At 39.8% G+C, this 144179-nt stretch overlaps 4 protein-coding genes across 4 annotated transcripts; 2 read left to right on the top strand and 2 right to left on the bottom strand.

Annotated features, from left to right (window-relative positions):
• Positions 1-52418: 52418 nt before the first annotated feature.
• LOC135462533 (serine-enriched protein-like) lies at positions 52419-52916 on the bottom strand. The gene has a single exon (XM_064739759.1). It carries the CDS (start codon positions 52914-52916, stop codon positions 52419-52421), a length of 498 nt encoding a protein of 165 aa, XP_064595829.1.
• Positions 52917-79529: 26613 nt separating this feature from the next.
• On the bottom strand, positions 79530-82776 carry LOC135462939 (protein MAK16 homolog A-like). The gene is made up of 3 exons (XM_064740255.1): positions 82633-82776; positions 82115-82342; positions 79530-81054 (listed from the first exon to the last, which is right to left on the bottom strand). The coding sequence occupies exons 1-3, from the start codon at positions 82716-82718 to the stop codon at positions 80445-80447; spliced, it is 924 nt and encodes a 307-aa protein (XP_064596325.1). The 5' UTR covers positions 82719-82776; the 3' UTR covers positions 79530-80444.
• A 166-nt stretch (positions 82777-82942) lies between these two features.
• On the top strand, positions 82943-114430 carry LOC135462699 (U4/U6 small nuclear ribonucleoprotein Prp3-like). The gene is given in 20 exon segments (XM_064739920.1): positions 82943-83000; positions 85303-85451; positions 86397-86512; positions 87319-87429; positions 88426-88676; positions 89731-89760; positions 91229-91322; positions 92543-92640; positions 97271-97358; positions 97793-97894; positions 98679-98737; positions 99967-100064; positions 101195-101338; positions 103722-103807; positions 103809-103822; positions 104739-104852; positions 105679-105797; positions 108759-108839; positions 112448-112506; positions 113860-114430. Coding segments are annotated over 19 exon segments (1965 nt in total). The 5' UTR covers positions 82943-83000; positions 85303-85306; the 3' UTR covers positions 114016-114430.
• Positions 114431-134534: 20104 nt separating this feature from the next.
• Positions 134535-143378, top strand: LOC135463104 (protein KTI12 homolog). Its single transcript, XM_064740423.1, has 9 exons — positions 134535-134856; positions 135403-135454; positions 136377-136429; positions 137990-138045; positions 139320-139399; positions 140291-140450; positions 141024-141086; positions 141820-141888; positions 143211-143378. The coding sequence occupies exons 1-9, from the start codon at positions 134706-134708 to the stop codon at positions 143352-143354; spliced, it is 828 nt and encodes a 275-aa protein (XP_064596493.1). The 5' UTR covers positions 134535-134705; the 3' UTR covers positions 143355-143378.
• Positions 143379-144179: the final 801 nt, after the last annotated feature.

Below are 144179 nucleotides of genomic sequence, written 5' to 3'. Positions count from 1 at the left end.
TTAGTCACGCGACACTTGTCCCAGACACTGGTATATTATACACACTAAAACTTCAGCCATTCTAAACGAATAACTTGCAGTATAACACAGGAATACAACAGCGAGTCATAACGTTTTTCGCTTCCCGTCGAATTTCGGCTGGAGAATGCATGGTATTATCCTGAAAGCCTTTACTGTGTAACTGTGTGTTGTTTATATAGTATCACTTTTGTCTGATGGTTAGTTTAGAGCAGGATGACCTTAATTAATATATTCACCGTTAATTATTACAGTGGACAACGGTGTCCTGCTTTTGTGAAACTCAATTAATTTATACCTAATTATAATACTTAAAAAACATTCGGCGTGATAACCATAAGGATTGCATACACAAATAGGCACTTAATTGGCTATGGCAAAAACTGGAGAAGAAAATACAATACCTAACGCGTACCGCTCAATATTTTTAAGAAAGTACTTTGTGGAAAAACAGCAAATTTCTGCCAATCAAATACTGTCATATTAGTCTTATGGGATTTTTTTTTTGGACATTCTTTGTTCATAGAATCTCCTCAAAATGCTACATAATTTCCGACTGACACAATTTTAAAAATTCTCTTCCTAAACTTCTTTTTCTGTGCTTCATCATGGATTGAGAGCGCCCATCAGATTTACAGATTGAAGGTGACCAGCAGATTTATGGATTATGGACGCACACCAGATTTATAGATTGTGGACTCGGAGGTCATCAGATTTTGAGACTGAGGACGGTCATCAGATTTATAGATTGTGGACGCTCGGTCATCAGATTTTGAGACCGAGGACGGTCATCAGATTTTTAGATTGTGGACGGTCACCCGATTTACAGATTGTTGACGCAAACCAGATTTATAGAGTGTAGACCGTCATCAGTTTTACATGTACAGATTGAGGACGGTTATGGGGTTTATAGATTGTGGACGGTCGCCAGATTTATAGATTGTGGAAGGTCATTGGATTTATACATTGTAGATGGTTATTAGACTCATAGCTTGTTGGAGGTCATCACATTTTTATAGGCTGAGGAGGTTATCAGATTTATAGATTGTGGACGGTCATCAGATTTATAGACTGAGTACGGTGTAAAACACCAATCAAATAAATAAATAAAAATATAGACTGACAGTCATCAGATTTATAGGTCAAATGCTTGTAGATCTACAATGGTAATTGTCCATTTCACTTATCAATGCCCGTAATGAGGTAAAGACTGATAATGGTGCCGCTTAGTTTATCTCTTGTGTATGGGATGTTCTTTTTGTTCTCAGACACACCATGCAGTGCATACATGCATAAAGTGTCATGGGAGCGCGCTTTTGATCAACTGTTTCTATCACAAGAGCTGCTTTATTTCCAAGTATCCGTGATATAATTATTTTCTATTTCCTTGGGTAAATTATCAAGGAGTTATTAATCATATTATTGGCTAATCAAGATTTGTATCATCACGCCTCTGCATATAAGTACCTCTGATTGGTTACAGGTATTTGCTATATCCGGCGTGTCCCAGTGAAAAGAGACAGGTGTAAGGCGTTCCTTCCAGAGCAGCATGGCTAGAGTTTGGCACATCTTAGCGGTGTTTGTCCTCTATGTCGCACTCGATGTCAACGGTAAGTCAGAAGTCACACAATCATATACATATTCGATAGCTATACAGTTAACTTGGAACTTTCGCTGAAAATTTCCCAGTTCGTTTTGGATTGGTTTCCAGATCAAATCTAGCTGTCGCTATTTTGCATGCGGCAATATAAGATGCATGAAACGGTTGGTTTTGATGTTTCAGAATGCCGTTTAGGATGTATCCGTCAGAAAAAAGCACAGAAAATACTTAATCGCCGTCTTCTTGAAACTACAGTTTTCCTGAATTTAAGTAGCCTGTTGTGGTGGAGTCAAGGGTTACAGTTGTCAAAACCTCAGTGTTAATATGTTCATCTCATTTTAAAAGGTCTGTCTGTGTGTATATTAATCCAGACGTCAAACGATAAAAATTTTAAAACAACATATAGGGGGCTTCCGTGGTTCAGTCGGTTAGCGCAGCGTAATGACCCAGGAGCCTCTCACCAATGCGGTCGTTTTGAGTTCAAGACCAGCTCATGCTGGGTTCCTCTCTGGCCGTACGTGGGCATGTCTGTCAGCAACATGCGGATGGTCGTGGGTTTCCACCTGGCTGTGCCCGGTCTCCCTCCACCAAAATGCTGGCCGCCGTCGTATAAGTGAAATATTCTTGAGTACGGCGTAAAACACCAATCAAATAAATAAAACAACATGGATTTTGGCTGTATTGTCGGTATTCAGTCCGGCAATACCTTTTCAAATTCTCACCTATTTTCAAAATCATTTATGATTTTATGTCATTTATGACTCTACTGCGAATGGTCGTGGGCTTTCCCAGGCTCTACCTGGTTTCCTCCCAGCATAATGCAGGCCGTTGTCGTGTAAGTGAAATATTCCAGAGTACCACTCAAATAAATAAACAAACACACTGATTGCACCGTGGGCATGCAGCAGCTAAAATCATTAAAGATTTATTTGATGCAAAAAAGCGTGCATATTTCAATTTTCTTTTATCTTAGCTTCGCCTGGAGACGAAGACTTGGGTGACATTCTCGGCGTGGGATTGGATATTTTCAAGGGAGTGTTTGACTCGAATGCCCTTATCCGAAGAATCGCTAATCTTTTATTGGACATCGTGTTAGGTATGCATACCAAAGCAGTGTTTAATCTCACTAAAGAAATTTAACAGTTCAGTCCCGCCTTTGAATAGGGTCTTTGTACATTCCATTGAGCTTCCCACTAGCGTAGCTTTATCACAATAAGTTATGACACCGTAAGGAGCTGGGTCAGAAAGGCCTGTTGCATTGTAACACAAACCCTACACACTGATACGTTGAAGGTATCAGTTAGAGCCCATTTTCTAATTCATAATGGTAAACTCCACAGGCCTGGTTGAGAGGGCAAGATGTCATTGCCTCCAGTGACGTCATAATTATTCCAAAACAAGTGACATACTGGACACTGGGCAAAATTCAACATATGGTTGATTTCACAGACAGCTGAAAATAGGCTTAAAGAAATAAACTATTTTATCGACCAGCGTGCCAGCGCAGTGCAATGACCCAGGAGTCATGCATTACAATATAGTCTAACATAATACTCAAGACTGCTTTTCTCTTTATCACTTTTAAGTGAGAAGGTCATGCAGCAAACTGCGGATGGTCGTGGGTTTCCTCCGGGCTCTGCCCGGTTTCCCACCACCACAACGCTGGCCGCGGACGTCTAGTATTTGAATTCTTGAGTACAGCGTAAAACACTAATAAAATAAATAATTAAAATAAATCTATATCACTTTTAACTTATTTATTTATTTGATTTCTGTTGCAAGGATGCTTTTCTTTTCATTTAACTGAATTTAGGGCTGTCTAATGTCGGGGAGGTGTACTAAATGTCAAGGACGTTGGCCTTATTTAGCTTGTGTCATTCTCTAGTTTGTTCTGACATTCGTAAAAGGCCAAAAGATAAGTGAGTTTGCACGATACAGGAAATGTCATTAGTTAAGTGAATTTATACTACTCACAGAAACTGTCTAAAGTAAAGAGAATTTGTACCGTACAGTATGTGCCAATAACATAGTTAATTTTTGCTCATAGAAAAAGAAATTAAACATGTCATGTGCTCGTAAGAGAAAATGTCAAAGAAATTTATGTCATCCACAAAAACTGTTTCTGTGAAAGTTTTTACCTTTGTTTGCTGTTTTTTCTTTTCACCGATTCAGGTGGAGGCGATGATGATTCTGGCGAGAGTGGAGAAGATGACAGAAATGGTGATAACGGTAATGGGAATGGTAACAATGGAAAAATAGAAAACGGAAACGGGGCAAATGGAAACGGTGATAAAGGAAATGGAAATGACAAAAATGGGAACGGAAACGGGAAAAAGAAGAACGGACTTGAAAAGAATGGAAATGGGAGAAACGGGAACGGGGAGAAAAACAACGGGAATGGTAAAAACGGTGAAGGCAATAATGAAAATGGCAACAATGGAAATAATGGGAAAGAAAAGAATGGGAATGGAATGAATGGAAATGGAAAGAACGGAAATGGAAAGAACGAAAATGGAAAGAACGGAAATGGAAAGAAAGGAAATGGAAAGAACGAAATTGGAAAGAATGGAAATGGAAAGAACGGAAATGGAAAGAATGGAAATGGAAAGAACGGAAATGGAAAGAATGGAAATGGAAAGAATGGAAATGGAAATGGTAACGGTGGAAATGGTAACGACGGAAATGGTAATGGCGGAAATGGTAACGGCGGAAATGGAAAAGGCCGCAAAAGAAGAGCACTGTCAGATGGCGGTAATGGAAATGGTAATAATGGTGCCAACGGAGGTGACAAAACTGGTGGAGACGGCAATGGCAAGAAAGCTGGCAACAGAGATGGTGGAAACGGCGGAAATGGTGGAAACGGGAGTGAAAATGCCATTGATAAAAACCGAAACGGTAACGGAAATGGAAAAAACAACAATGACAAGAACGGGAATGGCCATAATGGCAACGGAAAAAATGGAAATGGAAAAGAAAATAACAGAAATAACGGAAAATACGAAAATGGCAATACCAGAAATGAAAACGGTAAAAACGGCAATGGTGATAAAGGAAATGGCAACAAGAAGAACGGCAAGGGCGAGAATGGGGGAAATGGAAATGGAAAGAGGGAAAACGGAAATGGCGGAATGGAAAGGGTGAAAATGGTAGAAATGGAAAAGGGGACAATGGACGCAGTGGTGGAAGGAAGGGGGAAAACGGAGAAAGGGAAGGTGGAGAATCTGGGGAAAGTGGAGAATCCGGTGAGGGATTGTCAGCACGTGACATGATCCGATTGGTCGACCTCCTCACAAGTAAGTTACTTCTTTGTATATTCATTTTCATTGGGGTTTAACGAAAGGTTTAAGAAAGGAGTTGATTTATTGAGTGATGTATTTGTTAACTCAATACTCTAGATGGTTTCACTCATGCAACCTTGGAGAAATGGAGGAAATAAGAGTGCTTGATGTAAAACATCAAACTTTGGTAAGTTTTCTGGTGACAACACTCTTCAAAATTCATTCCGCGATGCCGGTAATCAAATTTTGACCAATCACATGTCATGATCTATTCCAAGCTACCAACATTTTTTTTTATCGCCGTCGCGTAGATGATATATCCATTCCTATCGCGAAAGTAAGACCAATAAAATACCATCGGCATTTTCCATAAAGAACACTGTAGCATTTCTCATCTCATTACCTGGGCTTCACTCTGCACGGACAAAGAAAGTGAGAAATAATGATGTTTTCAAGTAGGTTTTGAGGACGTTTTCACTCCGTTCTGTTGACCAGGGACAGTCAAAGACAACTGTGTGGGACGAGTCGCTAGCGGCCGTCGTGCCATCGGTTGCGTAGCCAACAGGGAATGCTGTCAGTACGGACTTTCCATAGACGCTTTCTGTGAGGGCGAGGCAGTCTGCTGTTACACGAAGGACCTCTGTGAAGACAAACCTGTGGACCCCATAGATACGCCCTCAGTGCCCGTACCAACGCCGACAACTACAGGTAAGGTTTATGTGTGCTGATGGTATATTCCTGGAATCTTGGACATTTTCCCAACATGACATCTTCTCCATCTATATTTGCCCTACGTAACCTTTACCCCAATAGAGACTTGCAAAGGGTATTACAGATGGATAGTAAAGATGAAATACAACTGGCTTGTTAACTCTCAGATCAGTGATAGACCTTACACAAGATCAAACAAAGTAACACGAAGACGCTTGAATAAGTCCAGTACATATATTCTAACAAAGTATACAGATCAAGTGGCAAGGGAGTCAGTCCACGTAAATATAGAATCCACAGTCGAGAGGAATTCAGAATGATAGGATGACAAGATGTAGTGAGCACGAATGCTGATTGTCTTTTATTCCCCAACTGCCTGTGAAGGTATAACTTGTCAGGTTGACAGTAGCGTCCGTGATGCCAAACTGGCGATGTGTGTTTCACTCCTCGGAAATATTCACAAAGTAGTCACTTTCAGGGTAAACTGGGGTGAAATGTACGTAAACGCACACTGGGACAATGAGCGATACAATCTCCAAAATAACGTCTAAAAAACAGCAAGTTGCGAAACACAAGCTTGCAAAGTGCTCTGTACAGAAAATGGAGTACAAATGCAAAAGTCAGTTGTGAGCATAAAATGTTTGATTGTATGGATAATGAAGAAAGCTTTGTTAACCACAAAAGCAACACTACAGGGTCAAATATGCAAACTGACAGCTATGACTGAATGTCTCCTTTCGCCGTTGTCTAAAGGTCCATACGATAGAGAATTGTATGACAGAGGACCATATGATAGAGGACCATTTGATAGACAAGCATACGGTAGAGAACCATATAATGGAGGACCATATGACAGAGGGCCGTATAATAGAGGACCGTATGATAGAGGACTATATAACGGAGGACCATATGATAGAAGCCAGTATGATAGAGGACCGTATGATGGAGGACCATATGATAAAGGGCCATATGATAGAGGACCATATGATGGAGGACCGTATGATAGAGGACCGTATGATAGAGGACCACATGGTAGAGGACCATGTGATACAAGGCCGTATGATAGAGGGCCGTATGGTAGAGGACCATATGATAGAGGGCCATATGATAGGGGGCCATATGATAGAGGGCCATGTGGCAGAGAACCATATGATAGAGGGCCATATGATAGAGGATCGTCCATGTGAAAATTTAGGCGCGGGGGGGGGGGGGAGAAATTGTCCTGTCCCATTGTAGTCTGTATCTACCAACATATGCGGCGTTTGTCTCTATTTGTGCCCTGTCATATTTGCCCCAAACTTCCTAACTCCTGAAACCTTCTTACAACAGCCACCATTGTCTGAATACTTAAACCTCGTAGTCGGTAAGGCGTCTCAGTGAAGCAGCACTAGATAAAAGAGCGGTGGAAATCCTTCCTGCAATAAGGAGGCATATTACATGCACTTTAAGGATTCCTTCGTCGTCATATTACTGAAAAATTGTTAAGTACTACGTTAAACCCCAAGCACTCATTCACTCACTCGAAGTCGGTATGTTCTATGTCACACAGCCGAGAGGGTAAAAATGACTTCGTTTGGGTTTGACAGGCGTGTAATATAAAATATTACAGCTCGGAAAACATCGACAACAGTGTGATAGTTTGCAATGTGTGAAATCCGGCATTTTGTCAATTTACATTTACCTTAGCTAGGGGTTTATTCCAGCTATCCATGCTAAGGTATTACATAATAGTAACTTATACGCCTCAATAGGATCATGAACTGATCAGAATTAGGTATAAACGAGATAAATAATAAACAATTTACGAGACCGATCTCACAGAGCCATTTGTGACATAGGCCAAAAAATTCTAATCTCTTCACAATGCTTAGTTTTTGGTACCGGTACTGGAAGTTGAAATTTAGAGACATTAGCCTCAAGATAACAATGATCGTGTGGTCAAAGATTTAGTTTGCGGGATTCAAAAATAAGCTGTATTATCCTGTTTCAAATTTTGACTCAAGACAGAACTAGCTTCGTGAAATCGACTCCAGACTTTCAAAACAGATTACCTTACTAACATTGTGACCCACCTTAACCATTTAATTTTAGAGTAATGGGTTATGGTAGACCTTCAGGGCAAAATTAAAAATTAGAGCTTAATTTCAAATCTAAGCTCAGGAATAATACCACAAGTTAAGACTAAGTCTGACTTAAGTCTGACTTAAGTCTAACACAGCTTCGTCATCTAGACTCCCATGATTTACAATTTGCAGCCCAATTTCCTCCACTCAGTGTGCAGACCAATTTCCTCCACTCAGTGTGCCGACCGGCGTCGAATCACGGAAATACGTCTGTGAAACACCAACCAATATTGTAAATTCTGTGAGCTGACGCCATTTCCGTTGGCAAGTAATTGTGCTGCTAGTATACAAATGTTACATGTTATACTTACATTCTTTACTTACATTCACATACTTACATTCTCGATTTTTCTATCTCGTTTGGATTTGTAGTAAGTCCTGACTTGGGTTGTAGTGCAACCAGCCGTGATGGACGCCAAGGTCAATGTGTCAAGATCGGTTGTTGTAAATACGACTTCCAGGTGACGTCAGCGAGTTTGTGTGCCACAGGCATGACGTGTTGTTATAGCGGGCTGAAACCGAGCTGCTATGGAGGTAAGTGCGCGAAATCAGCACCCTATTACCACTATTGTTTCTCAGGAGAACGAACATAATTCTGTGTATTTTATGGTAGAAAGTCTTTTTGGCTGCCAGCCGGCACATATGTGCTTGGTGTGAAATTAGTGGAAATGATCTACGTATGGGGAGGCATGAGTTTAAATTCATACTAGTTTGAATTTCTTGACGAGAAGTTGCAAGATGTCATAGTGATAACTTTGTCAGTGTCGTCAATGCCACGTTTCTGGGTACCTGTACCACTTCCAAATAATCACAAACAAAGGTCCAGATTTTGACGTTTAAGATTTGTTCTCGTTAGCTGGGCAATTTTAGACACCAAAGGTAATTGGCCATGGAATGTTTGGGCCTATATCACAGCACTGATTGTTGACATTCATGAGAGTATTTCTCAAAATAATGTACAATAATAGCATTTGAGCTACAACAGACGACAAAGCGTCTTTTGTTAATATGGAAAAGAAACCTTAGAAATAGAACAATTGACTCAGTTTTAATAAGTGAATATTTTTGCACACTGTTTTCTTTTCGCACATAAGCTGCTCTTCCAGTTTCTTTGCCTTAAAACTTTCCTGTCATTTGTTGTCAGGTTGTGGTGACATCGAGTACGTCAGTCGATCCGAATGGGACGCAGAGAGTGGAAGAGGTCTTTTTAGCATGCGCATGCCCGTCAATAAAGTGTTCATGCATCACACAGCAGGACCTGAATGCAACAGCAAGGCCACGTGCATTGCGCAAGTCCGATCCATACAAAAGCAACATATCTACACAAACGGTAATTTTTTGAGAGTGACAACAATCATCCGTAACCGTCTTTTTTCACCTGTTTATTTTTTCTTTGTTCTGCACATAATACAAGAATTTTAATTTTCGGCCTCGCTTCCTTATTATGCACCGTTTCAGTGATCAATGGATAGAGTGCTCGTCCTCAAGGTCTCGACACCTGGAATCAAATCCGGGTCGGATTATCCTAAAACCTATAAAAATTTTACACCTAACCGATTAACGTTGATAGTGGTGTCACTTTGGCATTAATATTCACAGATAATATCAATACTATCTACAGGCTGGAGAGATATCGGCTACAACTTCCTGATTGGCGGAGACGGCCGAGTCTACGTGGGCAGGGACTGGAACAATATTGGAGGTCACACGTACGGATATAACAGAGTTGCCGTGGCTTTCGCCATGATGGGTAACTACATGGCCAAATTACCCAGCGACATCCAACTAAACACGGCATGGAATCTTCTCGCCTGTGGAATTAACTCGGTATGTCACGGTAAAATTTGCTTATTTCTCTGTTGGAGCCTTCAAGGCGGAGGGGGTTAGCACGTCAACACAGCGGGATGACCCAGATGCCTCTCACCAATGCAGTCGCTGTGAGTTCAAGTCCAGTTCATGCTGGCTTTTTCTCCGGCCGTACGTGGGAATGTCTGCCAGAGGATAGTCGTGGGTTTCTCCAGGTCTCTTCCCGGTTTCCTACCACCATAATGCTGACCGCCGTCGTATAATCGAAATATTCTTACGGCGTAGAACACCCAGCAGATAAATAAATATATACTTCTCTATTTCCGCCATAGCCTATACCTCATTCTCTACTCTTCTTTGCTTTCTTCCTGGACTTCTTCTTTTTTTTTACGAGTTGACAAAATGTCAGTCTTTGGCTAACTCGAGCATGTACTTATTTTTTTCCCCTTGTTCTTCTGATTCTTCCATGTTGATAAAATGCTCATATTTTGCTAACTTGAAAGCATTTTCATTCTCATATTTTTCTTTCTTTCTTCTGTGCCTTTTTCATGGTTGAATTCGTATTAAAGGAATCTCCCTCACTCTTCAATCATGTGAACAAACCATTTACGCATTACTCAAGTTCTTGGTCAGAATCCGTTCAAAACGTATAGCTTTCTAACAAAACAATATTAACAATATTTTCTTTTGTCATTGTCCCGTTAAAACTGCTCTACCTTAAGTCTCGTAACCAGTGATGTGATGTCATGTCAACCTAACGCCTTTGCAGGATTTGTATTTAGCATCACCAACAGTTACACCTCTCATACAACTGTAACAGCTTTGTCAAGATGATTGGTCAGTCAAAAGACAACGCTAAAAACGTTTACGACAACGATATGCCATAAATCAACAAGAATTCCGACGGCACAGAATCGTAAATTGCATCAGAAAGACGTCACATCTTTTGATCTATGAACTACCATATAAGACTCTCGGGCTTGTTAAATAAAAACTGTTAAGGAAAATGAATTCTTCGTGATGGTGCCATTAACTGTTAAGTAGTTTACCCGCAAATATATTGCGTTCTATCGTGGCACAATGACCCTGAAACCTCTCAACAATGCGATATCCCTGAGTTCAAGTCAAGCTCATGGTGGCCTCTACTCCGGTCGTGCGTGGAAAGTACCTGCGGATACATTGTTCCGGGGTTCTGTCCGGGTTTCTTCCCACCACAATGGTGGCCACCGTCGTATAAGTGAAGTACTCTAAAGTACGGTGTAAAATACCAATCAAACAAACTCAAAAATAAACGTAGTAATGAATACATAAATCAATCAAATCTAATTTTTCAGGGGAAAATATCTGAGGACTACGGACTGTACGGTCACCGAGATGTAAACCCAACGGAATGCCCAGGGGATCGTTATTATAACTACCTGAAGTCGTGGGACAAGTGGCACAAGTTCGGCAAACTCCGCTTTTACATCCCCCGAAGAAACGCTAACCTGTTACGTGACACGAGAAACTACGAGGCGGATTTGACAAACCCCTTTAACCAACTGAAAAATTAGTTTTGAGCTTTTAATGATAATAAAATCTGAAGTAAAATATTTATTGAATCGTCCAATTAAAACAGATTTTTTATGATGATTGTTGGCAAAGTGGATTGATGACCCTCAACCCAATGAAGATATACGACTTATTATATTACCTAGTGGTCTTGCAGCAGTCTGGGGATGGTCGTTGGATTTCCCCAGACAGGTTTCCCCATAATGTTGGCTGCCGTGGTATAAATAAAATATTCTTGAGTATTTGGCGTAAAATACCAAGCAAATAAATAAATAAATATTCTCTAGTGTGCGAGTAGGTAATGTTGTGATTCGTTGGTTCGAAAGAAACGTATCACTTCGCGGACTAAAAATATTAAACATATATATATCTGGCACGTTGCCAACCGATCTATCCCGTTTTATGAATCTCTGCTGAGAGTATAGTGTCACCAAAGATTTCCAGATATGACGTCATAATCAATGTGCACGTGGCGAGAGCATAGGACAGTTTATCTGTTTTTTTCTGCTTGTTGTCACAGTTGGAGTCTTATTCCAGTTCAAAATGTTACTCTGTTTCATGCAAATGTATATTACAGTACTGGCTTTCCCTTTGACCGTGTTTCCTCTCATCATAACACGGACCTCCGTCATATAATTGAATTATTCTTGAGTATGGCGTAAAACACCAATGAAATGAATAAATAAATAACTTTCCATTCGGCTGATACATGGGTTTGTGACATTTCAGAAAGATATACCGACCGTAAAACACCTTTCAAATAAATAAGACACCCATAGCAGAACAGGGTCCAGGCCACATGACATTCAAGCCTCAATAGCTAATATTCGCCGTGGCCTTCCAATTACCTCAAAGTTTACTGTCCTGCATTGTTTTGTTTTGGTGAGAGGAGACATGTTACAGGAGACACGATTGCTATATAAGAAACACTAGACTCCAAACATTCCACAATTCTAATATTCCCTCCATCAATGGTCAACAATTGGTGACTTGTGGCCGTTTCTTTCTCGTAAATTTGACTGAAGAGTTTGGCGGTTGTCCGCTTGAACATGCTCAACACAAATTAATTGGATCAGCTGTATGTGCTATAATTGAAAATACATCTGTGAGAACGCTCAGAATTTTTGGTTTGATGCTGAATGCTGAAACTCAGTGTGCTGTTGTAATCTAAGCGTCAAAACCAACATTTCGGATATTAGCAGTCACCAAAACGGTCGTTTTGGGTCAATAATAGCCTCACGAAGTTAGGGCGGAATCATGTAAAGAGAAATAGTCGAAAGTTTTCAATAACGTTGGAAAGGCGAATGAATGACACGAGTATTCAAATCGTGTACCAAGCTATAGAATACAAGATGAAGATAATCTACGTAACTCGGTTTGTGGTCAACTATCATTTTCTGTTTCCGCTTTTTATTTTATCGTTTTCTTCGGTCAATGTTATACCTTACGTTGCACAGTTTCTAACAATGATGCTGTCATGTGAAACCATCATGTAGAAAAACATCATTACAATGCATTTTTCAAAACGCCAGGCCATTCAAATTAATCGTGATCTAGTGTAATAATAACAGGTTTAATAGCCTCCTGATCATCAAATAGAACATCCTTTGTTTTCTCGTCAATGTCGACTTTCAGCATACTTTTAGAAATGTTTCCAATTGTTATTTTTTGGATCTTCGTGACTACCTTATTCAGCTATTTCTTCTTGGATCCTTTTTATACGTTCAATCATGTACAGACTTTACACAACAAGGATGCAAGGCTAGCAACTCACAAAGTGTAATCCAAATATAGCGCAACTCTGCAAGCCAAAAAAGCATTCCTTACACAAAAGGTGGTGTTTACGATAGCGATTAACACTTTTATTTTACTTTTTATTGTATTTAGACGTTTATTGTTGACCCATAAGCCGTTCTTCTTTAAAACTTCAAACCGTTTTAATTGACAATAAAGTTGTTTTATGCATATTGCTAAGTTTTTAAGTACAGCCTATTCAGACCCTACCTGCCACGACATCAATGTCGGATCTGTATAAAGGGACCACTGCCTCGATATCTGCCAGTAAAACCAGCCTGATAATGGGGGTGTTCGAATCCTTTAAACTCTGGTAGATTTTCTTACGTTTGTGTAAAATTAAGAACCTTTATATTACGGAAGAGCAGAATAGGTTAACGTGACACGGGTACAATAAACCATAACTTCCAGTGGGAAAAGGATGCGTGCTCTATAATTGTTCATGCCGCGACTCCGGGGTCGAATGGTTAGCGTTCTAGCGCTTCACAATTTTGTTAGGGTCTTATAGCAGACTCAAGTCCATAGAATACAAACATGCATGACAATAAATAAATACTGAGATGACATATAGCGACAGTTTATAGCCAGACAATGTATAAATACAGATTCCCTGAACTCTGCCCGGTTCCTCCCACCATATGCTGGCCGTATAAGTCGTATAAGTAAAATATTCTTGAGTACGGCGTAAAACACCAATCAAATAAATAAATAACTTTATACAGAGTATGACTCCACTCAGCACATAGTACTGAATGAACAGGGACACCTGAGGTCCTTACGGTAGCTACTGGTTTGATTGTTATTGGATTCAAGTCTTGTTAACAAATAGTTTGGCGTTTTGCGGTACAATTTCCTCCTCAAGATCTTACGCTGTGCATTACAAACAATTTACTTGCACTTCAGCTGTATTTGCACAATGATTCAGGAGGCTCTCGTCCATACGGCCGCTTTATTTATTTATTTATTTATTTGATTGGTGTTTTACGCCGTACTCCAGAATATTTCACTTATACGAAGGCGGCCAGCATTATGGTGGGTGGAAACCGGGAGCCCGGGGGAAACCCACGACCATCCGCAGGTTGCTGTCAGACCTTCCCACTTACGGCCGGAGAAGAAGCCAGCATGGTGAAAGGCTCCTGGGTCATTACGCTGCGCTAGCGCGCTAACCAACAGAAGCACGGAGGCCCCTGTGGTCGCTTTAAGTTCAAGTTCTACTCATGCTTGCTTCCTCTCAGTTCGTAGGAGGTGCAGCAACTTGCGAATAGCCGGATGTCGCCCTCCCCCCCCCCACTCCCGCCCTATGAAAACCAACATAGTCCGGATAAAACGACCAACATGTCAGGTAACTAACGACCTTTCTGAAGTAATATTAACCCTGAAAATTTGTAATATTACCCTCCAACCTCATTAAAGAGGAATTTTCATTTATTCATCCGCAAAACAAAAGCGTGAAAAAACATTATGATACATTTTTGTGAACATACATATATTTTAGTATCTCACAGTATCTCACAGTACCCCACGGTATCTCACAGTATCATTTATTTTTTTTAGATTTAACAAACTTTCATACAGCGGTTGCAAAGCAACGTTTCCGTCTGTTGAGTTTGATATACTCAACAGATACTCCATAGGTAAAAGGAATCAAGTGCTGATTTTGTACTATTAGAATGCAGTTTTACGAACCAATGGATTTGAAGGAGAACATGTTGTTTTGGACAACAGTTTGATGGAAGGGTTGACATTCAGCTGGTTTTATGTGACATGGGTTGAAACTCCCAAAGTTTCCCAAAGCGAAAAGTTTCAGTCTTCTTCATTAATCGAATGCCACTATTTAGTACAACTCAGGCTCTTATGTTAAACATTGTCAGAGACAATTATGGGTTACTAATTTTTGAAGATCTTGCACTGAGGCACTAGCTCAACATTTTAATCGCCTATAATATTACAGCATTCCCTCCAAAACTAAAGTTTATAGCATTCGAATCAGTGAATCACGCAGGAGTAACCATCCGAAATAACGTTAAAAGTGATGTAACGAAACGTTCAGAACGACACACGTACAAGGTCGTGAATCCAGGAAGTAGTTACAAACATTCGTAGTTACACATGCTCATAGTTACACACATTCATGGTTCCAAACATTCGTTGTTACACACATTCGAAGGTACAAAAAATCGTAGTCAAACATATTTGCATTTACACACATTCGTAGTTACACCTCCTGGCCGGAGTCGTGCCTTCCAGTTTCCAGCAACTCGCTCTGTTGTAACCATAATGACCTATATGCAAATGAACTCCCCCAGTGCACGTGTGAGGACCGTGGAAGATAAACTCGTAGTTCTGATCAGGAACCACGCCGCTTTTCCGGATTTTATTGAAGAGCTCTATTCCGGACATCCCGCCGTCCACCCAGAAATCCGCAGCTCGGCCAACATTATGCTGGTAAGGAAAATAAAGCTCAGCCAAATGTACCGTGTTAAGGTGAGTTACGGGTTCCAGAAACCAAAGACCTCAAAATAATGTCAACGAAATACGGATGATACTGTTGATTATGAAATTGTTTGTAACACAAAAGACCTAAAACCAGATATGCAAAGATGCAGATAAAGAATGCCACAAAATTAATGTCATAAAATTGCTGATATTTTACTGGAAATTAATGGCAACAAGTATACAGCAAAACTTTCACACGGTTTTGTTGATGGGGACCTAAAGCTTTAAAAGCCAAACCGGTAATACCTTTTGACCGATACGATATTTAACATATGAACCGTGCGTCCATTTCCTCAGATGCGGTGATTTTTTATTGTTTAAGCTCAGTGTACTAATCCTCTGCCATAGTATGACATTTAGCCCTCAGTAAACTAATCTCTTGTCATCACAGTACACATCAACTAGTTATTTCATTAAGCCATATGACCTTAAAATAAAACAAACTGATAAATGTTTTGTTTGCGTGTTCCCCTAAATTACATGCCACATATATATGATCCGTGAACCAGGAATATGGATTAAAGAAAATTTGATGTGAAATACTCACCAGAGAATTTCCCGCCCAGTTCCTGTCCCCACTGGTTAACCAGACTCGTGTCTCGAACAGATCGGCGATTTTCTGAAGATGTTCTCTGACACCAGCATCAGAGACTGTGTAACCACGGTAATCAACCCAGCCTCGACCTGAAGAAGAAAGCAAACGTACCATTACGATAGCACAATAATTTAATATGTGTTTGAAGTTAAAACTATTGTGCTAGTATGGTTATTTGAAGTAAAGCAGAACTAAAATATGAAGTAAGGTTCGTCATACAGACATCGGAAAACTATGCGTAAAAATACTTTCATTTATTTATTCAGATTGTTTATAAGAGTGTTGAAAGGCATTCACTTATGTGAATAATGTGATGGTTTTTATGAGTCATACTGGCGTTATCTAGGAACTCTGATGTCACATCGCCTTTTTTGCTGGAGGACGGAATTTTTAGGAACATTTTTTCACTAATCCTTTACTCGTGTGTTAAAAGAGTTTTTCAAACATCTAGTGTCGTGATTAAGGTTGGATAAACAACCCGTGACGTCAGAGGTCCTACCCTCTGATAAGCCTCCCTTAGAATTCAAATGTTTGAGCGCCTTTTATATCTTTTCACAAATATTTAAAAATATAAATGACAGTATATTTATACATAGTTTTAAGTTATCTATTTAGTGACGTCTACTTCGATTTTTACAAGTCTTTTCCTTTAAAGCTTATATGCATGCCCGTGGCCTCAAATACCACCAAGGCGGCAGGTAACACCAGATCGTGTGGAACTCTGTGAGACTAAGAAAAAGGACAGCAGACTTACACGTGTCTCGTGAGTAGCAGCAGACAGCATCGCCATCGCAAAGAGAGCTGACGTACAAGCCGTACTGACAACATCCGGGCCTCTTCACACAACCAATAGCAGAGCGGGAATTGGAGGTAGTGCCAAGGCATCTGTCTTCAGATGGACCTGTGAAGAAACAAGAAAAAGCAAACGATTTGTTGTCAGGCGTTCCCACGCATGCGAATTTCATAAATGCACCTCGCAATCAAGAGCAAGAAGCACACCATTCCTAAGAAGAAAAACACAGTAACAATAGGTACACTAATATCAACGCCTTCCTGTGCTTCAGCAGCTAGTGCAGCTACAAATGACTCCTCACACTAAGTTCGTTCACGAAAACTAAGCAACTGTTATGCCCTTAGTCGAAAGGTTTAATGTTCAGTACGGTTAGCTTAAACTGAGAACCATTGCATCTGGCTTGACCACAAGATGTATATGAAATGCTCTTAAATATCAACACATAAAGAGAGTGAGTGAATGAGTGCTTGGGGTTTAACGTAGAACTTACAATTCTTCAATCATGACGACGAAGGAGTCCTTAGAGTGCATATATGTGAAACCTTCCTCCTTGTTGCAGGACGGATTTCCAACGCTCTTTTATCTTGTGATGCTTCACTGAGACGCCTTACCGAAGGCAAGTAAGCCACCCCGCCCGAGCCATTATACTGATACGGGTAAACCAGTCGTTGCACTATCCCCTTCATGCTGAACGTCAAGCGAGGAAGTTATAACCTCTTTTAAAGTTTTAGGTGTGACTCGACCCAGGATTGACCCTGGATCAACCTCTCCCGAACGAGCGGATGCTCTACCAACTGTGCTATCGGGGCCCGGTCCCACATAAAAAGAGAGACGACATGTAAACATGTCGTACGTAAACACATGTCTTTAATTGCTACACCTCGTTTTCATGAATAAACTGCGTGTAACAGAAATGTGTTTATAAACGACACACTTATGCCTGCTGTATTTGGCATATTAAACATCAATCAAAGACATAAGCAGACTTACTGGTTGTGGGTGGTTGGCTGGGCGGGTCTACGGGTGAGTCCTCACACAGATCACGGGTGTAACAACACACGGCCTCCCCAGCACACAGGGCGTCAATGGCCAGCCTGTACTGACAACAGCCGGGATTGGCCACACAGCCGATGGCACGCCGGCCACTGGCAACTGTCCCGATGCACCTGTCCCTGGACGCTCCTGTGGGTATCAAAGCATATGGGTCATTTCAGGTCTCTTTGTTTGATTATGCCTGTTTAGCGCGTCACTTTACTCATTTTTTTTAAATTCCACAGCTGTTTTGTGAGTGGAGGAGACCGAAGTGTCCAGAGAAATGCACCGCCCGTCAGCAGAACACTCAACCCCTCCTGTCAAACAATTTGCGTCATTGGATGTGGAATTATATATTTATTTATTTGATTGGTGTTTTACGCCATACTCAAGAATATTTACGACGGCGGACAGCATTATGGTGGGAGAAAACCGTGGAAAACCCACGACCATCCCCAGGTCGCTGACAGACCTTCTCACTTACAACCAGAGAGGAAGCCAGCATGAGCTGGACTTGAACTCACAGCGACCGGGATTTAGAATGAATCTGTAGTCTAAAATTTCTTCAAACTAATTTAAATTTATTTACTAACATAAATGGTGGCATGAACGTCGAGAATACGAAGGTCGAGTGTTTGGAGGTTACTATTTTTTTACAGAAAATGTTAACCATTCAAAGGACAGCTGACGAGTTAAGGTTGGGCAGTGTAACGACGGCAATATATCAACCATTATCTACGTTCAGGTAACGTGTCTAGACGTAAAATGCTGTATTTACTTTAGCCTGATACAAATGTGCATTAATTGTGTCTTAGTAGAAAGGGACTGCTATTAAGATTCAAATCCCGTTAAACTTTTAATGCACTATTGACTTAAACTGGCCTTTCGACGCATATAAACGAAATTCAAATAAACGTAAAATACCGATCTCCGGCACAAATAAATATTTTCCTTCATCATATTTCAGCAGCAAAGATTTTGTTTGCAAGTATTGTGATTTTGGTGATATCGGCGTTCCATACAATATAGCAAGCAAACTTACTCGTCAACAGATCGATCAGGTACCTCATATCACCTCGTGACAATCCCAGGTCTAATTCTTCACTCTCCTCTGATTCCCCCTCTTTCTCCTCGTCACCTTCCCTCTCTCTTCCTTCCCTTTCTCTGCCTCGCCCAACTTCTCCATTCCTGTCTCCATTTCGCCTGTTTTCATCATTTCTGTTTTCGCCATTTCTATTTTCGCCGTTTCTGTTTTCACCGTTCCTGTTTTCATCATTTCTGTTTTCTCCGTTTCTGCCTTCACCATTTATATTTTCGCCATTCCCTTTTCTCCCATTTTTATCACTGCTACCAAATCCGTTTCCTCCATTCCCATCTACAGCATTTTCTGTGTTCCCGTTCCTCTCTCTTCCCTTCTCATTTCCTCCATTCTGTCCGTTTCTTTCTGTTTTGCCATTTCCGTTTGCAGCTGCTCTCTTTTTGTGACTTCTGCCATTACCGCCATTCGTGCCACCGCCATTGCCACCATTTTCACCGTTGCCACGCTCCACAGTTTCATTTGGACCGTTTCCTCTTTCAACATTTTTACCATTTCCGTTACGATTTTTACCATTTTTATTCCCACCTTTTCCGTTTCCTGTCTCGTTTGTTTTGCCGTTCCCACCGTTTGCTTCATTCGGCGTTTCATTGTTTCCCACATTCCCGTGGCCTTCTTTTTCAGCATTCCCATTTAACTCTTTTCCATTTTCACCATGTCCATTTGTTCGGTTTTTCGTTTCGTGGGTTTCATTTCTCCCTTTGCCGTTTCTTACACGTCCATCAGTGCCATGTCCGTTTTCTCCTTTGTTGTTTTCCACATTTCCCCCATTCACCTCTCCCCAGTTCTCTGACAAACTTTTTCCGTTTCCCCAGTTTCTGTCGTTATCGTCTTCCTCAGAACTATCCTCGTCTGAGTCATTATCATCGCCTGTTGAAAAGCAAAATCTTGAAATGAATTCATAATTAAAATATAAAGGCCTTTGGTGCCTAAAGGTCAAGACTGCATCTGGTCAGATACGAAATCTTATACCATTGATGTCGCGTGTTTGAATCCAGCTTTCGCCGGCTGCGTCCTTGTGTAAGATATGGTGTCAGATTTGGTGTCAGATTTGGTGTCAGATTTGGTGTCAGCTATGGTGTTAGGTACCTGTCGCAATGGGATGTGCCTACAACTTCTGTCCGTTCTTTATATCAATTACGATATTTTTATTGCATTTAAGTCGCGCTTCTAGAGTGTCAACGGTACTCATTTTTTTTCTCCACAGGTTATATCTGTACATTAGCTGAAACACATTAACCGCTTTCTTGAGAAGAAGACCTTTAAAGGATTTTCTGCAGATGGCAATGTTTGCAAGATAAGCACAACTGAAAATTCTTAAAATTTTGAATAAGACGTGGGCTTGTTCAGTGTGCAGCAGTCTTCATAGATGTTACGACGAACAGGAAAGAAGAATAAGGATATTGATTCCTACGAGAGCAATAGACTTTTTCAGCTTTTATCTTAGAAAACTAGTAAACAAATGTGAATATGTTTACAACAATCAGTAATTTCGCGAAAAAGACTGCAACGGTATGTACGAGACACTGTAATCCCGCTCGTACATTTCCGGGTAACATACCTGTCAGGATGTCCGTCAGCAGCCCGGCAACACGTCGTATTAGAGGGTTTGTGTTAACAGATGACGTGAATATATCCAGACTCAGACCAAAGATATCATCCAACTTCAGTCTGTCCGCTGAGAGTAAAAACAAATGAATACATAAATTATTGGAACTCACTGGAGTATCCAAATATTGAATCGTTGAGAAAAAGGGTTGATAATTAGCGGCATTCGACTTCCACCGAAATCTCGAGAGATTTGAGAGCACAGGGGGAACAGATTCTGCGAAGGCTTGCCATTTCACTCTGGATTTCTTGGACTGACGAAAGACAAATCATATATCTTCCCACCTTATGTGTTTATATCAGTGTATGTGTGAATGTGTGCCTGTTCGAGCGTATGTGTATGTATGCATGTACGTATGTATGTTTGGTTTTCACGTCATATTTACCCATTTTTCCGTTATATGAAGACATGGAGTCATTAGGTGTGTGTGTACATGTACATATTCTGTGTCTTTTTTTGGCAAGGTGGGTCCATGTCGACAAAGTGTTGCCGTCAGTGAAATATCCTACCGAAGACATCAGACACTTTATACTGATGCTGTTTCCCTAACCTTTCAGCACTGAGCGCCTCGCGAGGCAACAACAAGTACTATTTTTAAAACCCTTGCGATAATCCGATCCATACGTGTCAAGATCCATAAGTACACGATGATTTATTTTAATACCTTGCTATGCCCTTAAAGACCTACAATTTCGTCCATGACTAACTTCTTCAATTGACCGTATTCTGAAAATTCTAATGATTCTAGAAAAATGCTTTAAGGCTGGTTTCAGAGGTACACGTATTATGATATCCTGTTCAACAAATGTATGCTTCAGCACAAAAAAAAAATGATATTTATGGCATTGATTGGCCTCTAAACATGCACATTTATCAGCGATATTTTGGGCCACTTAGGGTAGATAAACTTGAAAATAAAGTCTGCAATCCAAATGTACATCTGTCGACAATGCAAATCCAATGTAAAGTGAGATGACTTCTCTTAATTTGTTCCTTTAGTTATCCCTCTCACTCGAGATTTCTGGGGCATTTTTTCTGAGGCATTTCCACTATAGCTGCAATTCAAATTCATCAACGATACCCAAACTAAATTCTATTATCTTACATTTACAAAGTATGGCCGCGATATTCGTTAATACACAGAAATGCCGCGCAGACTTGTAGCTTGTCGTGTATCGGTATACGTCAATCTAAACGCGGTACATTTCGAAAATCGCGTTCAAACTTGTCAGTCAGTTTTAATACATATGACTTGATCTGAAACTAGATCTCCATATATGAATTTCTTCATTGATCAACTACTTTTTTTTTTGATCATTAAATGTATTAAATAGTAAGAGACGTGGCTTATGCATACAGTTTCCCTTTTGTTTTTTAGAAGTATATTTACCAGGTACTTCGGTGTCCTCAAAGTCATGAAACGGACAACTATAATCTAAGTGAAAAAAGTCTTCATTTTGGCGTTGAACAGATAATCAGGTAAAGAAAGGATATATTTCACCTTTCTGAAAAATAGTCAAGGCAGAAATTTGACTTACCATACACATCTGCCACAGAACACCAGACCGCAAGGCTAAGGACCAAAGAAAGTCTCATCGTGCTGTATAGTGTCCGTTCAGAGGCCTCCCGTTCTATAGCCACCTTGGTGGATTTAATCAGACTGGACAAAATCGCTGATTTACAGCTATATCATACATCTGCATCACAAAGGTCGTTTTGACCATGCACATCAGGATACCAAAAAAAAAAAATTTGGATCATATTCTACCATCGTTACAGAAGCCATGCTTGCACGCAGACGAGAACAGGTTGGTCACGTGGATATATAATACATGCATTGTGAGAGCCAATCGGTCGATTAACAAACTTGGGTTTTGTTCTATATTTATCTCAGATTTCCGTAAAACGTGCTTATGTGCTATTTATGAGTAAAGGAGTATTTTATCAATAAACGGAATATCGTAATACATGTACTTGGAAAAATAAGTAACACTTAACTAACATGAAAGCATGATATTTGAGATCATGCTGTTATTTATTTACATATTTATATATTTATTTATATGTTTATTTATATTTTTTATTTTATTTCGGGGTTGGGGGTACTTAAAACTGTCTAATTTATATTTTCGCAATCAGGGCAGAGTATTTTCGCAGTAGGAGAGTTCTTTTGACGCAAAAAGTGAAGAAGTCTTCTGACTTGTCAGACATGTTAGACAACTTGTACTGACATTAATTTACCGAAATCACATATCTCACAGTCTTCCAGATGCACATATAAGATACCTCTTTCCTTATAGCAACTTCACAAAAGTTCAATTTTCTCCATCGATCGTTTACTAACGTAATATTACAGCCATATCGCGGCATTTCAAGACTAAGCTCTGTTAGTTGGGACTACACGTTAGCTGTATCATGCAGTATTCCTTGCGGATTTAAGAACAAATGTTGCAGAGAAAAGCTACAAAGTCGCTGAATTCGGTTTACCTGTCGCCTGGTGAATGACGGGGGCTCTTAGTGGCCAACCATAGAAATGACTGCATGAAATGTCTCTAGCCTCTGTAGAAAAGTCTCTACAGCCGAACGTCAAAACATCAGTGAAATCCATGTAAATGAATACACAAACAAAATAAATAAATAAATAAATAAGCAAACAAATATAAACAATCCAATAAATGTAAAATAGTTAAACTATACATAGCCTCTGACTAAATCTGCACCCCCCCCTCCAAAATGATATCTATAAACAGGATAAAATCAATATAGACCGATGACAAAGCCTTTGATGTATGTCAAAAGACCGGTTTAATATAACTAGGTATGTTTATACAAAAGGCTGCATCACGCATACGCTATATATATATATATATATTTGACCTCCTGTTAGAAACGACACACTGTGAGTGACATGCTCGCTCTCCTGAAATCAGTGAAGAACTATCCCAGCGAAAAAAGTCAATGAATAGGCTGTTAATGCATTCAGTTTCGCAATTACATTGGCATGTGCATTGATTTAAACGTGTATACTTCATGTATCAGACGATGAGATTTAAACATGTATACTTGATGTATCGAGCGATGTGATTACATGTGCTATTGTTCTGTTGTTAACGTAGGCGGAAAGACCAGTTTTGTGTTCAGCTAATACACATTTATATTTCACACAGTTACAATGTATCTACTTTTTCAACACATTCTTAATTTAATTACCAAGTCTCGTGCAGACAGTCTAATTAACCTTTCACATGCACACAAACGCATTAAATTACGCGCCCTTTTTTATTTTCCTGTATATACATAGGTCTGTATGTAGCCAACGATGGAGTATTGGCTAAATTGTATAATGACATAATTTCAGCTAATTATATCAATATTTCCTTTACAAGCATGAGAACATTTTTCGCTTTCACAATTGCCATAAGTTGTAGCAGTTTTATTTTATCTAGACCTAGCCGTTGTTATTTTGTTAATTCATCGTGAAGCTGCGCTCATTGCTATTGTTGTCACCATTGCGGCCGCTTTGAGTTCAAGTCCACCTCATGCTGGCTTCCTGTAAGTGGGAAGGTCTGCGGATGGTCGTGGGTTTAACTCGGGCTCTGCCCGGTCCCTCCCACCATGGCCGCCGACGAATGAGTGAAATATTCTTGAGTACGGCGTAAAACACCAATCAAATAAATCAAATAAATCAATGCTATTGTTGTAAACTCACGTACAGATCAATTCATGTCGTCAAATTAACAATATCTTTAGGTGTCTTTTATATTCAAATACAGTATCGATAGAGTAACATACGACATTCAGCAGCTGAGACAGTTATTGCCTGTCGAAAACTGCTATCTCGAGTCAAACAGTTACCGCGATCCAAAGACCCATCCCTGCGTGTAATACGAGGTTCACCGCAAGTCATCTATGGTTATATTGCTTCAAATAAAAACTCCATTGGAGAAATTCTAAAACTGATATGAATAATGGGTTCCACTAGACATAAAACATCAGTACAATGCATGCAATAGAATAATAAAAATAAAATATAGTAGTCAGTCTATTCTCCCTGTGTGAAGTGTTAAGCAACTATATGCTTTATGGCCCGTCCCAACCACCATACATCGACCCCAAATGGCAGGCAATCAGAATATGAAGGGCAGTATTTGTACAATGGAGGGAGCAAAATGACCAGCGGGGCAGCCTGTCTGCGAGCATATCGACCCAGGCTGTAATATCAGGGGGGGATTTCTCAACATTTCTCAGTGTAATTGTACACGAGAGTGTGGAACCATTGAGATAATTGAAGTAGATATGGTACATAATTATTACCCACAGGCCTGACCATTGAGCCATTCATCACCGAGCCTGGTGGCAGGCGAGATAAGGCAGTATGGAAGCCGCAAAGCGCCACGCTAGTTTACGAATATATCATGCTTGTATGATATCATGCATGCAGTATTACACACTCCCAAACGGTAGCGGATCTTGTCCAAGTGGCTATGGTGTTTGCCTTTCAACCACTTTCAAACCAGGCCACGGACAGGGAATTAGAGTAAACAACTGGAGTGTTTAAGCATTTACATGAACAATTAGAATGAAACTCTAACTGAGGTAAATTGACAAGAGGCAGTATTTCACCAGTTACGTGTGACCATTTGACAGCTATCGCACTGTCGTCGTTGCTCTGGTTTTACTCTCTATGTTGTACGTCTTAATTACATGTATATAGTATTCCCTTTCTGTCACTGTTCGTGAGGCCTTGGTGATAGTATACCGTCGACAATATTCCTGGCAGAACACTGACCATTTCTGTAACAAATCCAAGTAAAAAGCGAGTCAATTTTAAGGGTACCTTGAAAATACGAAACACATGAAGACTATCAGGCGCCAATCAAGGTATATATACGCTTGTTTCTTTAGTTTCTTCAGTGCAGACTGCCGTTGTCTACAAATTCCTCCGGGAGCACGTTGACTCGGAGATCAAAATGGCTGTTATCACGATTTAAGCGATCGACAATAGTGTTGCAGACTTTTTTCCTGCGCTATCGCCCCAACCACATGGCCACAGAGGACCTCAACGGCAATCGTAAACATAAGTAAATAAACTCCACGCTTATTCAGTCGATCTCTGTCGTTTATGTTCCATTTCGTACTCGGCTGTTTCATATTTAAAACGGTAAACCTACATGAAGCAAGCTGTTCTCTGTTCAGAATAGAGTATCATCCAGTTTGCCATTATACCCGTATGTTGCCGTGATTGATCACTCGTTCGGTGAACATCAGTCATCACGGGAATCCATGACTGATGAAGTGTGTCGCGGGCTTGATGCTGTGTGAACCGGTATAATAGCGGTATGGCGTTTTTATGTTATCGAAGTGTACAGTTGAAACTGACGTCATGAACAACATCGGTTGATGGCGCCAGTGTATAGAAATCAGTTGATGACGTCAGTATATAGACATCATTTGATGGCCTCAGTATACAGACATCTGTTGATGGCATCAGTATATACACATCGGTTGATGGCGTCAGTAAATAGACATCAGTTGATGGCGTCAGTATATAGACATCAGAGTGATGCCATCAGTATATAGACAGTATATTCGAAACAGCGCAACTCCGGGCACTTAACTCGTATGAGGCTGCGGCTAACAAACGACGAGTGGAAGGTAACATGGGAAGGTACAGGGAAATGAACAACAACAACAACAGACGATATTCAGGGAAGTACGATTGACACTAACCAGAAACTAAGGTGTGTTAGAAAACAGAACAATCTGCACTGTAAGTGTAAATTTTGTGTAAATTCCGCAAAACTTACTTTTGAACTTTTGACGCTGTAAAGCAGAGTTTTGTATTAAAAGAAAGTCAGCAAATAAAATATCGGCGCCTCCGTGGGCGAGATATTTAGCACGCCAGCGCGGTGCAATGACCGAAGAGAATCTCACCAATGCGGTCGCTGTGAGTTGGAGTCCACCTCATGCTGGCTTACTCTTACTCACGCCTGATTGGATAAAACTTATAACATGGCGGCACTTCCGATTGTCTCAATGTGCATTATTTTGTGATATCTCAGTTGTGCAACATATCAGAGCGTACTGGCATGAGTAATCGATAAATGCCCGGATGTCTATTGTCTCGAATAAGACTCAGAGTGGAGGGAACATCCTGTACCCTAGCGACTCTGTTTATCTTCCACTGTCTCCTGAATACGAAAACTACATGTGGCTGTATATTTGTGTGCATGAATTATCAACACTGCTATTAACAGTGTTAGGAATACTGACAGTCGAATGTCATTGAACAAATTATTGTCAAAGTTCGATATATTTTGTTGTATATCTTAACATAAATGCAATGCCGTCTCATGTAGCCTATGACTGACTTTATGTGACGGAGACAAAATTATCGGTCATATCAAAATCAAAAGGGCGAAGTTAAAGTGAAACAAAGGTAAACCATAAAGCTCGAAGTTCATCAAACCCACAGCTGAATGCCATACATCAAAATACTTCCATCTATGGTTTTAGATTTTCAGAGAGAGTTACATTTAGATGTTTTGAATTCTTGTGTGGGCTGCATGAACTGTAAAGCCAGAGTTCACGTGCATATACACTGATCTCACGAGAAGTTTTCCCCACTCTAAACAAAACCATAAATGCTGAAATAACTTGCATATCCCGAGGTTAAACCATAACCTCAATAGTCTTCATGACTGTACTAGTAGGTTTTATTTGTTTATTTATTTGATTGGTATTTTACGCCGTACTCAGGAATGTTTCACTTATACGACGGCGGCCAGCATTATGGTGGATGGAAACCGGGCAGAGCCCGGGGAAACCCACGACCATCCGCAGGTTGCTGACAGAGCTTCTTACTTACGGCCGGAGGGGAAGCCAGCATGAGCGGGACTTGAACTCGCAGCGACCGCATTGGTGAGAGGCTCCTGGGTCATTACGCTCTGTACTAGTAGATTTCACGTAAGGGAAGTGTAACAGGAGTTAAATTACTCTGCCAATGCCGGTATATATTGTACATAAAGCCCACCTTATAATTCAAGAATTTGCATGCGTTTAATTTCATTGAAACCTAAAAAGTGTGAAGATATCTGAAAACATCACCCTCGATATAGTTTTAGCGGTTTATCCGGCAATGTTTACTTTAATTCTGAGCTATCTTTTCATTAAAAGAAAAAAGGATTCATTACAATAATTGCACACAATTGCACCTAATCACATCACACTTGTTCTGAAGGTACTATCCGTACCTGAACCGGAGCACCTGGTTAGCTTTATTCACCCAACTGATATCGCGTTGTAACGCAGCACTCGATGTCTATTCAACCATTTACACTATGTCTCCGTTTGCTTTTACAGCCCCACAAAGGCGACTTGTCGATCCAATGAACACGGCGCCAACAAATAGTGACTGGGCGTGCGGGGGCTCGTTTTAGTCAGTCTATCAAAAAGACTGGAAATATCTGTTTCTCTCCGCTTCAGTGGTTTCCTATTGGATTGATCTACTCTGGCGTTGTTGTAGTTAGCACGGTCGGGTTGTCAAAGGTCTTATAGAAAGGCTTGACTAATGCACTCAAACTCGACCGGAAATTCTACCACTTGTCGCGCTTTGTTAAGTTCTCCTCCGACGCCTTTGGAGCTATAGGAGCTATAATGGGCGATTTCATTGGGTACATGTTTGTTATACTTTTTTTTACTCCCCTGAGTTTTTGTTCTTCTCTCTCTCACTCTCTCTCTAGAAAACCGTCGCACGCCCAGCACTCCACCGACGAGGTTTCCGACTCGTCGATCGGGGTCGTTTTCACAAGCTGACGTGTCGATTAAGGGGAGGGAACTGTAATCAATGAAGGTTAACTTTTGTGCAGCTCTAACGCTATTTCATGTTTTCCGTTGCAACGTGCAAGACTGTCTGTGCACTTCGTCCAAGACCAAAGCAGTGTGTGTTTTCCTAATAAAATTTCAGCGGGTTATACTTTTCTGTTGTGACATATAAATGACTTAGCAGAGTTTTGGCCTAATAGGTGGAGAAAAACTTGACACATTTGAAAAACGCAATGATTTTCTTTTCAATTTTCATTGCTAAATATTCTGGAGACCTACCAAACATTGAAATGATTACAGTGACTGTGGATTGGCTTTGGAATAGAAGCTTTAGGTTTATTATATACAGGACGACATCAAAGGAACCCCAGTTATCGCTGATATCCCACAGTGGCTGCGTCATTTAAGATGACGTCAAGATATCTGTTCCATGCAGTGGAAGAACTAACCCCTGTTATCCTGAATTTTGACTTATTGAGCGCTATGGCATGCTGAAGCTATCATGAAAGCACATTAACCACTAGCTGGGCTATTGTATCGATAACTATCGATTGTATTGATAACTATTAAGTATCAGTTCGTACTAATCTTCATTGACTTGCTTCGATGTCATCCTGCACTAGGTCATGTTAAATTTATATTTGTTGGATAAAGGATAAGTTAATGTTAACTTTATGTATGATGTGGTAAATGATTATTTAAAATTTTATACAGTCAGCAACACTTGACCATCAGTCAGCGAAAATCACCACCCCTCGCCATGTACCTGGCGAACCTCCCGAATAAAAGCTGAAGAAGGACAAGCCAGAGTTGGATTCGAACTCACGGCCATACAGTCCAAGGGCTAATCGTCTGCAGCGAAAACTCGCAAAGGGTATTGATCTGAAATGATCATATTTTATTTCATATAGAAGCCTATTGTATGTTACAAATATGAAACATGACATATGGCACATGCTACTATATACAACATACATGCTCTGTAACTGATTCATGTACGTAGTATTGTATATGGGATATGTGGTGCTTTGTATACGACATCTGTCATTGTAGATGGCAGGCCAGACATATGGTATTACATACCATACATTTGCTATGGCAAATGTGGTATATAAGACATTTAGCATATGGCATATGGTACTGTTCGCCTATATGCACTCATTACACTTGTCATGTGACGAATATTGTCCTAAAATATGATACGTGAAGTTCATTCATAAAAATCAGCCAATCAAAAGCTACACACGGACCGAACTCCCTTTTTTTTTACTACATGATTTTGTCGCCTGTATTCCTAGCTCAGTTTCGGAAAGCGAGCACTGCGAAATCTCCAACATTCTCAGCTCTAATGTCAGTTCCTCCCATTAACTTCAACCGCCGCATTAACCACAATTAACACCGGCCAGTATTTTGCCTGTATTGGTTCAGCTTTTTGCATTCAACACAGTATGTCGGAGGTGAAAATCAGTTCAGGTGCACTAATATTCAATAAAGCGAAGAATATCCATCCAGTCCGAATTTGGAGTGAGGAGCTCGAAACAAACGAAATTTTTTAACTTTCGTTTCATAAATTTGATACGTCATTCGTTTGAGAGTGTCATTCCTTTGAACTCCTTTGACCTCCAGTCAAAAATTTCGGTTGTTTTTCGTCAGAGGTTCAAAAAATAAGGAAATTTTTTAACTTTTGTTTAATAAATTTGATACTACAGTTTTACTCGTTGGAGATTCTCTATTTATATGAGGCGTATATGATACCTGACACATGTGGTATTTTACAAGGTATATCGTATGGGTGGCAGTTAACATATATGACACACTGCACTGCATACAACACATGTTTTCTGATATATGATACGTTGTGTTGTTTATATTTATTTTTTTATTTGATTAGCTCAGTTGGTTAGCGCGCTAGCGCAGCGTCATGACCCAGGAACCTCTCACCAATGCGGTCTCTGTGAGTTCAAGTCCAGCTCATGGTGGCTTCCTCTCCGTTCGTACGTGAGAAGGTCTGCAGCAACCTGCGGATGGTCGTAGGTTTCCTCCGGGCTCTGCCCGTCGCATAAGTGAAATATTCTTGAGTACGGCGTAAAACACCAATCAAATAAATAAATAAATATTGTGCGCTAAAGGTTCACATAGATTCTAATTTCCCTGACAAGAATGGTTTTATCACATTCAGTAGATTGCCGGTTGAAATGGTTTTCTAAGTGAAAGTTCACCGATGTAGTACTTAGTGCCTTGACGGCATTAAACAAGAATGAAATAAATAAATAAATGTTGTCGTCATAGATAACACTTTACTGTATCGATCTTGTTCTGAACTCTGGGTATGGCCGCCTGAGTAATGGAGATAATTATCTGTTTGTGGCGAACTTGGTTCGTGTTAAAACCAGGAAGTGATAAGTGTAATGCGAGTTTCGATCTTTTTTATAACAGTTTGGCAGCCAATGCACGCGAGAAAACCATTAACATCATTTTGGCGCGCGGCTGTCTGGGGGTAGGTTAAAAACCTTGACTCATGCAGCTATGTGGAAAGAATTACTGTGGATTATTTCCTCTTGCTGATCGTTTTTTTTTTACGCCAGACATCATACTTATGCATTTTATATTGACACTGATTACACAGACTTTTTCTTTCTCAACGCCAAATAGTAATTTTAAAAGATGTTCAGATAAGACATGTTTTTTAAATAAATGGCATAAACTTTGTTCATAATTTTAATGTTTTTATGAGATTAATTACCAGTTTATTGCCACGCTGTATATACGCAAGCATTGCATACTTAAAACAACACTTTACATAATATTATCAAGTGGTTATTTTGACTCATGCCGGGAACAGGTTGTGGGCAAGTGGATAAGATGTTCCAATCTCTGGGCCGCATCGTGTGGGTTTAAGTTCGAGTATTGGAGAGGAAATTTGAAGACACTCCCCCACCTTCCTCCTGAATACATTATTCATGCTATTTTGGCAGTGTTCATCTGCCCTGACTGGGATTGAAGTATAACATTTATTAAAGACGTCTTGTCTTCATGTAGTATAGAACGAAAATCTATATTTCAATATATGGTCGCTTTTGCTCCTTTGACAGGCCCTTGGACATATAGGTTTCAGCGTCACAAGCTTTCTTAGGTACCTTGCGATTGGCCAGGGGCGATGGTTTCCTCCAGGTTCAGCCCGGTTTCGTCCACTGAAAAACCGGTCCACCCCGGGCAGCTGAAACATCTTTTAGGAGTGGATACGCCATTCTTGTGCTGGCTTCCTCTCCAGTCGCACGAGCGAATGTCCGCAAGCAACGCGATCGTGGATTTCCCCTGGGCTCTGTCCGGTTTTCACTCGCCAAAATACTGAAATGTACGGTGCATGGCGCAAAACACCAATGATATACATAAATGATTACCACTTTATACCAAAAAAAAAAAATCGCGCTGAGCAATATAAACCATGACGTCATTCCTGTGTTAATCAAACGTTCCTTTTTCTCTGTTTAAGTTTTTCAGACGTATAGGTGCAGTGAATTCGTATTTTAACACTGCCAACATTGGAGCTATTACACGTGATTTTTCACTTTCTTGTGTTTCCGACGCTTTTTGCCTTTTTTCTTCCATTTAGTCCATTTTAATTCCATCGACGCTTCGTTATACGCGCTAACTAATCAATAATTGGCGATCGGGTCCCATAGGAGTGTTTGGGGTGGGCCTAAAATCATGACTCATTCATCAGAGCGGAATGCATTTCGACTTGTATCACGATCCTTAACGATTTTAGATTAACCATTAAGTAACTGAGCATGCTTGATGGCAGTAATGATTGAACTGTTACCACACCAGGACACACAAATATTAGGTTGATCAGACATAGGTTAAACCGGAAACGCTAAACTCAAGAGACTTTAGGCGGAAAGATCTACAACATATCAACACGAAGATTTTAATGTTCCATCGGTTCAAATCGATTCTATAATTATTATTGATATTGTTATTATTGTTGTTGCTGTTGTTGTTGTTGTTATTATTATTATTATTTATTATTACTTATCGCCTGATATGATGTTATGACTGGCTAGAGGGTCTCCTTCCAACTTGTCACCCTTTCTCTCAAAAATCCAATGGCTCTCGCGAGATTTAAGTGGAAATCTAGTACCGACTATTGTAATTTCACAGCGCATTGCGTGGAAACGTGACATGGTTCTCAACCATCACTATATCCCAGTAAGACAGGTTTGATATCGTTACATGAAAACGCTCACATAAGAAGACAATTCTATATTAGAAAGCGACACTTAAGCCTCAAGTCAAGCACAAACATTTTATTTATTTATTAGATTGGTGTTTCACGCCGTACTCAATAATATTTCACTATATGAAGGCGGCCAGGATTATTGCGAGTGAGTGAGTGCTTGAGGTTTAAGGTCGTACTTAACAATTTTTTTCAGTCATATGACCCCGCCCGAGCCGTTATACTGATATGCGTCAACCACTAGTTGCACTATCCCCTTTATGCTGAACGCCAAGCGAGGAAGCTGCAAATTCCTCTTTTACAGTCTTAGGTGTGACTCGACCTAGGATTGACCCTGGATCTACCGCTACCCATTTGGCTTTTCTGGAACATGCGTGTTGGACCATTTGCATGTTAAGATTTTTGAAGTTTCTCAAAGGCTTTGCCGGTTTCCTCCCATCATAAACCTAGCCGCCATTGTACAGTGAAATATTCTTAAGTGTGGCTGAAAATCCGAATGAAACAAATAATAAATAAAGATAGTAATTATTTAATTAAATAATTGAAAAGTTTTTTAAAAATAATTAATTAATTAATTAAATAATAACTTAAACGTTTTAATCGAAAAGATTGAGCGAGTAAAAAAAGACGCACATTTGTAGTACTTCAGAATCGCATTGAAATTAAATGTCATTGAGTCAGCCAAAGCGATTGAATGGGACAGGCAATGGAATCTGGGGAATTCCATTTGTTCTTCATTTCAGTGTAAATTGGAATATTAAAGTTGTGAATAGAAAAAATGGAATATTAAAACTATCGCTGACTGATCTGTAAAAAAAAAATTAGCAGCCTTTAATGGAAGGATCACAGCTTTGTATCCTAAGCAAGTGAATGATAACAAAATGGAAGTCACATAAGGTTACACTGTTACAAATTCCTCGGGAACAGAATTAAATGCATTTATGGGCACATGAAACGTTTTTATTTATTAACATGCTGAGCGCTGCTTTATTTGTGGTAGAGCCAGTGAATACAATTGACATTTTCCTTTAAAGGAAAACAAGCTCATGTATTTCTTTAAGCTTCACGGTGCCGAGCTACTTCGATTTTCCATAAGCCAACACTCATAAAACAACTTGCATAGCCTTCCCGTTTATAGGCCTACAGTTGCACGAACCGCAGAGACTTTTCTCGTAGTGCACGTAGTCGTGTTTTTTTTTTTTCAGAGTTTCCGATTGTTACCTTCCTAGACAGCGCCTTCCGCTCTACCGAACTCGGGCGCTGTGCGAATGTCTCCGGGGCTTTCGTGTCATGTCCGCTGGATTACATTAACACTCATTTCCACTTAGACCCTCACCCGTGTAAGAACATGTACCATGGACGACACTGACATTATGCAACGTTCTATGTCAATCCATTAGAAATGATGCATGTGGGAATTTTTTCTCCCTGCGTTTTTATCGTCCATTACCTTTGAAACAACGCTGTGAGTCAAAGTAATTACAGACATTATAAAATCTATACCAACGACTACTGAATGCTTAAAGACGTTGTACCGGAGATTTGGCATGAACTCTGCCAGAGCGAATCCTAGCGAATTTTTGCTGTTTTTAAAAATATAACAAGAAATACTTTTCACAAAATCACAGTTTCTTCCGTGCACGTATTACCCTTCAAAATCGGTAGTAATGTTTCTAAAACTTATAAAAACTGTACAATTATGACTTTATTAAACTTTAGAATCATTTGGAAACTACAGCCTTATTCGTACAGGTACGTGTCTCAATAGAACCGAAAGGCAATAATTTGAGTTAGTCTTGGTAATGCTGGGAATTTCAATTGATTAGCGAATATGGATTATTTTCCCAAAATCTCTGGTACAGCTCTTTCAGGGAATGCCAGTTACAAAGTCCGTGTTGTGATAGTGACAACCGCAAAATGAAATGGCTGGCTTCCTCTCCGGTCGTACTTTAGAAGGTCTCCCTGCCACCTGCAGATGGTCGTGGTTTTCCTTTGAACTCTGACAGGTGTCCTCGAACCATATTGCTGGACTCTGTCGTATAAGTGAAATATTCTTCAGTACGGCGTAAAACACCAATCAAATAAATAAATAAATAAATAAATAAATAAATAAATAAATAGTGAAATGAAGTTTTGTTCGTGTATTTCTTCGTCTGAGCGTATACTCAAAAATGTTTCACGTTTACCATGGCGGTCTGTTTTATAAGTGGAGGAAATCAGACTGCCCGGCATAAACAAACGACCTTTGGCAAGTTACTGGCAAACTTTTCCACGTGTGACATTTATACTTCTATTGAGGGGAAAGTACGCCGTGTATAGCCACCTCGATGCAAGACCACATGAGAGCCCAGTAAACGCTTCTTGACACGAGGTTTTTAGGTACATGTCCAAGTGGGGTTTAACCTTTTTCCTCATGTAATCAAAGAGGATTTAGGTTATTTGGAGTGGAATTTATTGATTTCATTGATATTTAAAGCCGCATGACAGTATCGTTCACGTGTATATTGTCGGTGTCAGGATTATGGATAGGAGAAAACAGGATCGTTCACGTGTATGTTGTCGGTGTCAGGTTTGTGGATAGGAGAAAACAGGATCGTTCACGTGTATGTTGTCGGTGTCAGGTTTATGGATATGAGAAAACAGGATCGTTCACGTGTATGTTGTCGGTGTCAGGATTATGGATAGGAAAAAAACAGTATCCTTCACGTCTATGTTGTCGGTGTCAGGTTTATGGATAGGAGAAAACAGGATCGTTCACGTGTATGTTGTCGGTGTCAGGATTATGGATAGGAAAAAAACAGTATCCTTCACGTCTATGTTGTCGGTGTCAGGTTTATGGATAGGAGAAAACAGGATCGTTCACGTGTATGTTGTCGGTGTCAGGATTATGGATAAGAAAAAAACAGTATCCTTCACGTGTATGTTGTCGGTGTCAGGTTTATGGATAGGAGAAAACAGGATCGTTCACGTGTATGTTGTCGGTGTCAGGATTATGGATAGGAAAAAAACAGTATCCTTCACGTCTATGTTGTCGGTGTCAGGTTTATGGATAGGAGAAAACAGGATCGTTCACGTGTATGTTGTCGGTGTCAGGATTATGGATAGAAGAAAACAGGATCGTTCACGTCTATGTTGTCGGTGTCAGGTTTAAGGATAGGAGGAAACAAGATCGTTCACGTGTATGTTGTCGGTGTCAGGATTATGGATAGGAAAAAAACAGTATCCTTCACGTCTATGTTGTCGGTGTCAGGTTTATGGACAGGAGAAAACAGGATCGTTCACGTGTATGATGTCGGTGTCAGGTTTATGGATAGGAGAAAACAGGATCGTTCACCTGTATGTTGTCGGTGTCAGGATTATGGATAGGAAAAAACAGTATCTTTCACGTGTATGTTGTCGGTGTCAGGTTTATGGATAGGAGAAAACAGGATCGTTCGAGCAAACCACTGACCTTAGCCATCCTTAGGTTTATTGTGCTCAGATCAATGAGTGGAAAAAACCGGACTGACGAACTTAGCGATGAGTGTGGTACAGATATCGCACAATGTATGGAAGACCAGAGGTCTCCGACTTACTTCAGACTGCGCAAATGGCCACACAAGTGTCGTCGGCTATTTGTTGTAACCAATGCACCATACACAGTCAGCAGAAGCCAGCATGAGCTGTACTTGAACTCACAGTGACCGCATCGGGAGAGAGACTCTGGGTCATTACGCCGCGCTAGCGCGCTAAGCCACGGATGCCCACATAAAGTTTAAAAAGCATACTTATATATTTTAGGGATGTTCCACAATAACAGTTCAAAAGAAATAAAATCGTGCACATTGGGAAAATTTATTAATTCTAACCAATCAAGATCTATTTCTTAGTATAACCCCATGGATGACGCAGCTATTCCCGCTTACATCACTCTAACCTGTTTTGCCTTGCAACCATATGTGCGTGGGGTAAGGATGACGCGATATTGCGTTTCCTGTTGCACTAACATCCCATGGTTTCATAAGAATTCCTGATGGAAATTTGATTGCTAGAGTTACCATATATACGTGAGACAAAAATGTCGTTCAAGTCTATCTTCACCCGTCCTCCTAAATAATTTATTCTTTCCCAATATCTGTTGTCTTTTCTTTTCAACACCAAGACACCCTTATATAAACCAAACATTCCCTTATAATTGTCACACTCATATCGTAAGGCTTCGAATTCCTCAGACATTTCGGTTTACAATGGTGTGCAATACAATATGAAGATATATACGAAAAAGAATCGCTATACTGTTAATTTATTAAAGGGAGGCAACTTATCTACGAAGCCCTGCTCATATATCTCATCTGGATAACCTCCCCTGTATTAAGGCCGAAATGACGTATAAGTGAAATATTCTTGATTACGCCGTAAAACACCAATCAAATAAATAAATAAAGCTGGTAAATGTATATTTCATAAGTACACTTAGTTAAAACTGGCCAACACATGCTTCAAAAGTGTTTTTCATGATAAAGATTTGTTTTATTTAAAAACTGGGATTTTATTTTTAAAATGACTTCAACAAGAAGTTTGGCCAGTTATATGGTGAAGAGGGATGACTTACTACAATCTTTCTCCTCCATCATTCTCGTCACAACCGTCACATTAAAACAACGTAATAGAACCAGGTTTCGGGAATGCTTAGTCCACAAGCCGAACCCCGGATTGTGCTGGCACAAAGTATAAGAAAAGACTCACAGCATAACGTAGGCCTACCACATAAACACAAATGCTGCTAACCTGTATGCGTCATTATACGCTAAACATTATCGTTGCTGAAAATAATTTTAAAAAAACTCTCCATTTTTCGGAGTGTCTGAATCTTAACATAATACATGGGATGGATTAAAAAGTCGCCCCGGAAATGAAACCTCCAACCGAAAAGGAGTTTTCTACCTTGATATATGCATATATAAGAGGATACACATTACCAGGTAGGTTTTCATGTTGTTTATGATGGGATATATTGGTAACCTGGCGTATATGATATATATATTAGTAACTGGTGTTTATGATGGGATATATTGGTAACTGGCGGAGTGGATGCTTTTGAAAATGGGTGGAGCCTGGTGATGTTGGCAACTGACATGCATGATGGGAATACGGAGGGAATGGTGCCGATAATGAGTCAGTCGTTAAAATACAAATAACCAATCAGGTCACAATGCAAAACAATGCATCAAGGAGAATGAAACCCGCGTAGCGATGTCATAGTTGGTAAATGGTCATACATATGCAGGTGACATCCGGCGTCTTCTCAGTGTGCCTCAACTAGGTGAATTGCCTCTCATGATGGACAGTGGCCTTAATACCTGTGCACATCGCAGGATATCTATTTACAGTTCGGACCTGTACGACAGCCCTGGTTCAATTTTTTGTTTTATGTCTTAAGCATTATCAACACATTTTTAAGTATTTTAAATTATTTGTTGATATGAAATCTGTCTTCATTGTATTAACTTCTTACTCTGGTATTCTGGCACAATGTGTTTTAAGTGCCCTGTCTAACTGTAACTACTCGTTGATTGTATGTATGATCCTTTTGCTGAAATGTGGTGATGGACACAGTAACCCAGGGCCTTCCCATCGGAATAACTTATCGTGTTGTCACATTGACGCAAGGAGTTTACTTGAGATATCAACTGTTCTATCTCGCAAATATGAATATGGCTTTATCTGTGTTAGTGAAATCCGGCTAAGTTATGAAATTTCAGACGACTGAATAAATATTGATGGGTATTTTATAGAAAGAAAAGATAGGAATAGGCATGGAGGAGGATTAGTTATTTACTGTAAAACATGTCTTTTTGTCACTCGACGAAAAGATTTGGAAAATGAAAACGAAATGGTGTGGATCAATGTGGATTGTAATGAAAAACATATTTTCATTGCTGTCTGCTATCGCTCGCCCAATCAATCTGCTAATGAACGGGAGCTCTTCATTAATAACCTACATGATTCTAGAAAATCCAGGCAATTAATTTTCGGCGACTTCAATGAAAAATGTATCCAATGGCGCGACTTTCACGTCAAGAGTGAACGAAAAATGAGTTTGTATGACTTGATCGCGGGAAACCATCTCTTTCAACTTATCGATGAACCCTCTAGGTATACGGACAAAAGTGGTTATATATTTGACCTAATTAATACTGACAGTACTGGATATATAGATGACTATGGTGTGGCAGCACCACTTGCCAATCTTGATTATTGCGCTATCTATTGTACGTTACAAATCACCCGATATGACACACCTAAGACTTGTTAAATGTCATGTTGGGACTACAAATGTACCGACTTTGTTGGTTCATGTCATCTCCTGCCTGTTACGCCATGGGATGTAATTGATGAAATCTTTACTGACATTAATGACAAAGTTTATGTTTGGAATAAATTATTCCTATCATGTTGTAACGAATGTATATCAAACAAAACCATCACAATTCGCCCTCGTGACAAACCCTGGATGACGAGTGATGTTCGTTTTGAACTACGGATCAGAAACAGATGCTTTATAAAATTCAAACTTATCAAAACAGAGGAAGACAAATTCCGTTTCTACATTTCTAGAAGTGAAGCCAGTACTGCTAAACCTAATGCAATACTGCGTTACTCCGCAAATTTAAAACTTAAATTATCTGACCCTCAACTAGATAAAAAAAGGTCAGTGATGTAATCTTTATTAGGCGCAAAAGCAAATCCCCCAATTCCTCATCTTAATGGTTAAAACATGTCGAACAACAACGACAAAGCCTATGAATTCTACAGTTTCTTTGCCTTTCATTCAATTCTACTGCAAACAGCACCAGATTTACCCCCTCTTACATACCTTACCAACTCATGACTTCTTTGCATACAAACCTGCGAGGAGGTGACATTAATTTAAAAACCTAAGTACAAGAAAAACGTCTGGTTGTGATGGTATAAGTAACTCCATGCTCAAACACAGTGCTGAAAGTATTGCTACATCTCTAACTAAACTACTCAATTTTTCTTCACAGTCTGGGTTATTCGCAAATTCACGGAAACTCTCTTGTGTTAGTCCAGTATTTAAAACAAGGGATAGACATGACATTTCAAACTATCGACCAGTATCTCTGCAACCTTCGCTTTCTAAAGTATTGGAGAAAGTTGTATATAAACACCTGTATGAATATTGTATCATTAACGTTCTTCTAATACCGAACAACTCTGGATTCAAACAAGGGGACTCTATCCTATTTCAGTTACTGAAGATAGTACATAAAATATATCAAAGCCTTGACAACGGAAATGACATGTGTATGATCTTTCTTAATGTGAGTGAAGCATTTGATAAACTTTGGCATAAAGATCTTCTGTTTAACTTGGGGCTATTTGATATTGGAGATCCATTACGTTCTTGGCTGAATGACTATCTGACTGACAGAAAAATCAAGGTCTGTATTAATGGTACTGAATCAGATGCCAAACCTATTTCCTGTGGGCTACCTCAGGCTTCTGTACTAGGTCCATTACTTTATTTAATATTTGTAAATGATATTATTACAAACATTGAAAGTCATATTAACAATTTTGCTGATGAGACGTCACTACTGGAAGAGATCAATAATTTGAGTGACTCAGAGGCTAAACTAAATAGAGATCTTGATCGCTTGTCAAAATGGGCAAATCAATGGGTTGTTAACTTTAAGTCTCTTAAAACTATTTACTTGGTTATATCTTTAAAATGTAACCCTGGTCATCCTAACTTGTATTTAAACGGTGTTAAGGTAAAGAGCGTTCGGTCCCACAAACACCTCGGCATTATTCTGCAATATAATGGTAAGTGGAACGAACATATTCGAGCTGTAGTAAAGAAATCAAACAGGAGATTAAGCACTTTCTACAGGGCAAAGAAAACTCTCACTTGAAAATGTCTTGTCACTCTTCTCCACAGCCTAGTAAGGTCGTCAGTCGAATATGGCAATGTTCTGCACGACAACTGTGGCCTTAAATTGGCAAACTCTCTTGAAGCTGTTCAAAGACGCGTGACATTACTCTGTACTGGAGGATTACGTAAGACGTAATACAATAGTTCATTAAATGAACTCAAATTCGAATCTTTACATAACTGACGTGTTCAAAAATTCCATCGTGTTCAAAATATATTTGTAATATAATATTATTTGGATCCGTGAACTAAAACCTGATGAAAACAAAATTGTCTTAATTGTGCATAAATTTATGGCAGAATCAAGGAGATTTTAAATCGATGAGAAGCATTGAAATTTCTTTTTATATTAAATGACAATGATAAATATTACTTCAGTAAGTAGTCAATACATCCTTGCAATATAGCCTCATTTTCTTACATATGGTATGATTCATTCTTTTGTAGTGTAAATATTTTTGTTGTTAAATATATTATTTAAATAAGTGTATAGTCTATTCGGTCTATCTATCTGTATCATTTCTTTTATTTATGTTTGTAACCAATTCCTTGTTTTTTCCTGTACGGATGTTACATATTGTCCAGGAGACGCCCGAGTGGCCATTGGGCTGTGGGGAATCCTCGTTACACAAATAAAGCATTACGTTACATTACTGAAAAATGTTGTTTCCATCCATTTTGCACACATTCACTCTAATTTATGACTTTATACATTTTTTTAGTTCAGTTATGTGTTGTGTCCGGTAGGACAAATCCAAATGATAAATCAATAAAAACATCTGAGAACTTAGCGGCTAAATCATCCAACCTTCCCACGGAAATTGAGGTAATTTAAAAAAAATACCGAACATGTATGTTATTTGTCTGGAGCTCCAGTTTTATTCGAAACAAATTGCATATACGGTCTCACTACACAAATACATATATTATACATGGAGAGAGTAGCACTAAACTGAAAATCAGGCTAGAAGTCAAATCAGGACGACGACAATGACACGCCCTCTTCATCTTGGACACACTGGCTTCGTCGTTTGCTCTTGTTGTTAACAGAAGATGCTGTCCTGACAAATCCACGGAGGGGAGCAAATATGGCGACCGCTGAAGCTGCGGAACGCCGAAGATTCTGCTGAACATGTTTCCGCCTAGGCGGCTTCGGTGGAGCGACACGTGGCTCTTCTTGACCAATCACCACTCTGTCTCTTGCTTGATGCGCAATTGCTTCCATGATGACGTCATCAGGGATCACTCCAAGCGGTCTGACTTCATTCTCCAGCACATATTTGGGCAGGCCTTTGAAGTTGACTCTATGTGCAAAAATTTTGATGGTTCTCCGGAAGTAGTTGTTGCTTTTTTTCTGGCAGTGTCGTCTGCTCCACTGCAGCACTGCTGCCCACTTGGTCTTTTCGCTGGCTATCAAGTCTCGTCTAAGCAGAATCATGACGGCAGTTGACTTAGGCAGAAATTCAAACTCGGGCAGACAAAGTACCTCCTCGGCTCGTGTACTGATGAATTCCAACAGTCTTTGGGCGAGCATGCGTGTCCAGTTATACTGAGCATAGGCTTCAGTAGACACCAGCAGGGACAACACGGTGTTTACCTGGGTGAAGTGGTGGGCGAAGTCAAAACAGGCTGTTCTCAGATTTGGCAGTCCGTAGGTGTCGGCAGCGTTCATCACGCCAACGACAGACTCAGGATTGATGTACACCCGACCACTGTGCAGATAAACCATCACTCTTTGGAAAATGTCGACGTCAAATTCCTCAATAGGTACTTCCAGTCCCCTGCAGGTTTTCGATCTCATCTTCTCGTATTTGGAACGTCTGTATCTTCGAAAAATGCGGCGAAAGAACCCAGGTTTGTTTTGTCTTCTAGATTCCATTTGCTCCGCTGCTAGACTTTGGTGGAACATAATCAAATTGAAGAAATATTTGCTTCTGGTGGCGAGGATAGCTTTTACTCCGTACACCTCCGACTTTGTCTTCCCTACTACAAATGTGACGTCACATAATTCTGGGGTGTTGATGATCTCGCGCATGTCATCACTCAGACCTGTAGGATTACGGAAAAACATGACATCACCGTGTGTCGTTTGCTGCGTGCTTTCTTCATTTTCAATGAAAACGGTGTCTTTTGGATGCAAGTTGGTTTTCCTTACAATGTGATTTTCATATACGTCGTCATTTCCCGTTTCCACGTAACCGTCGGCAGTTTCCGGAACTACACAATCCACTTCGTAAAAAGCAGTATCCCCAGCACAAAGCTCAGTCTTGTTGAACGTCGACTGATCTAAATACTCGGGACACGCCAACGTACACAGACCATCGCTTGGGTCGACGTAGAAACTACCATGTCTTAGAGAAACAACTGATCCATCCATATTTGTAAATTGCACTGGCCTCTGCTGAAGTTCTTATTCCACAAAGTGCAATCTGTGACTGATTTTAATTTGGATTCGGGGATATTTTTTATAACCGCTAATGTCAGTATTCTCTCAAATTCGACATCTGAGATATTCATAAAGTTTGGGGAACTGTATTCACTCCATTTCATTCTGGTAGACATAAACATTGAAATCTGTTCACAGCCATGGAAAATGAACAAGGAGTACGCCTTGCGCTTGGCACCTGAGGTGGTCTAAATGTAGGAAGATGTTTAAAGAAGAGTTGGGTTGGGGAGAGGGGGGGGGGGGGTCATGAGATGAGTTGCGCCGATACAGGAGATCATTTGTTAAAGGATTAACTATGTCGCCCGCAATAAGTGACACCGTTGTTTGACGAATTCAGGGATTTTTACACTTTAACACCATGCGTTTTATATAACATTAATTATATATGCCTTGTTTTAGAATGTCAACTAACCTCTGTCCATTCAGATCGTTTGATTTGTTTGTCTATTTAACTGGTCTTTTACGCTGTACCCAAGAATATTTCACTGATACAATGGCCAGCATAATGGTGGGAGGACACCGGGCAGGGTCTAGGGAAACTGACGACTATTTGATGATTGCCGGAAGACCTTCTTAATGAATGAATAAAAGAATATAGCGGAAGATTACTTCGCACAAGGAGAACAATGTAAAATTAATGACCGAATTTGTTTAAAATTAACATCACTGAGGAAAGGTAAGTATTTTATTAATGGCAGATTAAAAACAACTTTACGAATCGGGCATATATTAGCCTTTTAAGCGGCGGATCACCAATGGTGATTATTCTTAATCCCATAATCCGTTCTTTCTCTTCTTATAGGATTGGGAATTAACATAAAGTGTATGAGTTTGAAGAACACATCATCATGATAATTAGTCATGTGGAAGAATGATGCTAATAATTGTGATGATGATTTTTTTCTGTAATCTACTCATGTCAATAAAAGAGTGTACATGTGGGTATAACACCCTTCTAATACAATGTGGTTATTTATTTATTTGTTTGATTGATGTTTTACGCCGTACTCAAGAATATTTCACTTATACGACGGCGTCCAGCATTATGGTGGGTCTAAACCGGGCAGGACCCGGGAGAAACCAACGACCATCCGCAGGTTGCTAGAAGACCTTCCCACTTACGGCTGGAGAGGAAACCAGCATGTGCTGGACTTGAACTCACAGCGACTACAATGAGGTTAATGTCAGGTCAAAAGGTACACGTAATATATTATAGTAAGAACCAATTGTTCATTTAAACAAGTAAACGGAATACATACATTAGCTTGGCACGGTTATAATTTACAGTATAGTTTACTTGGCCCATTAACCAAGCACCTTGTCTTTATATTCAATTGACTTGCCCAGAAGCTGAAGCCCTCAGTAATGATAGGGCCCAAGTATTTAACAAATTCTTGGAAAAATAGAAATAACAGTCTGAATCATGGTATGGATTAAAAAGTTCACAAGTCGCGACAGAGATGAATCCCCCAGCTCATGTAACGTACAAGGACATATGTACTTGGAATTTCTTTACTCTTTATACTTCTATTTTTCACACGGATCTAATAGATAAAATTTTATCAATAGTTGTCCCGTTGTTCAATAAAACTTGTAACCAGTAGATTAACTTGAAAGGCAAGAAAGCGTTCTTCAATCCCACTACATACAAGGGATGTTTCAATGTTTATTAAGTTGCTTCAATTTAAATAATAACATCTGCGTGAAATTCGAAGAAGACATATATCAAGAGTGTATATAGGTATTCCCATGGGTACCAGCTGCCTCCCTCCCGCCCTCCCACTTTCCACTTTGACCACGATTATTTGCAGACTCTTCTAAGGAGTAATCCTCACCAGGCTCGATCTTTCTCATTCACCAAACGGTATATTGATAATCTGCTGGATTTAAACAATGTACATATGGCAAAGGCTGTGAAAGATATTTATCCACCTTTACTGGATTTAAAGGGAACCACATACTCTCCAAACTGTACACCATATTTTGATCTATATTTGTATAAAGACCAAAACGGTTTCCTTTCTCGTAGAATATACGATAGAAGAGGCACCTTCAAATTTAACATGCTTGTTTCTTGGACAGCAATGTGCCGAAGGGGTTCTGCATTTTAACTAACGCAACACGACACTACTCCAAAAACTAGTGTGCCAAGATCATTCTATCAAACGCCTTTACCATAAGTTTCTTCAGTTTTACAATGAGTATAATTCTCGTCCAGAATCTCTGTCGCTCAGCTTCACCGTTATGTATAATTCCGCTTAACTCTTGGCTAGAAGCAGCGTATATTCATCGTGTTGAATTGAACCGCCACATTTTATATATGAACATTTGCAATCAGAGCGCTAATGGGATACATGTATTATTATCGACAATTTATATTCTAGCCTGGTACACGGTATGAATCTATACGTCGAAAACGACGTTGGTATACCAGCCCCCAACCAGTTAGGAACTTCCAGGTCAACAATTGCAAGGGCATTTCCCCAAAACCAAGTATATATGAATACCGATTTTACTCCGTCGCCTCGAACGCACCTTGGGGCCTCCGTGGCTCAGTCGGTTAAAGCGTAATGACCCAGGAGTCTCTCACCAATGCGGTCGCTATGAGTTCAAGTCCAGCTCATGCTGGCGGCCGTACGTGAGAAGGTCTGCCAGCAACCTGCGGATGGTCGTGGGTTTCCCCCAGGCTCTGCCCGGTTTCCACCCACCATAATGCTGGCCGCCGTCGTATAAGTGAAATATTCTTGAGTACGGCGTAAAACATCAATCAAAAAAAAAAAAAAAAAAAAAAAAAAAATCGAACGCACCTTGAGTCTTCCAACATCATGGAGAACTGTTGAATGCTTATTTTTGCATTATTTAGTCCGTGATTATGTCTTTTTTTCGTACTTTCTACACTCTCTTAGTTCTTTGGTGTTTAGTGTTGAATGTTATTTTGGACATTGCTCTTCCATTGTCCATACTGGTTGACGGCTGGTATCTGAATGTCCGTTTGGACGCATATATCTATGTCTTTATATGATGAAATATGTTAGCAACAAGTGCAATGAATCGTGTGGGAAGAGTTGACTGTTCGTCACCAATGGCCTGAGAGTGCCTCTCTCCCACAACAATACCATCCATACATCCCAAAATATCTACTTGTATTTGACAAAGTAATGAAAGCGTCTGATTATTTAACGGCTAAAAGATCCAACAATTTCAACGTAAACACTATGGGGAGGTGGGGGGGGGGGGGGTGAGAGAATTGGTTCTGCGACTATTTAAAGGGGGTATAGACGTCGACCTCAACTACCGTTTAATGTCAGTTCAGAGATTCAAAACACTGAATACGGAGTTTAAAAAACTCAAAAGTATTCTATAAGTTAGAGACAAACTTAATATAAAATTCAATTCTGAAAAAGACACTTCTTGTAAAATACAAAGAGGCCAGGACGTCTTTACCAGTTCTGTCTCAATGTTTTGTTGCGACGACGTGATCCCGCCACCCTCTCCCGCCACTATGACAATCATCCAAACATTTTCTCTGCTGCCGATCGCACGTCAGCTAGGGTGTTTTTCTTTACTTCTTTGTGCCTGTAAATCGATATAGGCCTACCTTTGAAGTGTTTTTCACCCGTGTCCATCGGGTATCCGTAAAATAGTGTTACGATAGTTTTCATTACCTTACTCAACTAAAGACCAGTGTCATTGTGTTTCCATAAAGGGTCGAAATTTCAAATTAATTACTCATTTTGTGAGATAATCATTGTAAAATGTTCAAGGAAATCTTGTAAGCATCCCAACTGTCAGTGTCTTACGAGGGTAATCCAATTCTTTTCAAGCCTTACCTTATAGACACACCTAATTTCGCCAAACTGAATTGATGAGAATCGTGACTATGGCTATAACCTGCGCGCAATGTTTACAAACGCTGACGAAATGTGGACACAGGCCTATACCTCCATGGACACCTTGCTCAAGTTATAGCCGTAGCCCAACAACGTAGATCACCTAGCTTATTTTTTGTAAATTAAATTAATTCATTTTTGGACTGATATAATCACGGTGACAAATTGAGACCTTACTACATCATAATACCTACTGTAACATGACCAAAAACTTAATATTTTGTTTTAAACCTATACGTTATCAAAGAATCCTCAACAGAGCCCATTTTATGCTTTGTGTTAATTCCATTTTATACGTATCACAAGCCCCCACATGAGCTCCTTCGGTTGGCATGGAAAAATACCGTTCGGGAGATCCCAAAGTGTAATGAAAGGTTAGTCAGGTGTGTGGATAGCTTTTCTTTCCCTCAAAACTCTATGCTTTCGGGAGATATGTTAGAGATAGATATTTTTTCAAAAAATCAATATGGCGCTATTACAGGGCAGTTAGACCTGAAGAAAAAACTCAAAACGACCTTGAAAAATCTCAATATTTCTGATAGGGTAGATAAAATATTTTGACGTCTTTAAACCTTCTGCATAATTTGACCCTATTTTATGACTTTATACACTTTCTTTGTTCCATAACAAAGCAATAAAAACATCTGAGAACTTAGCGGCTAAATCATCCAACCATCCCAGTGAAAATAGGGAAAAATACCAAGAATGTATGCTATATGTTCCAGTTTTACTCAACACAAATTGCACATATGGTCTCTGTACACAATTACATATATTATACATGGAGAGAGTAGCACTAAACTGAAAATCAGGCTAGAAGTCAAATCAGGACGACGACAATGACACGCCCTCTTCATCTTGGAGACATTGCCTTCGTCGTTTGTTCTTGTTGTTGACAGAAGATGCTGTCCTGACAAATCCACGCAGTGGAGCAAATATGGCGACCGCTGAAGCTGCGGAACGCCGAAGATTCTGCTGAACATGTTTCCGCCTCGGCGGCTTCGGTGGAGCGACACGTGGTTCTTCCTGACCAATCACCACTCTGTCTCTTGCTTGATGCGCAATTGCTGCCATGATGACGTCATCGGGGATCACTCCAAGCGGTCTGACTTCATTCTCCAGCACATATTTGGACAGGCCTTTGAAGTTGACTCTATGTGCAAAAATTTTGATGGTTCTCCGGAAGTAGTTGTTGCTTTTTTTCTGGCAGTATCGTCTGCTCCACTGCAGCACTGCTGCCCACTTGGTCTTTTCGCTGGCTATCAAATCTCGTCTCAGCAAAATCATGACGGCAGTTGACTTAGGCAGAAATTCAAACTCGGGCAGACAAAGTACCTCCTCGGCTCGTGTACTGATGAATTCCAGCAGCTTTTGGGCGAGCATGCGTGTCCAGTTATACTGAGCATAGGCTTCAGTAGACACCAGCATGGACAACACAGTGTTTACCTGGGTGAAGTGGTGGGCGAAGTCAAAACAGGCTGTTCTCAGATCTGGCAGTCCGTAGGTGTCGGCAGCGTTCATCACGCCAACGACAGACTCAGGATTGATGTATACCCGACCACTGTGCAGATAAACCATCACTCTTTGGAAAATGTCGACGTCAAATTCCTCAATAGGTACTTCCAGTCCCCTGCTGGTTTTCGATCTCATCTTCTGGTATTTGGAACCTCTGTTTCTTCGAAAAAGGCGGCGAAAGAACCCAGGTTTCTTTTGTCGTCTAGATACCATTTGCTCCGCTGCTAGACTTTGGTGGAACATAATCAAATTGAAGAAATATTTGCTTCTGGTGGCGAGGATAGCTTTTACTCCGTACACCTCCGACTTTGTCTTCCCTACTACAAATGTGACGTCACATAATTCTGGGGTGTTGATGATCTCGCGCATGTCATCACTCAGGCCTGTAGGATTACGGAAAAACATGACATCACCGTGTGTCGTTTGCTCTGTGTTTTCTTCATTTTCGATGAAAACGGTTTCTTCTGGATGCAAGTTGGTTTTCCTTACAATGTGATTTTCATATACGTCGTCATTTCGTGTATCCACGTAACCGTCGGCAGTTTCCGGAACTACACAATCCACTTCGTAAAACGCAGTATCCCCAGCATTAAGCTCAGTCTGGTTGAACGTCGACTGATCTAAATACTCCGGACACATCAACGTACACAAACCATCGCTTGGGTCGACGTAGAAACTACCATGTCTTAGAGAAACAACTGATCCATCCATATTTGTAAATTGCACTGGCCTCTGCTGAAGTTCTTATTCCACAAAGTGCAATCTGTGACTGATTTTAATTTGGATTCGGCGATATTTTTTATAACCGCTAATGTCAGTATTCTCTCAAATTCGACATCTGAGATATTCATAAAGTTTGGGGAACTGTATTCACTCCATTTCATTCTGGTAGACATGAAGATTGAAATGTGTTCACAGCCATGGAAAATGAACAAGTACGCCTTGCGCTTGGCACCTGAGGTGGTCTAAATGTAGGAAGATGGTTAAAGAAGAGTTGGCGTGGGGAGAGTGGGGGGGGGGTCATGATGAGTTGCGCCGATACAGGAGATCATTTGTTAAAGGATTAACTATGTCACCCGCAACAAGTGACACCGTTGTTTGACGAATTTAAGAATTTTTACACTTTAACACCATGCTTTTTATATAACAATAATTATATATGCCTTGTTTTAGAATGTCAACTAACCTCTGTCTATTCAGATCGTTTGATTTGTTTGTCTATTTAACTGGTCTTTTACGCTGTACCCAAGAATATTTCACTGATACAATGGCCAGCATAATGGTGGGAGGACACCGGGCAGGGTCTAGGGAAACTCACAACTATTTGATGATTGCCGGAAGACCTTCTTAATGAATGAAGGAAAGAATATAGCGGAAGATCACTTCAGACAAGGAGAACAATGTAAAATTAATGACCGAATTTGTTTAAAATTAACATCACCGAGCAAAGGTAAGTATTTTATTAATGGCAGATTAAAAACAACTTTACGAATCGGGCATATATTAGCCTTTTAAGCGGCGGATCACCAATGATGATGATTCTTAATCCCATAATCCTTTCTTTCTCTTCTTATAGGATTGGGAATTAACATAAAGTGTATGAGTTTGAAGAACACATCATTATGATAATTAGTCATGTGGAAGAGTGATGCTAATAATTGTGATAATGATTTTTACCTGTAATCTACTCATGTCAATAAAAGAGTGTACATGTGGGTATAACACCCTTCTAATACAATGTGGTTATTTATTTATTTGTTTGATTGGTGTTTTACGCCGTACTCAAGAATATTTCACTTATACGACGGCGACCAGCATTATGGTGGGTGGAAACCGGGCACAGCCCGGGAGAAACCAACGACCGTACGCAGGTTGCTAGAAGACCTTCCCACTTATGGCTGGAGAGGAAGCCAGCATGTGCTGTACTTGAGCTCACAGCGACTACAATTTGGGTAATGTCAGGTCAAAAGGTACACGTAGTATATTATAGTAAGAACCAATTGTTCATTTAAACAAGTAAACGTAATACGTACATTAGCTTGGCACGGTTATAATTTACAGTATAGTTTACTTGGCCCATTAACCAAGCACCTTGTCTTTGTATTAAATTGACTTGTCCAGAAGCTGAAGCCCTCAGTAATGATAGGGCCCAAGTATTTAACAAATTCTTGGAAAAATGGAAATAACAGTCTGAATCATGGTATGGATTAAAAAGTTCACAAGTCGCGACAGAGATGAATCCTCCAGCTCATGTAACGTACAAGGATATATGTACTTGGGACTTCTTCACTCTTTATTCTACTATTTTTCACACGGATCGAATAGATAAAATGTTATCAATAGTTGTATCGTTGTTCAATAAAACTTGTAACCGCTAGATTAACTTGAAAGGCAACAAAGCGTTCTTCAGTCCCACTACAGACAAGGGATGTTTCAATGTTCATAAAGTTGCTTCAGGTTCAATAATAACAGCTGCGTGAAATTCGTGGAAGACATATTTCAAGAGTGTATAGGTATTCCGATGGGTACCAGCTGCCCCTCCGCCTCCTACCCCCCCCCCCCCCCACTCCACTTTGACTACGATTATTTGCAGACTCTACTAAGGAGTAATTCTCACCAAGCCAGATCTTTCTCATTCACCAAACGGTATATTGATAATCTGCTTCATTTAAACAATCTACATGTGGCGAAGGCTGTAAAAGATCTTTATCCACCTTCACTGGATTTAAAGGAAACCGCATACTCTCCAAAATGTACACGGAATCATGATCTATATTTGCAGACCAAAACGGTTTCCTTTCTCGTAGAATATACAATAGGAGAGGCCCTTTCAACTTTGACATTATCGTTACTTGGACAGCAATGTGACGAAGGGGTTCTGCATTTCAACTAACGCAACACGACACTACTGCAAAAACTAGTATGCCAAGATCATTCTATCAAACGCCTTTACTCTAAGTTTCTTCAGTTTTACAATAAGTATAATTCTCTTGAAAGAAAATATGGACACAGCGCCCAGAATCTCTGTCGCTCAGCTTCACCGTTATGTATAATTCCGCTTAACTCTTGGCTAGAAGCAGCGTATATTCATCAAGGTGTGAAAAATGTTCAAGGAAATCTTGTAAGCATCCCAACTGTCAGTGTCTTACGAGGGTAAAACGTGGAGTCTCCCTGATCCAATTCTTTTCGCCAAGCTTTACCTTAAAGACACAGCTAATTTCGCCAAACTGAATTAATGAGAATCGTGGCTATTGCTATAACCGGCGCGTAATGAAAGGTTAGTCAGGTGTGTGGATAGCTTTTCAAAATTTTCTCAGATTTAGATTTTTTTAAAAAATCAATATGGCGCTATTACAGTGCAGATAGACCTGAAGAAAAAACTCAAAACGATCTTGAAAAATCTCAATATATTTGATAGGGTAGATAAAATATTTAGACGTCTATAAACCCTTCACTGAAAAATGTTGATTGTATCCCTTCTGCATAAATTGACCCTAATTTATGACTTTATACACTTTCTTAGTGTTATGACAAAGCAGTAAAAACATCTGAGAACTTAGCGGCTAAATCATCCAAACATCCCAGTGAAAATAAGGCAATTTAGAAAATACCAAGAATGTATGCTATATGTTCCAGTTTTACTCAACACAAATTGCATATAAGGCATTTGGACACAAATACATATATTATATGAAGACAGTAGCACTAAATTGAAAACCAGGCTAGAAGTCAAATCAGGACGATGACAATGACACGCCCTCTTCATCTTGGAGACACTGGCTTCGTCGTTTGTTCTTGTTGTTGACAGAAGATGCTGTCCTGACAAATCCACGGAGTGGAGCAAATATGGCGACCGCTGAAGCTGCGGAACGCCGAAGATTCTGCTGAACATGTTTCCGCCTCGGCGGCTTTGGTGGAGCGACACGTGGCTCTTCTTGACCAATCACCACTCTGTCTCTTGCTTGATGCGCAATTGCTGCCATGATGACGTCATCAGGGATCACTCCAAGCGGTCTGACTTCATTCTCCAGCACATATTTGGGCAGGGCTTTGAAGCTGACTCTATGTGCAAAAAATTTTGATGGTTCTCCGGAAGTAGTTTTTGCTCTTTTTCTGGCAGTGTCGTCTGCTCCACTGCAGCACTGCTGCCCACTTGGTCTTTTCGCTGGCTTTCAAGTCTCGTCTCAGCAAAATCTTGACGGCAGTTGACTTAGGCAGAAATTCAAACTCGGGCAGACAAAGTACCTCCTCGGCTCGTGTACTGATGAATTCCAACAGTCTTTGGGCGAGCATGCGTGTCCAGTTATACTGAGCATAGGCTTCAGTAGACACCAGCAGGGACAACACGGTGTTTACCTGGGTGAAGTGGTGGGCGAAGTCAAAACAGGCTGTTCTCAGATCTGGCAGTCCGTAGATGTCGGCTGCGTTCATCACGCCAACGACAGACTCAGGATTGATGTACACCCGACCACTGTGCAGATAAACCATCACTCTTTGGAAAATGTCGACGTCAAATTCCTCAATAGGTACTTCCAGTCCCCTGCAAGTTTTAGATCTCATCTTCTGGTATTTGGAACCTCTGTTTCTTCGAAAAAGGCGGCGAAAGAACCCAGGTTTCTTTTGTCGTCTAGATACCATTTGCTCCGCTGCCAGTCTTTGGTGGAACATAATCAAATTGAAGAAATATTTGCTTCTGGTGGCGAGGATAGCCTTTTACTCCGTACACCTCCGACTTTGTCTTCCCTACTACAAATGTGACGTCACATAATTCTGGGGTGTTGATGATCTCGCGCATGTCATCACTCAGACCTGTAGGATTACGGAAAAACATGACATCACCGTGTGTCGTTTGCTCTGTGTTTTCTTCATTTTCAATGAATACGGTGTCTTCTGGATGCAAGTTGGTTTCCCTTACAATGTGATTTTCATATACGTCGTCATTTCCCGTTTCCACGTAACCGTCGGCAGTTTCCGGAACTACACAATCCACTTCGTAAAAAGCAGTATCCCCAGCATTAAGCTCAGGCTGGTTAAACGTCGACTGATCTAAATACTCCGGACCTATCAAGGTACACAAACCATCGCTTGGGTCGACGTAGAAACTACCATGTCTTAGAGAAACAACTGATCCATCCATATTTGTAAATTGCACTGGCCTCTGCTGAAGTTTTTCTTCCACAAAGTGCAATCTGTGACTGATTTAAATTTGGATTCGGCGATATTTTTTATAACCGCTAATGTCAGTATTCTCTCAAATTCGACAGCTGAGATATTTATAAAGTTTGGGGACTGTATTCACTCCATTTCATTCTGGTAGACATGAAGATTGAAATGTGTTCACAGCCATGGAAAATGAACAAGTACGCCTTGCGCTTGGCACTTGAGGTGGTCTAAACGTAGGAGGATGGTTAAAGAAGAGTTGGCGTGGGGGTGACGGGGGGGAGTTGCGCCGGTGCATTAGATCATTTGTTAAAGGATTAACTATGTCGCCTGCAATAAGTGACACCGTTGTTTGACGAATTCAGGGATTTTTACCCTTTAACACCGTGCGTTTTAGATAACAATAATTATATATGCCTTGTTTTAGAATGTCAACCAACCTCTGTCCATTCAGATCGTTTGATTTGTTTGTCTATTTGATTCGTCTTTTACGCTGTAACCCAAGAATATTTCACTGATACAATGGCCAGCACAATGGTGGGAGGACACCGGGCAGGGTCTGGGGAAACTCACGATTTGATGATTGCCGGAAGACCTTCTTAATGAATAAAAGTCACTTCAGACAAGGAGAACAATGTAAAATTAATGACCGAATTTGTTTAAAATTAACATCACCGAGCAAAGGTAAGTATTTTATTAATGGCAGATTAAAAACAACTTTACGAATCGGGCATATATTAGCCTTTTAAGCGGCGGATCACCAATGATGATGATTCTTAATCCCATAATCCTTTCTTTCTCTTCTTATAGGATTGGGAATTAACATAAAGTGTATGAGTTTGAAGAACACGTCATTATGATAATTAGTCATGTGGAAGAGTGATGCTAATAATTGTGAACATGATTTTTACCTGTAATCTACTCATGTCAATAAAAGTGTGTACGTGTGGGTATAACACCCTTCTAATACAATGTGGTTATTTATTTATTTGTTTGATTGGTGTTTTACGCCGTACTCAAGAATATTTCACTTATACGACGGCGGCCAGCATTATGGTGGGTGGAAACCGGGCACAGCTCGGGAGAAACCAACGACCGTACGCAGGTTGCTAGAAGACCTTCCCAATTACTGGAGAGGAAGCCAGCATGCGCTGGACTTGAACTCACAGCGACTACAATGTGGTGAATGTCAGGTCAAAAGGTACAGGTAGTATATTATAATAAGAATCAAGTGTTCATTTAAACAAGAAACCGGAATTCATACATTAGCTTGGCACGGTTATAATTTACAGTATAGTTTACTTGGCCCATTAACCAAGCACCTTGTCTTTATATTAAATTGACTTGTCTAGTAGCTGAAGTCCTCAATAATGATAGGGCCCAAGTATTTAACAAATCCTTTGAAAAATGGAAATAACAGTCTGAATCATGGTATGGATTAAAAAGTTCACAAGTCGTGACAGAGATGAATCCTCCAGCTCATATGTAACGTACATGGACATATGTACTTGGGATTTCTTCACTCTTTATACTACTATTTTTCACACGGATCTAATGGATAAAATTTTATCAATAGTTGTCTCGTTGTTCAATAAAACTTGTAACCAGTAGATTAACGTCAAAGGCAACAAAGCGTTCTTCAGTCCCACTACATACAAGGGATGTTTCAATGTTTATTAAGTTGCTTCAAGTTAAATAATAACATCTGCGTAAAATTCGTGGAAGACATATATCAAGAGTGTTTAGGTATTCCGATGGGTACCAGCTGCCTCCCTCCCGCCCTCCCACTTCCCACTTTGACCACATTATTTGCAGAGTCTTCTAAGGAGTAATCCTCACCAGGCCCGATCTTTCTCATTCACCAAACGGTATATTGATAATCTGCTGGATTTAAACAATGTACATATGGCAAAGGCTGTGAATGATATTTATCCACCTTCACTGGATTTAAAGGAAACTGCATACTCTCCAAACTGTACACCATATCATGATCTATATTTGTATAAAGACCAAAACGGTTTCCTTTCTTGTAGAATATACGATAGAAGAGGCACCTTTAACTTTGACATTATCTTTACTTGGACAGCAATCTGCCGAAGGGGTCCTGCATTTCAACTAACGCCACACGACACTACTACAAAAACTAGTGTGCCAAGATCATTCTATCAAACGGATTTACTCTAAGTTTCTTCAATTTTACAATGAGTACAATTCTCTTGAAAGAAAATATGGACACAGCGCCCAGAATCTCTGTCCCTCAGCTTCACCGTTATGTATAATTCCGCTTAACTCTTGACTAGAAGCAGCGTATATTCATCGTGTTGAATTGAACCGCCACATTTTATATATGAACAGTTGCAATCAGAGCGCTACTGGGATACATGTATTATTATCGACCATTTATATTCTAGCCTGGTACACGGTATGAATCTATGCGTCGAAAACGACGTTGGTATACCAGCCCCCAACCAGTTAGGAACTTCCAGGTCAACAATTGCAAGAGCATTTCCCCAAAACCAAGTATATATGAATACCGATTTTACTCCGTCGCCTCGAACGCACCTTGAGTCTACCAACATCATGGAAAACTGTTGGATGCTTCTTTTTCCGTGATTTCGTCCTATTTTCGTACTTTATATACTCTCTTAGTTCTTTGGTGTTTAGTGTTGAATGTTATTTTGGACATTGTTCTTCCATTGTCCATACTGGTTGACGGCTGGTATATAAATGTCCGTTTGGACGCATATATCTATGTCATTATATGATCAATTATGTTAGCAACAAGTGCGATAAATCGTCTGGGGAGGGTTGACTGTTCGTCACCAATGGCTTGAGAATGGCTCTCTGACAAAACAATACCATCTATACATCGTAGAATGTCTACTTGTATTTGACAAAATAACGAAAGCGTCTGATTATTTAACGGCTAAAACATCCAACAATTCCAAAGTAAAAAATCTGGGGAGCGGGAAGCAGAGAATTGGTTCTGCGACTATTTACAGGGGATCATATTCGTCGACCTTAACTACCGTTTAACGGAGTTCAGAGATTCAAAACTCTGAATACAGAGCCCAAAAAACTCCAAAGTATGCTTTGAGCTAGGGACAAACTGAATATAAAACTTAGTTCTGAAAAAGACACGTCTTGTGAAATATAGGGAGGCCAGGACGTCTTTACCAGTTCTGTCTCAATGTTTTGTTATGACGACGTGTTCCTGCCACGCACTCCCACACTATGACAATCATTTGAAAATTTTCTCTGCTGCCGATCGTACGTCAGCTACGGTGTTTTTCTTTACTTCTCTGTACCCGATATAGGCCTACCTTTTAAGTGTTTTCACCCGTGTCCATTGGGTATCCGTAAAACAATACTACCATAGTTTTCATTACCTTACTCAACTAATGACCAGTGTCATTGTGTTTCCATATGAGTCAAAATTTCAAATTAATTACTCATTTTGTGAGGTAATCATTGTAAAATGTTCAAGGAAATCTTGTAAGCATCGGAACTGTCAGTGTCTTACGAGGGTAAAACATAGATTCTCCCTAATCCAATTCTTTTCGCCAAGCTTTACCTTAAAGACACACCTAATTTCGCCAAAATGAATTGATGAGAATCGTGGCTATGGCTATAACCGGCGCGCAATGTTTACAAACGCTGACGAAATGTGGACACAGGCCTATACCGCCATGGACACCTTGCTCAAGTTACAGCCGTAGCCCAACAACGTAGATCACCCAGCTTATCTTTTGGGAATTAAATTAATTCATTTATGGACTGATATAATCACGGTGACAAACTAAGACCTTACTACATCATAATACCTACTGTAACATGACCAAAAACTTAATATTTTGTTTTAAACCTATTCGTTATCAAATAATCCCCAACAGAGATCATTTCATGATTTGTGTGAATCCCATTTCATACGTATCACAGGCCCCCACATGAGCTCCTCCAGTTGGCATGGAAAAATACCGTTCGAGAGATCCCAAAGTTTAATGAAAGATTAGTCAGGTGTGTGGATAGCTTTTCTTCCCGTCAAAACTCTATGCTATAGGGAGATATTTTAAAGAAAGATATTTTTTGAAAAAATCAGTATTGCGCTATTACAGCGCAGTTAGACCTGAAGAAAAAACTCAAAACGACCTTGAAAAAACTCAATATTTCTGATGGGGTAAATAAAATATTTTGACGTCTATAAACCCTTCACTGAAAAATGTTGATTGTCTCCCTTCTGTAAAAATAGACCATAATTTATGACTTTATACACTTTCTTAGTGATATGACAAAGCAATAAAAACATCTGGGAACTCAGCGGTTAAATCATCCAACCATCCCACTGAAAATGAGGCAATTTAGAAAATACCAAGAATGTATGCTATATGTTCCAGTTTTACTCAACACAAATTGCATATAAGGCATTTGTACACAAATACATATATTATACATGGAGAGAGTAGCACTAAACTGAAAATCAGGCTAGAAGTCAAATCAGGACGACGACAATGACACGCCCTCTTCATCTTGGAGACACTCGCTTCGTCGTTTGTTCTTGTTGTTGACAGAGGATGCTGTCCTGACAAATCCACGGAGTGGAGCAAATATGGCGACCGCTGAAGCTGCGGAACGCCGAAGATTCTGCTGGCCACGTTTCCGCCTCGGCGGCTTCGGTGGAGCGACACGTGGCTCTTCTTGACCAATCACCACTCTGTCTCTTGCTTGATGCGCAATTGCTGCCATGATGACGTCATCAGGGATCACTCCAAGCGGCCTGACTTCATTCTCCAGCACATATTTGGGCAGGCCTTTGAAGTTGACTCTATGTGCAAAAATTTTGATGGTTCTCCGGAAGTAGTTGTTGCTTTTTTTCTGGCAGTGTCTTCTGCTCCACTGTAGCACTGCTGCCCACTTGGTCTTTTCGCAGGCTATCAAGTCTCGTCTCAGCAAAATCTTGACGGCAGTTGACTTAGGCAGAAATTCAAACTCGGGCAGACAAAGTACCTCCTCGGCTCGTGTACTGATGAATTCCAGCAGTTTTTGGGCGAGCATGCGTGTCCAGTTATACTGAGCATAAGCCTCAGTAGACACCACCATGGGCAACACAGTGTTCACTTGGGTGAAGTGGTGGGCGAAGTCAAAACAGGCTGTTCTCAGATCTGGCAGTCCGTAGGTGTCGGCAGCGTTCATCACCCCTACGACAGACTCAGGATTGATGTACACCCGACCACTGTGCAGATAAACCATCACTCTTTGGAAAATGTCGACGTCAAATTCCTCAATAGGTACTTCCAGTCCCCTGCTAGTTTTCGATCTCATCTTCTCGTATTTGGAACCTCTGTTTCTTCGAAAAAGGCGGCGAAAGAACCCAAGTTTCTTTTGTCGTCTAGATACCATTTGCTCCGCAGCTATACTTTGGTGGAACATAATCAAATTGAAGAAATATTTGCTTCTGGTGGCGAGGATAGCTTTTACTCCGTACACTTCCGACTTTGTCTTCCCTACTACAAATGTGACGTCACATAATTCTGGGGTGTTGATGATCTCGCGCATGTCATCACTCAGGCCTGTAGGATTACGGAAAAACATGACATCACCGTGTGTCGTTTGCTCTGTGTTTTCTTCATTTTCAATGAAAACGGTGTCTTCTGGATGCAAGTTGGTTTTCCCTACAATGTGATTTTCATATACGTCGTCATTTCCCGTTTCCACGTAACCGTCGGCAGTTTCCGGAACTACACAATCCACTTCGTAAAACGCAGTATCCCCAGCATTAAGCTCAGTCTGGTTAAACGTCGACTGATCTAAATACTCCGGACCTATCAAGGTACACAGACCATCGCTTGGGTCGACGTAGAAACTACCATGTCTTAGAGAAACAACTGATCCGTCCATATTTGTAAATTGCACTGGCCTCTGCTGACGTTCTTATTCCACAAAGTGCAATCTGTGACTGATTTTAATTTGGATTCGGCGATATTTTTTATAACCGCTAATGTCAGTATTCTCTCAAATTCGACATCTGAGATATTCATAAAGTTTGGGGAACTGTATTCACTCCATTTCATTCTGGTAGACATGAAGATTGAAATGTGTTCACAGCCATGGAAAATGAACAAGGAGTACGCCTTGCGCTTGGCACCTGAGGTGGTCTACATGTAGGAAGATGGTTAAAGAAGAGTTGGGTGGGGAGAGGGGGGATCGTCATGAGTTGCGCCGATGCATTAGATCATTTGTTAAAGGATTAACTATGTCGCCCGCAATAAATGACACGGTTGTTTGACGAATTTAGGGATTTTTACACTTTATCACCATGCGTTTTATATAACAATAATTATATATGCCTTGTTTTAGAATGTCAACCAACCTCTGTCCATTCAGATCGTTTTATTTGTTTGTTTATTTGATTGGTCTTTTACGCTGTACCCAAGAATATTTCACTGATACGATGGCGAGCATAATGGTGGGAGGACACCGGGCAGGGTCTGGGGAAACTCACGACTATTTGATGATTGCCGGAAGACCTTCTTAATGAATCAATGAAAGAATATAGCGGAAGATCACTTCGCACAAGGAGAACAATGTAAAATTAATGACCGAATTTGTTTAAATTAACATCACTGAGGAAAGGTAAGTATTTTATTAATGGCAGATTAAAAAGAAGTTTACGAATCGGGTATATATTAGCCTTTTAAGCGGCGGATCACCAATGGTGATGATTCTTAATCCCATAATCCTTTCTTTCTCTTCTTATAGGATTGGGAATTAACATAAAGTGTATGAGTTTGAAGAACACATCATCATGATAATTAGTCACGTGGCAGAATGATGCTAATAATTGTGATAATGATTTTTACCTGTAATCTACTCATGTCAATAAAAGAGTGTACATGTGGGTATAACACCCTTCTAATACAATGTGGTTATTTATTTAGTTATTTGATTGGTGTTTTACGCCGTACTCAAGAATATTTCACTTATACGACGGCGGCCAGCATTATGGTGGGTGGAAACCTGGCAGAGCCCGGGAGAAACCAACGACCATCCACAAGTTGCTAGAAGACCTTCCCACTTACGGCTGGAGAGGAAACCAGCATGTGCTGGACTTGAACTCACAGCGACTACAATGTAGTTAATGTCATGTCAAAAAGTACACGTAGTGTATTTCATGTATAATAAGAACCAATTGTTCATTTAAACAAGAAAACGGAATACATACATTAGCTTGGCACGGTTATAATTTACAGTATAGTTTACTTGGCCCATTAACCAAGCACCTTGTCTTTATATTCAATTAACTTGTCCAGAAACTGAAGCCCTCAATAATGATAGGACCCAAGTATTTAACAAATTCTTGGAAAAATAGAAATAACAGTCTCAATCATGGTATGGATTAAAAAGTTCTCAAGTCGCGACAGAGACGAATCCTCCAGCTCATGTAACGTACAAGGACATATGTACTTGGAATTTCTTCAGTTTTTATACTTCTACTTTTCACACGGATCTAATAGATAAAATTTTATCAATAGTTGTCCCGTTGTTCAATAAAACTTGTAACCAGTAGATTAACCTCAAAGGCAACAAAGCGTTCTTCAGTACCACTACATACAAGGGATGTTTCAATGTTTATTAAGTTGCTTCAATTTAAATAATAACATCTGCGTGAAATTCGTGGAAGACATATATCAAGAGTGTATAGGTATTCCGATGGGTACCAGCTGCCTGCCTCCCGCCCTCCCACTTCCCACTTTGACCACGATTATTTGCAGACTCTTCTAAGGAGTAATCCTCACCAGGCCCGATCTTTCTCATTCACCAAACGGTATATTGATAATCTGCTGGATTTAAACAATGTACATATGGCAAAGGCTGTTAAAGATATTTATCCACCTTCACTGGATTTAAAGGAAACCGCATAGTCTCCAAACTGTACACATTGTCATGATCTATATTTGTATAAAGACCAAAACGGTTTCCTTTCTCGTAGAATATACGATAGAAGAGGCACCTTCAACTTTGACAACACCGTTACTTGGACAGCAATGTGCTGTCATTCTATCAAACGGATTTACTGTAAGTTTCTTCAGTTTTACAATGAGTATAATTCTCTTGAAAGAAAATGTGGACACAGCTTCCAGAATCTCTGTCCCTCAGCTTCACCGTTATGTATAATTCCGCTTAACTCTTGACTAGAAGCAGCGTATATTCATCGTGGTCAATTGACCCCTCACATTTTATATATGAACATTTGCAATCAGAGCGCTACTGGGATACATGTATTTTTATCGACCATTTATATTCTAGCATGGTACACGGTATGAATCTATGCGTCAAAAACGACATTGGTATATCAGCCCCCAACCAGTTAGGAACATCCAGGTCAACAATTGCAAGCTCATTTCCCTAAAACCAAGTATATATGAATACCGATTTTACTCCGTCGCCTCGAACACACCTTGAGTCTTCCAACATCATGGAGAACTGTTGAATGCTTATTTTTCCATGATTTTGTCCGTGATTTTGTCTTTTTTTCGTACTTTATACACTCTCTTAGTTCTTTGGTGTTTAGTGTTGAATGTTATTTTGGACAATGTTCTTCCATTGTCCATACTGGTTGACGGCTGGTATATGAATGTCCGTTTGGACGCATATATCTATGTCTTTATATGATGAAATATGTTAGCAACAAGTGCAATAAATCGTCTGTTGAGGGTTGACTGTTTGTCACCAATGGCCTGAGAGTGCCTCTCACCCACAACAATACCATCCATACATCCCAAAATATCTACTTGTGTTTGACAAAGTAATGAAAGCGTCTGATTATTTAACGGCTAAAAGATCCAAAAATTTCAACGTAAACACTATGGGGAGGGGGTGGGGTTGAGAGAATTGGTTCTGCGACTATTTACAGGGGGTATAGACCTCGACCTCAACTACCGTTTAACGGGAGTTCAGAGATTCAAAACTCTGAATACGGAGTTTAAAAAACTCAAAACTAGGCTATGAGCTAGAGACAAATTGAACATGAATTTCAGTGCTGAAAAAGACACTCCTTGTGAAATATAGGGAGTACAGGACGTCTTTACCAGTTCTGTCTCAATGTTCTGTTGTGACGACGTGTTCCCGCCACGCCCTCCCTCCACTATGACAATCATTTGAAAATTTTCTCTGCTGCCGATCGTACGTCAATTACGGTGTTTTTGTTTACTTCTCTGTACCCGTAAATCGATATAGGCCTACCTTTGAAGTGTTTTTCACCCGTGTCCATTGGGTATCTGTCAAATAATATTGCCATAGTTTTCATTACCTTACTGAGCTAATGACCAGTGTCATTGTGTTTCCATAGGAGTCGAAATTTCAAATTAATTACTCATTTTGTGAGGTAATCGTTGTAAAATGTTCAAGGAAATCTTGTGAGCATCCCAACTTTCAGTGTCTTACGAGGGTAAAACATGGATTCGCCCTAATCCAATTCTTTTCAAGCCTAACCTTATAGACACACCTAATTTCGCCAAAATGAATTGATGAGAATCGTGACTATGGCTATAACCGGCGCGCAATGTTTACAAACGCTGACGAAATTTGGACACAGGCCCATACCTCCATGGACACCTTCCTCAAGTTATAGCCGTAGCCCATCAACGTAGATCACCTAGCTTATTTTTTATAAATTAAATTAATTCATTTTTGAACTAATATAATCACGGTGACAAATTGAGACCTTACTACATCATAATACCTACTGTAACATGACCAAAAACTTAATATTTTTGTTTTAAACCTATTCGTTATCAAAGAATCCCCAACGGAGCCCATTTTATGTTTTGTTTTAATCCCATTCCATACGTATCACAGGCCCCCACATGAACTCCTTCAGTTGGCATGGAAAAATACCGTTCGGGAGATCCCAAAGTGTAATGAAAGGTTAGTGAGGTGTGTGGATAGCTTTTCTTTCCGTCAAAACTCTATGCTATAGGGAGATATTAGAGATAAATATTTTTGTTAAAAATCAATATGGCGCTATTACAGGGCAGTTAGACCTGAAGAAAAAACTCAAAACGATCTTGAAAAAAAAACTCAATATTTCTGATAGGGTAGATAAAATATTTTGACGACTATAAACCCTTCACTGAAAAATGTTGATTGTCTTCCTTCTGCATAAATTGACCCTAATTTTTGACTTTATACACTTTCTTAGTGATATGACAAAGCAATAAAAACATCTGAGAACTTAGCGGCTAAATCATCCAACCATCCCACTGAAAATAGTGAAAAATACCAAGAATGTATGCTATATGTTCCAGTTTTACTCAACACAAATTGCATATAAGGCATTTGTACACAAACACATATATTATACACGGAGAGAGTAGCACTAAACTGAAAATCAGGCTAGAAGTCAAATCAGGACGACGACAATGACACGCCCTCATCATCTTGGAGACACTGGCTTCGTCGTTTGTTCTTGTTGTTAACAGAAGATGCTGTCCTGACAAATCCACGGAGTGGAGCAAATATGGCGACCGCTGAAGCAGCGGAACGCCGAAGATTCTGCTGAACATGTTTCCGCCTCGGCGGCTTTGGTGGAGCGACACGTGGCTCTTCTTGACCAATCACCACTCTGTCTCTTGCTTGATGCGCAATTGCTTCCATGATGACGTCATCAGGGATCACTCCAAGCGGTCTGACTTCATTCTCCAGCACATATTTGGGCAGGCCTTTGAAGTTGATTCTATGTGCAAAAATTTTGATGGTTCTCCGGAAGTAGTTGTTGCTTTTTTTCTGGCAGTGTCGTCTGCTCCACTGTAGCACTGCTGCCCACTTGGTCTTTTCGCTGGCTATCAAGTCTCGTCTCAGCAAAATCTTGACGGCAGTTGACTTAGGCAGAAATTCAAACTCGGGCAGACAAAGTACCTCCTCGGCTCGTGTACTGATGAATTCTAGCAGTTTTTGAGCGAGCATGCGTGTCCAGTTATACTGAGCATAGGCTTCAGTAGACACCAGCATGGACAACACGGTGTTTACCTGGGTGAAGTGGTGGGCGAAGTCAAAACAGGCTGTTCTCAGATCTGACAATCCGTAGGTGTCGGCAGCGTTCATCACGCCAACGACAGACTCAGGATTGATGTACACCCGACCACTGTGCAGATAAACCATCACTCTTTGGAAAATGTCGACGTCAAATTCTTCAATAGGTACTTCCAGTCCCCTGCAGGTTTTCGATCTCATCTTCTCGTATTTGGAACGTCTGTTTCTTCGAAAAAGGCGGCGAAAGAACCCAGGTTTCTTTTGTCGTCTAGATACCATTTGCTCCGCTGCTAGACTTTGGTGGAACATAATCAAATTGAAGAAATATTTGCTTCTGGTGGCGAGGATAGCTTTTACTCCGTACACCTCCGACTTTGCCTTCCCTACTACAAATGTGACGTCACATAATTCTGGGGTGTTGATGATCTCGCGCATGTCATCACTCAGACCTGTAGGATTACGGAAAAACATGACATCACCGTGTGTCGTTTGCTCCATGTTTTCTTCATTTTCAATGAAAACGGTTGCTTTTGGATGCAAGTTGGTTTTCCTTACAATGTGATTTTCATATACGTCGTCATTTCCCGTTTCCACGTAACCGTCGGCAGTTTCCGGAACTACACAATCCACTTCGTAAAAAGCAGTATCCCCAGCATTAAGCTCAGTCTGGTTGAACGTCGACTGATCTAAATACTCCGAACACACCAACGTACACAGACCATCGCTTGGGTCGACGTAGAAACTACCTTGTCTTAGAGAAACAACTGATCCATCCATATTTGTAAATTGCACTGGCCTCTGCTAAAGTTCTTATTCCACAAAGTGCAATCTGTGACTGATTTTAATTTGGATTCGGCGATATTTTTTATAACCGCTAATGTCAGTATTCTCTCAAATTCGACATCTGAGATATTCATAAAGTTTGGGGAACTGTATTCACTCCATTTCATTCTGGTAGACATGAACACTGAAATGTGTTCACAGCGATGGAAAATGAACGAGGAGTACGCCTTGCACTTGGCACCGGAGGTGGTCTAAACGTAAAAGGATGGTTAAAGAAGAGTTGGTGTGGGGGGGGGGGGGGGGGGGACGGGGAGGAGTTGTGCCGATGCATTAGATCATTTGTTAAAGGAATAACTATGTCGCCTGCAATAAGTGACACCGTTGTTTGACGAATTTAGGGATTTTTACACTTTAACACCATATAACAATAATTATATATGCCTTGTTTTAGAATGTCAACCAACCTCTGTCCATTCAGATCGTTTGACTTGTTTGTCTATTTTATTGGACTTTTACGCTGTAACCCAAGAATATTTCACTGATACGATGGCGAGCACATTGGTGGGAGGACACCGGGCAGGGTCTGGGGAAACTCACAATTTGATGATTGCCGGAAGACCTTCTTAATGAATCAATGAAAGAATATAGCGGAAGATCACTTCGCACAAGGAGAACAATGTAAAATTAATGACCGAATTTTTTTAAAATAAACATCACCGAGCAAAGGTAAGTATTTTATTAATGGCCGATTAAAAACTTTACGAATCGGTCACATGTATGCTTTTTAAGCGGCGGATCACCAATGGTGATGATTCTTAATCCCATAATCCTTTCTTTCTCTTCTTATAGGATTGGGAATTAACATAAAGTGTATGAGTTTGAAGAACACATCATCATGATAATTAGTCATGTGGCAGAATGATGCTAATAATTGTGATAATGATTTTTACCTGCAATCTACTCATGTCAATAAAAGTGTGTACGTGTGGGTATAACACCCTTCTATACAATGTGGTTATTTATTTATTTATTTGATTGGTGTTTTACGCCGTACTCAAGAATATTTCACTTATACGACGGCGTCCAGCATTATGGTGGGTGGAAACCGCGCACAGCCCGGTAGAAACCAACGACCATCCGCAGGTTGCTAGAAGACCTTCCCACTTACGGCCGGAGAGGAAGCCAGCGTGTGCTGGACTTAAACTCCCAGCGACTACAAAGTGGTTAATGTCAGGTCAAAAGGTACACGTAGTATATTATAATAAGAACCAATTGTTCATTTAAACAAGAAACCGGAATTCATACATTAGCTTGGCACGGTTATAATTTACAGTATAGTTTACTTGGCCCATTAACCAAGCACCTTGTCTTTGTATTAAATTGACTTGTCTAGTAGCTGAAGCCCTCAGTAATGATAGAGCCCAAGTATTTAACAAATTCTTGGAAAAATAGAAATAACAGTCTCAATCATGGTATGGATCAAAAAGTTCACAAGTCGCGACGGAGATGAATCCCCCAGCTCATGTAATGTACAAGGATATATGTACTTGGGATTTCTTCACTCTTTATACTACTATTTTTCACACGGATCTAATGGATAAAATTTTGTCAATAGTTGTCTCGTTGTTCAATAAAACTTGTAACCGCTAGATTAAGGTAAAAGGCAACAAAGCTTTCTTCAGTCCCACTACAGACAAGGGATGTTTCAATGTTTATTAAGTTGCTTCAATTTCAATAATAACATCTGCGTGAAGTTCGTGGAAGACATATTTCAAGAGTGTATAGGTATTGCGATGGGTACCAGCTGCCCCTCCCCTTCCTCCCCCCACTTCACTTTGACTACGATTATTTGCAGACTCTACTAAGGAGTAATCCTCATCGGGTCCGATCTTTCTCATTTACCAACCTGTATATTAATAATCTGCTGGATTTAAACAATCTACATATGGCAAATCCTGTTAAAGATCCACCTTCACTGGATTTAAAGGAAACCGCATAGTCTCCAAACTGTACACCATGTCATGATCTATATTTGTATAAAGACCAAAACGTTTTCCTTTCTCGTAAAATATACGATAGAAGAGGCACCTTCAACTTTGACATTATCGTTACTTGGACAGCAATGTGCCGAAGGGGTACTGCATATGGCATGTACATATCTCGCCTTGTAGCAATTGTCAGATCCTGTGTGTTGTGTGACCATTTCAATCAATGTAACACGATACTAGTGCAAAAATTATTGTGTTAAGATTATTGTATCAAACGCCTTTACTCTTTAAGTTTCTTCTGTGTAATTCCGCTTAATCCGGGGCTAGCGGGTGTGTATAGTCATCGTGTTGAATTGGACCTTTACATTTGGTATATTAACAGTTGCAATTAGAGCGCTACTGGGATAAATTATTATCGACAATTTATATTCTACCCTGGTACGCGGTATGAATCTAAAAAAACGACATTGGTATACCAGCCCTCAACCAGCAGCGAAGTTCCAGGTCAACAATTGCATGGGGAATTCCCCCAAACCACGCATGTATTAATACTAATTTTACTACTTCGCCTGGAAAATAACCTTGAGCCTTTTAACATCACTGACAACTGCTGAATGCTTCTTTTTCCGTGAATTAGTCCTAGTTTTGTACATTATATACTCTCTTCATTTTTGGGTCTTTAGTCTTAAGTGTTGTTTTGGAAGATCGCCTTCCTTTGCTCTTACTGGTTGACGGCTGGTATATGAACGTCCGTTTTGACGCATATATCTATGTCATTGTATGAAATATTTGAAATTTGTTAGCAACAAGTGCGATGGAAGCATGTGGGGGAGGGTTAACTTTTCGTCACCAATGGCTTGAGGGTGCCTCTCTCACACAATAATACAAGCTATACATCGGAGAATATCTACTTGTATTTGACAAAGTAGGGAAAGCGTCTGATTATTTAACGGGTAAAAGATCCAACAATTCCAAGGGAAACAATTTGGGGGGTGGGGCGGGATTGGTTTTGCGACTATTTACAGGGGATCATATTCGTCGACCTTAACTAGCGTTTAACGGAGTTCAGAGATTCAAAACTCTGAATACGCAGTTTAAAAAACTCAAACTAGGCTATGAGCTAGGGACAAATTGAACATGAATTTCAGTGCTGAAAAAGACACTCCTAGTGAATTATAGGGAGTACAGGACGTCTTTACCAGTTCTGTCTCAATGTTTTGTTGCGACGACGTGTTCCCGCCACGCCCTCCCGCCACTATGACAATCATCCGAAAATTTTCTCTGCTGCCGATCGTACCTCAGCTGTTTACTTCTCTGTACCCGTAAATCGATATAGGCCTACCTTTGAAGTGTTTTTCACCCGTGTCCATTGGGTATCTGTCAGATAATATTGTCATAGTTTTCATTACCTTACTCAACTAATGACCAGTGTCATTGTGTTTCCATAGGAGTCGAAATTTCAAATTGATTACTCATTTTGTGAGATAATCATTGTAAAATGTTCAAGGAAATCTTTTAAACATCGCAGCTGTCAGTGTCTTACGAGGGTAAAACATGGATTCTCCCTAATCCATATCTTTTCAAGCCTTACCTTAAAGATACACCTAATTTCGCCAAATTGAATTGATGAGAATCGTGACTATGGCTATAACCGGCGCGCAATGGTTACAAACGCTGACGAAATTTGGACACAGGCCCATACCTCCATGGACACCTTCCTCAAGTTATAGCCGTAGCCCATCAACGTAGATCACCTAGCTTATTTTTTGTAAATTAAATTAATTCATTTTTGGACTGATATAATTACGGTGACAAACTGAGACCTTACTACATCATAATACCTACTGTAACATGACCAAAAACTTAATATTTTTGTTTTAAACCTATTCGTTATCAAAGAATCCCCAACAGAGCCCATTTTATGATTTGTGTTAATCCCATTCCATACGTATCACAGGCCCCCACATGAGCTCCTTCGGTTGGCATGGAAAAATACCGTTCGGGAGATCCCAAAGTGTAATGAAAGATTAGTCAGGTGTGTGGATAGCTTTTCTTCCCGTCAAAACTCTATGCTATAGGGAGATATTTTAGAGATAGATATTTTTTGAAAAAATCAATATGGCGCTATTACAGGGCAGTTAGACCTGAAGAAAAAACTCAAAACGATCTTGAAAAAAAGCTCAATATTTCTGATAGGGTAGATCAAATATTTTGACGTCTATTAACCCTTCACTGAAAAATGTTGATTGTAACCCATTCTGCATAAATTAACCCTAATTTATGACTTTATACACTTTCTTAGTGATATGACAAAGCAATAAAAACATCTGAGAACTTAGCGGTTAAATCATCCAACCATCCCAGTGAAAATAGGGAAAAATACCAAGAATGTATGCTATATGTTCCAGTTTTACTCAACACAAATTGCATATAAGGCATTTGGACACAAATACATATATTATATGAAGACAGTAGCACTAAATTGAAAACCAGGCTAGAAGTCAAATCAGGACGACGACAATGACACGCCCTCTTCATCTTGGAGACACTCGCTTCGTCGTTTGTTCTTGTTGTTGACAGAAGATACTGTCCTGACAAATCCACGCAGTGGAGCAAAAATGGCGACCGCTGAAGCTGCGGAACGCCGAAGATTCTGCTCAACATGTTTCCGCCTCGGCGGCTTTGGTGGAGCGACACGTGGCTCTTCTTGACCAATCACCACTCTGTCTCTTGCTTGATGCGCAATTGCTGCCATGATGACGTCATCAGGGATCACTCCAAGCGGTCTGACTTCATTCTCCAGCACATATTTGGGCAGGCCTTTGAAGTTGATTCTATGTGCAAAAATTTTGATGGTTCTCCGGAAGTAGTTGTTGCTTTTTTTCCGGCAGTATCGTCTGCTCCACTGCAGCACTGCTGCCCACTTGGTCTTTTCACTGGCTATCAAGTCTCGTCTCAGCAAAATCATGACGGCAGTTGACTTAGGCAGAAATTCAAACTCGGGCAGACAAAAGACCTCTTCGGCTCGTGTACTGATGAATTCCAGCAGTTTTTGGGCGAGCATGCGTGTCCAGTTATACTGAGCATAGGCTTCAGTAGACACCAGCATGGACAGCACGGTGTTTACCTGGGTGAAGTGGTGGGCGAAGTCAAAACAAGCTGTTCTCAGATCTGGCAGTCCGTAGGTGTCGGCAGCGTTCATCACACCAACGACAGACTCAGGATTGATGTACACCCGACCACTGTGCAGATAAACAATCACTCTTTGGAAAATGTCGACGTCAAATTCCTCAATAGGTACTTCCAGTCCCCTGCAGGTTTTAGATCTCATCTTCTGGTATTTGGAACCTCTGTTTCTTCGAAAAAGGCGGCGAAAGAATCCAGGTTTCTTTTGTCGTCTAGATACCATTTGCTCAGCTGCTAGACTTTGGTGGAACATAATCAAATTGAAGAAATATTTGCTTCTGGTGGCGAGGATAGCTTTTACTCCGTACACCTCCGACTTTGTCTTCCCTACTACAAATGTGACGTCACATAATTCTGGGGTGTTGATGATCTCGCGCATGTCATCACTCAGGCCTGTAGGATTACGGAAAAACATGACATCACCGTGTATCGTTTGCTCTGTGTTTTCTTCATTTTCAATGAATACGGTGTCTTCTGGATGCAAGTTGGTTTTCCTTACTATGTGATTTTCATATACGTCGTCATTTCCCGTTTCCACGTAGCCGTCGGCAGTTTCCGGAACTACACAATCGACTTCGTAAAAAGCAGTATCCCCAGCATTAAGCTCAGTCTGGTTGAACGTCGACTGATCTAAATACTCCGGACCTATCAAGGTACACAGACCATCGCTTGGGTCGACGTAGAAACTACCATGTCTTAGAGAAACAACTGATCCATCCATATTTGTAAATTGCACTGGCCTCTGCTGAAGTTCTTATTCCACAAAGTGCAATCTGTGACTGATTTTAATTTGGATTCGGCGATATTTTTTATAACCGCTAATGTCAGTATTCTCTCAAATTCGACATCTGAGATATTCATAAAGTTTGGAGAACTGTATTCACTCCATTTCATTCTGGTAGACATGAACACTGAAATGTGTTCGCAGCCATGGAAAATGAACAAGGAGTACGCCTTGCGCTTGGCACCGGTGGTGGTCTAAACGTAGGAGGATGGTTAAAGAAGAGTTGGGGGGAGGGGGACGGGGGGGGGGGAGTTGCGCCGATACAGGAGATCATTTGTTAAAGGATTAACTATGTCACCCGCAATAAGTGACACCGTTGTTTGACGAATTTAGGAATTTTTACACTTTAACACCAAGCGTTTTATATAACAATAATTATATATGCCTTGTTTTAGAATGTCAACTAACCTCTGTCCATTCAGATCGTTTGATTTATTTGTCTATTTGATTGGTTTTTTACGCTGTACCCAAGAATATTTCACTGATACAATGGCCAGCATAATGGTGGGAGGACACCGGGCAGGGTCTGGGAAACTCACGACTATTTGATGATTGCCGGAAGACCTTCTTAATGAATGAATAAAGGAATATAGCGGAAGATCACTTCGTACAAGGAGAACAATGTAAAATTAATGACCCAATTTGTTTAAAATTAACAATCACCGAGCAAAGGTAAGTATTTTATTAATGGCAGATTAAAAACAACTTTACCAATCGGGCATATATTAGCCTTTTAAGCGGCGGATCACCAATGGTGATGATTCTTAATCCCATAATCCTTTCTTTCTCTTCTTATAGGATTGGGAATTAACATAAAGTGTATGAGTTTGAAGAACACATCATCATGGTAATTAGTCATGTGGAAGAATGATGCTAATAATTGTGATAATGATTTTTACATGTAATCTACCCATGTCAATAAAAGGGTGTACATGTGGGTATAACACCCTTCTAATACAATGTGGTTATTTTTTTATTTAACTGATTGATGTTTTACGCCGTACTCAAGAATATTTCACTTATACGACAACGGCCAGCATTATGGTGGGTGGAAAACCGGGCACAGCCCGGTAGAAACCAACCACCATCTGCAGGTTGCTAGAAGACCTTACCACTTATGGCTGGAGAGGAAGCCATCATGTGCTGGACTTGAACTCACAGCGACTACAAAGTGGTTAATGTCAGGTCAAAAGGAACACGTAGTATATTTATAATAAGAACCAATTGTTCATTTAAACAAGAAACCGGAATTCATACATTAGCTTGGCACGGTTATAATTTACAGTATAGTTTACTTGGCCCATTAACCAAGCACCTTGTCTTTATATTCAATTGACTTGTCCAGAAACTGAAGCCCTCAGTAATAATAGGGCCCAAGTATTTAACAAATTCTTGGAAAAATAGAAATAACAGTCTGAATCATGGTATGGATTAAAAAGTTCACAAGTCGCGACAGAGATGAATCCCCCAGCTCATATGTAACGTACAAGGACATATGTACTTGGGATTTCTTCACTCTTTATACTACTATTTTTCACACGGATCTAATGGATAAAAATTTATCACTAGTTGTCTCGTTGTTCAATAAAACTTGCAACCGCTAGATTAACGTCAAAGGCAACAAAGCGATTTTCAGTCCCACTACATACAAGGGATGTTTCAATGTTTATTAAGTTGCTTCAATTTCAATAATAACATCTGCGTGAAGTTCGTGGAAGACATTAATCAAGAGTGTATAGGTATTCCGATGGGTACCAGCTGCCTTCCTCCCGCCCTACCACTTCCCACTTTGACTACGATTATTTGCAGAGTCTTCTAAGGAGTAATCCTCAACAGGCCCGATTTTTCTCATTCACCAAACGGTATATTAATAATCTGCTGGATTTAAACAAAAAACATATGGCAAAGGCTGTGAAATATCCACCTTCACTGGATTTAAAAGAAACCGCATAGTCTCCAAACTGTACACCATGCCATGATCTATATTTGTATAAAGACCAAAACGGTTTCCTTTCTCGTAGAATATACGATAGAAGAGGCACCTTCAACTTTGACATTATCGTTACTTGGACAGCAATGTGCCGAAGGGGTCCTGCATATGGCATGTACATATCTCGCCTTGTAGCAATTGTCAGATCCTGTGTGTTGTGTGACCATTTCAATCAATGTAACACGATACTAGTGCAAAAACTATTGTGTTAAGATTATTGTATCAAACGCCTTTACTCTTTAAGTTTCTTGTGTGTAATTCCGCTTAATCCGGGGCTAGCGGGTGTGTATAGTCATCGTGTTGAAGTGGACCTTTACATTTGGTATATTAACAGTTGGAATTAGAGCGCTACTGGGATAAATTATTATCGACAATTTATATTCTAGCCTGGTACACGGTATGAATCTAAAAAACGACATTGGTATACCACCCCCCAACCAGCAAGGAAGTCCCAGGTCAACAATTGCATGGGGAATTCCGCCAAACCACTCATGTATTAATACTAATTTTACTACTTCGCCTGGAAAATAACCTTGAGCCTTTCAACATCACTGACAACTGCTGAATGCTTCTTTTTCCGTGAATTAGTCCTAGTTTTGTACTTTATATACTCTCTTCATTTTTGGGTCTTTAGTCTTAAGTGTTGTTTTGGAAGATCGCCTTCCTTTGCTCTTACTGGTTGACGGCTGGTATATGAACGTCCGTTTTGACGCATATATCTATGTCATTGTATGAAATATTTGAAATATGTTAGCAACAAGTGCGATGGAAGCATGTGGGGAGGGTTAACTTTTCGTCACCAATGGCTTGAGAGTGCCTCTCTCACACAATAATACCATCTATACTTCAGAGAATATCTACTTGTATTTGACAAAGTAGCGAAAGCGTCTGATTATTTAACGGGTGAAAGATCCAACAATTCCAACGTAAACAATTTGAGGGGTGGGGTGGGATTGGTTTTGCGACTATTTACAGGGGATCATATTCGTCGACCTTAACTACCGTTTAACGGAGTTCAGAGATTCAAAACTCTGAATACGCAGTTTATAAACCTCAAAACTAGGCTGTGAGCTAGGGACAAATTGAACATGAATTTCAGTTCTGAAAAAGACACTCCTTGTGAAATATAGGGAGTACAGGACGTCTTTACCATTTCTGTCTCAATGTTCTGTTGTGACGATGTGTTCCCGCCACGCCCTCCCGCCACTATGACAATCATCCGAAAATTTTCTCTGCTGCCGATCGTACGTCAGCTACGGTGTTTTTCTTCACTTCCCTGTACCCATAAATCGATATAGGCCTACCTTTGAAATGTTTTCACCCGTGTCCATCTGTCAGATAATATTGCCATAGTTTTCATTACCTTACTCAACTAATGACCAGTGTCATTGTGTTTCCATAGGAGTCGAAATTTCAATTTGATTACTCATTTTGTGAGATAATCAATGTAAAATGTTCAAGGAAATCTTGTGTAAACATCGCAGCTGTCAGTGTCTTACGAGGGTAAAACATGGATTCTCATTGATCTAATCCTTTTCGCCAAACTTTACCTTATAGACACACCTAATTTCGCCAAATGGAATTGATGAGAATCGTGGCTATGGCTATAACCGGCGCGCAATGTTTACAAACACTGACGAAATGTGGACACAGGCCTATACCTCCATGGACACCTTGCTCAAGTTATAACCGTAGCCCATCAACGTAGATCACCGAGCTTATTTTTTGTAAATTAAATTAATTCACTTTTGGACTGATATAATCACGGTGACAAATTGAGACCTTACTACATCATAATACCTACTGTAACATGACCAAAAACTTAATATTTTTGTTTTAAACCTATTCGTTATCAAAGAATCCTCAACAGAGCCCATTTTATGCTTTGTGTTAATCCCATTCCATACGTATCACAGGCCCCCACATGAGCTGCTTCAGTTGGCATGGAAAAATACCGTTCGGGAGATCCCAAAGTGTAATGAAAGGTTAGTCAGGTGTGTGGATAGCTTTTCTTTCCGTCAAAACTCTATGCTTTCGGGAGATATTTTAGAGATAGATGTTTTTTTTTTTAAATCTATATGGCGCTATTACAGTGCAGTTAGACCTGAAGAAAAGACTCAAAACGACCTTGAAAAAACTCAATATTTCTGATAGGGTAGATAAATTATTTTGACGTCTATAAACCCTTCACTGAAAAATGTTGATTGTATCCCTTCTGCATAAATTAACTCTAATTTATGACTTTATACATTTTCTTAGTGATATGACAAAGCAATAAAAACATCTGAGAACTAAGCGGCTAAATCATCCAACCATCCCATTGGAAATGAGGCAATTTAGAAAAATACCAGGAATATATGCTATATGTTTCAGTTTTACTCAACACAAATTGCATATAAGGCATTTGTACACAAATACATATATTATATGAAGACAGTAGCACTAAACTGAAAATCAGGCTAGAAGTCAAATCAGGACGACGACAATGACACGCCCTCTTCATCTTGGAGACACTCGCTTCGTCGTTTGTTCTTGTTGTTGACAGAAGATGCTGTCCTGACAAATCCACGCAGTGGAGCAAATATGGCGACCGCTGAAGCTGCGGAACGCCGAAGATTCTGCTGAACATGTTTCCGCTTCGGCGGCTTTGGTGGAGCGACACGTGCCTCTTCTTGACCAATCAGCACTCTGTCTCTTGCTTGATGCGCAATTGCTTCCATGATGACGTCATCAGGGATCACTCCAAGCGGTCTGACTTCATTCTCCAGCACATATTTGGGCAGGCCTTTGAAGTTGATTCTATGTGCAAAAATTTTGATGGTTCTCCGGAAGTAGTTGTTGCTTTTTTTCCGGCAGTATCGTCTGCTCCACTGCAGCACTGCTGCCCACTTGGTCTTTTCACTGGCTATCAAGTCTCGTCTCAGCAAAATCATGACGGCAGTTGACTTAGGCAGAAATTCAAACTCGGGCAAACAAAAGACCTCTTCGGCTCGTGTACTGATGAATTCCAGCAGTTTTTGGGCGAGCATGCGTGTCCAGTTATACTGAGCATAGGCTTCAGTAGACACCAGCAGGGACAACACGGTGTTTACCTGGGTGAAGTGGTGGGCGAAGTCAAAACAGGCTGTTCTCAGATCTGGCAGCTCGTAGGTGTCGGCTGCGTTCATCACGCCAACGACAGACTCAGGATTGATGTACACCCGACCACTGTGCAGATAAACCATCACTCTTTGGAAAATGTCGACGTCAAATTCCTCAATAGGTACTTCCAGTCCCCTGCAGGTTTTCGATCTCATCTTCTCGTATTTGGAACCTCTGTTTCTTCGAAAAAGACGGCGAAAGAATCCAGGTTTCTTTTGTCGTCTAGATACCATTTGCTCCGCTGCTAGACTTTGGTGGAACATAATCAAATTGAAGAAATATTTGCTTCTGGTGGCGAGGATAGCTTTTACTCCGTACACCTCCGACTTTGTCTTCCCTACTACAAATGTGACGTCACATAATTCTGGGGTGTTGATGATCTCGCGCATGTCATTACTCAGGCCTGTAGGATTACGGAAAAACATGACATCACCGTGTGTCGTTTGCTCTGTGTTTTCTTCATTTTCAATGAAAATGGTGTCTTCTGGATGCAAGTTGGTTTCCCTTACAATGTGATTTTCATATACGTCGTCATTTCCCGTTTCCACGTAACCGTCGGCAGTTTCCGGAACTACACAATCCACTTCGTAAAACGCAGTTTCCCCAGCACAAAGCTCAGTCTGGTTGAACGTCGACTGATCTAAATACTCCGCACCCATCAACGTACACAGACCATCGCTTGGGTCGACGTAGAAACTACCTTGTCTTAGAGAAACAACTGATCCATCCATATTTGTCAATTGCACTGGCCTCTGCTGAAGTTCTTATTCCACAAAGTGCAATCTGTGATTGATTTTAATTTGGATTCGGCGATATTTTTATAACTGCTAATGTCAGTATTCTCTCAAATTCGACATCTGAGATATTCATAAAGTTTGGAGAACTGTATTCACTCCATTTCATTCTGGTACACATGGACACTGAAATCTGTTCACGTGAATTAGAAACAATTGGCTATAAAATCATGCAGTTTTGTTTGCCACCAGGGGTGGCCTAATTAAGAGTTACGATTAATGGGGGGGGGGGGGGGTTTACGGTACAAGGTAGTTGATTACGAGAGTTATTTGTAAAATGATTTTCTCGGCTGGGGGTAATGAGCGACTCCGCTTTTTGACGAAGGTAGCCCCCATATACTTTCGCATCACGTGTTTTCTATAGCCTTCATGTACTTTTGCATCACGTGTTTTCTATAGCAGTAGTTATAGTTTCTTTCAGAACGTGAACTGAATTTTTATTTGTATTAACTGCTTAGTGATGTTCACGCAGATGAAACGAATAATGAGGCTGTGGAGGATAATCAGGTAGTATCGAACAGCAACGAAACCGAGTTGATTTACATCTATAGATGGGCTGTTACAGTTAATCTGTGTGGGCTCTGTAGATATTTTACTTAACTGAATCAATGAATGTGTCTTATCTTAACGCAACTAATATAATCAGTTGTTCTGTAAATTTTTTGTCACGCTGCAAAGATAAGTATTTTGTTTGTGGCACATTCAAAAGGAATTTGTGCGTAGTTCTATTTTTTGAAGACAATTAGAGTGTAACAAGGTAAATATGATGTCAGAAAAGCGGCTAGAAGTGGTTGACAAAGCTAACGAACCACCCACTCTTCCACACTCCACCCAGTCTCGGGCAGGATGAATGAACTCATCTCCTAATTTTGATGTTTAAATGTGTGATCAGTGAGCAGTGTTAGTTAATTAATAATAATGCCATGAAAACTTGTTTCCACCCCAGCGGCTTTGGTGGAGCGACACGTGGGCCTTCTTTACCAATCCCCACTCTGTCTCCCAACCTATCAACGTACACAGACCGTCGCTTTGGGTCGATATAGAAACTACCCTCTCTTAGAGAAACAACTAACCCATCGGTGTCTGTAGATCACACTGCATTTTGTTGAAGTTCTTGTTTCAATGGAGGAACTATGACTAATTTTCGTTTGGATTTGAAGACTTAAACATAAAATTAATTATGTAAGAAACTTTCCTTCAATTATGTGAGGATCCTTCTTTTAAAGGCAAAGTCTTCGAAGGCAAAAATCGAAGTAGAAATTATTAAATAGACTACTTAAAAACTATGCGTAAATATACTTTCATTTAGTTTTGTGGAAACAGTTAAAGGCCCTCATATGTTTCGATTCTAAGGTGGGCAATATAGGCCATACCGTCAGAGTTCAGGAAATCTGACGTCACAGTAAGTTTTTCCACTCTAATCACGACACTGAATTTCACCCGCGAGTAAAAAATTCCTTCCTTCTGTTGAACATCCGGAAACGAGCTGATGTGACGTATTATAACCTTGACTTCGTATTTTAGCTTTCTTTTACAAACAAGTGGAACTGGAAAGCATAGACAATTCAATTAAATCTAAATATATGGTGCTTGGCAAGTTTTATACTTTGCAGCATACATGTAGGGCAGTTGGCACCTTGCCAAGCACCATATATTTAGATTGAATTGAATTGTCTAGAAACTGGAGCCCAGATGACAGGGAAAAAATGGTCGCTGATGAAGTGGCACACATGGGTTGGCAATTTTTTTTTATCGGCGAGGGCGATCAGTGATCTCCAAATTCCTGCAGCCTTGAACTGCGTAGCTTTCTTGTCACATGCAGCAACACCGGCCAAATGTAAGTATCACTCGCGACACCCATTTAAGATTTAAAGGGCAAAACTTCTGCGCAGACAATGGTCTAGAGAGGCTTGTGTTCTCGTATGTAAGCTCAGAATTAGTGTAACTGACAGTTTCATTCATGACCAAGTAATACATTTTGCCGAGATTTCCACTAACCTTAGAAAGGTGTCCTAATGACTTTATTTTGTCTCTAAAAATGCCCCCTTTTTTTAGGAACATTGGGTGAACTTGTTGCGATATTGTTTTTAACCATATATTTAGAACAGTGATCCAATGTTGCCAGGAAAAAAAATTGAGAGAAAAATGTTGTTTTTCAGAAATGGTCTTTGGTATTTCTATGATTATTCCCATTAATAAGTGCAGTTATAGGAAATACAATTAACCATGCACATGTATTTGATTTTATTTATTTATTTGATAGGTGTTTTATGCCGTACTTAAGAATATTTTACTTACACGATGATGGATAGCATTATGGTGGCAGGAAACCGGCTACCCTTGGAAATTCCACAACCATTCGCTCTTTGCTGGCAGAACTTCCCACGTACAACTACAGAGGAAACTAGTATGAACTGGATAAAAACTCCCCACAAACGTATTGGTGAGAGGCTCCCGATTGATTGTCCAGCGTTTGCACTTGGCCACAGAGGCCCTGACCACCCATTTAAAAGGAGAAGAAAATTTAAATATCAAATACCACTGAAAAGAGTATGCATTTCCTCGCAGGTGCATGCCATAAAAAAATTCTAATATGTACCTCAAGTTGATATATTTTAAATAAAGTCAGCGCCAAAATCTGCTGTGGACGACTCCATTTTGCCTAAGAACTAGTCCTGAAGTCTTCTGTGTGAGGAGGAAAATTGCCGTCGGAAACCGTCGAAGTACAGTTTGTACATTTCCGAGAAAACTCTTCTTCCCAGAATGTAGCAAAGGGTATAGTTCGTTTTCCGCTTGACGATCGGGAAACCGGAATGTTGGACGTAGGTTCCAAGTTTACACGCACAAACCGGCAGTTTTAACGACTCTCACTGGCTGAGAGGCGACATACCCCCAGCATAAATTACAGGGAGTTAAAGAGGCTATGGACTCAGCGATTTATACCATCTTTGCCGTTTTCAGGCTTTACGCGTATGGCAAGGAAAAATCGCAAAATTATGCAGCAGGCACCAACAGATAGAAAAAAAAGGGTGCTTTTTTCAGCCTATAGTGTCATTTTTTTAAAGTTTTCATCTCCTTTAAGTGTATCCATTATAAATCTAATCCACAGAAGTTTAGTTTGGGTAATGATGCACCAAATTATATCAACTTCACTCGAAAGAAAAGATTCTTATATACAACAAACAAGATTTACAGTCTGATGTTCTCCACATTATTCAGCCGTTAGTCAATCAATCAAACAGTCATTTTCGCCTTTGATGTGGATGGCTGCTCTGTCTCTTTCTCGTATTCTATTTCCACTCGCGGACGCTTTTTCCTCAATTGTTTGAATTTAGATACAGTTTTCACCTCTTCATCTGAAGAGCTGTCCTCCTCAGAGTCATCACCATGGTGATCAGTCAATTTGTCCATATCCTCTAAATCTGACACCTCACTTTCATCAAACTCATCTTCTGCGATGTACTCAACCTCACCAGAGTCACTGTCAGAATCAGAAGCCGAACCCATGTCCGCCTTAGCAGATGCGGCCCCATCTACTTCCTGTTCATTTTCCTTTTCCGTTTCTTCTTCACTGGACACCTCTTCGTCTTCCAGAACTTTATCAAAAGCCGTCGCTGGGAAATTGTAAATATCTCCATACGTTCCCTCTTTAAGTCTCTCGAGAAGTTCCTTTTCAATGGCAGTATCCAGTCTGGCAGCTACCAAAGCCTTTTCCTCGCGACGGCTCTCACGTCTCTCAACTTTTCGATTTAATGGTACGAGTTTTCTTTTCCGTTTCAAGGTCAGCTTTCGAATCCTGATCAAGTACTGGGTGATTTTTGTGAATCGCTGCTTACACTTGTGCCTGAAAAAAAAAAAAAAGAAAGAGTAAAACTAGTTATTTGTTTATTTGTTTTGTGTATTATGCCATACTCACCAATATTTCACTTATACGACGGTGGCCAGCATTATGGTGGGAGGAAACCCAGCAGTTAAGGGGAAGGCAATGACCATCTGCAGAACAAACCTTCCCATGTACAACCGAGCCAAAGCCAGCATGAGCTGGACTTGAACAAGAGTATAAACTACGGTTACTCCATATCAATACAGACCATAATACACAGATATGAATTAATGGGGTTGGGTAAAATTAGTGTTGTTATTAGAACAGCAGTATGTACGTTTATATACGTTTGAGGCGGTTCCTCGTTGGCCTAATAGTTAACATGCCAGTGCAGTGCAATGGCCCAGGACCAGCTCATGCTGGCTTCCTCTCCGGCCGTAAGTGGGAAGGTCTGGCAGCAACCTGCGGATGGTCGTGGGTTTCCCTCGGGCTGTGCCTGGTTTCCTCCCACCATAATGCTGGCCGCCGTCGTATAAGTGAAATATTCTTGCGTACGGCGTAAAACACCAATCAAATAAATAAATAAATAAATCAATGACCCAGGAGCCTTCATCCTTGCAGTTGCTGTGAGTTCAAGTCCTGCTCATGATTGCTTCCTCTTTGGTCATACGTGGGAAGGCCTGCTAGCTGTGGATCGTCTGTCATGGGTCTTCCTCACCATAAGTCTGGCTGACGCCGTATGAGTGAAATATTCTTGAGTACAGCATAAAACACCAATCAAATAAATATGTTTGTGGAGACCCTCATCTACGCGGCAATATTTAACTAAATGATCTTCTTCGAACAAAATGTGCTTGTAATATAGTTTTACCCTCATTCTGCCCTTCTCCATTTTAATTTAAGTATATCTGGAAATAAAATAATCTGTTTTATCTTAGGTTTTATGCTCGTCATAAATAATATGTCTAAGATCTCAGTTCTGGTAAAAATTAAATGAACAAGGTAGAAACATTGTTTGGAAGACAACTTGGCGTCGCTGCGTAAAATGTTGGATTTAGATAGCACTGTAAAAAGGACTAACTTTACAAATCTTTGCCAGTAAATCAGATTCTCGTCAATTTGCTGCAGAGCCTTCTCGTAGTTTCTGGACAATTTCACTTTCTCCCACATGCGTCGTGGGAACGCCGCCCGCTCCACAGTCTTCATGTACAAGTAGCAGACACCTTTCTCCTCTCGCACTGTAGCATACTGACTGTTAGCCAATGGACACGACTGTCTGTTACATAGTCCCGTAAGGTTGTACTCATTTCTGTGAAAAAAAAAAATAAATAAAATGTACATGTACACAAGAATTCAAGTGGTTCACTTATCGTCAGACACCCTTGACAGTGTTTGCTAGATGCTTCACAACTGTCACATGCTGCTCAGTAAGACACCATTACAGTAGTTTGAATGTCCATGAAGGGTTATACTAGATTACATGGCTTCAGAGTTCAAATCTTAGAGACAGCTGAAAAACGAAGTGTCAGCCAGAAACACCTGGAAATCGGAACGAGTGAGTTAGACGTGTGATCATTAGGAGTATTGAAGAAATTTTACCTGCAGAACTTCTGACTTTTAGTTCGAGCCTTAAAGGAACAAAAGGAACCATTGATGATGCTCCAAATTACGTCGTCGTGCTGCATTATCGACTAGGATTCCCTTCAACAACATTAATTTTGTTTCCGACAACCACGTGTGTCGTCGTTGTATTCGCAAACGGAAACAACGAGCGCCCTCTACAAAAGAAATAAAAATACATTATCTCCCTTTCCGCCATTACTAATCTAACCTTTTATTGGCGGAGACCAAAAATTCATCCAATCAACATTCGTTTCACAAAAAGTTTTCAGTTTACACCGCCATCTTCACGCTTCTCCAACGTTGTGGCTGTCTGCTTTACAAATTTTCAACCGTAAACACAAGCAGTAAGTCTTGATGTTGACACTTAGTTCTGAGAGACAATAGTTTACGGTTATGTTGTCAAGCCGGACGTCGGTCAATACATAGTTCATGCATAGATCATTTAAGCAGAAACCGTTCAACTATATGCCGGCGCAATCGCATGCGACAACAACAACAACAACAAAATATTCACCGTCATGCTTTTATAATCAGTCACGATAACAGTGTGACATTAGTTGTTATTCGCCACATATACACTTTTCTCATGTGGAGTGGAGAATGATATAATTCTGTGTTTGTCCATTTTGTGATTAGATTTCATTTTCACTTATCAGAAGCTACCACTAGGCCTAATCTTTATAACTAAAGATGGTAACCTTGTTCCATTCCCTAGCCCCGAATGATTCCAACTCCTCTTCTTACACTGGCCTAGCGTTGTTGGAGTTACAACTCTTACAGTGTTGATTTCGTACTCAATGAAGATCCAGACCAATTCTCTTTGTTATCTAACAAGTCTGACACTTGTAAAAGACTCCAAGCTAAAGACCTGCTTTCCCCACCCACCGCACGGCGACCATACGTCCTTACTCGATTTTGGATAGATTTATTATAGACATGAAGGCTTCCACGGTATGCGCTGCTCGGCGAATGCCGCCATCTTTGCACTACTCCACTATGAAGCAGGACATGCAGGTAGCTGCTCAACATGGCGGCGCTTGCCGAGGAGTGTTTACTGTGAAAGCATTCATGCATATGGTGGCGGTGGGGTGGGTGGGGGAAGCAGGTCTTTAGGTTGGTGTGTTATATGCGTTAGACTTGTTCAATAAGAAAGAGAATCAGCCTGGACCTCTATTGAGGGCGAAGTTAACATTGTAAGTGTCAAGACTCTAACGACACTAAGCCGGTATAAGAAAAGGAGGTGGAGTCTTCCAGGTCTAGTCCATAACTCAGAATATTTTTCTAACCACTCTTAGAACCACCATAATGTATCCCACCTAAGAATTTCTCAGTCAGTATTCTGTTGCGAACTTGACGGACCACACATTTGTTGGACTGCAGTCACTTCTCAGTTGTGCTGAAATCAGTCATGCAGTCATACTGGTACTGAAAATGTGCTCTAAGTATTGAAGAACTCAGCAGCATCATTCGTGTACTTATTGTGTGTACTTAACCACATAGTGAAGTCAGGTTTTTCTGTCAGTGATGTGCAATCCCAAAACGCACCCTTTGGGGATTCTGCCACAATGAAATGTGACTGGAAGCTGGGTGTGTCTAAACATCCCATAACTCTGGCTTCTCACGTTGGATTCAGTTCCTGCCTTGGTGCATAAAATGTCTGATGAGTGTTACGTCATCTGTGAGAGCTGATGTAACATTGTGACTGTCAGTTGACCTTTTTCATGTGATGGCTCGCAGTGTCTTCGTGGGTGCAAGCCTGTTGTATATAATTTATTGGAGGTGTGAGAACATGTTCAACTGATACATGTAGTTTATGATGAGGTTGGCAGTTGTATAATCCCAGCCCGCATAGATCGACTACATCTTATGCTCTCATCTCCAATTTACAGTCTGCATGTACATTTGGGATAAGATAATTGTACATGCAGACGTGGAGCCTGCCACTAACATCTACTGAAGACTTTTCTTAGGGTTGTGTTCCTTGCTTTGTTTTTTTGTCCAGTATCTATGTGTACATTTAATACAATCGTGCCTAACCCAATATTACTATGGGTTGTCAGTGCCAGCTGTGACCTGTTGTAGTGCATAGAGTGACGACCTCGTGAATGGTTTATCTGGGATTCGGGGCCAACACAGATTTAGGCAAGGGGATGTCGCAGTATATGTGTGACAGCCTCTTCAGACAAAATTAACATGGGAGAAATAGGCAGGAAAATAGGAAAATTTGGGAAAAAATTGGAATTGAAACATTTTTCTTTCAATTTGTGGCTAAACATGCTAAATGTGTAGTCTTGAATCATGTCATATGAAGACTTTGTCTTCGGTTGTCGCTCAGCATAAAAGGAATGGCCCAAGTTCTGGGCGGCATGGTGTCCGTCTAATGTGACGGGCTGGGGTGTCCCGTTTGGTGTCTTTGGCATGGCACTCTAGAGAGTCAACACTATAAATATGTGGAGATGGAGACCAGCTGACTACAAGGAGACACCATCGTGATATGACTGAAATAATGTTGAAATTGACCAGCTGAGAATTTGATATTTAGCAATATCAGAAAGACACATAAAATATATAAGCACATTTTTTTCCTGCACTGATTTTGCTTGCTAACCCACATTAACATTTGATCTATTTTATTTATAATTTCAGGACCATGGCATTGTCGAGAAAGGAGCAGGATGAGTTACGTCCCCTGCTTGACATCACAGTACAGAAGTTCCTGGGTTTTAGTGAGCCAACACTGGTAACGGCATCTCTGAACTGTGTGGATAGCGGCTATGACAAACGCAAAACAGTCGGTAAGAACCTGTCCATAACAGGCCTTCAGCTTTGTTTTTGAGCAGGCGTGTGAGTATTACTGTTTGTTTGAAAGTGTTTTACATGCATATATAGCTAATAATTGTATTAAGTCATGTTCTCTATTTATGATTTTAACGAAGCCCAGTAATCAATGCAGTTGTACACAGACCAAATGGAACAAGAGGAGATTTCATTCATATTTAATACACTTTTATGTAATCATTTTAGAACTTATTAAACTTATTAAGGTATTAAATTTAAATCTTTAAACCAGGTGTGTGTTGCTAGCACACCTAGATTTTGGTTCATGACGGTGAAGGTGTGGGAATGTTACTGCATGCCTCAAATTCCAAGGCCTACCAAATATGTACTGGTAGGAAAAGGTAGTGGTATCCTAAATAGATTGCATAGATTTTAAAAGTCTTCAGAATCTGAATTTGTAGCTGCCTCAGATGATTTACTGATGTTCCCACATATGTCGTATCCCCGTGCCCTATCCAAACTAATGTGGTGAATAGCAGCAATCATGCTGAAAGACATACACATAGGTGTCAACAAGCGGGTGGCAGAGTGCTAGCTATGAAAGGCAAGGCTCTGATCATTCACACTCAACTTTTCTAAAACCAAAGTCAGGTGTAGACAACCTGATCTGTTCCTCCATAACTGATGTTTCTCACCATAAAATAGGGTTATTTATTGATCAGTGTATTCAGATGTTTGATTTTGTGTGGAACATCGTAAAAAAAGAGACATTGTTATCATGTATGACTGAATTGGTGTTGAACCCCAAGCATTTATTCATTCATTCATTCATATCAAGGAGATAGATAGACTTAAGAATTGAAACAGTTCGTATGACCACTACTTCATATCTATTGGTGGATATTACTGCCTTATCATGTAAGTTATATATTGTGTTGAAAATTGTTTGCTCTACTTTTCAGACAAGTTGTCTACGATTCTTGATGACACCCAAGCCTCAAAATTTGCAGACAAACTCTTTGCAGTGTTAGACGAGTACAGGGCCAGTAATAAAGTGTCGAGGAGCAAACGGAGGAAGGTCAGGCTTTCTTTGTAAATTTGCATTGTTGTGGTGCAATTTTTACTTGTCAAATGATGGGAAAGTTCACTGGTCATGCTGGTTTTGCTGTAGGTTTACACGTATATGTAGCCCTTGTCAAAGACAACATGGACTTAATCACTAAGAGCTTGCTACATGTAACTAGAACTACTATTAAGCAATTAAATTTCTTATTTAATTGTTAAAAGACACATTTCTGGGTGCTTTTTACTGTGAAAGTATATAAATTATTTAAATGCAGCATAAAACTTCGGAGGGGGCTCTGTGACCGAAAGGGTTAACATGCCCGAAAGGGTTAACGCGCCAGCGTGGCGCAATGACCCCGGAGCCTATCACCAATGCGGTCACCGTGAGTTCAAGTCCAACTCATGCTGCCTTCTCTCCACCCCTACGTGGGAAGGACGTCAGCAACCTGCAGATGGTCATGAGTAAATAAATAAATCTAAAACTTCAGAGCAAAACAATGCATAGCTCCATGTGGATGTTGTCTATTAAAGGGTGGATAACTCAGTGGGATATATCACAGAATAATGGGTAATGAGATATCTTCCCATAGACAATATCCGGATGTCGTTATGCCTATCTTGGTCATGGGCCTTAGCTGAGCATTGGTTCCCATTAAATAAAGATAAACTCAGTCAATTCTTTTTAAATAACTTCAGAGTCCGACTGTTGTTGAAAATGCTGACTCGTTATATCATCTGTGCTGAAATATTCTTCATTGAAAATTGGTATTTATCATTTACATACACAACATGCACCCTTTGTTTTCCCTCAATCCTCAGGATGATCGTGAAGAAGGGACAGAGGTTAAGAAGAGGCGTTTCCATGACGACGAGAGCGTGGCCATCCCCGGTCCAGGGAATTCTAGCCCTGGTCAGCTGACAGCAGACAAGGTCAGCTGGTGGTCAACATGGCTCTGTGTCTTTTTTATTTGCCCTCATTGCAGATTTGATTATAATACGGAATTGCCCGTGCGTTTATCCTTCCATCAGTCTGCGAAGTTTTCGGCATTGCCACCAGATGTATCTAGACTGCTTCACTAAGATTTATAAACTTTGTTCACATTGTGTTTCTTCCATGAGGGAAGAAGCCTATCGGAAATACATCACATCACTTTGGAATTTGTATGCGCCTTTTAATGATACATAGCTTTTTCATGTTAACCATTTATTTGAAAGTACATATTGTCTGATACCGCCAACACAGCATTATTATCTTCAACACCAAACCTACTGGCATTGTTTGTCAGTCAAACTATCATCAGGCTCAAATATTTTTGCTAAGGTTCCAAAAATCTAAAAAGTTCAAAAAGGAATTGGGTTCCTCCGTGGCTCAGTTGGTTAGCGCACTAGCGCAGTATAATGACCCCGGTGCCTCTCACCAATGCGGTCGCTGTGAGTTCAATTCCAGCTCATGCTGGCTTCCTCTCCAGCTGTAAGGTCTGCCAGCGATGTGCGGATGGTTGTGGGTTTACCCCGTGCTCTGCCCGGTTTCCACCCACCATAATGTCAATGGCCGCTGTCATATAAGTGAAATATTCTTAAGTACGGCGTAAAACACTGATCAAATAAATAAGTCAGAAAGAAATTCACATGTATTGTCCCTCTTCAACCTTTTTGCATGTGTGTGAGGTGTTTATTGAAGCATATTCTGAAGGCATTATTCTGTGTAGACTGATAAGATTATACTTTTTGTGAAACTAAAATTTGCCAATCCAACCAATGTAGTCACATCTCCAAAGTCATAGTATAAATCTTCATACATTGCACTGAAAATTTCTCTTTCATATGCGAAAAGGTTGGAGAGTTCTGAATGAAACACCTCAGAAATAAATCAAGAAATAAAAAACTGTATTCAGTCAATCAATCAAGTAATTTAACCGTTATCAGATAAAGGAGATGATGGCAGCTGCCCAGAGAATGATTCATGACCGTAAGGTTCAGCTGGGGGCCCCTCTCGTCCCAAAGCTTCCCACACAGCCTGTAAAGGAGCCAGGGATCCCACCACTCAGCCAGACGCAGGCGTTGATGAGTGACGCTGTGGAGAAGGCCAAAAGAGCAGCAGAGTTGCAGTCCAGAATACAGTCCCAGCTAGCCGGCCTCAACTCTGCTGGCTTCTCCATACCTACACAGCCAGCCGTGTGAGTTTTGTCAGATTCTGTTTTGTAAACAGAGATCATGTGTTTCAGATTGAAAGATTATTGTTTTGCCTTTCACAAGCAAAAAACACCTGATCGAAATTGAAATTGAAATGTGGAAATTTTGAGTCCTGGGACTTTAAGTGTATTTACACAAGCTTTCATCTGCACATTGATAAAACCAATCTGCTGTACTTGGGAAGGTCTGTCAGCACCCTGCGGATGGTTGTGGGCTTCCCCCGGGCTTTGCCCGGTTTCCTCCCACCATAATGCTGGCTGCCATCACATAAGTGAAACATTCTTGAGTACGGCGTAAAACACCAATCAAATAAATAATTAGAAAGTAAATCAAGCATTCGTGTTTACATAATGTGGTTAGAAGTTGACAATCTATCAAATTACAACAGAATGAACAAGAAATGTTTAGCTGCAGCAGTGCAAACGCATATGTGTAGTTGTCGCTTAAGTCACAGTTAGATCTTCATCTTGTCTGCTGTTAGGCCTACATGTAGTTTGCAAGTATGGATTCACAGTATGCTAAATTCTGCTACAGCTTTGTTTACGAAGAGCCCTGCAGTTTACAAACAGATATTTGACACATCACTCCAAATTCTAATTTATCACGAAATGACGATAATGAAACGATCACCCCTGTTGCGAAGTGCATGTACTAAAATCATTATGGTTAAAATGGAGGAAAACATGAACTGTTGGTGGTAGAAGCATTGACAAACTGCTCAGTGAAGCGTGAGCTTGTTTATTACATTCTTGATCTGTCAGCATAATCCCCTGACCACCCCTGATGCTCTCCTGTGGTGCCCAGTCAGTAAGAACCGCAACTAACGCAATAAATCTTGGGATACCCTTTCCAAGGTTCAGGGCAAAACTTTAGGTCATTTACCCCAAATTGGTTATCAGCATAGTGTTTATACTGAACATAAAATTTCAGTACTTCAGTACTTCATCAGGTTGAAATGTGTAAAGCTTCGGAACATTCCATCTTTTTAAGTTTTATGGGTGGAAAAAGTGATAAATTATGCTAAATTTTGTTTTGCAGGAAAGTAATTCCTCAGCATGACCAGTCAAAGTAAGTACAGTATGTTAAAATATGTGTGACGTTAGACTGCACATGTGCTGTTGTATAAAATGTATGTGACATTAGACTGCACTTGCACAGACATACATGCACTGTTGTATAAAATGTGTGACATTAGACTGCACATGCAGAGATATACATGCACTGTTGTATAAGATATGTGACATTAGACTGCACATGCACAGACATACATGCACTGCTGTTTAAAATGTGCCTGTACAGGAGGATCAATGATTGGCTGAAAAGGCCCTGGCACAAGTATGCGGGTCGCTATGCCATTGGCAGTTGAAAGGGTAGGTTTCTGAAGACTTTTATGTGTACAGTAAAGCAGTGGTGATTATGAAGCCTGTAATGTATTATCAACAATCATCAATGTATTAACCTTTGCTGGTAGGAAAATGATATCCCTGGACATGGCATCAATCGCCATTCGAACCAAATGTGCTGTGAAGTACTTAACTTTCGCGTGGAACTAATTTTGGTGGAAAAAAATATCCAATGTTGACTCACATACTACAGGTTGTAGTAATAATGAAGTGAAATCTTTGCCAGGGTGATGGGAGTTGCACTAAGAAAGCCAGGCGGGCCAGCTAAATTTTTTAACAGCAGGGATGGGAAATTATGGTTTAAATATATACAAACTGTGGTGCCAAGGCTGGGTATAAAACAAAGTGGGAGTTCATTTCGTCTTTAGTTTGATCAATCTTCGCTATACCCGTAAAGTGAAAGAAAAGTAGATAGTAACACGTGCTGGCTTCTAATGAATGTAGCTCTGATACACGCTATCGCATTGGCTGTGTCTTTTCTGTGGTCTAATGAGTGAGCTTCTAACACACTGTGAATGTGTACAACAATACAATGGCCGTTTGACAGCTACGGCAATGTTTGGGGTTTCTGACGTGCTACAGAGGACGATTAAAACTGAAAACAATGCACACCTTACTGTGTTGCTTGATTAAGAATGAGTTACTGGCGCCGATAATGGTAAATTCATGTTTTGTGTTGAACTGCTCAAAAGGGGACAGGTCACTTTGCCAGGTGTTTAAAAGTACAAAACTAATGATTTGTAAAGAAGTGACATTTGTTTGAGTACTGCTTGCTGTAGGTGCGAAAATAATCTTCTTATGTAGTGATAATCCATCCCCCATTGTTTTAATATCTGATCCCGACCAGGAGGATTAGCGACACTGCAGGAAACAAAGGAGGATTAAAGCCACCCATGTTGATACCTGTTTGACGTGCTTAAATCATTTCAGCCATATTGTATCTTGAAAGATTTAAGATTTGTTTTTCACTATTCTCTCAAATATGCGAAAATAAATTCCCTTGAACATATTTTTGGAGAAAATTGTGAAAATAAATTCCAGTGAATAATAAGTACTTTACAGTATTAAATATTAAAACCTTGTTAAAACATAAAACATTAAAAAAATATAAAGCACATGTTCATTTGTTGCAGACCCTCCCCTCTTATCCTGGATGAACAGGGTCGTGCCATCGACGTGACAACGGGACAGGCCATTCAGCTTCAGCACCACACACCCACCCTCAAGGTAACACCCCTGTCACCTCAACAATGGGAGGTGTCTGGCATGGTGATACTGCATTTTACAGTGAGGCAGCACTATTGTCATGGCTGCAAAAACATCCAATATTGGATGTTAAAACAACAAACAAGAAACAACATAAAACAACAGATATTGCTGACAGCAAACTTTTGAACCAATAAGGACACTTATTCCTTATTATGTACCGTATTTGACCTCAAATTTTGTTTGTGCTGAAGTAAGTTGCTCATTTTACCTTCTGTGAGGTGCATTGAGGATTGTTTGTTATTGTTTATTGGAGCAATGTAACATTGATCACCCAGAGTATTCTTCTGTGATCATTATTTGCCTCTAAAAATTCACTTTTTGTGACAAATGTTCAGGTCAAATACAAACATGAACTGTGTTTCAGGTAGAACTGTAATCACATCGTGTTCATTGTGTCCAAAACTTCTTGTATAGATATTTTTACTGGGCAAGTATAAATCAGATTCATCATCACAGGTGTAAATCTGACTAATCATCACAGGTATAAATCAGACACATCATCACACGTATAAATCGACACATCACAGGTATAAACCAGACATCATCACAGGTATAAATCAGACACATCATCACAAGTATAAATCAGACACATCTTCACAAGTATAAATCAGACATCATTACAAGTATAAATCAGACACATCATCACAAGTATAAATCAGACACATCACAGGTATAAATCAGACATCATCACAGGTATAAATCAGACACATCACGACAGGTATAAATTGGACACATCATCACAAATATAAGTGCAAAATAAGGAATTCCAGAAAACACTAATTTTGGTTCTTTATGTTTCATTGGTTGTAATTCCTGAAATATAGACCTAGTTAACGAAGTCAATGTATGAATTAAGCAATTACACATAGGGCCTAATGAGAGACTTGAGGACGGGCTGCACAGGAGGTCCAAATGACAGTAAAACACATTGTTTTCCTCTGTGACGTTGCCGTGTGGGTGTACTTCATATATGTTTTATGAACACCCATCGATCGTCTTATTACAGGTGCGAAGGGGTTTTACGTGTTCTCCATTAGCGCACATCTTACTTGTCGATAAGCTTGGTGTGAAATGAAATCAGTATAAGATAATTGGAGAGGTTTATATGATGAATTAAAGCTTCATGGTGGTGTATAAAATTTTCTGTGCGTGCTAAATCATTTCTGTTGATATTTTAGGCCAACATTCGTGCCAAACGCCGTGAACAGTTCAAAGGTCTTATTGAGAAACCACCTGAGGAGTTCACAGAGACCAAGTATTTCGACCCCAGAGTCAGGTGAGATTAGACATATTTGATGGGCAGTTTTTTTCCACCCACCATTAACCGAAGTACTGTCATTATAGATTTAAGATGAACATATTAAATGATGTGACTGACTGTGTGACAAAGCGTGCTGTGTGACAAAGTGCTGTGCGACAAAGCGCTGTGTGACAAAGCACAGTGTGACAAAGCGCTGTGTGACAAAGCATGCTGTGTGACAAAGCACTGTGTGACAAAGCACTGCATGACAAAGCCTTCTGTGTGACAAAGCGCTGTGTGACAAAGCACTTTGACAAAGCGCTGTGACAAAGCGCTGCGTGACAAAGCGCTGTGTGACAAAGCACTGTGTGACAAAGCATTGTGCAAAACTGTAACCAGAACTATTGTCATTAGTATTTTTTAGAATTATTGATGTGGCATAAGAAGGACTTACTGCAGTTCATCCTTTTCAACCACCTCTGAAACCACTATTTTGAAAACACAGTTTTATGAAGCTTGCATCTTGGGGGCTTCCGTGGCTCAGTTGATTAGCATGCTAGCACAGCGTAATGACCCAGGAACCTCTCATCAATGCGGTCGCTGTGAGTTCAAGTCCAGCTCATGCTGGCTTCCTCTCCAGCCGTAGGTGGGAAGGTTTGCCAGCAACCTGTGGATGGTCGTGGGTTTTCCCCGGGCTCTGCCCGGTTTCCAACCACCACACTACTGGCCTCCGTTGTATAAATGAAATATTCTTGTGTACAGCGTAAAGCACCAATCAAATAAATAAATAAATAAATTGAAGCTTGCATCTTCAGTGAAACAAACAAATGATTTTTGGCATCATTTTCCCGATAAATGTTCAAAAATTCCATTGAAAAAAAGAGAGTTAGTGATTAAAAAGGTTGTAAAAAGACCTCAGTCTTGGGAAAATAGTGTACAGAGCTATTTCGGATCTCATATAAGTTTTTTCGTGTTCTCCAGGCTCTGCACGGTTTCCTCCCACCATAATGCAGGCAGTCATCGTATAAGCGAAATATTCTTGAGTATAGCGTAAAGCACCAATCAGATAAATAAATAAATCAGTGTTTTCATGAGAATTTCCACTATTTACGGTCACAGTTGTTTTCTGTAAATCATTGCTGATGATGAATCCTAAGACCATTCTAATAATCTTTAATGAATTTTAATCTCTCAAAACAATGGGGAAAAGCCCTTTGGAAAATATTGTCCCAAAAACCCACCTTAGAAATTAATTGGGTTTGTGGAATTCTTGGTAAGAAATAAATGGATGAAAAATATTTTGAAGTATTTCTGGACACAGTTCTCTGTAGCCTTTCTTTTGAGGGATGTGTATTTGTTTTACTTTATGTACACTTCAAATCAAATATTGTGAGTAAAACACCAGCCAGTAAAAGTACACAGTATAATACTATTGTCAGTAAAACACCAGCCAGTTGAGACACACAGTATAATACTATTGTCAGTAAAACACCAGTCGGTTGAGACACACAGTATAATGCTATTGTGATTAAAACACCAGCCAGTTGAGACCCACAGTATAATACTATTGTGAGTAAAACACCAGCCAGTTGAGACCCACAGTATAATACTATTGTGAGTAAAACACCAGCCAGTTGAGACACACAGTATAATACTATTATGAGTAAAACACCAGCCAGTTGAAACACACAGTATAATACTATTGTGAGTAAAACACTAGCCAGTTGAAACATACAGAATAATACTATTGTCAGTAAAACACCAGCCAGTTGAGACACACAGTATAATACTATTGTCAGTAAAACACCAGTCGGTTGAGACACACAGTATAATACTATTGTGAGTAAATCACCAGCCAGTTGAGACACACAGTATAATACTATTGTCAGTAAAACACCAGCCAGTTGAAACACACAGTATAATACTATTGTGAGTGAAACACCAGCCAGTTGAGACCCACAGTATAATACTATTGTGAGTAAAACACCAGCCAGTTGAGACACACAGTATAATACTATTATGAGTAAAACACCAGCCAGTTGAAACACACAGTATAATACTATTGTGAGTAAAACACTAGCCAGTTGAAACACACAGAATAATACTATTGTCAGTAAAACACCAGCCAGTTGAGACACACAGTATAATACTATTGTCAGTAAAACACCAGTCGGTTGAGACACACAGTATAATACTATTGTGAGTAAATCACCAGCCAGTTGAGACACACAGTATAATACTATTGTCAGTAAAACACCAGCCAGTTGAAACACACAGTATAATACTATTGTGAGTGAAACACCAGCCAGTTGAGACCCACAGTATAATACTATTGTCAGTAAAACACCAGTCGGTTGAGACACACAGTATGATGCTATTGTGAGTAAAACACCAGTCGGTTGAGACCCACAGTATAATACTGTTGTCAGTAAAACACCAGCCAGTTGAGACACACAGTATAATGCTATTGTGATTAAAACACCAACCAGTTGAGACCCACAGTATAATACTATTGTGAGTAAAACACCAGCCAGTTGAGACCCACAGTATAATACTATTGTGAGTAAAACACCAGCCAGTTGAGACACACAGTATAATACTATTATGAGTAAAACACCAGCCAGTTGAAACACACAGTATAATACTATTGTCAGTAAAACACTAGCCAGTTGAAACACACAGAATAATACTATTGTCAGTAAAACACCAGCCAGTTGAGACACACAGTATAATACTATTGTCAGTAAAACACCAGTCGGTTGAGACACACAGTATAATACTATTGTGAGTAAATCACCAGCCAGTTGAGACACACAGTATAATACTATTGTCAGTAAAACACCAGCCAGTTGAAACACACAGTATAATACTATTGTGAGTGAAACACCAGCCAGTTGAGACCCACAGTATAATACTATTGTCAGTAAAACACCAGTCGGTTGAGACACACAGTATGATGCTATTGTGAGTAAAACACCAGTCGGTTGAGACCCACAGTATAATACTGTTGTCAGTAAAACACCAGCCAGTTGAGACCCACAGTATAATACTATTGTGAGTAAAACACCAGCCAGTTGAGACCCACAGTATAATACTATTGTGAGTAAAACACCAGCCAGTTGAGACCCACAGTATAATACTATTGTGAGTAAAACACCAGCCAGTTGATGCACACAATATAATACTGTTGTCAGTAAAACACCAGCCAGTTGAGACACACAGTATAATACTATTGTGAGTAAAACACCATGCAATTGTCTGTGTCAACAGTCTGAATCAACCAGATGTATCTAATTGTCTTTGTCAACAGTCTGAATCAACCAGATGTATGTAATTGTCTGTGTCAACAATCTGATTCAACCAGATATATCTAATTGTCTGTGTCAACAGTCTGAATCAACCAGTTGTACATAATTGTCTGTGTCAACAATCTGAATCAACCACATGTACATAATTGTCTTTGTCAACAGTCTGAATCAACCACATGTACATAATTGTCTGTGTCAACAAACTGATTCAACCAGATGTATCTAATTGTCTGTGTCAACAATCTGAATCAACCAGATGTACATAATTGCCTGTGTCAACAATCTGATTCAACCAGATGTATCTAATTGTCTGTGTCAACAAACTGATTCAACCAGATGTATCTAATTGTCTGTGTCAACAATCTGAATCAACCAGATGTACATAATTGTCTGTCAATAACCTGATTCAACCAGATGTATCTAATTGTCTGTATCAACAGTCTGAATCAACCAGATGTACATAATTGCCTGTGTCAACAATCTGATTCAACCAGATGTATCTAATTGTCTGTGTCAACAAACTGATTCAACCAGATGTATCTAATTGTCTGTGTCAACAATCTGAATCAGCCAGATGTACATAATTGTCTGTCAATAACCTGATTCAACCAGATGTATCTAATTGTCTGTATCAGCAGTCTGAATCAACCAGATGTATCTAATTGTCTGTGTCAACAATCTGAATCAACCACATGTACATAATTGTCTGTGTCAACAGTCTGAATCAACCAGATGTACATAATTGTCTGTGTCAACAATCTGATTCAACCAGATATATCTAATTGTCTGTGTCAAAAGTCTGAATCAACCAGATGTATCTAATTGTCTGTATCAACAATCTGATTCAACCAGATATATCTAATTGTCTGTGTCAACAGTCTGAATCAACCAGTTGTACATAATTGTCTGTGTCAACAATCTGAATCAACCACATGTACATAATTGTCTTTGTCAACAGTCTGAATCAACCACATGTACATAATTGTCTCTGTCAACAATCTGAATCAACCAGATGTATCTAATTGTCTGTATCAACAGCCTGAATCAACCAGTTGTACATAATTGTCTGTGTCAACAATCTGAATCAACCAGATGTACATAATTGTCTGTGTCAACAATCTGATTCAACCAGATATATCTAATTGTCTGTGTCAAAAGTCTGAATCAACCAGATGTATCTAATTGTCTGTATCAACAGTCTGAATCAACCAGATGTATCTAATTGTCTGTATCAACAGTCTGAATCAACCAGATGTATCTAATTGTCTGTGTCAAAAGTCTGAATCAACCAGATGTATCTAATTGTCTGCATCAACAGTCTGAATCAACCAGATGTATCTAATTGTCTGTATCAACAGTCTGAAGCCCACACAGCGACAGAAGCGAGGGTTCAAATTCCATGAGGTTGGAAAATTTCAGCAGATTGCATCACGATTAAGAACAAAGGTAAGGAGAAGATTGGCCTACTATTTCCATATCTTAGAGAAGACTTCAGTCTTCAGTAAATTGTGTTGAACTATGGTGTCAGTTCAGTTCCATTAGGACATTTTTCATATTGTATGTAAAATTTGATCTACTTTTCTCTTGAATAGCTCTTAAGACTTGACCATGGAGATTTATATTACAGCATCCAACATGCAGGAAGTACATGTCTTTGTCGACCATGCAGAAATAAAAAGTTGAAGGCTAATTATTATGTAAAGTGGTAAACCAACCCCACCCTACCCGCCCATGTATTTCCAAAATCATGGGGTCAAAAACACATCTGCTTTCATTGTACTTTATTGGTTAAAGTGAATACAGCCTTTATTCAGAGTTGCCTCCCTTTTTAGGCTGTCTTGACTTGTGCATATCTTTTGTCTGCTTTCTTTTGATCCCAGGCACAGCTGGACAAATTACAGAACGAAATCGCTCAAGCTGCCAAGAAAACAGGGATTGCATCGGCTGCTAAACTTGCGACCATCGCTCCTAAAAAGGAAATCGTAAGTGCATGAATGTCTAAGATGTAACGAGATGTCCATTCATTAACTTAATTATTTGATTGGTGATTTATGCCACATGAATATTCCTGTGTGATACACCACAGTGGGCAGCATTATGATGGGAGGAAGCGTGGCCCAGTCTGAGGGGAAAACCACAACTATCTGCAGGTTGCTGACAGTAGGTGTACTTTGTAAAGGTAGAATGAATGAATGAATGAATGATTATGGCTTCAGGCCACATCGGCAGTATTTCAGCTATATGGTGGCGAAAAGGTATTTGAATCAAGAGGCCATGAAAGGTTGTTTGATGTCATTGTAAAGTCAGACAGAGTGTGAGATAACTGGTAGGATAGTATATCTGAGGTAACATCATGACATGGCATGGCATAACTTACTTTTAAAGTTTTCAAGGGGGCCTCCGTGGTTAAGTTGGTTAGCGCGCTAGCGCAGCGTAATGACCCAGAAGCCTCTCACCAATGCGGTCTCTGTGAGTTTAAGTTCAGCTCATGCTGGCTTCCTCTCCGGCCGTACGTGGGAACGTCTGCAGCAACCTACGGATGGTCATGGGTTTTCCCCTGGCACTGTCCGGTTTCCTCGCACCATAATGCTGGCCGCCGCCGTATAAGTGAAATATTCTTGAATACAGCGTAAAACATCAAATAAATAAAATAAATAAATGAAGTTTTCTAAATTCAAAAGTTGGTGGCATCTGTTGTTGACCACTAACTTGATGAATTGCATGTACGGTACACATGGACCTGTTTCATTTTCATATCCTTTACAGAAGGAAGGTGATGTACCCTGGGTGGAATGGTGGGACGAATTCATACTGAGAAATGAATCGTGAGTTTTCTGATGTAAACATACGTCTGTTGTATCACCCAATAGCTTCACAGTTTGGACACATTCTACTTTTCTTTATATATTGTCTTTTAATATTTGTTGTTTAAAACCATGCATAAAGGATACTTACATCACTATTGTGTTTTTTTAAATTTTTTAATGTACAAACAATTTTTCAATTTTGCTTTTGGGGGGTAAAAATGGCTTCAAATTTTTCTCTAAAATTAAATAACTTGTAGTGGTGATGTCAGCGACAATCCTGGTTTTAAAAGAACTGTGTGGCGAACAGACTGATTGGGTCTGGTTGAATGGGGGCGGGGGGCGTGGGGAACAGGATGGATGTGGGTGGGTGTAGGGGCAGGGAGGAGCACTAAGCTGGCCTGAAGTAGCTATGCAGTATCTGTGTACATGTCACCTTGCCCACACTGTAGCGACAAGGTTCACCGGGCTTGGGGCACTTCGGGGGTGTTCACCAAGTTCCGAGCAACATCAACAATGATGTAATTTCAGAAAAAATTCTGAACGATGACAGAAAATATGAACAATACACAGGGGTAATTATTAGGTATAAAAATACCTCCAAAATGAAATTTTTAAACAGAACTTTTGGGGCTTAATTTTCTTCATTTGGCAGAGAAACATAATCTTATTTTGGGGTTCCTTTTCATGTATCCAAAATTTTGTGTCCTAAGGAAACAAGACAGGGATTACCCCCTGTATATGACATAAAGATAATGCAACCAAATGCCTAAAAACAACACACACAGTTTTTCTTTTTTCTTGAAAGCGTCAAGAGATAAAATCATGTGTCAATTTAAGAACTCAATTTTACTGAAAAAGCTTTGAAAAGAGGCACATTAAATTTTGGACAGAATAGTTACAATTTATTTTTAAAAGCTGTGAACACCTTAACATTTGAGTCACCTATACTCTTCCATAAAATTATTAGTCACATGATTTGGGAACTTGATTTTATTTATTTATGTATTTGACTGGTGCTTTACGCTGTACTTAAGAATATTTCAATTATACGATGGCGGCCAGCATTATGGTGGGAGAAAACCGAGCAGAGCCCGAGGGAAACCCACGTTGCTAACAGACCTTCCCACATACAGCCGGAGAGGAACCAACAGCGACCGCATTGATGAGAGACTCCTGGGTCATTACGCTGCGCTAGCGCGCTAACCAACTGGAAGCTTGATCATTGAGTTTTCCCCTTACATTTCCAGGTATGAAGCCATGTCTTTGGTAACAGACCAAAACAGTGAAGGCGACATAGAGGGCATCACCAACCTCATAGAACATCCTATACAGATGAAGCCTCCAGGTAAGGTGTTTTGAGGTTAGATTGCTCTAAACATCATTCGGTTCTTTGTGTTCATTGGTTTGCTAATGTGGCCTAATTGCCAGAGCTTCCACCTAGAAGTCGTGAGACCTGGTATACCCTGGTCGGGTTAGACCAAAGACTTAGTTCTTGTTTCTGATCCCCCTTGGCAATCAGAACTGAGAGGATATAGCAAGGAAAAAGGACTGGTGGCATCGTTTTGTATAATGTGACTGGGTGTGGTGTCATGTCTGGTGTCTTCGGCATGATACTTCAGTGGCGGCAGCACTTCGGTGGTGTCATAAGAAGACTCAGTACATGTACACTCACCTAATGACTTCCTGTTGCCATCTGGCTGAAAAATTGTTCAGTACCTGTACCACGTAAAACCCCAGGCACACATACATTTGTCAAATGCAGTTACTAGTATTTTGAAGTGTCAGTTTAGTGTCTCCAGATTTTATTGAAAGGGTATGAATTCCTTTGCGGTATTTTGTGGATTATACGTAGACGATATTTGGGGGCCTCTGTGGCTCAGATGGTTAGCACCCTAGCGCAGCGTAAAGACCCAGGAATCTCTCACCAATGCGGTCGCTGTGAGTTCAAGTCCAGCTCATGCTGGCTTCCTCTCCGGCTGTATGTGGGAAGGTCTGTTAGCAACCTGCAGATTGTCATGGGTTTCCCTCGGGCTCTGCCAGGTTTCCACCCACCATAATGCTGGCCGCCATCGTATAATTGAAATATTCTAAAGTATAGCGTAAAGCACCAGTCAAATTAGTAAATAAATAGATGATATTTGGTCTCTAGACATCATGATAGTGATAGGCTTAGTCCTGCTTTCCAGTTAGGAGACCAGTGTTGAAATCAAGTATTTGGAGACACCACAACAAAAAATGTGGATTTTTTTACTCCAAATGCTTCTTTTTTTTAAATTAACAATAGCAAAATAAAAGAGATATAATATCATTTTCAAGAAGAATAGTTCTTGCTGTCCACAAATAATACAGCTGTGGAAGGAGGACGGATCACAAGTCTCTATACTGGTCCATGCCAATATACTGTAGAGGCCGCCTCTTGAGTATGTGAAGCTTTCTTGTAACGGAATACTTCAGTCACGTCTTTATCTATTGCAGCTGATCCTACGACAAAGGTGACAATACCTGTGTACTTAACGAGGAAAGAGAGAAAAAAGTTACGTCGCCAGAATCGACAGGAGAATCAGAAAGAGCTCCAGGAGAAGATCAGACTGGGATTAGAACCTCCTCCAGAACCTAAAGGTGAGATGACAGGGATTAGAACCTCCTCCAGAGCCTAAAGGTGAGATGGCAGGGATTAGAACCTCTTCCAGAACCTAAAAGTGAGATGATTTTGATATGAATCTCCTCCGGAACCTAAAGGTGAGATGACATTGATTAGAACCTCCTCCGGAACCTAAAGGTGAGATGGAAGGAATTAGAACCTCCTCCAGAACCTAAAAGTGAGATGATAGGGATTAGAACCTCCTCCAGAACCTAAAGGTGAGATGGCATGAATCAGAATCTCCTCCGGAACCTAAAGGTGAGATGACATGGATTAGAACCTCCTCCAGAACCTAAAGGTGAGATGGCATGAATCAGAATCTCCTCCGGAACCTAAAAGTGAGATGATAGGGATTAGAACCTCCTCCAGAACCTAAAGGTGAGATGGCATGAATCAGAATCTCCTCCGGAACCTAAAAGTGAGATGATAGGGATTAGAACCTCTTCCGGAGCCTAAAGGTGAGATGACAGGGATTAGAACCTCCTCCAGAACCTAAAAGTGAGATGACATGAATTAGCACCTCCTGCAGAACCTAAAAGTGAGGTGATAGGGATTAAAACCTCTTCCGGAACCTAAAGATGAGATGACAGGGATTAGCACCTCCTCCGGAACCTAAAAGTGAGATGACAGAGAGGTAAAGATCCTCGTTAACGACCAACGAGCACGGGCTTACGTCACATTTGGCAAATCTAGGTCAGGTCGTCTGCTTGTTATTTACCAGCTGAGCAGCATTTCCAAGTGCTGATAATTCATTTCTGAGTCAGTATGTGGGATTTTTTGCATGGAGTATTAGTTTGCTGTAAGTATTGATTACTGTATGCAAAAAATAGAAATTAATCCGAGAAAAGGTAAGTTGTCAAGTGCATGTATATTTCATGCATGTGACATTACAACATTACCACCTCAAGCATACGCTCAGCAGTGCTCGTGTAATCTTTTGTGCTGTAAAAATGTAAACGGTGTCCCACTGTGTGTCTCACTCTGTGTCTCACTGTGACTTTGTTAAAATATACCATTGGTTATTTTTTAATTACGGGAGAATGCAACTGGTGTAATTCGAATAGTTTCCCCGAGACATTGCCACATGTGATGTGCAGATATGACTGGAATATAAGTCGTTTTTATATAACATTAGACTGCATAATTTCCATCCACCATCCACCAGATAGCACAGTTGGTAGAGCATCTGCGTCGGTAGCGATGGATCCAGGATCAATCCTGGGTGGAGTCACACCTATGACCTTAAAAGAGGAAGTTGTAACTTCCTCGCTTAGCATTCAGCATGAAGGGGATAGTGCAACGACTGGTTGACCCGTATTAGTATAATGGCTCGGGCGGGGCTGCTTACTTGCCTTTGGTAAGTCATCTCAGTGAAGCAGCACTAGCGGTGGAAATTCGTCCTGCAACAAGGAGGCACATTACATACACTCTAAGGATTCCTTGGTCAGTCATATGACTGAAGAATTGTTGAGTACGACATTAAACCCCAAGCTTTCCCCCCCCCCTCACTCCATCCACCGCTTACTGTCCCCATTAATTTGGATCCAGCTGACCAGGCTCTTTGTGTAAATATGAAGAAGCTGTAATCTTGGGAGAAGTTTTCACCTGTTTATTTGTCCTACTCATAAACCTAGAGATAGAAGCTTCTAGGGAGTGTGTAATTTCCTGGGACATTATAGGAAATGTACAAGTAGTTATATATACAGGAGCCTCTCACCATTGTGGTCACTGTGAGTACAGGAGTTACGCGCCCTTTTTTTAACATACATTGTATTGTTTTTATCGGGAATTTGATAAAATTTACATTTCATTCTTCTCTCAATATTAACCGATTTCAAACCTTATCATTTTCATTAACCAGAATTTTAAAAAAAGAGAATGCTTTACTGACTTATACCAACGCTTTTTTTTTTTTTTTGGGAACGTGTCAAGTTACACCCTGGAGCCTCCGTGGCTCAGTTGGTGAGCATGCTAGCGCAGTGTAACGACCTCGGAGCCTCTCACCAATGCGGTGGCTGTGAGTGCATGTCCAGCTCATGCTGGCTTCCTCTCCGGCCTTACGTGGGAAGGTATGTCAGCAGCCTGCGGATGATTGTGGGTATAATGCTGGCTGTAGTCGTATAAATGAGATATTCTTGAGAACCGAATAAAGCGCTCAAATCAAGCAATCAAATGGATAAATGTAGTCATATAATACAAAATATTGTACAAAATTGGACCATTTCTGGATTTTGAACAGTTTCCGGTTTTCACCCATGTATATGGCATAAAAAGCACCAATCGATCAATCAACTAGTAAGCCCATCATTGAAATCTTTTCAGAGTGTGCTAAATTTGTGTTGTTGTTGTTGTTGTTTTCAGTGAGAATGGCCAACTTGATGAGAGTCTTAGGGACAGAGGCTGTTCAGGATCCTACCAAAGTGGAGGCTCACGTCAGGGCGCAGATGGAAAAAACGACAGAAGTAAGGCAAATGGAGAACACGTAAAAATTACTTGAAGTTCAGATGAAAGAGTGCGAAAAAGATGGTGGTAAATGTGGCCGTAAATGTTTTTATCCATTTTTCTCTAATGAGAAAAACGGGCCCGGAAAGCACAGTTAGTAGAGCATCCGCTTCGTGTACCAGTTGATCCAGGATCAATCCTGGGTCAAGTCACACCTAAGACTTTAAAAGAGGAAGTTGTAACTTCCTCGCTTGGCGTTCAGCATGAAGGGAATAGTGTAACGACTGGTTGAACCGTATTAGTATAATGGCTCGAGCGGAGCAGCTTACTTGCCTTCGGTAAGTCATCTCAGTGAAGCAGCAATAAATAATAGAGCGGTGGAAATTCGTCCTGCAACAAGGAGGCACATTACATACACTCTAAGGATTCCTTCGTCGTCATATGACTGAAAAATTGTTAAGTACGACCTTAAACCCCAAGCACTTACTCACTCACTCATTCACTCACTCTAAAGAGAAAAGGATGAATACGTGTACAGTAAAGGAATAATAATTTTTGCAAATTGGGTATTTGGGACCACCTCTTTATTGAATATATTGTTTTTGGGTAATAATGTTTTACAGTAAATGAGGATGTATGTTAAAATAAATATGTTTCCACTAGAATTTAGTCTTTTCAACAAACAAATGTGTTCCATCTGGATTTTGATCATATATTTAATATATATATTCGTAAATATTATCATAACTCAGATTAAATGCATATGTTTGGATATAAACAAGAAATTTCCGTTCCACTAAATTTGTCAGACATGCATCACATCCGTATTTAGAACATTTTATTATGATGTAAATTTTAAGCTGCCAAAGATGAATGATTGTGTAAATGTTGAAAGTATAGAACTTCCCTGACTATTCTGTTTCTGTTTCCCCGTAGAGCCCATGAAGAAGCTAATGCGGCCAGAAAGTTAACAGTAGAGCAGAGGCGAGATAAAAAGATCAAGAAGATTAAAGAAGACACGACGTTAGGGGTACACGTGGCTGTTTATAGGTGAGGTGTCCCTTGTTGTGTATACCACTTAGTCGTTATGTTTTGATGCCATGATGGACCGATAATTTTGTCATTCAGGTACCGAAACGTTATCAGATGCACTGCACTTGCATGATATTTTCTGTCAAATTTGATCATTTTGACATAATTATATGGGATTTTCTGTCATGGTTTTCTGTCCCATTTATAATTTGTGGGTTCTCGCTGAAGCAGTTTGAAGTGCTGACTCACTGTGACTGTTAGGCCCGTCACCAGTTTGAACAGCTGTTGTTCAAGTCCAGACGTTTGTCAGATGGTAGGTACATTTTGTTGGAGCCAGAAATTTCTTTATTTGAATTTTTGGGAAAATTAAACTTTCCGCAGTGTGTTTAAATGGGCCAGAATAACCGGGATTCTGGAGTTGAAACTAAAAATCAAATAAATCCTTTTTTTCTTTAGCACTATGGAATACGTATTTAATACAACCATAAGAGGCAGAAAGCTTCAATACCACCTTTGCGGTCGCTGTGAGTTCAAGCCCAGCTCATGCTGGCTTCCTCTCCGGCCGTACATGGGAAGGTCTGTCAGTAACCTGCAGATGGTAGTGGGTTTCCCCAGGTTCCACCCACCATAATGCTGGCCGCCGTCATATAAGTGAAATATTCTTCAGTACGGCGTAAAAACACCAATCAAATAAATAAATAAATATATAAATCAATACCACCTTCAAAGATAGCTTTTCTCATGAGCAAAAATTCTTTTCTCCCAAGTGATCCTAGTGGTATGTAGAAACGGTATTCCAGGAAATCTCTTGTGATCAAGATATTCTCTTTCTTACGTTTTGCAGAGTACGAGATCTGAGTAACCAGGCGAAGAAGTTTAAAGTAGAAGCTAATGCTAATCAGCTCTTCCTCACCGGTATTGTGATTCTCTTTAAGGAGTGTAACGTTGTTGTTGTTGAAGGAGGTAAGATTCAGCTCAGCTCGAGTGCAATTTAATATCATTACATCTGCCATGGAGGTTAACCATTTGCAGAAATTTGTCTGGGTCAGTTAGCTCTTTAATCCTCTTTCAAGTCAAGTCAAAAATAGCTTTGTCGAGTCTGCCTCAGTTGATAAAATTTTAGGAGTCAGATGAGCGTGATCGGATCCAGGAGATTTGATTGGTTTTTCGCCATTACCAGATAGTACAGAAACGTCGAGTATACATGTAGCCCCTTTGTAGTGGAGGAAGTATACATTTAGCTGTGGCAGAGGTTTGCGCCCTCGGAGTGCCTTCTATATGTGGTTGTTATGAAGGTAAATATGTAAATCCATGTCAGATCCTCCTCTGAACTTCAAGCGAGAATAAACCTCAATCAGCAGTGTATTTATTGTCAAGGACTGTGTCTATAAATTCTTACAATGGGGTAAGTCAAATCCTTCCCAGAAATTCAAGAGAGAGTAAACACAATCAACAGTGTATTTATTGTCAAGGATTGTGTCTATAAATTCTTACAATGGGGTGAGTCAAATCCTTCCCAGAAATTCAAGAGAGAGTAAACACAATCAACAGTGTATTTATTGTCAAGGATTGTGTCTATAAATTCTTACAATGGGGTAAGTCAAATCCTTCCCGGAAATTCAAGAGAGAATAAACACTACAGTGTACTTATTGTCAAGGATTATGTCTGTAAATTCTTACAATGGGGCAAGTCAAATCTTTCCCTGAAATTCAAGAGAGAATAAACACAATCAACAGTGTACTTATTGTCAAGGATTATGTCTGTAAATTCTTACAATGGGGTAAGTCAAATCCTTCCCTGAAATTCAAGAGAGAATAAACACAACAAACTGTGTACTTATTGTCAAGGATTGTGTCTGTAAATTCTTACAATGGGGTAAGTCAAATCCTTCCCTGAAATTCAAGAGAGAATAAACACAACAAACTGTGTACTTATTGTCAAGGATTGTGTCTGTAAATTCTTACAATGGGGTAAGTCAAATCCTTCCCTGAAATTGAAAAGAGAATAAACACAACAGTGTACTTATTGTCAAGGATTATGTCTATAAATTCTTACAATGGGGTAAGTCAAATCCTTCCCTGAAATTCAAGATAGAATAAACACAACAAACTGTGTACTTATTGTCAAGGATTGTGTCTGTAAATTCTTACAATGGGGTAAGTCAAATCCTTCCCTGAAATTCAAGAGAGAATAAACACAACAAACTGTGTACTTATTGTCAAGGATTATGTCTATAAATTCTTACAATGGGGTAAGTCAAATCCTTCCCTGAAATTCAAGAGAGAATAAACACAACAAACTGTGTACTTATTGTCAAGGATTGTGTCTGTAAATTCTTACAATGGGGTAAGTCAAATCCTTCCCTGAAATTCAAGAGAGAATAAACACAACAAACTGTGTACTTATTGTCAAGGATTGTGTCTGTAAATTCTTACAATGGGGTAAGTCAAATCCTTCCCTGAAATTGAAAAGAGAATAAACACAACAGTGTACTTATTGTCAAGGATTATGTCTATAAATTCTTACAATGGGGTAAGTCAAATCCTTCCCTGAAATTCAAGAGAGAATAAACACAACAAACTGTGTACTTATTGTCAAGGATTGTGTCTATAAATTCTTACAATGGGGTAAGTCAAATCCTTCCCTGAAATTCAAGAGAGAATAAACACAACAAACTGTGTACTTATTGTCAAGGATTGTGTCTGTAAATTCTTACAATGGGGTAAGTCAAATCTTTCCCTGAAATTCAAGAGAGAATAAACACAATCAACAGTGTATTTATTGTCAAGGATTGTGTCTGTAAATTCTTACAATGGGTTAAGTCAAATCCTTCCGTGAAATTCAAGAGAGAATAAACACAAACGCAAGTGTATTTATTGTCAAGGATTGTGTCTGTAAATTCTTACAATGGGGTAAGTCAAATCCATCCGTGAAATTCAAGAGAGAATAAACACAAACGCAAGTGTATTTATTGTCAAGGACTGTGTCTGTAAATTCTGACAATGGGGTAAGTCAAATCCTTCCCTGAAATTCAAGAGAGAATAAACACAAAAACACCAGTGTATTTATTGTCAAGGATTGTGTCTATAAATTCTGACAATGGGGTAAGTCAAATCTTTCCCTGAAATTCAAGAGAGAATAAACACAACAAACAGTGTATTTATTGTCAAGGATTGTGTCTGTAAATTCTTACAGTGGGTTAAGTCAAATCCTTCCCTGAAATTCAAGAGAGAATAAACACAACAAACAGTGTATTTATTGTCAAGGATTGTGTCTGTAAATTCTTACAATAGGGTAAGTCAAATCCTTCCCTGAAATTCAAGAGAGAATAAACACAACAAACAGTGTATTTACAGTATATTGTCATTGAGTTCTTACAATGGGGTATGTTCATTTTTTTGCACGAAAAACCTATTACAACCCTTGACCTAAACAGCTGCTAAATCGGTTATCTTACACAGGGCAGCCTGCATTTCAATTCCTGACTAGAGGGACTACCATTAGTAACTGGTAGATTCAAGGTTTTCAGTGAGTGTTTTCAGTCCAGGCAGAGTTAAGTTTTGCTAATTACCTCAATAATTTTGAAATCTGAGGATGATTTTGCATTTTGTTGACACTCAAGAAACTGGTAGGCTGCTTGGCTGTAAATAAAGTTTTGCCAATGGTCGGTGGTGTACCCCCAGGCACTCTGGCTTCCTCCAGCCCTGAAAATGGCAACATAAAAGTGAAACATTTTGAGCACATCACATCCATCAATCAATCTCTCGTAAATAGATCAATTTTAAATTCTTTTTCGGATAGTCGTGGGTTTTGCCTGGGCTCTGCCTGCTGACCACTGTCGTATGAGTGAAATATTCTTGAGTACGGCGTAAAACACCAAGCAAATAAATAAACAAATAGATTCTTGTTGTTTCCATCGATAGGTCCAAAGCAGCAGAGGAAATTCAAGAGGCTGATGTTACACAGGATCAAATGGGCGGAGGAGAAACGAAGCAAAGACGATGGTGGGTGCTATCTGTAAATTTTCATAGATAGCCGTTGGAATTTGGATGGTATTGGAATTTTGGATAATGTAGATTCACTTTCAGGGCCATTAGGTTGAGATTTCATTGGTGCTGAAATTGGGATGACATTTGGCTGAACGGATGCAGGTTGGATAATGTAGATTCACTTTCAGGGACATTAGGTTGAGATTTTGATGGTACTGAAATTGGGATGACATTTGCCTTAACAGATGCAGGTTTGATAATGTAGATTCACTTTCAGGGACATTAGGTTGAGATTTCATTGGTGCTGAAATTGGGATGACATTTGGCTGAACGGATGCAGGTTGGATAATGTAGATTCACTTTCAGGGACATTAGGTTGAGATTTTGATGGTGCTGAAATTGGGATGACATTTGGCTTAACGGATGCAGGTTTGATAATGTAGATTCACTTTCAGGGACATTAGGTTGAGATTTCATTGGTGCTGAAATTGGGATGACATTTGCCTTAACGGATGCAGGTTGGATAATGTAGATTCACATTCAGGGACATTAGGTTGAGATTTTGATGGTGCTGAAATTGGGATGACATTTGCCTTAACGGATGCAGGTTGGATAATGTAGATTCACTTTCAGGGACATTAGGTTGAGATTTGGATGGTGCTGAAATTGGGATGACATTTGGCTTAACGGATGCAGGTTTGATAATGTAGATTCACTTTCAGGGACATTAGGTTGAGATTTGGATGGTGCTGAAATTGGGATGACATTTGGCTTAACGGATGCAGGTTTGATAATGTAGATTCACTTTCAGGGACATTAGGTTGAGATTTGGATGGTGCTGAAATTGGGATGACATTTGGCAGGTTGGATAATGTAGATTCACTTTCAGGGACATTAGGTTGAGATTTGGATGGTGCTGAAATTGGGATGACATTTGCCTTAACGGATGCAGGTTGGATAATGTAGATTCACTTTCAGGGACATTAGGTTGAGATTTGGATGGTGCTGAAATTGGGATGACATTTGGCAGGTTGGATAATGTAGATTCACTTTCAGGGACATTAGGTTGAGATTTGGATGGTGCTGAAATTGGGATGACATTTGCCTTAACGGATGCAGGTTGGATAATGTAGATTCACTTTCAGGGACATTAGGTTGAGATTTGGATGGTGCTGAAATTGGGATGACATTTGGCAGGTTGGATAATGTAGATTCACTTTCAGGGACATTAGGTTGAGATTTGGATGGTGCTGAAATTGGGATGACATTTGCCTTAACGGATGCAGGTTGGATAATGTAGATTCACTTTCAGGGACATTAGGTTGAGATTTTGATGGTGCTGAATTTGGGATGACATTTGCCTTAACGGATGCAGGTTGGATAATGTAGATTCACTTTCAGGGATATTAGGTTGAGATTTGGATGGTGCTGAAATTGGGATGACATTTGCCTTAACGGATGCAGGTTGGATAATGTAGATTCACTTTCAGGGACATTAGGTTGAGATTTTGATGGTGCTGAAATTGGGATGACATTTGGCTTAACGGATGCAGGTTGGATAATGTAGATTCACTTTCAGGGACATTAGGTTGAGATTTTGATGGTGCTGAAATTGGGATGACATTTGCCTTAACGGATGCAGGTTTGATAATGTAGATTCACTTTCAGGGACATTAGGTTGAGATTTTGATGGTGCTGAAATTGGGATGACATTTGCCTTAACGGATGCAGGTTGGATAATGTAGATTCACTTTCAGGGACATTAGGTTGAGATTTGGATGGTGCTGAAATTGGGATGACATTTGGCAGGTTGGATAATGTAGATTCACATTCAGGGACATTAGGTTGAGATTTGGATGGTGCTGAAATTGGGATGACATTTGGCAGGTTGGATAATGTAGATTCACTTTCAGGGACATTAGGGTGAGATTTTGATGGTGCTGAAATTGGGATGACATTTGCCTTAACGGATGCAGGTTGGATAATGTAGATTCACTTTCAGGGACATTAGGTTGAGATTTGGATGGTGCTGAAATTGGGATGGCATTTGCCTTAACGGATGCAGGTTTGATAATGTAGATTCACTTTCAGGGACATTAGGTTGAGATTTTGATGGTGCTGAAATTGGGATGACATTTGCCTTAACGGATGCAGGTTTGATAATGTAGATTCACTTTCAGGGACATTAGGTTGAGATTTGGATGGTGCTGAAATTGGGATGGCATTTGCCTTAACGGATGCAGGTTTGATAATGTAGATTCACTTTCAGGGACATTAGGTTGAGATTTTGATGGTGCTGAAATTGGGATGACATTTGGCAGGTTGGATAATGTAGATTCACTTTCAGGGACATTATGTTGAGATTTTGATGGTGCTGAAATTGGGATGACATTTGCCTTAACGGATGCAGGTTGGATAATGTAGATTCACTTTCAGGGACATTAGGTTGAGATTTGGATGGTGCTGAATTTGGGATGACATTTGCCTCAACGGATGCAGGTTGGATAATGTAGATTCACTTTCAGGGATATTAGGTTGAGATTTGGATGGTGCTGAAATTGGGATGACATTTGCCTTAACGGATGCAGGTTGGATAATGTAGATTCACTTTCAGGGACATTAGGTTGAGATTTTGATGGTGCTGAAATTGGGATGACATTTGGCTTAACGGATGCAGGTTGGATAATGTAGATTCACTTTCAGGGACATTAGGTTGAGATTTTGATGGTGCTGAAATTGGGATGACATTTGCCTTAACGGATGCAGGTTTGATAATGTAGATTCACTTTCAGGAACATTAGGTTGAGATTTTGATGGTGCTGAAATTGGGATGACATTTGCCTTAACGGATGCAGGTTGGATAATGTAGATTCACTTTCAGGGACATTAGGTTGAGATTTGGATGGTGCTGAAATTGGGATGACATTTGGCAGGTTGGATAATGTAGATTCACATTCAGGGACATTAGGTTGAGATTTGGATGGTGCTGAAATTGGGATGACATTTGGCAGGTTGGATAATGTAGATTCACTTTCAGGGACATTAGGTTGAGATTTTGATGGTGCTGAAATTGGGATGACATTTGCCTTAACGGATGCAGGTTGGATAATGTAGATTCACTTTCAGGGACATTAGGTTGAGATTTGGATGGTGCTGAAATTGGGATGGCATTTGCCTTAACGGATGCAGGTTTGATAATGTAGATTCACTTTCAGGGACATTAGGTTGAGATTTTGATGGTGCTGAAATTGGGATGACATTTGCCTTAACGGATGCAGGTTTGATAATGTAGATTCACTTTCAGGGACATTAGGTTGAGATTTGGATGGTGCTGAAATTGGGATGGCATTTGCCTTAACGGATGCAGGTTTGATAATGTAGATTCACTTTCAGGGACATTAGGTTGAGATTTGGATGGTGCTGAATTTGGGATTACATTTGGCCTAACGGATGCAGGTAGGGATAATGCTGATATTTGGATGACATTGGGATTTCAATATTGTTCAGATTTTTGATGATGTTTAGATTGAGGTGATTGTGATTTGGATGACCTGTTTCATGGAAATAGCCTAAAACAAGAATGATTTCTTCAAAATGAATGTCCTATGTCTCTCTGGTTGTAGATGATAGTGATGCAGAAGAGGACTCGAGTAAGATCCGTAGATGTGTGCTTGTTTGGGAGGTAAGTAAGGAGTTTCTTATTACCCCATTCACACAGCCAGATTTCAAACTGTATGAAATTTGAACTGGTTGATCAAAGTTGAAGCCAGTTGTGAAAATGCGTGTGCTTACACGACCATGAGGCCAAGCCGGTTTTAAGCCAGTTCAGGGATTTGCTCGTTCACACAGTCACATTTAAGCCGGTTCAGTAATTACAAAATGTCATCCTGATTTCCATGTATACAAGTCATTTAATCCAGTTACCATTCACACAACACAGATAACCCGGCTGAAAATAAGTCCTGAATCTGGATTAAAGCCACGTCGCTATAGCTGGAACAAATAAACCGGATTAAATTGCCCCGCTTAGCGTTCATTCGAGCGAAGTCAAACTGGCTCAAAGTTAAGCCACTTTTGGGGTTTAAACCAGCTTAACTTTGCCTGTGTGAACGAGTTATTACTCCAAAACAACCTTTGTCGGTCAGACAATCATCATATATTATAAAACTGTAGATTGTAACAGAGTAATTGAAGTAAGTTTTTGTCTCAATTCTAATGGTGGGCTCTGCTCAGTTTCCTTTCATCCTAATGCTGGCCACCATTTTATAAAGGCGTAAAACTCCTCTCAGATAAAAGTAAATAAACCTATCAACTCTAGTGGAGTCCTATGCACATGACAACATGTAGGTTCAGTCCAAGATATACCAGGTACTAGGGAGGAGAGGGTAGTACTGGCCATATTACTTCACAACTATTTGACATGATAGTATTGCTAACACACTACCCTGGTGTGGGAATGGAACAACCCAAAGTTGCTTTTGCCTACCATCTACATGGTATTGACAGAGAATATCCATCCTGTACGTACATCTGTTTTAATGTTCTCTGACATCCACTCTCCCACTATGCTGTATTTAATGTAAACATGTTTCAGGGTTTCCACTGGTCGATGAAGTCTTCTGAAATATTAGAACTTAGAACTAATAATATGCAGATAGCTTTTCAAGACCTTTGAATGTTTTTGAAAGATTGTATTTTATGGCACATGTGTAAGTTCTTAAGAGTATGTCCTTGTTCTGTGTAAAATACACTGGAAAAGAACGGATAAATCAGCTATAAAAAATGGGAACAGCAATGTATGGATTTAAATTGAATGGTACTTTGAAAGTGCTGGAAAACAGAGGATGTCCTTGAAAAAAGTTTCTTTCAACAGTGAGAATCCTGAGATTCATTGAAATGATGCCCTTCAACAGGAAGTGTCAATTAATTAACTTATCTGTTTGTTTTTGTTTTTTTTTTCTTGTTAATTTGAAGAGCTTTTTTGTCTTACCTGTTTAGTTAAATATACATGGCCTTTCCACTCGTATCTTTTCAGGGCACCACAAAGAACAGAGCGTTCTCGGAAATAAAATTCAAGCAGTGTCCCACAGAGAGCTTTGCTAGAGAACAGTTTAAAAAGTGCGGAGTAGAACAGTACTGGGATTTGGCGTATAGCGGAGCTGTCATGGAAACTGCAGGGGAAGAATTATGACCAATTACTTTTTTCCTGGTTTTTCCCTATTTTTTCTTCTTTTTTTATTGCTTTGAAAAGGCAAAAATTCCAGTCTGATAAAATTCAAATATCTGAAAGGGACACGACTTTGATTGTTTCATTTTGTGTGTGTGAATGGATACGCATCAGCCTTTATTTTGTGGGTTTTGGAGATAAACTCTCATTGTCACTTATGTGTAGTACAGCTAGAACTATAAGAAATGAGTAATTTTGTAGAACTCTGTGGCAGAAGGGGCTAGCATGCCAGCAGGGCACAATAACCCAGGAGCCTCCCACCAATACAGTCAATGTGAGTTCAAGTCCAGCTCATGCTGGCTTCCTCTCTGCTCATATGCTGGAAGGTCTGAAGCAACTGCAGATGGTTGTGGGCATCCCTCAGGGCTCTGCCCAGTTCCCCCCCCCCCTCCCCCCCCCCCACTGTAATGCTATGAGTGAAATGTCCTTGAGTACGGCATAAAACATCAAATAAAATAAGTAAATATTAAAGTATGCCTTGAAACTGGTGGTAATTCTCACAAAACTAAAATATTGAATCCTATGGGAAGTATTGGTCAGAAAGGACACAAACGTTGTTCAGTATATTTTACCAGGAATCTCAGAAATCAATGTCAAACAGCCCACAGAAGGAACTTCACAACATTTTGTTAACGTCATTTTTTTTTTCCAGTGGCAATAATGTCTCATTTAAGGCAGAACAAATGTTAGAATGTAAACTTGCACATGGTAAAACAGGGTAGACTTTTGAGCTGCAGTCCGTTTTTGATGTAACCACTGCTCAACGTCCAGCTTCAGAGAGGTGCCAGTTAGCAGGATTGAAAAAAATTTGCCACCACAACTTTTTGTGATAAATTTATGGCGAGTTTGCATGCTGAGTATAAGCCGACATCTGTAGAGTAAAACTTCTGGCTAAATGATGTAGGCAGACCTATGTCGTGCCTTCATTACTGTTCAACTACATGTGTTGATTTCTACAGTTACAGATTGGTATTATACACACTTACTTTGCATATTATGTTCATGTATGGCGGATTGCCGTGCTCAAAATGGGTCGTGTGTAACATAGCCTTAAAGGAAACGTGAAACATTGGGTTTTCCTTGATCTAAGAAATAGGCACAAATCAGCTTTCTTCTTGTGGGATAAAATGGCTTTAAGCTACAATTCTCTAATAAAGGCACCAGTGGTCGATCAAGAAGTTAAGTAGCCTGTGGTGGCCTTTGTGACCAAGGGGGTAAGCGTGCCAGCATGGTGAAATGACCCAGGAATCTCTCACCAATGCAGTTGCTGTGAGTTCAAGACTAGCTCATGCTGGCTTCCTCTCCGGCCGTAAGTGGCAAGGTCTGACAGCAACCTGCAGATGGTCATTATAATTGCCATGAAAATACAATGCCTTTACAAGTTCTGTTAGTATATAGTTAGTATGTTATTAGCTAGTCATTACTCAAAAAAAGTACAGTTGATAATATTGGGAAAATCTGTCAGCAACCGGCGGATGGTCGTGGGTTTTCCCCGGGCTCCTGCCAACACAATGCTGGTGGCCGTCATACATTAAATGAAATATTTTTGAGTACAGCGTGAAATAAATAAGTAGCCTGCTGTGGTGAAGTTGAAGTGATAAGCTGTCAAAACAACTCTGTAAGGGAAAGGTTTGAATGATGTGGAGCTGAGTTGGCCCCACAATATTTTTACCGAAGGGGTTAGCACACTAGCATGGTGAAATGACCCTGGAATCTCTCACCAGTGCGGTTGCTGTGAGTTCAAATCCAGCCCATGCTGGCTTCCTCTCCGGACATAAGTTGGAAGGTCTGTCAGCAACTTGCGGATGATCGTGAGTTTTCTGTAGGGGAACTTTTTGAATGTTGAGGAGCTTAGCTGGTTACGTAATATTCTTTATTTTAGAGTTCTCGTGTATTGTCTAAGGACGCAGTAACTGCCATGAAAACACAATGCCTTTACATGAAGTACTGTTAGTATATATATATATGTGTTATAAGCAAGGCGTTAGTCAAAAAAAAAGGACATTTAGTAATATTGTTGTGATTCAGGCTTTTCCTTAAGATCGCTACATGTACATTTCTGCTGTAACTATTAACTGAAGATTTTGCTGAGTCTTCGCCAATTCTTTGAACTCTTTGAATTCAGCGAAAAGCCGCTGAAAAGCTCATGTGACTTCCTCCTCTGCCAATTCTTTCTTTCTTTCAAGACAACCTTGCTCTGAAGGTCGGTATTGCCAGGTCACTTTGACCCACGGGGTGCCGGTAATAATGTACGCACTCAGTTAATTAATAATAGATGCAGAAAGAAAGTAATGTGTATTTATAAAGTTCTGCCCATTTCCTCAAACAAAACTCCGGTGATGAAAAGGAAGATTTAGGGTCCCAGATATGCCAAGACTGGTTTTGGTCTACCAAGAATGTTCTGTAAATAAATGATGTCTCTCTTGTATATATGAAGATTTTGTCTTAATTTTTGCCATCACTTATAGTATTTTTTATCCGCAACAGGTCAGATAATGATATGGTGTAGTCCGACTGTCGGTAGGCCAACGGTCTGTTTTTCTTCTTCACTTAGAGTTATGACATTTGTACGCAACTTGTTTCTCACGACCAGAATGAAAGCCTTTTGAAAGATGAGTCCCGACGTACAGGAGTTACGCACCCTTTTTATAACATACATTGTATTGTTTTTATTGGGAATTTGATAAAACTTATGTTTCATTCCTCTCTCAATATTAATCGTTTTTAAACCTTATCATTTTCATTAACTAGAATTTAAAAAAAGAAAATGCCTTACTGACATATACCAACTCTTTTTTTTTTTGGAATGTGTCAAGTTACACCCTGGGGTCTCCATGGCTCAGTTGGTTAGCACGCTAGCACAGTGTATCGACCTAGGAGCCTCTCACCAATGTGGGGGCCTCCGTGGCTCAGTCGGTTAGCACGCTAGCACAGTGTATCGACCTAGGAGCCTCTCACCAATGTGGGGGCCTCCGTGGCTCAGTTGGTTAGCACACTAGCACAGTGTATCGACCTAGGAGCCTCTCACCAATGTGGGGGCCTCCGTGGCTCAGTCGGTTAGCATGCTAGCACAGTGTATCGACCTAGGAGCCTCTCACCAATGTGGGGGCCTCCGTGGCTCAGTTGGTTAGCACGCTAGCACAGTGTATCGACCTAGGAGCCTCTCACCAATGTGGGGGCCTCCGTGGCTCAGTTGGTTAGCACACTAGCACAGTGTATCGACCTAGGAGCCTCTCACCAATGTGGTTGCTGTGAGTGGATGTCCAGCTCATGCTCGCTTCCTCTCCGGCCGTAAGTGGGAAGGTCTGTCAGCAACCTGCCTATGGTTGTGGGTTTCCCCTGGGCTCTGCCCGGTTTCCTCCCACCATTATGCTGGCGGCCATTGTATAAGTAAAATGTTCTTGAGTACGGCGATCAAATGAATAAAATAAATCAAGTTACACCCACAAAGACATTTTTTTAAGCATGGCCTGACTGGTTTTCTCCAGACTTGGCTGGTTTTCTACAAACTCTGCCTGGTTTTCCCCAGACTTGGCTGGTTTTCTACAAATGCTGCCTGGTTTTCTATGAACTCTGCCTGGTTTTCTCCAGACTTGGCTGTTTTTTTTCAAACACTGCCTGGTTTTCTCATGACTGTTACTTGTTTTCTCCAAACTCTGCCTGATATATGAAGGCTCTTACTGCTTTCTGACACTCTACATGCTTTTCTCCACTCTGCATGTTTTTTTTTCCAGAATCTGACTGGTTTTCTCCAGAAACTGACTGGTTTCTTCGCACAATCACCGTTTCTCTCCAGACTCTCACTGGTTTTCTCCAGAATCTGACTGGTTTTCTCCTCACTGTTACCGTTTTTCTCCAGACTCTCACTGGTTTTCTCCAGAATCTGACTGGTTTCTCCTATCACGGTTCTCTTCAGACTATTACTGGTTTTCTCCAGAATCTGTGTTATCTACCCACTTTAATGACTGGACTGCCATTGTAAGTTTATTTTATTCATTGTTTATACCATAATCAAGAAATTTTTCCACTTACATCATGGTGCACAGTTTTATGAGTGCAGGATTTCTGAGTGCCAGAGGTGCCTGGGTAAATCACACACCTTGTGTATTAAGTTATTAAACATACAATGTAAGTAGAAAACATGTAGTCTTCCCTGCTAATTCATCCAGTCCGGTTCAGGAGCGGTAGATCCAGACTCAATCCCGGGTTGAGTTAGACCTTAAAAAGAGGAAGTTGTAACTTTCTCGCTTGGTGTCAGCATGAAGGGGATAATGCAACAACTGGTTGACCCGTATCAATATGATGGCTCGGGCTTACTTGCCTTCAGTAAGGCATCTTAGTGAAGCAGCTCTAGATAAAAGAGCAGTGGAAACCCGCCCTGCAACAAGGAGGCACATGACATGCACTCTAAGAACTCCTTTGTCATCACATGACTGCAAAATTGTTAACTACGAAGTTAAACCCCAAGCACTCACTCACTCAAGTCATCCAAGCAATTAAACGATGGGACAGTTCAATAACCGTGCCAGTATGACTCACTTTCCACCTTCACTGATTACAAATAACCAACATACATTTAAATACCTGCTGTTGTAATATATTAATATGTAATATTTACAGTAAATAACCTGAAAATTCATCCAAAGGAGCATCTCGGAGGAAAAGAAATGCCATAAAATATAACGTGAACTGAAACCTACATTTTCCCATCCTACATGTACCTTTGAGACAAATCTCAAACATACCTTCCCAAGATCAAACATACCTTCCCAAGATCAAACATACCTTCCCAAGATCAAACATACCTTCCCGAGATCAAAAGAATTCTAAGAATCTGATAAAATGTTTGACTTAGTCATGGGCGAAATTTTGGTTATTTACATGCACATGACATGTATACCATGTGATTTCAGATGTGCTTGGAAAGATAAACCGTGAATACTGTCCATTAACATGACATAAGAAAAAAAAAAACAAAGAAACAAGACTGATTATATAGTCATGAATAATTTATTGATCAATGTACGTATGACATAAAATGATTTCCCTTTTTTATCCTACATCACAATATGTAATAGAATTCATCTATGGAAGAGGAAAATAACAGCAGTATTGATGAAAAAGGAAATTAAACGCGCTGATGCATACCAATCTGTAACAGCTTGATTCTACACGTGGTGATAGAATGATAACACGATTGATTGTGTGTACATATAGTGTAAGATACAGAATTGCTTGGGCCCCTCAGTATTGTGGATCACAGGGGTTTTCATAATGCAGTCATTCTTCGAGTGTAATATTCAAATGGCTATTCATCTAACTTTTCATACACATTCGACACAGCAAGTTTATAACCAAAATGACAAGATGTAAGATGTAGGGCCTATACTCTTTATTTATTTGATTGGTGTTTTATGCCATACTCAAGAATATTTCACTTATGCACGGCAGCCATCATTATGGTGGGAGCATCTGCAGGTTGCTGACAGATCTTCAAACAGATGTACAACCGGAGAGGAAGCCAGCAAGAGCTGAACTTGAACTCACAGTGATCGTATTGGCGAGAAGCTCCTGGGTCATTGCAGTACACTTTTTGTGCAGCCCCCTCAGACACGATTAGAAATGAAATACACATGTACATGTAATTATTGTTGACCGATACAATGCATTACTGAGACAATCCAATTAGCACACTGTGACAATCCAGTTAGCACACTGTGACAATCCAATTAGCACACTGTGACAATCAAGTTAGCACACTGTGACAATCCAATTAGCTCAATGTGACAATCCAATTAGCACACTGTGACAATCCAATTAGCACACTGTGACAATCCAATTAGCACACTCTGACAACTTGGAAATCTACTTGGTGTACTGTATCAACATGATAATTTGCTTGGTGCATTCCGTCAGTATAGTTATATAATTTGTTTGACATCGTGTCAAACAAAAGCCTGCTTGACACATCGTGTCAACATAATAATCTGAATGCATGGTGCATTGTGTCAATATGATAATCTGCTTGCCACATTCCACCATCATGATAATCTGCTTGCCACATTCTATCATCATGATAATCTGCTTGCCACATTCCACCATCATGATAATCTGCTGCCACATTCCACCATCATGATCATCTGCTTGCCACATTCCACCATCATGATAATCTGCTTGCCACATTCCATCATCATGATAATCTGCTTGCCACATTCTATCATCATGATAATCTGCTTGATGGTGCATTGTCAACATGACAATCTGTTCAGCACCAAACTGTGTCAAAATGAACAGCTTAGCACATTGACAAAATTAGCAGAATCAATTTAAATTGCATACAGATGGGTATGCACATGTTTTATTTTTACTAGTTACAGAACTAGTACACTAGTACTATAGTATACTTTTTGGACATTTTTACGTATATTATTAAATTTCAAACATAACTTTACCTTTCTTCAGGTAACAATAAAATCTAGGTTTACACTTACACGTGTATTATTAATTAACTTGATAGGTAAGTATCTTACCTGTAATGGAACAGGTAACATAATTATGGACATCACCTGCCATAAAAGCAGGTACATATAAGATTGACAAGACACTGAAAATACTGGTACTCTAAAATTATGCTTACATGTGTAAAATATTAAAGACAAAAAAAAAACTATAATAAAGGTCCAACATAAATGGTTGATATTAAACTACCGTACACATACATGTCTGCACTGCAGAGTGCCGACTCCATATTCATTACAAGTAACGAAGTGAACATAATTTTTCTCGTCACCAGGGCATGTCACCGTTCATGTAGCCTACAGCTCTACATGTAGTTTTAATTTTCAGCATCGGTCATATATATTTGGATAGGCCTACAATTTAAGTTCAAACAAAAACCCATGTTATTTTATCCTGCATTAGCAAATTCTCTTCATGGCTGAGACAATGAGCAATCTCTAGTTAAGGAATTTCAAGCCAATGCACTTTCATAAACTTGGATAAACTTGCACATTTAATTTATGTATTTGATTGGTGTTTTACATCGTACTCAAGAATATTTCACTTATAGGACGGCGGCCAGCATTATGGTGGGAGGAAACCGGGCAGAGCTCAGGGGAAACCCATGACCATCCGCATACGGTTGCTAGCAGACCTTATCACATACTGCAGGAGAGAAAGCCAGCATGAGCTGGACATGAACTCACAGCGATCGCATTGGGTAGGAGGCTCCTGGGTCATTACGCTGTGCTAGCGCGCTAACCATCTGAGCCACAGAGGCCCCTGAATTCATTTTAAACCTGCGCACCAATTTATTTTAACCAAATTTCACAATATACCAGTACTGAAAATTCCATCCATGTAACTCAGTAAAATCTGACAACATGCTGTCTGTGTTTGCTAATAAGGTTAAAAACAAAATGCTTGTTGGGCATTAAATCACACAAATCAACATGTACCTACAAGTTGTAGTGAGTTAAGATCTTGGTGATTCATGTAAAACCACACGAAAGAAAGCTATTATAAACGCATACAATAACATTACTTCATTAACATATACATACTCTCAATCATCCCTGTACATCCAGGCCTATATGTGCAAAAAAAAAAAAAAAAAAAAAAACCTTAAGAATGTTCAATTTACACTGTCACTGAGTTTCCTTAAATACATGTACATGATTGTATATTAAAATGCTCTGATTTGAATATGAATTTTTCTGGTTTTTACCGGTACTGATTTATTTGATTTGGGTTTTAAATGTTTATATAAATTGAAGTTACAGTTGGATGTAACACTTATAGAATGTGTGTGACGACCACTCAAATTTAAATGTACATGTGTATACAATCCATCGTTAGTAACCTGGAAGTTTTTAGCATATGTGAATGTAATATACAATCTTTAAAAAATCCATCAACACATCCATAACCTTACGACTTGAAGATGAACGCAAAGGCCTCGAATGAATAATAATAATAAAGAAAAAGAAAATCTCACATCTATAAATGTACAAGTACATATAGACCTACCACTTCCACAAAAAAAAAAAAAAAAAAAAATATTGGTTTTGCCTTATAAATTCATAAGTAGCGAAGGTGTATATATGTACAGTACATGAGTATGCAGTTGTTCCCAGTTTGAGAGGAGTATTAAATTAATTAACAGCAAATCCTGGTCATATTTTGTGGCTTGTTTTGGAATAATATACTGTACAACTTGTGAAGGTCATCATACTTTATACCCTCACATCTCTATCCAACCCAACATTTCCCACCCACCCAACATCTCCCACCCACCCACCCAACATCTCCCGCCCAACACTACCAGTACCATGAGGAAGCATCACAGATACTATAACACATGTTATTCATCTACCAGCTGGTACCTGAACATCAGGTTGTAAAACCATAAGTTTCTGATATTTCTTTCTGATTTACCTCAACATTTCCGCAAACAAAAGAGCAACTTTCAGAGTAATTTAAGCACATTTTTAATTTGATTTTGGAGACAAAACTACAATGGTTAGATTGACCAGTTTCAAAGCTACACCAAAAGGACAACGTTATTAGTCAAGACAGAATAATGCCCTCAGAATATGCTCGAACACCTTGCACACATACGAAAAGGTTGAGGAATTACAGTAGGCCTAGACATTTATACGCAACAGTCACTTACAGGGACATACATGTATACTTATCTTTATTTGATTTGTATTTTGATTATATTTTATGTATACATTGCACATATGGTTAAAAAGACTTTGAAATCGTGCTCTCACCTATATTTGTGATTGTTGATGCATGAAGCGCTAATCATAGTAAGCCTGTGTAGTACAAAATCTGGGTAACAATAATATTAATTCTCTACCCTAGCCTAATTCCTGAATCTTTTCACAAATGAAAGAGCAACATTCAGTGAAAATTAGTTTTAAAAACAGTTTTAAGTTGAATTTGGAGACAAAACATCAGGAAATTACCCAGTGAAGTCGAAAGTACACTGGTGGAGCTGACTTTATAGATGTACTCAAATAGGCCTACACCCTCACATGAAATAGGCCTACACCTTCACATGAAATAGGTCTACACCTCACATGAATAGGCCTACACCTTCACATGAAATAGGCCTACACCCTCACATGAAATAGGCCTACACCCTCACATGAAATAGGCCTACACCCTCACATGAAATAAGCCTACACCATTACATCAAATAGACCTACACCCTAACATGAAATAGGCCTACACCCTCACATGAAATAGGCCTACACCATTACATGTACATAAATTGGCTGGATAATTGTCTTGATAATGCTTACAGTATACACATAAAATGTCACCATGATAATCTATGAAGTTTTCTTCGAGATAAGAAAAACTCGTCCACTCTTCATCCTTAACCAGCAGATCAAATATCAGTGCAAGAGATTACATCTGCACTCACAGTAAATGTACATTTTAATAGGCTGTTACTGAAAGGGGAAACGATGTGAACAAGATTTGAATTGTTTAACGACTAAGTAATTAAGAGACAACTGATAAATTATGGGGCAATGATTACCTGTAATAAATGCCTACAGTAGCTGGCAACAAATACACATTTTGTAGAGTATTGTGGTGAACACGCTGCAGGTCATCAACATGAAAAGTGAGGAATAAAATGGTCTACTTCAAAAAAAAAAACACAAAAAAACAGCATTATGCTATAAACCCGGCTTATGAGTACATCTACATGTACATGTAGCTGTAAATGAGGTCTCAGCTACAAATACTGTACAATACATGTACATCAAATGCATGTATAATGAATTCTATTCCAGTGCATATCACACGTACATACAGTCCATGTGCACATTACAACGGTGTAACTGGTAGTGGTTATGCTTACACATGACATTTAAAATCCCTGACACGATTTATGGAGTCTACATGTATATGTGTATATGCTACCAATGACCAACCTTTATAATTCTTGTTGTCAAGGTTACAGATAATTACGCAATGACAAATGACATGATTTGCAGGAATACCTGCAATGCATGTGAACGTACATGTACATATATATATATATATATATATATATACACATCAATACTTGTCACTGCATCTTTTACTACAGCAATGCACAGCAACACTAGTGCAGTGTAATGACCCAGAAGTCTCTCACCATTGCGGTCGCTGTGATTTCAAGTCCTCTCCAGCCATATGTGGGAAGCTCTGTCAGCAACCTGCGGATGGTCGTGGGTTTCCCCGCTGGGCTCTGTCCGGTTTCCACCCACCATAATGCTGGCCGCCGTCATATAAGTGAAATATTCTTGAGTATGGCGTAAAACACCAATCAAATAAATAAATACATACAACAACAACGCCATTGCATGTTCCTGTTAAAGGGACATGCAGCCGAAAAAAATTTCAGAATTTTTGAGTTGGTTCAGCTAAATGCAAACATGAGTTGCATTTGACTCCTAACTAAACCTCCTAGGCCTATATTGTCCAAAATATGTCAATTAATAGAACTATAATGAGAAATCCGTCACTGGTCTAACCGGTCCGCCCGATAAGATAACATGCAAATGAGGCAGCACACAGTTTCCCGTAATGCAACGCTCGTTTGTAGAACGGACAGATAGATTGAAAGAGAATTATAAGTTTATAGTAAATCAAATACGATCTTCCATTCTATAATGTTTTATGAAGTATTTATAATTCCCAACGACCTATACAGCAGAACCGAAGTCACAAGGTAGACCGTATAATTACAACACAATACCGTGCCTGACATTTCAAGTTCACTGAACATCTTCCATCACCTAGACGACAAGGGGAGGTAAACAATCAGCCTTTCCTAATACAGTGACAGATAGAGCTGACAGTCGAAAGGAAACGGATAAAACTGAACATTCCATTGTCACTCATTGTACGTGTCCGTAAACATCTGGACGTCTCAAATTTATGTAAATGACTTCTAAAATGTCAGCACAATTTTGTCGACATTGGCGGTATGTCCCTTAAAGAAAATATTCTGCCATTGAAGTTTGATACCAGTAATAAAAACCTATGCACTTGCTGAAAACACACATTTACTTTTTCAATAATACTTCATGGTATACAGATCTCACTGTGATCACTGACACAAGACTAGGCTAGGGCCATATCTAGAAAAAACATTAAAGGTTTTGATCCTGAAACTTTAATGGTAAAATTGTGACTGTGGATACAGAAATTTTTAAAATGCTACTCAAAAATGATGCGTTTAAGTCTGTGAGAGAAAGAATTTTGTGTGAAAACTTCACTTTTTATTGATAAACCATCCCATTTTTGTTTAATATACTTGTTACTCTTAATACAGCTTGTTTAGTTTGGGTGGCTAACAGTTTTGGAGCCCCACAGGTTTCCAAAGTGACTCTAGATATGGCCCCGTAGGCTAGCCCATTTCACAATGTATGAGATTCTGTAACAGTTACTGGCACATATATGTACATTCAAAACTGGGATACCATCTCACATCTCTGAATTAGCTGACATCACTTGACTTCTGCCATTCTCTGGCAGGCCAGTCCTGCCGTTTGTCCTCATGACATATCTCATATTTGATACCGATGATGATGACCATATGGGATGGCATGGCAGTTTATGACTTGCACATTATGTAGGCTGACAACAAAAGTTCAGGATGTCTCACAGTCTAATGTCCACTTTACTTCAGGACGACGCAGTTGGTGGTCACGACAATGTAGGCTGAAAATGATAGTCCATGATGTCTCAGTCTATTGTCCACTTTACTTCAGGATGACGCAGTTGGTGGTCACAACAATGTAGGCTGACGACGATAGTTAACGATGTCTCACAGTCTAATGTCCACTTTACTTCAGGATGACGCAGTTGGTGGTCACGACAATGTAGGCTGACGACGATAGTTCAGGATGTCTCACAGTCTAATGTCCACTTTACTTCAGGATGACGCAGTTGGTGATCGTGTCAATGTAGGCTGAAAATGATAGTCCATGATGTCTCAGTCTATTGTCCACTTTACTTCAGGATGACGCAGTTGGTGGTCACGACAATGTAGGCTGAAAATGATAGTCCATGATGTCTCAGTCTATTGTCCACTTTACTTCAGGATGACGCAGTTGGTGGTCACGACAATGTAGGCTGACGACGATAGTTCAGGATGTCTCACAGTCTAATGTCTACTTTACTTCAGGATGACGCAGTTGGTGGTCGCAACAATGTAGGCTGACAACAATAGTTTAGGATGTCTCACAGTCTAATGTCCACTTTACTTCAGGATGACACAGTTGGTGATCGTGTCAATGTAGGCTGAAGACGATAGTTCAGGATGTCTCACAGTTTATTGTCCACTTTACTTCAGGACGACGCAGTTGGTGATCGTGTCAAAGTAGGCTGACAAAGTTAGTTCAGGGTGCCTCATTGAAAGTCCACTTTACTTTAAGATGAGGCAGATGGTGATCACAACTCTTGACAAGGTGTCACAGAATGCTGTACAGGTACATTTTCTTGATGACTTGCTTACAGTACTAGCAAATGATGACATCACACCAAATGTCTGCACCATCACCTGACGAAGTGACAATTTTGACTCTAGACAGGACAAAGGCGGACAATGGTGTCTCTCCTCAGCTCATGCCTTTGGGAACAATATGTCACATTAAACTTCACTGGTGACAGTGTCTCAAAAAACACTACAGCAGTCAATTACTTAGTGAAAGTGTCTCACAAAACACTTCGAACAGTCAATGACTTTGTGACAGTGTCTTACAAAACACTTCCAATGGTCGGTGACTTTGTGACAGTGTCTCACAAAACACTTCCAATGGTCGGTGACTTTGTGACAGTGTCTCACAAAACACTTCCAATGGTCGGTGACTTTGTGACAGTATCTCACAAAACACTTCCAATGGTCAATGACTTTGTGACAGTGTCTCACAAAACACTTCCAATGGTCGGTGACTTTGTGACAGTATCTCACAAAACACTTCCAATGGTCAATGACTTTGTGACAGTGTCTCACAAAACACTTCCAATGGTCGGTGACTTTGTGACAGTATCTCACAAAACACTTCCAATGGTCAATGACTTTGTGACAGTGTCTCATAAAACACTTTCAAACTTCTGAGGACCTGGGTGTAAATGGCTCACAAAACAATGTCAACAGATGACGAATTAGTGGCTAACAGAATGTTATGTTTTACAGAATGTCGGACACAATTCATGTTTTTTTTAAACTGCACAACGATTATGGTTTTAAGGCTGACTGATGGTTTATACATGTAGGATTCTCCACAACACGATGACAAATCCGGCTGAAACATTCGCCGACAAGTGATACTATGATCTCGCACGACATGGTTATGACAGCTTTTGACACGAGTAGATTCAGACTTTCCTGACGCAGTATAAACTGTCCTCGCAGTAATTTCACAACTTCCGTCACAATTATAAAACTTCATTTATAATATGAATGATGAAATCTACATGTATGCTGGTGATTAAAAACACTAAAAACTCGACTTTTAACAACTCCTGAATTTCACAACAGTCTCATATTGCGTCTACAAGTAGCTTGTGACATCTGACCCCATGCACAACATACATCCTGGTTTATGAATTTGGAACACATGGTAAAATATCTGTTAAATTATATTATTTGATATATTGACTAGTCTCAAGTGGCCTCATTTTTTCTTCAGCTTCGTCTTCATTTCTTTCTCCCTCCTCTGAAGTTTCATCTTCTTCTTCTCCTCTTTTAAACGCTCTTTTTCTCGTAAACTCGCCACCAGCTTGTAGGCAAAAAATGCTGAAATGAAACAAAAAATGTATTCATTTCTTTCGAATGATGGTTAAACACCATGCTCTGAAAATACTACAAATTTTTCACTTATACCATGGTGGTGAGTCTTGGATTACATTCTTAAACCACAAACCTTTGGCAAGTCATTGAGAAACTTTCCCATACATGTATGTGACGTGTACAACATAAATGACATTGGCAGAAAAAAAGTGGTGTTGATTAAATAACATTAAGCTGAAGAAAAAAAAACAGCCACTCAAGTGTCAATGCTTACCACCAAGGTCCTATGAAAAAAAAAATTCCTGTCCAAAGCTGGGATTGAACCCATACCTTTGTAAATCTTAGTGACTAAAAGAAAAGCACTTTATTCAAACAAATGAGCCAAGCTGCCAAGTGTTGCCACCACTGAAGTATCATGCAGGAGACATCAGACATGGCACCCCACCCAGGCACATTACACTGACACCTGGCCAACCAGCCCTGCTTCCTTGCTATAACCTCTCAGTGCTAAAAGCCAAGCAACAAAACAAGAACTAGTGCCATTTTAAAAATCACTGGTATTTTTCTGACCCTGGTTTAATTCCGAGTCTCCTGACTTTGAGGCAGACACTCTACGCCACAGAAGCAGTTCTGTGTACGTGAGTGTGAGTTCAAGTCCAGCTCACACTGGTTCATTTCCAATTGTACCTGGGAAGGCCAGGCAGCAACCTGCACCTGAGGGTTTCCACCCACCATAATCCTGGCCGTCTTCAAACAATGGAAATATTCTGGAGTACGGCATAAAACACGAATCATATAAATAAATAAATAAATACAGATAACCTGATTGTACAGAATATAAACTGTACAGTATAAAAGAAATTCATTTCTTTGGACAGGATTATGAAGCTATATGAAGATGATTATGTAACTAAAGAAATCATTTTGTAACTATACAGGATAAGGATTATGTAACTACATGGAAAGCATTACTACATATATATATATATATATATATAAGATGGTGTTAAATAACGCACCAATCAGAGCTCCCGGGATGACCAGACAAATTACGAACATGTACATGCTTGCCGAACTCTCGTATCCCAAAATTCCGAACTCCCCGGGCTTGATATTGCCCTCTGCATCCATCGATGGAGCAGCAGTCACCGAGTCGTTAGGGGTTACATCAGCGGGGTTATCCATAGCTGACCAATAGCAGTACAACACTGAATAATATGTGGGGGATCACTGTTCTGTGACAACAACAACAACACCGTGTTAAAACGTGTCCCTACATATGATGGTGAACACAACAACCAAACAGCCAGAGATTTGAAAAATGATTAAGTCGTTGTAAGATTCGTCAACGAGATGCCGTCATTCAGTTCAAATGAATGGCCGAGAGCTGATGATCTGTTAAACCGTTAGCAGCGACAGGGCATATGTCAACAGAATGCTGTGTTAAGCTGCCAGCAGTACTGGCCTGTACATAACAGTAGCAATACTCGACTACTACTGCGCCCAACCATATGGCAGATTCGTACAGTGTCAAGTGCAACGTGGCCTGTCGCTCACTCAAGCACGCCTTCCGTCACACCAGGTGGAAAAGTGTTGTTTTCATTCCCACAGGTGACCGAGTTAATACGTGTCTGGCTTGACACAGGTACATGTAGTACCCCCACTAGAGCCCCTCTGGTTCCCAGATCCCAGGGTTGACAGGTGTGATATCTCTAAAAATGACTACTTAAACATCATTCATACAACAATATGGCACAGACAGCAGAGCAGTATGTTACAATGTAAACACTGCAGGTTAGGGATTAGTCAACAGTTCTGGGGGCTCCACAGGGAGCCATGCCTGCATAGTGTCCAGTACACCACAGGAGGGTCACGAGGGGACCATGTGTTACTCAAACAGACAGTGTGTCAGAAAGGCATAGATAATGCATTGTGTAAAGTGTACATGGCATTGTGATGGGTATTGCACATTAGAATGGTTGGACTGCCACTGACTGCTCTGAGGTTCAACAGGGGGCCATGCCACACTACAAGAACCACTGTTAACAGAGGCTCTCTAGTAGGCCATACAAAACTTATATCACATCAATTTTCCAGAAAGAAGGAGATATAGGATGCATGTGTATGTAACAATTCACCTTTTATACATGTACATGAACGTGTTGGGTTTATTGTTACAAGGGAATTCATGCCATGCATCACATAAATTCCCATGTACATGCATATCACATGTTATTTATTCATTAGTTGATTGTTTGTAAAACCATACTGAAACATTTTTTCCACTAGCACCATGGTGATCAGCATTAAAATAAAGTGGAGGAAAATCAGAGTGCCCCCACTCAAATTGTGGTGAAAAGCCACCAACCTTTGGCAAATTACTGACAAAGGTCTCCACCTCTTATCATGTGGAAGATAAGTGGTATTCAACAAATGTTAGAAGATGCAATCGGCTAGATGAATGTCATCCACGATTTCGTGTGGCAATACTTATTGTCAATCTGCAAGGCCCCAGGAACAATTAGGAACAGTGAGTGAGTGAGTGAGTGAGTGAGCAAGTCATAACGTCATACTTAACAATTTTTCAGTCATATGACGAAGAAGGAGTTCATGTAATGTGCCTCCTTGTTGCAGGACGGATTTCCACCGCTCTTTTACCTAGTGCCGCTTCACTGAGGTGCCTTACCAAAGGCAAGTAAGCCGCACCACCCGAGCCATTATATTGATATGGGTCAACCTGTCGTTGCACATTCCCCTTCATGCTAAATGCCAAGCCAGGAACAGTGAGAGAGGCATACATGTACCTCTTGGAGCACACGCATCGCTCTCTACCATTCGCTTTATATCACTGCCACAACTACCAAATTTTGTTCAGAAATCTTGAACAATGCCAAGGTCACTGGGGTCAGTATAACCTTGATCCATCCTGACTCATTGTATTAAATATGGAACTATTTCTTTCTGCGTATTCATACTTACAATAGTAAGAGAGTTGCGCAGTGATATCAAGGAGTCAGTTGAGCGAGAGAGTCGGAGTGAGCTCGTTGCATAAATATGTGAGGAACCTTACATGTACTCTTATTGTATATTTGTCACAATACAGTTCTGGATCAGGAAACTTTATGATGTCTTGTCTCCCTACTTCCCCCTGTGCTATGACAGGAGAACCTGCAATCGGCAGTCACAGGGTCCATGGTGATGAGGCAGGATGTGATGTCATAAACCAGGAAGTGATGTCATAAATCATAAACCAGGAAGTGATGTCATAACCAGGAAGTGATATCATAAACACAAAACCTCTGTCTCAACATTTTTTTTTTGACAATACTTTATATATTCTCTTTATTTAAAGTAGGCAAAACATGATTCTAACCAACATTTGAAACAATGCTATTGATGAATACTGAGTAAATAGTTCTGTGAGAGGACACCAGTGTTGAGGCTAAGCCTAAGAAAGCCTATGTGTTTCACTGGCTCCAAAGGTCAAATTTTTCTAGAGGTGGCAGTGATGTAAAGCGGCACCATGAGCTGTAAGAAGTATGTGAGGGAGGGTGCAATCCATAAATTCCTTGTCCAAAGCAATTACAGACTGTTATGTGTGGTACTGGAAAAGTCAAGATACAGCTCCGAGCGGCCAGAATGTAGTTCAGCTCATGTTACCATAGCTATCGCCTAGCTCCATGTACATTGAAGAATCATCCCCCAGCGTAAATTGTAATAACACGTAAGGCTGATTTCAGCTAAAATGAAGCTCCTGTACATGCTCAGCTCTTTACTAGCTGTCTTGTATGTAGCGTGTGAACGTGATTAAAATTTCAGTAACAGGATGATAATGGGATCAAAAACCAACTTCCCACACTTCATAACTTTACAAGTTTTAACACTTCTAAGCTAAGTTGAGAAAATTTATCCAACAAGAAAATTCAAAATCCCTCCTGTTGATGCTAGCAAGGGCAAAATGACCTTCAAAGGACAAAAAGGAAAGACATTCTGCTATTACAAGAGAGGGAAATTCTTGAACAATGTTGACTCTGAAAAAAAGCTGAACTTTTAAAGTTGCAAAAAAGTTATAATTATAAAAAGTATAATTATTTTCATTAAATGCAGAAAAATGCCTTCAGAATATGTTCGAATAAACACCTTGCAAACAACGTTTACAGTACATCTGAATACACATCTGAAAAGTGTAAAACCTGATTTTTCAGGTGATATAGATCAAATGTTAACTACCTCTACGTGTACATTGGGCCATACACTTCTCTTTTAACATAAAAAAACTATTCAGCCATTGTCTTGTGGTCTTCAAACAAAAGCATTTTGTTTCCGAAGACAGGATTGAGTACCGACGCTATAAGTATGTACATTTTCATCGACATATGACTGAAAAATTGTTAAGTACGACGCTAAACCCAAAACACACATTCAATCACTCACATGTACATTTATCTATGACCATGTATATACACCGTTCGTGCACTTGTATGTGTATTTCAGTTTTAATGGTATTAAATTTCTTATAAGAAGACTTCCTACTTCCTGGGAAAGAAGAAATATTCAAAAAAGAGGTCATATTTTCAACTTTGCGGTGATATCATAAGTGCCCTGGGTTAATCCCCAGAGGTCACCTGACTAATAAGAGTAGGTCAAAACAAAGCAAATTTAATCCACTTGAGATAGGCCTGGAATAAGATATTTATAAGAAAAGGAGAAATGTAGCTTTTAGGTAAGACATTCTTTCTGGGAAAATTATCTGAATGTGCCTTGCCTTCAACTACTGTATGATAGTTTCAGCGTTCTGTCAGATCTTAAAATTTAGGAATCCGCCAAAAAATCAGCATTTCACCCATTTACACGCAGCTCCATGTTATTTATCAGCTACTGTTCCCTGTAAGTAATCCAGAGGCCTGAAACTATGAATACCTACAGTGTATTTGCATATTTCTTATGGATATATACTGACTGAAACAGGCTTGGATTTGACCAAGTGGAGATAAGTGAGGCGCTTATTCATCCTATAATCTGTTCTATACCACAACACTGAAGTGACAGAAATCTGGCACTACTCTAAGAAGATTAAATGGAATGTTGTATTTCTCTACTGTATGGTGTTGGCAAAGGTAGAGGTCTGTAGAGCTAAGTGGCCATAAGAGCATACACGTGAAAAAATATGAAATGATCTTGGAAATGGACTGGAGTGTAAATAAAATAGAAAACCAAATCACTTAGAAGGGTAAAATCCCACAAACATTATCAATGTTCAGTGGATTACGCTCGAATGATAGTACGTCTACAGGCCTTATTCATCAAGCTGAAGGCTGTTACAATTATCTACCTTACAAATTGTTTCAGTTGATATAAATCTAAGTATTTCATAAAACCTAAAATTGTGTGTCTTTCTAAGTCGTTCACCAATGAAAATACAAGCTTCCGCATGAATACATCACACAACATGCATGAATAAACAGAGGGTGGTGGCACGAAATACAAATACCATTACAACAACAACAGTCAAATTGGAAAAACGACAGCCGAAGCAGAATTAAGCGATAATATGAGTTCTTACCAACTAATGTGACGATAATGATCCCTGGCACGATGAAGACGGTATTATCAATGCCCTCCTTCACTGGTCCCGATCCAAACTCCACCATTTTTGCAGATTAATGATAATTTCTTTCGAAATCTGCCGGCTATTTAAACCAACTTGTGGTGTTATCTGCCACTTGTCAACGCTATCGATGTTGTCGCTGTGCGCAGTATGTAATCTTCCGGTGCGAACGTCACTCTCAACGTTGCGTGTTTTACATGACACAGCTGTCGAATCATTCATTACAATGACGATGAATGATTTTCCTTTTTATATCTTCCGTGTAAACATTATAGCGTACACTACAGGGATTATTTTCTTTACTACTCGTAAATTCCAAAGATATTGTAGTTATTATATAGAACAGTGAATCGATATTTTGACAAGTTCAATTCATGTCGTAAACAACAGGATCTGAGCACTATATATATATATATATATATATATATATATATATATATATATATATATATATATATATATTTCAAAGATTGAATATTGCAACGTTTGGCTTGCCACACTCCATGGTTTACTGAAATAATGGAATAAAATTAGCCAATTCAAATTAACATAAGAACATTGTTTAGCCTGCAAACCATACAGATTTGTGCTATATAACAGAATGAAGGAAGTATTCAGGACACCATGCATTTGGTCAGTTAAGTATGTACGGAGGAATTTTTTCTTGTCTTTTTGTAAATACTTATAGCTAAGGACAAACGTTCACAAAGCAAAATGGGGCGGCTGTTTTTATCCTTTATCAATTAAGAGGGAAGTAAAACCAAAAAATATTTATTTATTTATTTGATTGGTATTTTACGCCGTACTCAAGAATATTTAAAACCAAAAAATAAATATGTGGTACATATTAAGCTCATATCCAAAATTTTTCGGTTTCACATAGTTTACATTTATCTTTCTGTGGAACTTTAGACAATGATGAAAAAACATATCTCTTTAAAAAAAATTCCACAGATGCTTACTTACACTCCCTGTAGAGAAAACCGTTACCAGATGGCACCAGCTGCATGGCTTTGTTAATCCTTGTTCTTCTTTCTTTTGGGTTATAAATTTGATCACAACCTAAGTCTATTAACTCTCCATTATTCGGTTTGCCTCGATTGTCCTATAAAAGCCTAACTCAACCGGCTTGAAACTGGCGAGTATTTCCAACTCAGGGAGAAATCGAAAGTGAGATGCTGTCGAAGTAATGAAACTTTGAGCTTGAGAAGCTGTGTTACAATTTGAACATCTGTGATCATGCCGCTTGTAATTATGTGTGGATACCCAAGTAGTGGGAAGACAACTCGATGCGAGGAGCTAGCGAACTTCTTTCGAGAAGAGATGAAAAAAAATGTGGAAATTGTCAGCGATCAAAATATCGGCCTAAATAAGAATGATGTTTACTCAGGTATTGCAACAACAACGCCTGTTATAAATGGCCAACTATATACAGTAAGATGACAAGCATGAGCTGGGAGTTGTAAAGCTGGGATTACTGTGTACATCATGTGACAGATATGATATTTAGGCGAACTATAATCTTCCAGGACATGTTTCAATATGTAGGCCTATGTAAATAACTTGTATTTTTAGTAGGTTGTAAGTTTGTGTCCCACCAGTGTTTTTCATTGAGATCATTTTCATCGAATTTGCGTCCGGAAATCGGCTGCAATTTTGAGGAGCGGGGAATTGGTGTGTCACGATGATTGTTAGAATTATAAAACTGCAAACTGAGTCCATCTAGATGGACTTTTGGTGAACGTGTCATCAGATGTCAAAATGCTTGTAAGATCCCTGTGGAGAAATTTGGTAAAAAGTAGGCCTATCAAAAGTATCATTTAGATTCTTACGTGCTTTTTTAAAGTGTGACACATGTCAGAATAAATACAACAAAGTAAATGTACAAGATTTTAAAGATATATGCTGAGCAAAGTATCTTCTTCCTTCTCTGCAGATACCAGGAAGGAGAAGGATGCTCGAGGAACTCTAAAGGCTGCTGCCCAAAGGTAGAGTGAAATTTTGGTTATTGAGGTTAATAAACTCTGTTGACTTTGGTTTATACCTAAAGTGAAAGAAACAAAGAAGTGTCCTTGGAAAAACCACCCTGTTAGAGTATGTATACAAAAGTATCTTCACACATTTTAGTTTTAGCTGAATGATAAACACTCGCTTGTTTCAATGGGGGAGTTTTGAATTAAGACTCCTTTGCCATTGAAGGTAAAAGCAGCCCTGCTGCTTCATACGACTTGTGAAAGATGTCACAGTGTACAGGCAACCTTTGTTGACATTAATTTACTGATCACCTGTGTCGCCATATTGCAGAAGCACAAATGACACTTGTTTCCATTATAAACATCCCAAACTTGTACACAAATATTCAGCTCCACAATTTCCTCCATCATTCATCCATGCTAAATGTGAAACTTTTCTTTTCAGTCGCCATTGTTATACCAAATGTGATCAATAATAGTTGCCTTACAGATGTGATCAATAATGCTTGCCTTACAGATGTGATCACTAATAGTTGCCTTACAGATGTGATCACTAATAGTTGCCTTACAGTTGTGATCAATAATATTTGTCTTAGAGTTGTGATCAAAATAGTTGCCTTACATTTGTGACTTTTTATACATTTAGTGACAAAAGCTGTTCAAAACAATAAACTCCTGTGTTTTATAGTGGGCTGTATTGACTACATTTTTTTCTTCTGCCCTTATATCCAATTTAATATTAGAGTAGCTCGTTTCTAAAGTTGTGTCGATGCTACTTAAGCCAGCTTCACAGTAATTTCCTGTTGAATCTTGGATCCCCATCACTGGCATCCAGCATTGCCAATTAAATGCTATACGTGTGTAGATGACACACTCAGCGAAAAACTTTTAAAAACATAAATTTAAAGTTGTTTTTTGGTTTGCTCTGACATTGCAGGAAATTGACTCGAGATAATGTTGTTATATTGGACTCTCTTAACTATATTAAAGGTAAGGTTATCTTAAGTGCAATGTTAAATTGTGAATAGATGTGACTAAAAACTCTGAAAGAGGAACAATTTGGTGGCTTAATGGTTAGAAAGTCTGCCTCAACATCTGGAGACCCAGGATCAAAATTGTGTCTGGTCATACCAAAGATATTTAAAAACGGTATGCATTGGCACATCTCTTGGTGCTCAGCACTGAGAGGTTTGAGCAGAGAAAACAGGACTGGTTGGCCCGATGTCAATATGGTGTGACTGGGTGGGGTGTCATCTCTGGTGTCTTTGGCATGATACTTCAGTGGTGGCAGGACTTTGCCAGCATGCACTCGCTCTGCTACAAGATGACACAGTGTGATGAAATTTAATCAGCCACAATGATAAGCTATAACTAATCCACCTGTGTGATTTCTTGTAAGATTAACTTCTTCTGAATAATGGTAATTTGCTTCTGGACATTGAGAAACAGGCAGAGTAAACGGCAATATTTTCCATAGCCCATATGCTGAAATAAAGGACAGGATTCAACTGAGTTAAATCCTTGAAAAGGGAAGTAACCAATGTATTATTCAAATACGGAATTCTGTGGTGGATTAAGTGCCAATAGTATTGGATAATTTTCCTGATACCTTCCATCAAGGAAAATAACTTGTGCATTGTGAAAATATGGGATACATTGCTTTGTTTTAATATTTGGGGTAGCAAGGGATTTTGTGGTCTCTTGTTTTTAATATGGGTCTTTTGATTCCAAAATTTTGCTTACATGCTCATTTTGTGCCACAGCCAAACCCCATGCATAAGTTTTGCATCTTAATAGGCCTGCTGTAAATTAAGTCCCTCGTTACACGACAGTGAGTATAAAGTAACACAAGATTAGCTTTTGAGGCATTAAACTATGAGAAGTGGGACCTGGCCTATCCAGTATATAGGTTAGGACAAATATTTTCTATTAAAGCAACATACAGATTAACAGATTAAACATGATATTAACCTTTGACTAGATCATTAACTAACTTTTGCCAATTTAACTGGGAAACTTGCCACTTTAGGCATGTTCTGAGATCTTACCTAACCACAGCTCGGTAGAGCGTCTGCTTTGGGAACGGTAGACCCAAGATCAATCCTGGTTCAGGTCACACCTAAAACCTTAAAACAGGAAGTTGTAACTTCCTCACTTGGCCTTCAGCATGAAGGGGGTAGTGCAGCGACTGGTTGACTCACATCAGTATAATGGTTTGGGCGGGGCGGCTTACTTGCTTTCGGTAAGTTGTCTCAGTAAAGCAACACTGGGTAAAAGAGCGGTGGAAATCCGTCCTGCATCAAGGAGGCACAGTACATGCACTCTATGTACTCTTTCATTGTCAAATGACTGAAAAATTGTTAAGTACGACGTTAAACCCCAAGCACTCATCCACCCTAAAAACTCACCTCTTAAACGGAAGAGTGACGTTAAGGGCAGTAATTTGGTGCTGCCCAACATACATTTGGTTGTTATTTACTTAGTATACTTCTCACGGTCACAGTGACAGAATGCAGGCATGGAAATGAACATTTGTGTCGTTATTTTCAGGATTCCGGTATGAATTGTTCTGTATGTCTAAATCTGCAAACACTACCCAGTGTGTGGTAAGTTAATTTTTTCTAAACCATGTCTTTACTGTTATTTTATTTACCAAGCAAGTATGTTAATTTCTTGTACACCATGTGTTTACTCTTATTTTATTTACCAAGCAAGTAAGTTAGTTTCTTATAACCATGTTTTTACTCTTATTTTATTTACCAAGCAAGTAAGTTAGTTTCGTGTAAACCATGTCTTTACTCTTATTTTGTTTAAAAAGCAAGTAAGTTAATTTCTCGTACACCTTGTTTTTACTCTTATTTCATTTACTAAGCACGCTATGACTTGAGGTTTTCTTTTTTTTTCTTATGGGGTTGTTGTTTTAATGTCATACTCAAGAATATTTCATTTAAAGAATGGTTGCCTCTACATTGTATTTGAGTGGATGAAACCAGAGTACCCAAGAGTAAACCTCTGGCGTCTGGCAATTTTTATTGCGAATTTTATTGTTAGGAGCGAGCAACTTTCATGTAGAGGAGAGCACTGTCAATCAATTATTGCTGCTCTGGTCCGGAGAAAAATGCAAGTAGTGTAATCTTGCATATTTCCTGTCCGAAAATGGGATGTCCCCATGGTCATGTGAAGAGGTTTGAAAGTTATCTCCCCTGGGCTTATACTTGTACTACACAAGTGCAATCCTAGTCACTGACGTAGAAGTGAATTATTTTTTGTAAATTTTTTTATAAAACATCAAAGAATGTTTTGTGAATGATATGTCAGACAGTTTTTCCTTGTTGGCTGATTCCAGGAGTTCATTTGATTTTAGAAATATGCTTTAAGGTTTCTTTGGAAGGTTAGTGTACCAAAGATGACGTCATGCTGGGAAAATGTAGGTTTCAGCTCCAAAAGAAATATTTTATAATCTGGACTCTAAGGGGTGAATTTTTAAGACATGTACATCTGCATTTAGTATTATAGAACACAGCATGAAACTAAGATACAGATGTCTTTAACGATCAGCCCATGGATAGGACAGGGGCCTCCGCGGCTGAGTGGGGTAGCACACCATCGCTGCGCAGTGACCAAGGTGCCTGTCACCAATGCAGTCACTATGAGTTCAAGTTGAGCTCTTCCTGGCTTCCTCTCTGACCGTACGTGGGAAGGTCTGCCAGCAACCTGCGGGTGGTTGTGGATTTCCCCCAGACTCTGCCCAGTTTCCTCACACTATAATGCTGACGGGCCATCGTATAAGTGAAATATTCTTGAGTACGACATAAAACACCCATCAAATCAATAAATAACTGGAATAGGACTTTATGTGTGATCTATTCTATTCACACAGATACATTGTGATACTAACAAGGATGAATCTAAAAAGTGGAATGAGCAGAGAAGTGAAGAGGACCGGTACAGAGAGACCCTGTAAGTTGTCATTCGTCATGAGGTGTTGTTTTTTCTTTTATCCTTCAAAATCACTTGTTTACTGCTAAAAAGATCTGCAAAAAGCTCGTCTCTCGGTGAAGCCGTCATAGTAATTTTATAGTTCGAACATGTTATACTTTAATTAGATGGCGTTACAGTCATTCAGTATACATTCTCATTAGGCACTTTGTATGTTTGCCTGTCATTTAATGTTGTGACACTTGTTCCATCTGTCTTTCATATTGTGCTTCATTTATTTATTTATTTGATTGGTGTTTTACGCCGTACTCAAGAATATTTCACTTATACGACGACGGCCAGCATTATGGTGGGTGGAAACCGGGCAGAGCCACGACCCACGACCATCCGCAGGTTGCTGACAGACCTTCCCACGTACGGATGCAGAGGAAGCCAGCATGAGCTGGACTTGAACTCACAGCGACCCGCATTGGTGAGAGACTCCTGGGTCATTACGCTGCGCTAGCGCTTTAACCGACTGAGCCACGGAGGCCCCACATATTGTGCTTCACCATTAGCAATATTCATATTGAGTGTCAGTATTAGCAAACCTGATGTCACGGTGACGTCATTCAATGACAGAGCGTCTTTTTCTCTCTCTACAAATTTTTTTGCTCCAGTCATAAAAAATATCATTACGAGTTTTTGGATTGAATTTTTGTTGAAAAATTTTCATTTTCAACAAATGAAACTTTGCTGCCTAGTTTGATACAAGCTCATTTGCGCTTCTCCGCCACACAAACTATAGCTGGTCTACATCTGCTGAGTAAAGCTTTTGTGCTAATAAGCTGAACTGCATAGCGTTTTACCTATGCTTTAACACGAACAGGGTTTTTTTTCACAGTTTTGACAAAACCTTCTTCATTTTTTCAGATTTGATGAATTAACGATGAGATTTGAGCCCCCAAACCCCCAGCAGAGATGGGACAGTCCATTGTTTCTGGTTCAGGTGGGGGACAGGCTACCAGTACAACAAATAGAGCAGGCACTATTCCAGCGGAAGGCTCCACCTCCTAATATGTCTACACAGTCTGTAAGGCCTATCTCACGGAAGATTTCCTTTTTTCTAGTATTTTAATAGTATACATTGTTTAAAAATGTTTCTATGCTCTTCAAAAAAGCTTTGAACACATGTACATGTACAAAATAAATTATATAGTTTCCTTCCCTGTAAGGCAGTTTTGTCTCACCCCTATACTTCATTAGTCTAAATCCGTACATGGGAAGGTTCTCCAGCAACCTGTGGATGGTCGTGGGTTTCCCCCAGACTCTACCTGGTTTTCTCCCACCATAACGCTGGCCGCTGTCATATAAATGAAATATTCTTGAGTATGGCGTAAAACACCAATAAAATCAGTAAATAAATAAATAAATAAATAAATAAATACTTCATTAGTAATGTAAAAATACTCTTTATTTATCAAGATTCAATGCAACAGGTTCCATTCATATTACCTTTTTCTTTAAGAGCATTTTATTATGACATATTTTTTGATCAGTGTTTGAAATAGGCTATCAGTGTGGCTTAACGCCCTATATCTGCCCACTAACATGAATTGTTTTTCTGATTTTACTCATTTTTTTCTGATTTCTTTCTGACATTCAGCAACCATTGTCATCTACCAACTTCCTATATGAACTCGACAGAATAACACAAGAGACTGTAACAGTGAGTATTTCTTGTACTTATTCAAGTGATTTCATGGGTAAAAGAAACCTCGAGTGCCTGTAGTAAACCCCTGACCTTTGGCAAGTGACTGACAAGCTTTTTGACATGGAATACACATATTTTCACCTGTTCGGGAAATTCACTCCAGTCTCGTATGAACCTCATGTTAATAAAACACCTAGATTTATTTCACGCAATGAGTGTTAAAGTAGCCTTGTTCACAATAAATATCAATCGAAAACTTCCCAGTCCATGTGTGTGTTACTGCTTCCAGAGGTCAGAAAAGGTCATCGTAGAATCCAGTTTTACAAGTGTGTTTTACCAGGTGGAAAAAAAATTCTAAGGAGAATAATTCGAACTTATTTTAATGACAGGGGTTAATGGTCTTTCATCTGACATGCACATGATGTTGGTGTTTCCCTTACATTGAAAATTGCCAATCTTGGAGCGATCTTGCTTTCGTACTGTGTACATAAGGTTATTCCATATTTTATAATACACTGGTTACTTCCCTTTACATGGATTTAGTACCACTGACGGCAGATGTCTCTGCTTTATGTCAGTATTAAAGCACATGAGCCTTAAGGAAATATTGCTATTTACTTTGTCATTTTTTTAATGCACTGAAGTACGTGTAAATTGCAGAGATTTTACTCTGCACTTTGATGTTCACAGTGAATCGTTGAAATCGCAGTGCTAAATCTGCAAGTCTTGCATTTGTTTTTTATTACAGACAATATTAAATCAACAAAAGACGATGGTTCCTGGTGATAAGATCGTAGTGCCAGGTGTCCAAGACAAAGTAAGTGCCCTACTGCTTCAATCTTGTCCTTCACCTCAGCAACCAATATTTTGAAACATTCTAAGAGAACTATGCTGGTACAGAGAAATAATTTGCACAGTTTTATGAAGCTTGCATTATTTAATGACACAAACAAAACATTATTAGGATCATTTTCCAAATAATTTGATGCATACATTCCACTGGAAAAAGTGCTGTATAGTGGTTGAAAATCTGAAGATTTACAGTATGCTAATTCTGCAACCATTTCAATGGTTCTGTGAAAACAGTGGTTCTTGGTGGTGATAAGATCATAGTGGCAAGTGTCCAAGACAAAGTAAGTCAGTCTTCGATCATTTCAATGGTTCTGTGAAAACAGTGGTTCTTGGTGGTGATAAGATCATAGTGGCAAGTGTCCAAGACAAAGTAAGTCAGTCTTCAACCATTTCAATGGTTCTGTGAAAACAGTGGTTCTTGGTGGTGATAAGATCATAGTGGCAAGTGTCCAAGACAAAATAAGTCATTCTTCAACCATTTCAATGGTTCTTTGAAAACAGTGGTTCTTGGTGATAAGATCATAGTGGCAAGTGTCCAAGACAAAATAAGTCATTCTTCAACCATTTCAATGGTTCTTTGAAAACAGTGGTTCTTGGTGATAAGATCATAGTGGCAAGTGTCCAAGACAAAATAAGTCATTCTTCAACCATTTCAATGGTTCTTTGAAAACAGTGGCTCTTGGTGATAAGATCATAGTGGCAAGTGTCCAAGACAAAATAAGTCATTCTTCAACCATTTCAATGGTTCTTTGAAAACAGTGGTTCTTGGTGATAAGATCATAGTGGCAAGTGTCCAAGACAAAATAAGTCATTCTTCAACCATTTCAATGGTTCTGTGAAAACAGTGGCTCTTGGTGATAAGATCATAGTGGCAAGTGTCCAAGACAAAGTAAGTCAGTCTTCAACCATTCAGCATGTTGGGGAGATTGTGAAGACATGCTGTGTAGACTGATACAATTGTACTTCCGTGCAGCCAGGAAATTGGCCAAACCAACCAGTGTAATTTCCAAAATAAAATTTAATACGTGCTTAAATCGTCCTGAAAGCGTCTCTTTCACATGAGAATAGGGTGAGGAATTAAGTTAGTTAAAAAGAAAAAATGTCAGAAGAGATAAATTTTAGCTCATGCAGTGCCCTTTGGGAGTTTCACATGTGTTGAGTCTTGATAAGATTTAGTTGTTCAGAAATGGAACCCATCGAGTTTTCCAGGAAGAACCTTGTTTGGAAGTGATTAATACGTACATGTATCAGAATTATGGTTCTGACTTAAGTGCTTGTTTGTTTCAGCTGGATTATGTTCGACCCTTCACGTTGATGGAGTTACAGCGCTACAAGAGGCAGTTCATCACTTACACAAAAATGCACCCGGTTGACGACGTTTCAAAAATTTCAAACCTCTTTGTTCAGTATTTGCAGAGTAGTATTAAATAAATTAAATTTTAACGGCTTAGTAATGTTACCAGTCTAGTTTGTTGTTTCTGTTGTGGATAATATTTTCATAATAACTCTCCAATTTTACAGATATGACACAGGATTCTCTAAAAGTTAGGAAAAAACCTGAAACTTGAAAGTTAAACGACTCCGCTGGCTTATTTAGCCAATGCATCACTGTGGTTGTAGCCGATATACTCGTGCCCATCGAGGGCATCTGTTCGAATCTAGTTGTCGTAGCTTTGGTCACGGACTTTTGTCAGGATATTTGCCAGGTCCCTGATGGGCAGGACCGTGGTTTCCTGTGGTCAATGCCCAATTCCTGAACTCAAAAATCTTATTGGTACATGACATATAAATCTTCCAAAAAGATAAATTAAATTTCATGTTAAGGATTGACCGCTCACCAGTAGTCTCCAGTTGTAACAAGGACGCCATTTTTTAATTTAAATTGAACTTGAATATGTTGCTCAGTTTATGGCCCAGAAGATGCAGATGTTGATACATTAATCATAGCTGTTAGGTCATCGGAATAACTCACGTGGCCCTCACCAATACGGTGATACGTGAGAGTCAGTGAGTGAGTGAGTGCTTGGAGTTTAACGTCGTACTCAACAACTTTTCAGTCATATGACGACGAAGGAATCCTTAGAGTGCATGTAATGTGCCTCTTTGTTAAAGGACGTATTCCACCGCCCTGGTATCTAGTGCTGCTTCACTGAGACGCCTTACCGAAGGCAAGTCAGTGGCCCCGCCCAAACCATTATGCTAATATGAGTCAAACAGTCGTTGCACTACCCTCTTCATGCTGAACGCCAAGCGAGG

Source organism: Liolophura sinensis, chromosome 2, assembly GCF_032854445.1.
Source record: "Liolophura sinensis isolate JHLJ2023 chromosome 2, CUHK_Ljap_v2, whole genome shotgun sequence".
Classification (NCBI taxonomy): domain Eukaryota; kingdom Metazoa; phylum Mollusca; class Polyplacophora; order Chitonida; family Chitonidae; genus Liolophura; species Liolophura sinensis.
The sequence above is the reverse complement of the archived record's forward strand: the minus strand, read 5'-3'. Positions and strand labels throughout refer to the sequence as shown.

Excerpts from the sequence above, each read along its gene's own strand:
- LOC135462939 (XM_064740255.1), bottom strand. The coding sequence starts at position 82,718 with ATGCAGCACGACGACGTAATTTGGAGCATCATCAATGGTTCCTTTTGT. Across the intron at positions 82,343-82,632 it reads AAAAGTCAGAAGTTCTGCAG|AAATGAGTACAACCTTACGG; the intron begins GTAAAATTTCTT and ends TTTTTTTCACAG. Across the intron at positions 81,055-82,114 it reads TACTGGCAAAGATTTGTAAA|GCACAAGTGTAAGCAGCGAT; the intron begins GTTAGTCCTTTT and ends TTTTTTTTTCAG.
- LOC135462533 (XM_064739759.1), bottom strand. The coding sequence starts at position 52,916 with ATGAGATCTAAAACTTGCAGGGGACTGGAAGTACCTATTGAGGAATTT.
- LOC135463104 (XM_064740423.1), top strand. The coding sequence starts at position 134,706 with ATGCCGCTTGTAATTATGTGTGGATACCCAAGTAGTGGGAAGACAACT. Across the intron at positions 136,430-137,989 it reads CTCTCTTAACTATATTAAAG|GATTCCGGTATGAATTGTTC; the intron begins GTAAGGTTATCT and ends CGTTATTTTCAG. Across the intron at positions 138,046-139,319 it reads CAAACACTACCCAGTGTGTG|ATACATTGTGATACTAACAA; the intron begins GTAAGTTAATTT and ends CTATTCACACAG.